At 46.4% G+C, this 144,179-nt stretch overlaps 1 protein-coding gene across 1 annotated transcript; it reads right to left on the bottom strand.

The window, feature by feature from the left end:
- Positions 1 to 23,489: 23,489 nt before the first annotated feature.
- LOC141098839 (progonadoliberin-2) lies at positions 23,490 to 121,907 on the bottom strand. The gene is made up of 5 exons (XM_073586804.1): positions 121,793 to 121,907; positions 79,189 to 79,412; positions 56,724 to 56,896; positions 44,116 to 44,199; positions 23,490 to 23,858 (listed from the first exon to the last, which is right to left on the bottom strand). Exons 3-5 carry the CDS (start codon positions 56,859 to 56,861, stop codon positions 23,823 to 23,825), a joined length of 258 nt encoding a protein of 85 aa, XP_073442905.1. The 5' UTR covers positions 56,862 to 56,896; positions 79,189 to 79,412; positions 121,793 to 121,907; the 3' UTR covers positions 23,490 to 23,822.
- Positions 121,908 to 144,179: the final 22,272 nt, after the last annotated feature.

Raw genomic sequence — 144,179 nt, 5'->3', positions numbered from 1 at the left:
GTTACATTATGCACAAGCCACCAAGTGGACTGCGACCGCCTTTGGGCTTTACCGATATATGTCGAATTCTTTACCGACCTAGATGTGTTAACCATTTGTCAACCATGAACTCTGACATCATGCGTCATTTGACCATTTGGCGTTGTTTTTTGAATGTTGCATGTATTTAAACCCTGCAAGCATATTATCTCTTTATATTGCGTGTGGTATTTCCTGACGAAGGGGGTCATTGGAACCCCGAAACGCGTTAAATAAACCACTGGAATCCTTCAAAAACTCCTGGAATTAATCTATTGCAGTGTGAGGAGGAGGACTCCCAGACAGTGAAAGGACAGGTACCCAGGGGACCGCCATCAGGGTTCCTGAGGGAACGATACTGGGAGGACAGTAAAAGGAAAGGCTTGACTGAAGTTGTCAGGGAAACAGGGGGCAGGGCAAGCTTAAAAGGAGCAGGGGGCGCGCTGAAGTGGAAGTTGACAGAGAGCAGGACAACAGACAGGATGCCGTGTGAGACAGAGAGGACCGAGGGAGCAGATGGTGTGTTGTGGAGAGACCGACAGGGGCCTGTGAAAGGAAAGCTGCGGACTCACCGACTAGTGACACGTGAGAGACTTGCACCGGCGGCCGCTTCCTGCATACGGTCCCATACAGCCACTCCCACTGCTTCCCACCCTGTTTTGACAAGGCGGCTACCTCAGGCAACCGCTGTGACGACAGACCATTCCTCTACAGCGGTCAGGACACTGCCCCCCTGCCTTCTCCCACAGTTGCGGCCCTGTCATCACCGGCCCCAGGGGGCGCCACCTCGCTACAGGCGGTAGAAGAGGCCCCCGTCCAGTTTGCTAAGGGACCCTGAGCAGAGATTGGTGAACGGTTATATTTAGAGACTGCATCATTACTGTGCCCCATCAGCACCGCTTCTTCAGGGCCTGTTGCGCCCCACGGGCATCGTTTCTTCAGGGCCTGTTGCTCCCCATCGGCACCGTTTCCTCAGGGCCTGTTGTGCACCGCCGGCATTGTTTCTTCACGGCCTGTTACGCCCCACCGGTATAGTTTCTTCAGGGCCCGACGAGCCCAAACCTTCCCGGAAGATCGAGGAGTCAAGGTAGCCGCAAAAACGACCTCTAAGCAGCCGCTTCTGCAATCCTGAGCGACGCATGGAAGGATAAGTGGACTCTAGAAAATAATTGTTATAGTTTGGCCATAGTCTGGCTTCCGTCACCCGGACTAGCTGGGTTACTCGCAGTTATACAAAAAGTACCGTTTAGTTCATTGAGTCCCTGCGAGGACAGATTGCTTGTTCCCCCGTTTTGTCTGTTCAGTATAGCCCTAGTGGCTTCAATTTATAAAAGTTCATTATACAAGTCATACCCTGCTCGTGTCTCGTCACTGCATCCTGAGAACCTGCTAGAACCCTACAATTGGCGTAGTTGGCAGGATGCAGTTGCCGAGCACAGACAGTGGTGCCCCAGATCAGGGTAGAGCTGTAAACTCTACAAATGATGAGGGTCCCCATACCAGCATATCATTGGGGGCCATGCTGAACAACCTGCCTAGATTTTCCGGCTCCAATACTATGTTATGGAGCTGGACAGAGCGGATGCGGGAGCTCTTTCGGATGCACCCAATAACCCCTGATCTGGAGGCTGAGGTGGCACTCATGGCACTGGACGGGGAGGCGATGAGGTCAGTGATGTTGAAACCTCCGGGTCACCGCAACACTTTTGAAAAAGTGTTACAGATAGTAGAACCGACCCATGGGGACCCTACTGATGTGGGAGAGTTAAGAACCCGTTTGTTTAGTCAGATGCAAGTAGAGGGGAAACGATCACAGAGTATATGAATGTCCTCCAAGAATTGCATACGGCTATAGAGAGAAAGGACGGGGTAGGGGCAGGACCTGTTGACATTACCCTATGTGACCTACTGGTGACTGGTTTGCGAGATCCATTAGTCAAACAGGCACTGCGGGAACAGATCAGGATGAATCCCCGAATAGATTTTTCAGAGGTGGTAAGTCAGGCATGTGCTCGAGAGCAGGAGCAGGGGATGGCGGTCCCCGTGGGGAAAGTCCGAGGTGTGGAGGCCTCCGCGAATGTAGTCAAGGAGCCTCAGTGGGTGGAAGAGATAAAGCAAGAGCTGAAAAGTATTAAGGGCGAGTTGGCTGAAGTAAAGAGAAGAACCAGGACTGGACGACCTGGCTTTAACCCGGCTTCTGGGGATCACGCTCCCAGCGGGGTGGTCAGCCTACACAGGCCCGGTGTATTGAGTGTGGAAAACCAGGCCACTTTGCTAGAGAGTGTCCGCGGCGTGGGAGTTACCCACCCCGGCCACCATTAAACTAAAGGGCTCCGGGCCTGGGGGGACGCCGCTCAGAGCTAAAACCACAACTAGGGGTGGTGGAAGTCCCGAATATTTGGTAGCCAAATGCCCGGTGGTTTGGGCAGAAGTGGAGGGCTGGGCCATCTGGTGCCTGGTGGACACGGGGTCACAAGTAACCACTATGCCCGCAACGTATTTTCAACAGAACTTCCCGGAAGCAGCAAGGCCTCAGTGGGGGCCCATGATCAGACTAGTAGCTGCCAACCAACTGCCGGTCCCAGTTGCCGGGGTGGTGTGGGTGCAAGAGACGCTGTGCGGTAAATCCCTTGGTCGCAGAGGGGTGGTACTGACTCAAGGAGAAGCTGATAAGCAACACCCCGTCACCCTAGGCATGAATGTTCTACGAGAGTTCAGCAACCTACTGCTCAATGACCCTACACAGAGGATTCTGAAGCAGTGGGGTTCTCGCACAGCCCAGGGAAAGGTATTCCAGCAGCTGGTGCGGGAAGCATGGGTACATCAGGACCGCCAGGAAGGCGAGGCTCTGGGTAAGGTCATCACGCCAGCGACTCCCCTGCTTGTGATACTCCCTGGACAGACTGTGGTGGCCCTGCCCATTCGAGCCTCTATACCCTTGGAGGGCGTGGAGGTGCAGGTGGAGCCATGTCATTCGGAGTGCTTACCTCCTGGCATACTGGTGGCCCGTTCCCTGGCTACCATGCAAAAAGGAGCCGTCCTGGTGCGCTGCGTTAACCTTGAAGACCAGGACACCGTTCTGAAAGCACGGACTGTGCTGGCCAAACTAGTAAGGCCTTTAGAAGAAGTGCTGCCAGCTTCTGCGTTTCAATTACACGTACACCCCGAGGATCCTTGGGAAGTAACAATACGAACCTTACAGGCCCACGAAGTCTCGGCACAAGAGAAGGGCCGAAAGATTTTGGAGCAGATGTGGGCTGAGCTTTCTGGATTAACTGCAGCCCAACTCTCACAGATAAAAACATTGCTGGGACAGTACCATGAAGTATTTGCTAGTCATGAGGACGATTTTGGGTGTACCACCTCCATCACTCATGAAATTCCCACAGCAGGAACGGCCCCTATCCGGGAACGATATCGACAGATTCCGCCACAACTCTATCAAGAGGTGAAAACTTTGCTGGCCCAAATGCTGCGAAAAGGGGTGATACGGGAAAGTCAAAGCCCCTGGGCGGCCCCAATCGTGTTTGTCCGGAAGAAAGATGGTACACTATGATTCTGTGTGGATTATCGTAAACTGAATGCTTGCACTATTAAAGACTCATATCCACTGCCCCGCATAGAGGAATCCCTGTCTGCCTTGGGAAAAGCAACATATTTTTCAACCCTGGACTTGGCCAGTGGGTACTGGCAGGTGCCCATGTCAGAAGAAGATAGAGCCAAGACGGTGTTCATATTGCCCATGGGACTGTTTGAGTTTAATCGGATGCCGTTTGGGCTGGCCATCGCCCCCGGGACCTTTCAGCGATTGATGGAACGGTGTCTGGGAGATCTCAATTTTGAGGCTATGCTGATCTATCTGGACGACATCATCGTCTATGCCTCCACCTTTGAGGACCACCTGAAGAGGTTGGAACAGGTACTTAGCCGGTTGCAAAAGTACGGGTTGAAGGTGAAATGCCACCTATTTCGCTCTCAGATTGAGTATCTGGGTCATGTCGTTTCGGCAGAGGGTGTGAGGCCATCCCGGGAGAAGGTTGCTGCTATCCAGGAATGGACTACCCCCGAGACGGTGAAAGATGTGTGGGCTTTTCTGGGGTTAGCCGGATATTACCGTCGCTTCGTAAAGAATTTTGCATGTCGAGCTCGAGCCCTGCACGACCTGCTGAAGGGGGCTCCCGCTGGGGCCAATGGGCGAAAAATCCAGTGGCAACACCTTCAGGAAGAGGCCTTCCGAGACTTCAAGGCTGCGCTCTCGGATGCCCCAGTGTTGGCTTATGCGGATTTCTCCCAACCGTTAATCCTGCACACTGACGGGAGTTTTCACGGGCTGGGGGCTGTGTTTTCACAGATTCAGGATGGCCAGGAGAGAGTGATCTCATATGGAAGTCGCTCACTCCATGACTCCGAGCGTAACCCTGACAATTACAGTTCTTTTAAGCTCGAGCTCCTCGCAGTGGTGTGGGCTATGACGGAGAGATTCGCAGAGTACCTAGCGGGCTCCGAGGTGGTAGTGCGAACTGACAACAACCCACTGGCTCATTTGGAAAACGCCAAATTGGGGGCTATGGAACAGCGATGGGTGGCCTGGATGGCGAAGTACAATTATAAGATTATCTACAAAAGAGGGGCCGAGAATGTCCATGCAGACGCCCTCTCCAAGATTCGAAATACAACTCCAGGACAGAATCGAGATGAAGAATTTGAAGGAGAGGAAATACCGTTCGCTCTCACTGCTGCCGTGCTCACAACTGACAATAAAAAAATATCTTCCTCTGAGACCCCAAGGGGCATATTAGAACAATCCCGGGATAAGTTGGATACAACAGCAACAAGAAGACGAATTTGACTCAAGACCTGTTGCTTATGCTGCGACAATGGGAGAGGTTGGTTATCCGAAAGGGATTATTGTATCGTAAAATAGCATCACAAACAACCTCAATGACGGTTTGGCAGGTGGTTACGCCAGGAGCCCAACTTCACGCACTGGCTCGGAAGGCTCACGAAAAAGGGGCCCATTTTGGAACAAAAAAAGCTTTGCAATGGTTACAACAGAAAGCTTACCACCCGCGCTTGCCGGCTGTTGTGGACGAAATTTGCCGGACCTGCCGCTTGTGTGAACTAGCCAAACCACCAGCTCAGCGAGCCGCAACACAGACTATTGTGACCTCAGCGCCCCTTGAGCTCCTGACGATGGATTATCTGACCATTGGTACCACAAAATCATTGTAAAAAAGGAATATACCATAATATTAGAGTGAACATGTATTCCCATAAAATTTAATTTTATTCAATTGAAGTAAAAGAACACCTATGCCCGTGAATGAATAGTCAAAAAAGACAAAAAATGTTTTAAAAGCCCTGTTAAAGGCTACAATAAACTATCTGTACCCTTCCTTGCCATGGAGGTTGGCACCCTAATAGATACGGTTATTTGGCGCCGCCCACAAATATAATTATAGTAAAGGTAACCCTAAATTAGGGCTATTACTGCTAGCCCTCACAATACAACAATAAAATTTGCCTACTGATACACAATGAGCCAAAAATATCAATAAATTGCTACCAGTATGATTGATACGGAAAACATGCAGACAAGGACATAGCGTCCCAGCAATCTATTAGCAATATATGGCAATAAATAATCGCCTCTATTAATGCAAATATAGAGACCACTGATGGTGTATAAAAATAATCATGATGTTACATTGTTCCATAATAAACACATAGATGAAAAAATAGAACACCACCCAGTGGTTTACTTATCATCAAAGTCGCCCCGACGCGTTTCCCCGGTGTAACGGTTCATCAGGAGGCCACAGACTTTAATACCACTGATACTCGATATGCTCCATGATGCCCAAAGATAAGATATAAACAAGGCATGGCGGCGGTCACAAAAAATGAATTTAAATAGGACCCGCTCTCATGTATCAGCTAAGCCCATTGGGTGCACGGTCACAGAGGATACACGTCATCCACTTTGCCCAGCCAATCGCTGAGTGTTACTCATTACCTATTCCTATTGCGTTCCACCATCGGACCAGCGTGCGTGTCACGCCGAATGCGCATGACCGGAAGTGATGTACCCGGAACTTATCAACGCCTCTTACCTCGCAACCAGAAAGAAGCAGCAGACAAGCACGGTATTAAATCGTGACCTATTCGCACGCAGGCGCATTACCACCAAGTTGATAAACAATTATGCCGTCCAGCGTCACCATATGTGAATACACAGCCCAGGTTTCACCGCACAAAACGCATGCGCACATGTTAGCCCAATACTTAGCACATATGTCAGATTCAAGCTATATATAATAATAATAGTATGCCCATGATTGAGCAACTAAGTATATAACTAGACATAAACAGTGGGAATATACAATCTCTCGGTATAGTAACACTGGAGAAAGTGAATTTATAATGATATGCTCAAAAGATATTAAGGAATATACCAAATGCTTTATTAATAATAAAACTCATAATAGAGTTAGTGCGAAATTATTACACACTACTTACAAATAGACTAGCTACACATTATCTAAGGAAAAATCAAGTTTTTAGGGGCCAAAGAAAGCCATAAGTGGCTAAATACACTCAAGACTCTTAAAGGAAACATGTGAATGACAGGCATTCATTTAGACCTTTTGGGGACAGGGATTGGAGTCTATATATCCATCTGCTTCTCTTCTTTGTATAATTTTGTCAAGGTCTCCCCCCCCCGAGGTTTGGGTCTGACTAATTCAATCATACAAAAAGTAATATCCTTCAGAGATCCAGCATGCACCTCATTCATATGTCGCGCAATAGATGTATCCCTACTATTTTTAATGTCATTCAAATGCTCACCTACTCTTATCCTGAGCTCCCTAATAGTCTTACCAACATAATCCAGAGGGCAGGTGCATGTTGCTTTGTATACCATACCAGAGGATCTACAATTCCCAAAATCCCTAATATTATATGTCTTTCCATCCACTGAGCTACAAAATGTTTTAGATTGTGACATGACACCACATCTCGAGCAGTTTCCACATTTGAAATTTGAAATTTCTATTGATGAGGATACAATCTTAGCCTCTATCGATGTGGAGGCGCTCTACAGCAGCATTCCACATGAATGTGGAATGAGAGCTGTGAATCATTTCCTCCAATCTAGAGCGGTCAAATGTGGGGATCATAATTTATTGGTAGAGGAGCTTCTTTCATTCACCCTTACACACAACTATTTTCTTTTTGATGGTAAGTACTTCCACCAGCTCAGGGGTACAGCAATGGGGAGCCCTTGTGCTCCCACTTATGCTAATGTGTTCCTGGGCTGGTGGGAGGAAACACTCATCTTTAGTCGTGAGGATATGTGGTGGAATTCCCATATTACATTATGGGCCAGATATATAGATGATATTTTGGTATTTTGGTCTGGCCCTGAAAGTGAGTTTCATCGATTTATGGAAAATATTAATATCAATAACATAGGGCTACGTTTTACGTCCGAGTGTCACAACAATAATATTAATTTTTTGTATTTGACTATTATCAAAAAACGGAATGGCAGTATTGAGACTCTTACATATCGGAAACCGACATCTACAAACAATCTCCTCAATTGGACAAGCCATCATCCAATCCCCCTAAAAAGAGATACCAAAGGGACAGTTCCTCCGTATCAGGAGGAACTGCTCTGATTTGGTTACCTTTAGAAACCAGGCTGATGATTTGCACCATAGGTTTCAAATGAGAGGCTATCCAGAACATATTTTGAGAAAATCATATCAGGAAGCATTATCTACTGATAGATCCACATTGTTGGGGGTTAAAGAAAGGAGGAATGATGAAAAAATGGTTAGGATGATAGGCACATTTGATGGCCAAGCTGAAAGGGTATACAACATCTTTAAAAAGCATTGGGGTATTCTTCTGGCAGACCCAGACTTGAGGGGCATTATTACGCCCAAGCCGTGTATTACCTACAGGAAGGGTAGGTCCCTTGGGGACCGTTTGGTACAGTTTTTATCAGAGACCAAAAAAGGAAGGAACTTGGCTTGCTCGTAAACCACAAGGTTTTTTCAAATGTGGAAACTGCTCGAGATGTGGTGTCATGTCACAATCTGAAACATTTTGTAGCTCAGTGGATGGAAAGACATATAATATTAGGGATTTTGGGAATTGTAGATCCTCAGGTATGGTGAACAAAGCAACATGCACCTGCCCTCTGGATTATGTTGGTAAGACTATTAGGGAGCTCAGGATAAGAGTAGGTGAGCATTTGAATGACATTAAAAATAGTAGGGATCAGCGTCGGACTGGAACACCTTGGGCCCACCAGAGAAAATCATTCTTGGGGCCCACTATGTAGCTGCATAGAGTTAAATACCAGACCACCAATTGTGCGGTAAAACACGCTAATATCCGGGTATAATATAAGGTTGTACATGTCTTAATTATGTAGCAGGAGTTGGGGTAGCCCCCTCATAGAATATAAAGCAGCCCCCTCATAGAATATAATGTAGACCCCTCATAGAATATAATGCAGCCATCTCATAGAATATAATGCAGCCATCTCATAGAATATAAAACTGCCCCCCTCATAGGGTATAATGCACCCCCTCATAGGGTATAATGCACCCCCTCATAGGGTATAATACTGCCCCCCTCATAGGGTATAATACTGCCCACCTCATAGGGAATAATGCACCCCCTCATAGGGTATAATGCACCCCCTCATAGGGTATAATGCACCCCCTCATAGGGTATAATACTGCCCCCCTCATAGGGTATAATACTGCCCCCCTCATAGGGTATAATACTGCCCCCCTCATAGGGAATAATGCACCCCCTCATAGGGAATAATGCACCCCCTCATAGGGTATAATGCTGCCCCCTCATAGGGTATAATACTGCCCCCCTCATAGGGTATAATACTGCCCTCCTCATAGGGTATAATGCTGCCTCCTCATAGGGTATAATGCTGCCTCCTCACAGGGTATAATGCTGCCCTCCTCATAGGGTATAATACTGCCCTCCTCATAGGGTATAATGCTGCCTCCTCATAGGGTATAATGCTGCCTCCTCATAGGGTATAATGCTGCCCCCTCATAGGGTATAATGCTGCCCTCCTCATAGGGTATAATGCTGCCTCCTCATAGGGTATAACGCTGCCTCCTCATAGGGTATAACGCTGCCTCCTCATAGGGTATAACGCTGCCCCCTCATAGGGTATAACGCTGCCCTCTCATAGGGTATAATGCTGCCCTCCTCATAGGGTATAATGCTGCCTCCTCATAGGGTATAATGCTGCCTCCTCATAGGGTGTAATGCTGCCTCCTCATAGGGTATAATGCTGCCCTCCTCATAGGGTATAATGCTGCCTCCTCATAGGGAATAATGCTGCCTCCTCATAGGGTATAATGCTGCCCCCTCATAGGGTATAATGCTGCCTCCTCATAGGGTATAATACTGCCCCCCTCATAGGGTATAATACTGCCCCCCTCATAGGGTATAATGCTGCCCACCTCATAGGGAATAATGCTGCCCTCCTCATAGGGTATAATCTGCCTCCTCATAGGGTATAATGCTGCCTCCTCATAGGGTATAATGCTGCCCCCTCATAGGGTATAATACTGCCCTCCTCATAGGGTATAATGCTGCCCCCTCATAGGGTATAATGCTGCCCTCCTCATAGGGTATAATACTGCCCTCCTCATAGGGTATAATGCTGCCTCCTCATAGGGTATAACGCTGCCCCCTCATAGGGTATAACGCTGCCCTCCTCATAGGGTATAATGCTGCCTCCTCATAGGGTATAATGCTGCCCTCCTCATAGGGTATAATGCTGCCTCCTCATAGGGTATAATGCTGCCCTCCTCATAGGGTATAATGCTGCCTCCTCATAGGGAATAATGCTGCCTCCTCATAGGGTATAATGCTGCCCTTCTCATAGGGTATAATGCTGCCTCCTCATAGGGTATAATGCTGCCTCCTCATAGGGTATAATGCTGCCTCCTCATAGGGTATAATGCTGCCCCCCTCATAGGGTATAACGCTGCCCTCCTCATAGGGTATAACGCTGCCTCCTCATAGGGTATAACGCTGCCCTCCTCATAGGGTATAATGCTGCCCTCCTCATAGGGAATAATGCTGCCTCCTCATAGGGTATAATGCTGCCCCCCTCATAGGGTATAATGCTGCCCCCCTCATAGGGTATAATGCTGCCCTCCTCATAGGGTATAATGCTGCCTCCTCATAGGGTATAATACTGCCCTCCTCATAGGGTATAATGCTGCCTCCTCATAGGGTATAATGCTGCCTCCTCATAGGGTATAATGCTGCCTCCTCATAGGGAATAATGCTGCCTCCTCATAGGGTATAATGCTGCCTCCTCATAGGGTATAATGCTGCCTCCTCATAGGGTATAATGCTGCCTCCTCATAGGGTATAATGCTGCCTCCTCATAGGGAATAATGCTGCCCCCTCATAGGGTATAATGCTGCCTCCTCATAGGGTATAATGCTGCCTCCTCATTGGGAATAATGCTGCCTCCTCATAGGGTATAATGCTGCCCCCCTCATAGGGTATAATGCTGCCTCCTCATAGGGTATAATGCTGCCCTCCTCATAGGGTATAATGCTGCCTCCTCATAGGGTATAATGCTGCCTCCTCATAGGGAATAATACTGCCCTCCTCATAGGGAATAATGCTTCCCCCCTCATAGGGTATAATGCTGCCTCCTCATAGGGTATAATACTGCCCTCCTCATAGGGAATAATGCTGCCCTCCTCATAGGGTATAATGCTGCCCCCTCATAGGGTATAATGCTGCCTCCTCATAGGGTATAATGCTGCCCTCCTCATAGGGTATAATGCTGCCCCCTCATAGGGTATAATGCTGCCTCCTCATAGGGTATAATGCTGCCTCCTCATAGGGTATAATGCTGCCTCCTCATAGGGTATAATGCTGCCCTCCTCATAGGGTATAATGCTGCCCCCTCATAGGGTAAAATGCTGCCCCCTCATAGGGTATAATGCTGCCTCCTCATAGGGTATAATGCTGCCTCCTCATAGGGTATAATGCTGCCTCCTCATAGGGTATAATGCTGCCCTCCTCATAGGGTATAATGCTGCCCTCCTCATAGGGAATAATGCTGCCTCCTCATAGGGTATAATGCTGCCCCCCTCATAGGGTATAATGCTGCCCTCCTCATAGGGTATAATGCTGCCTCCTCATAGGGTATAATACTGCCCTCCTCATAGGGTATAATGCTGCCTCCTCATAGGGTATAATGCTGCCTCCTCATAGGGTATAATGCTGCCTCCTCATAGGGAATAATGCTGCCTCCTCATAGGGTATAATGCTGCCTCCTCATAGGGTATAATGCTGCCTCCTCATAGGGTATAATGCTGCCTCCTCATAGGGTATAATGCTGCCTCCTCATAGGGTATAATGCTGCCTCCTCATAGGGAATAATGCTGCCCCCTCATAGGGTATAATGCTGCCTCCTCATAGGGTATAATGCTGCCTCCTCATTGGGAATAATGCTGCCTCCTCATAGGGTATAATGCTGCCCCCCTCATAGGGTATAATGCTGCCTCCTCATAGGGTATAATGCTGCCCTCCTCATAGGGTATAATGCTGCCTCCTCATAGGGTATAATGCTGCCTCCTCATACGGAATAATACTGCCCTCCTCATAGGGAATAATGCTTCCCCCCTCATAGGGTATAATGCTGCCTCCTCATAGGGTATAATACTGCCCTCCTCATAGGGAATAATGCTGCCCTCCTCATAGGGTATAATGCTGCCCCCTCATAGGGTATAATGCTGCCTCCTCATAGGGTATAATGCTGCCCCCTCATAGGGTATAATGCTGCCTCCTCATAGGGTATAATGCTGCCTCCTCATAGGGTATAACGCTGTCCTCCTCATAGGGTATAATACTGCCCTCCTCATAGGGAATAATGCTGCCTCCTCATAGGGTATAATGCTGCCCCCCTCATAGGGTATAATGCTGCCTCCTCATAGGGTATAATGCTGCCCTCCTCATAGGGTATAATGCTGCCTCCTCATAGGGTATAATGCTGCCTCCTCATAGGGAATAATACTGCCCTCCTCATAGGGAATAATGCTTCCCCCCTCATAGGGTATAATGCTGCCTCCTCATAGGGTATAATACTGCCCTCCTCATAGGGAATAATGCTGCCCTCCTCATAGGGTATAATGCTGCCCCCTCATAGGGTATAATGCTGCCTCCTCATAGGGTATAATGCTGCCCTCCTCATAGGGTATAATGCTGCCCCCTCATAGGGTATAATGCTGCCTCCTCATAGGGTATAATGCTGCCTCCTCATAGGGTATAATGCTGCCTCCTCATAGGGTATAATGCTGCCCTCCTCATAGGGTATAATGCTGCCCCCTCATAGGGTAAAATGCTGCCCCCTCATAGGGTATAATGCTGCCTCCTCATAGGGTATAATGCTGCCTCCTCATAGGGTATAATGCTGCCTCCTCATAGGGTATAATGCTGCCTCCTCATAGGGTATAATGCTGCCCTCCTCATAGGGTATAATGCTGCCCTCCTCATAGGGAATAATGCTGCCTCCTCATAGGGTATAATGCTGCCCCCCTCATAGGGTATAATGCTGCCCTCCTCATAGGGTATAATGCTGCCTCCTCATAGGGTATAATACTGCCCTCCTCATAGGGTATAATGCTGCCTCCTCATAGGGTATAATGCTGCCTCCTCATAGGGTATAATGCTGCCTCCTCATAGGGAATAATGCTGCCTCCTCATAGGGTATAATGCTGCCTCCTCATAGGGTATAATGCTGCCTCCTCATAGGGTATAATGCTGCCTCCTCATAGGGTATAATGCTGCCTCCTCATAGGGTATAATGCTGCCTCCTCATAGGGAATAATGCTGCCCCCTCATAGGGTATAATGCTGCCTCCTCATAGGGTATAATGCTGCCTCCTCATTGGGAATAATGCTGCCTCCTCATAGGGTATAATGCTGCCCCCCTCATAGGGTATAATGCTGCCTCCTCATAGGGTATAATGCTGCCCTCCTCATAGGGTATAATGCTGCCTCCTCATAGGGTATAATGCTGCCTCCTCATACGGAATAATACTGCCCTCCTCATAGGGAATAATGCTTCCCCCCTCATAGGGTATAATGCTGCCTCCTCATAGGGTATAATACTGCCCTCCTCATAGGGAATAATGCTGCCCTCCTCATAGGGTAAAATGCTGCCCCCTCATAGGGTATAATGCTGCCTCCTCATAGGGTATAATGCTGCCTCCTCATAGGGTATAATGCTGCCTCCTCATAGGGTATAATGCTGCCTCCTCATAGGGTATAATGCTGCCCTCCTCATAGGGAATAATGCTGCCTCCTCATAGGGTATAATGCTGCCCCCCTCATAGGGTATAATGCTGCCCTCCTCATAGGGTATAATGCTGCCTCCTCATAGGGTATAATACTGCCCTCCTCATAGGGTATAATACTGCCCTCCTCATAGGGTATAATGCTGCCTCCTCATAGGGTATAATGCTGCCTCCTCATAGGGTATAATGCTGCCTCCTCATAGGGTATAATGCTGCCTCCTCATAGGGAATAATGCTGCCTCCTCATAGGGTATAATGCTGCCTCCTCATAGGGTATAATGCTGCCTCCTCATAGGGTATAATGCTGCCTCCTCATAGGGAATAATGCTGCCCCCTCATAGGGTATAATGCTGCCTCCTCATAGGGTATAATGCTGCCTCCTCATAGGGAATAATGCTGCCTCCTCATAGGGTATAATGCTGCCCCCTCATAGGGTATAATGCTGCCTTCCTCATAGGGTATAATGCTGCCTCCTCATAGGGTATAATGCTGCCTCCTCATAGGGTATAATGCTGCCTCCTCATAGGGTATAATGCTGCCCCCCTCATAGGGTATAATGCTGCCCTCCTCATAGGGTATAATACTGCCTCCTCATAGGGAATAATGCTGCCTCCTCATAGGGTATAATGCTGCCCTCCTCATAGGGTATAATGCTGCCTCCTCATAGGGTATAATGCTGCCCCCTCATAGGGTATAATGCTGCCCTCCTCATAGGGTATAATACTGCCCTCCTCATAGGGTATAATGCTGCCTCCTCATAGGGTATAATGCTGCCCCCTCATAGGGTATAATGCTGCCTCCTCATAGGGTATAATGCTGCCTCCTCATAGGGTATAATACTGACCTCCTCATAGGGTATAATGCTGCCTCCTCATAGGGTATAATGCTGCCTCCTCATAGGGTATAATGCTGCCCCCTCATAGGGTATAATGCTGCCCTCCTCATAGGGTATAATGCTGCCTCCTCATAGGGTATAATGCTGCCTCCTCATAGGGTATAATGCTGCCTCCTCATAGGGTATAATGCTGCCTCCTCATAGGGTATAATGCTGCCCCCCTCATAGGGTATAATGCTGCCCTCCTCATAGGGTATAATGCTGCCTCCTCATAGGGTATAACGCTGCCCTCCTCATAGGGTATAACGCTGTCCTCCTCATAGGGTATAATACTGCCCTCCTCATAGGGAATAATGCTGCCTCCTCATAGGGTATAATGCTGCCCCCCTCATAGGGTATAATGCTGCCCCCCTCATAGGGTATAATGCTGCCCTCCTCATAGGGTATAATGCTGCCTCCTCATAGGGTATAATACTGCCCTCCTCATAGGGTATAATGCTGCCTCCTCATAGGGTATAATGCTGCCTCCTCATAGGGTATAATGCTGCCTCCTCATAGGGTATAATGCTGCCTCCTCATAGGGTATAATGCTGCCTCCTCATAGGGAATAATGCTGCCTCCTCATAGGGTATAATGCTGCCTCCTCATAGGGTATAATGCTGCCTCCTCATAGGGTATAATGCTGCCTCCTCATAGGGAATAATGCTGCCCCCTCATAGGGTATAATGCTGCCTCCTCATAGGGTATAATGCTGCCTCCTCATAGGGAATAATGCTGCCTCCTCATAGGGTATAATGCTTCCCCCCTCATAGGGTATAATGCTGCCTCCTCATAGGGTATAATGCTGCCTCCTCATAGGGTATAATGCTGCCTCCTCATAGGGTATAATGCTGCCTCCTCATAGGGTATAATGCTGCCCCCCTCATAGGGTATAATGCTGCCCTCCTCATAGGGTATAATGCTGCCTCCTCATAGGGTATAACGCTGCCCTCCTCATAGGGTATAACGCTGCCCTCCTCATAGGGTATAATACTGCCCTCCTCATAGGGAATAATGCTGCCTCCTCATAGGGTATAATGCTGCCCCCCTCATAGGGTATAATGCTGCCCCCCTCATAGGGTATAATGCTGCCCTCCTCATAGGGTATAATGCTGCCTCCTCATAGGGTATAATACTGCCCTCCTCATAGGGTATAATGCTGCCTCCTCATAGGGTATAATGCTGCCCTCCTCATAGGGTATAATGCTGCCTCCTCATAGGGTATAATGCTGCCTCCTCATAGGGTATAATGCTGCCTCCTCATAGGGTATAATGCTGCCTCCTCATAGGGTATAATGCTGCCTCCTCATAGGGTATAATGCTGCCTCCTCATAGGGAATAATGCTGCCCCCTCATAGGGTATAATGCTGCCTCCTCATAGGGTATAATGCTGCCTCCTCATAGGGAATAATGCTGCCTCCTCATAGGGTATAATGCTTCCCCCCTCATAGGGTATAATGCTGCCTCCTCATAGGGTATAATACTGCCCTCCTCATAGGGAATAATGCTGCCCCCTCATAGGGTATAATGCTGCCCCCCTCATAGGGTATAATGCTGCCCCCCTCATAGGGTATAATGCTGCCCTCCTCATAGGGTATAATGCTGCCCCCTCATAGGGAATAATGCTGCCTCCTCATAGGGTATAATGCTGCCTCCTCATAGGGTATAATGCTGCCCCCCTCATAGGGTATAATACTGCCTCCTCATAGGGTATAATACTGCCCCCCTCATAGGGAATAATGCTATATAGATATATAGATATAGAGTTAGATAGATATAGATAGAAAGATAGATGTAGAAATAGATATAGAGATAGATAGTAGATAATGGATAGAAAGTAGATAATGGATAGATATAGATAGAAAGATTCATAGAGATAGATAGGGATAGATAGAGATAGATATAAAGATAAATATAGATAGATAGATCGATAGGTAGATAGATATAGAGATAGATAGAAAATAGATAATGGATAGATAGATAGATAGATATAGAGATAGATAGCTATAGATAGAAAGATATAGAGAGATAGATATATAGATAGAGAAAGATAATAGATAGAGATAGATAATAGATAGAGATATACAGATATAATAATAATAATATAGACATATATAGATAGTTATAGAGATAAATATATATAGATAGATGGCTATAAATAAAAATAGATATAGAGATATATTTAGAGATAATAGATATAGAGATAGATAGATAGATAGATAGATATAGAGACAGATAGATATAGAAAGATAGATATAGAGATAGATATAGAGATAATAGCTAGATATAGAGATATGTATAGAGATAGATATAGAGTTAGAAAGATAGATAGATATAGAGAGAGATATAGAGATAGATAGAGATAGCTAGATAGATAGATAGATATAGATAATAGAGATAATAGATAGATATAATAGATAGATATAGAGATAGATATAGAGATAGATGGATAGATCAATAGATAGATAAAGAGAGAGAGATAGATAGATAATGAGATATAGAGATATAGTGTTAGATAGAAAGATAGATATAGAGATAGAGAGATATAGAGATAGATAGAGATAGAGATAGATATGGATATAGAGATAACAGATAGATATAGAGATAGATAGATAGATATAGAGATAGATAGATATAGAGATAGATAGATAGATATAGAGATATATAGATATAGAGATAATATATAGATAGATAGATAGATATAGAGATAATATATAGATAGCTATAGAGAGAGAGATATAGAGATAGATAGATATAGATATAAAGATAGATAGAGATAGAAAGAGCGGTAGATAGAGAGAGAGATAGATACAGAGATCGATAAATAGATAGAGAGATAGAGATAGATATAGATAATAGATAGAGATAGATAAAGATAGATAATAAATATAGAGATAACAGATAGATATAGAGATAGAGTAAGATAGAAAGATATAGAGATAGGTAGAGATAGATAATAGAGATAGCTAGATAGATAAGACATAATAGATAGATATAGATATAGATAGATATAGAGATAGATAGAAAGATAGATATAGAGATAGATGTAGAGATAGAAAGATAGAGATAGAGATAGAGCGATAGATAGATAGAGATAGATATAGATAATAGATAGAGATAAATAGATAGATAGATAGATAGATAGAGAAAGATAGATAGATATAGAGATAGAAAGATAGATAGATATACAGAGAGATATAGAGAGAAATAGATATAGATATAGAGATAATAAATATATATAGAGATAGATAGATATAGATATAGAGATAGATACAGAGAAAAGATATAGAGATAAATAGATAGAGAAAGATAGATAGATATATAGATATAGAGATAGAAAGATAGAGCGATAGATAGATATACAGAGAGATAGATATAGAGATAGATAGAGATATATAGATAGATGTAGAGAGAAATAGATATAGATATAGAGATAGATATAGAGATAGAGTGATAGATAGCGAGAGATATAGAGATAGATAGATAGATAGAGAAAAGATATAGAGATAGATAACGGATAGATAAATAGATAGATAGGTATAGAGATAGATAGATATAGATAGAGATATATGTAGATAAAGATAGATAGATATAGATGGTAGCTAGATAGATAATAAATATAGAGATAATAGATATAGAGATAGATAGAGTAAGATAGATAGATATAGAGATATATATATAGAAAGATATAGAGATAGATAGATATAGAGATAGATGTAGAGATAGAAAGATAGATATAAAGATAGAGCGATAGAGATAGATATAGATAATAGATAGAGATAGAAAGATAGATATAAGAGAGATAGAGAGATATATAGAGATAGATAGATAGATAGATAGAGACAGAGAGAGCGAGAGAGATATAAAAAAAAACCAAAACACAATACTCACCTCTCCTCCTCGCTCCCACGCTGATCCCGGCTTCAGTGTCAGGAGCTGCCCCCTCTGCCAGACACACAGCGGGTGCGCGATGTAGTGACGTCATCGCGCACTGGCTGTGAGTCAGGAGCAGAGAGGACTGAGGGCGGCGCCGGCCCTGATGCAGAGCAGCTTACTGGGCTGGGGGCGGGGCCTCTGGGGGTGGAGACCTGAAATGAGATTCACTGCTTTGCAGTGAATATTCATTTCTCTTTAGCAGCGGGGACAGGGGCTCCTGCCTCCTGACACCCGCTGCTGCTCCGCTGGCAGGGGCCCCCATAGCAGCTGCATGGTGTGCGACACACCACTGGCTGGGGGCCCCTGGAGCAGCTGCATGGTGTGCGACACACCACTGGCTGGGGGCCCCTGGAGCAGCGGGGGCCCTAGGCAACTGCTGGCCCTGTATGCCTGCAGGTGCCAGGGCCCACCAGATGCCAGGGCCCACCGGAGAATCCACCGGTTCTCCGGTGGGCCAGTCCGACGCTGGTAGGGATACATCTATTGCGCGACATATGAATGAGGTGCATGCTGGATCTCTGAAGGATATTACTTTTTGTATGATTGAATTAGTCAGACCCAAACCTCGGGGGGGGAGACCTTGACAAAATTATACAAAGAAGAGAAGCAGATGGATATATAGACTCCAATCCCTGTCCCCAAAAGGTCTAAATGAATGCCTGTCATTCACATGTTTCCTTTAAGAGTCTTGAGTGTATTTGGCCACTTATGGCTTTCTTTGGCCCCTAAAAACTTGATTTTTCCTTAGATAATGTGTAGCTAGTCTATTTGTAAGTAGTGTGTAATAATTTCGCACTAACTCTATTATGAGTTTTATTATTAATAAAGCATTTGGTATATTCCTTAATATCTTTTGAGCATATCATTATAAATTCACTTTCTCCAGTGTTACTATACCGAGAGATTGTACATTCCCACTGTTTATGTCTAGTTATATACTTAGTTGCTCAATCATGGGCATACTATTATTATTATATATAGCTTGAATCTGACATATGTGCTAAGTATTGGGCTAACATGTGCGCATGCGTTTTGTGCGGTGAAACCTGGGCTGTGTATTCACATATGGTGACGCTGGACGGCATAATTGTTTATCAACTTGGTGGTAATGCGCCTGCGTGCGAATAGGTCACGATTTAATACCGTGCTTGTCTGCTGCTTCTTTCTGGTTGCGAGGTAAGAGGCGTTGATAAGTTCCGGGTACATCACTTCCGGTCATGCGCATTCGGCGTGACACGCACGCTGGTCCGATGGTGGAACGCAATAGGAATAGGTAATGAGTAACACTCAGCGATTGGCTGGGCAAAGTGGATGACGTGTATCCTCTGTGACCGTGCACCCAATGGGCTTAGCTGATACATGAGAGCGGGTCCTATTTAAATTCATTTTTTGTGACCGCCGCCATGCCTTGTTTATATCTTATCTTTGGGCATCATGGAGCATATCGAGTATCAGTGGTATTAAAGTCTGTGGCCTCCTGATGAACCGTTACACCGGGGAAACGCGTCGGGGCGACTTTGATGATAAGTAAACCACTGGGTGGTGTTCTATTTTTTCATCTATGTGTTTATTATGGAACAATGTAACATCATGATTATTTTTATACACCATCAGTGGTCTCTATATTTGCATTAATAGAGGCGATTATTTATTGCCATATATTGCTAATAGATTGCTGGGACGCTATGTCCTTGTCTGCATCTTTTCCTTATCAATCATACTGGTAGCAATTTATGGTTATTTTTGGCTCATTGTGTATCAATAGGCAAATTTTATTGTTGTATTGTGAGGGCTAGCAGTAATAGCCCTAATTTAGGGTTACCTTTACTATAATTATATTTGTGGGCCCATTGCCCAGGTTACTCTTGCATTGCATTCTGTGTTCATTAAGGTTTTTTCCCTTCCTTCATATCTTTTCTATCTGGCATTGTTTTCCCACCTGTGAAACTAGGGTGAGGTAGGGGAGACAGGGTCAGACGACGTTGAGTGGGGGCGCCAAATAACCGTATCAATTAGGGTGCCAACCTCCACGGCAAGGAAGGGTACAGATAGTTTATTGTAGCCTTTAACAGGGCTTTTAAAACATTTTTTGTCTTTTTTGACTATTCATTCATGGGCATAGGTGTTCTTTTACTTCAATTGAATAAATTTAAATTTTATGGGAATACATATTATCTGACCATTGGGCCCGCATTTCAGGGATACGAACACTGTCTCGTTATGGTAGATCATTTCACCAAGTTCGCTGTGATCACCCCACTCGGGATTAGACCGCAGAGTCAGCTGCCTCCGCCATTTGTAGAAACTTTATACAAGTATACGGCTGTCCTCAACGAATACATTCTGATCAGGGAGCATGTTTTTTGGGAAAAGTCATGGAAGAACTACATCACCTCTATGGAATTGACAAATCCAGGACCACACCGTATCACCCGCAAGGGAATGGGGCTTGTGAATGATTTAATCGGACATTGATTCAGATGTTGCGCACTCTGAAGAGTGACAAGAAGGCACGTTGGCCCGAATATGTTTCCGAATTAGTTTGGGTCTATAACAATAGGGTACATCGAGTGACTGGGACTGGCTATACCCCCTATTCCCTGTTGTTTGAGCGAGAAGGTAAAGGAATCACGGAGGTGGAATTAGACCCCGAAGAGCTTCAGCCCTGGACTGGAGTGTCATCTTGGGTCCGAAATCATCGCCATCGGCTGCAAACTCTTCACCGAATTGTACACACCAAGCTCCAAGACTGGGAGCACCCAGGGAAGAATGCAACGCCGCCTCCACACCTCCAAAGCGGGGACCGGGTAGATCAACGCCCCCAGAACAAACTGGAGCCGCGTTGGGAAGAAAGTCCTTATCGGGTCTTACGCCGTATCCATCCGGACGGACTGGTGTACGAAATACGACCCGAGGAGGATGAAACACTGCCCACTCATATTGTGCATCGTAATATGTTACGCCCATGTACTTCCTCCGACCCGAAGCAACCAGAGTCTATCCCGTCGACATCTGAACCGTCTTCCGTATGTTGGGACCCGGACGACGACGAAGATTGTCTCCCAGGACTCGGAGCCCCTCCACTCAGTAATAAATAATCTGACACAATTAGCCCGCCCGCACCAACCAGCCCACCGATGTCCACCACCCCAGACGACTCTACCTCAGTCGAACTTAGACGCTCCGAGTGGTCAACAGCCGGCAAACCCCCTGAACGATAAGAGCAAGATCAATTCATATGGCAACGAACATTGAAACCTCTACAGACCGATCTCAATAGACTAAGGCCCTCGCCCGAGGACTGGCGAGCTTATAGGGTGGGAGAGTGTGGGGAGGAGGACTCCCAGACAGTGAAAGGACAGGTACCCAGAGGACCACCATCAGGGTTCCTGAGGGAACGATACTTGGAGGACAGTAAATGGAAAGGCTTGACTGAAGTGGTCAGGGAAACAGGGGGCGGGGCAAGCATAAAAGGAGCAGGGGGCGCGCTGAAGTGGCAGTTGACAGAGAGCAGGACAACAGACAGGAAGCCATGTGAGACAGAGAGGACCGAGGGAGCAGACGGTGTGTTATGGAGAGACCGACAGGGGCCTGTGAAAGGAAAGCTGCGGACTCACCGACTAGTGACACGTGAGAGACTTGCACCGGCGGCCGCTTCCCACATACGTTCCCATACAGCCACTCCCGCTGCTTCCCATCCTGTTGTGACAAGGCGGCTACCTCAGGTGACCGCTGCGACGACAGACCATTCCTCTACAGAGGTCAGGACACTGCCCCCCTGCCTTCTCCCACAGCTGCGGCCCTGTCATCACCGGCCCCAGGGGGCGCCACCTCGCTACAGGCGGTAGTAGAGGCCCCCGTCCAGTTTGCTAAGGGACCCTGAGCAGAGATTGGTGAACGGTTATATTTAGAGACTGCGTCATTACCGCGCCCCATCAGCACCGCTTCTTCAGGGCCTGTTGCGCCCCACCGGCATCGCTTCTTCAGGGCCTGTTGCGCCCCACCGACACCGTTTCTTCAGGGCCTGTTGCGCCCCACCGGCATTGTTTCTTCAGGGCCTGTTGCGCCCCACCGGCATTGTTTCTTCAGGGCCTGTTGTGCCCCACAGATACCATTTCTTCAGGGTCTGTTGCGCCCCACCGGCATTGTTTCTTCAGGGCCTGTTGCGCCCCACCGACACCGTTTCTTCAGGGCCTGTTGCGCTCCACCGGCATCGTTTCTTCAGGGCCTGTTGCGCCCCACCGGCATTGTTTCTTCAGGGCCTGTTGCGCCCCACCGACACCATTTCTTCAGGGTCTGTTGCGCCCCACCGGCATTGTTTCTTCAGGGCCTGTTCCGCCCCACCGGCATCGTTTCTTCAGGGCCTGTTGCGCCCCACCGGCACCGTTTCCTCAGGGCCTGTTGTGCCCCACCAGCATTGTTTCTTCAGGGCCTGTTACGCCCCACCGGTATAGTTTCTTCAGGGCCCGACGAGCCCAAACCTTCCCGGAAGATCGAGGCGTCAAGGTAGCCGCAACAGCGACCTCTAAGCGGCTGCATCTGCAATCCTGAGCGAGCATGGAAGGATAAGTGGACTCTAGAAAATAAGTGTTATAGTTTGGCCATAGTCTGGCCTCCATCACCCATACTAGCCAGGTTACTCGCAGTTATACAAAAAGTACCGTTTAGTTCATTGAGTCCCTGCGAGGACAGATTGCTTGTTCCCCCGTTTTGTCTGTTCAGTATAGCCCTAGTGGCTTCAATTTATAAAAGTTCCTTATACAAGTCATACCCTGTCTCGTGTCTCGTCACTGCATCCTGAGAACCTGTTAGAACCCGACAGCAGCAGCGCAGAGATAATCCACATTTCCTACTAAGCCCAGTACTCAGCTTTCACATACCTCATGTGTCCAGCAGGTGGCAGCATCGCACAGCAGATGGAGGGGGCATTAACACTGCAGTTTATCACTGGGGGGGATGAGGAGACTCAGGCGACAATAATCTTTTTATTTTTATTATTATTTATCCCCTTCGCTCCCCTCCATTTCTTTCCTCTATGAGGACTGTAGACTCCAACTAGACGTCTTTTCAGGACACTTAATTTGTAACCAATCGATTTGGTCCAAATTGAATATTTTTTCCTAACTGGAAGTGTTTTTGGTAATGTGCGGTCCTGGGGACCCCATAGTGTAGCAGGTCGCCCCCCACTGGAGCCTACACCGAGCTCCATAGTAAGACATGTGCAGTGGGCTCCCCCTAGTGGCGGACAGCGCCAGACGCGCACAGACACAGACCTAAACACCATTATTACCAGATGTGGATTTTATTTCCTAGGTCCCATTATTAACCCCCTCAGCGCCATCTACAGTGAAAATACACAGAAATTATTTATGAAAATCTCTGGAAAATGGAGAAGGCGATGAGTGAGGAAACACCGGAGGTCTGTGTCTTCATGTGTAATGAATGCTGGATCCTAGAGGACGGCGGATGAGGAATGTCCCGTAAATCCCAGACAGAAATCAAACATGGCGAGCCATGCCCGGGTTGGTGAACGATGCCCGGCAGGGGTGAGGGGATGGTAGAGAGGCACGGCAGGAGTCTGGGGCGAAACGTGGAGAGTAATTTGATTATAGCGTGTCACTTCTTCTGCAGCTGTCTCGCCAGCACATCCGCCTGCAAGAAAGGAAGATGGAGAGTCAGAATACAGACTCACACCCTGTATGGATCGCATGCAGCTCCTGAGCAAGTACCAATCACCCGCACCCTGTATAGATCACACTCAGCTCCTGAGCCTGCACCAATCACCCTCATCCTGTATGGATCGCAAACAGCTCCTGAGCCCACTCCAATCACTCGCACCCGGTATCCAGCGCATGCAGCTCCTGAACCCACACCTGCCACTGGCACCCTGTATGGAGCGCACACAGCTCCTGAGCCCGCACCCTGTATGGAGCACACACAGCTCCTGAGCCCGCACCCTGTATGGAGCACACGCAGCTCCAGAGCCCGCACCAATCACCCTCATCCTGTATGGATCGCAAACAGCTCCTGAGCCCACTCCAATCACTCGCACCCGGTATCCAGCACATGCAGCTCCTGAACCCACACCTGCCACTGGCACCCTGTATGGAGCGCACACAGCTCCTGAGCCCGCACCCTGTATGGAGCACACGCAGCTCCAGAGCCTGCACCCTGTATGGAGCACACGCAGCTCCAGAGCCCGCACCAATCACCCGCAGCCTGTATGGATTGGATGCAGCTCCTGAGCCTGCACCAATCACCCGCACCCTGTATAGATCGCACGCAGCTCCTGAACCCACACCAATCACCCGCACCCTGTATGGAGCACACATAGCTCCTGAGCCCGCACTCTGTATGGAGCACACGCAGCTCCTGAGCCCACACCAATCACCCGCAGCCTGTATGGATTGCATGCAGCTCCTGAGCCTGCACCAATCATCCGCACCCTGTATGGATCGCATGCAGCTCCTGAGCCTGCACCAATCACCTGCACCCTGTATGGAGCGCACTCAGATCCTGAGCCATCACAAATCACTCGCAGCCTGCTCGCCAAACTTCACATGTCAAGGAGGGGTTAGTAGTGAATTTTCTATGACATCCAATAATCCAGAATATTTAATAATCCAGCTCAACTCAGGTCTGACTAATGCTGGATTAACCCCTTCCTGACATAGCACGTCCGATTTCCAGTCCCCTTATATGGAAGGGGCTCAGGAGCCGGGTTACACAGCCGGCATCTTCATGGAAGAATGTCAGAATGTCACTCTCCCTGATCACTGCAATACAGTAGCATTGAGCCACCTAGTACAAGTGATCAAACAATCGCAGGTACTATTCCCCAGGCCTATGGGGACTAAAAAAATAGAGGAAAAAATGTAAATAAGTCAAATACCGTATTTTTCGCTTTATAAGACGCCCCTGATTATAAGACGCACCCCCAAATGTGGTGAAGGAATAGAGAATTTTTTAATAAATGGGGTCCGTCTTATAATGCCAGTGTCCGTCTAACAAATCATATAGGGTATATGTCCCTCATAGCCCCCCATCCTAAAATTAGCCCCCTTAATCTGGATATGGCCACCTTATATTGAATATAGCCCCCTTGTGCTGGCACACGGGCCCCCTGTGGCTGACACACGGCCCCCTGTGGCTGGCACACTGGCCCCCTGTGGCTGACACACTGGCCCCCTGTGGCTGACACACTGGCCCCCTGTGGCTGACACACTGGCCCCCTGTGGCTGACACACTGGCCCCCTGTGGCTGGCACACTGGCCCCCTGTGGCTGACACACTGGCCCCCTGTGGCTGACACACTGGCCCCCTGTGGCTGACACACTGGCCCCCTGTGGCTGGCACACTGGCCCCCTGTGGCTGACACACTGGCCCCCTGTGGCTGACACACGGCCCCCTGTGGCTGGCACACTGGCCCACTGTGGCTGACACACTGGCACACTGGCCCCCTGTGGCTGACACACTGGCCAGTGTGTCGTAAATGGCTGCACATCCAGTTGGAAGAATGTCTCAAGTGGGGTACCACAGGGCTCTGTCCTGGGCCCTGTATTGTTCAACATCTTTATCAACGATTTAGATGAAGGAATTGAGGGTAAACTGATTAAATTTGCTGATGACACAAAGCTAGGAGGGATAGCTAATACTAGAGAAGAGAGAGAGAGGATTCAAAAAGATTTAAATAAACTGGAGAAGTGGGCAGCAACTAACAGAATGGTTTTTAACAGGGAGAAATGCAAAGTACTACATCTGGGCAATAAAAATGAAAAAAGCATATATAGAATGGGAGGAATAGGGCTAAGTGACAGCACATGTGAAAAAGACTTGGGTATACTAATAGATCACAGACTGAATATGAGTCAACAGTGTGATGCAGCAGCAAAAAAGGCAAATGCAATTCTAGGATGTATTAACAGAAGCATACAGTCTAGATCACGTGAAGTCATTATTTCCCTCTACTCCTCTTTGGTCAGACCTCATCTGGAATATTGTGTCCAGTTTTGGGCACCACATTTTAAAAAAGACATCAACAAACTGGAGCAAGTTCAGAAAAGAGCGACCAGAATGGTGACCGGTCTGCAAACCCTGTCTTATGAGGAAAGGTTGCAGGATTTGGTAATGTTTAGTTTGCAAAAGAGAAGACTGAGAGGAGACTTAATCGCTGTCTACAAATATCTAAAGGGCTGTCACATTGTAGAAGGATCAACTTTATTCTCATTTGCACAAGGAAAGACTAGAAGCAATGGGATGAAACTGAATGGGAAGAGACACAGATTAGATATTAGAAAAAACTTTTTGACAGTTAGAGTGATCAATGAGTGGAACAGGCTGCCACGAGAAGTGGTGAGTTCTCCTTCAATGGAAGTCTTCAAACAGAGGCTGGACAGACATCTGACTGGGATGATTTAGCGAATACTGCTTTGAGCAGGGGGTTGGACCAGATGGCCCAGGAGGTCCCTTCCAACTCTACGATTCTATGATTCTATGATTCTGTGGCTGACACACGGCCCCCTGTGGCTGACACACGGCCCCCTGTGGCTGGCCCACTGTGGCTGACACACTGGCCCCCTGTGGCTGACACACTGGCCCCCTGTGGCTGACACACTGGCCCCCTGTGGCTGGCACACTGGCCCCCTGTGGCTGACACACTGGCCCCCTGTGGCTGACACACTGGCCCCCTGTGGCTGACACACGGCCCCCTGTGGCTGGCCCACTGTGGCTCACACACTGGCCCCCTGTGGCTGACACACTGGCCCCCTGTGGCTGACACACTGGCCCCTGTGGCTGACACACTGGCCCCCTGTAGCTGACACACTGGCCCCCTGTGGCTGACACACGGCCCCCTGTGGCTGACACACGGCCCCCTATGGCTGGCACACTGGCCCACTGTGGCTGACACACTGGCCCCCTGTGGCTGACACACTGGCCCCCTGTGGCTGACACACTGGCCCCCTGTGGCTGACACACGGCCCCCTGTGGCTGGCACACTGGCCCCCTGTGGCTGACACACTGGCCCCCTGTGGCTGACACACTGGCCCACTGTGGCTGACACACTGGCCCCCTGTGGCTGACACACGGCCCCCTGTGGCTGGCACACTGGCCCCCTGTGGCTGACACACTGGCCCCCTGTGGCTGACACACTGGCCCCCTGTGGCTGACACACGGCCCCCTGTGTTAGATATCGCCTCCATGCTGCTGCTTTTAGTAAAATAAACTCTTTCCTTACCTTCTCAGCGCTGTTCCTCCTCGTGTCTCCCTCAGTGTGTTGAGCTCCTCCTCCACTTCCTGGTTCTCAGTGCCGGTCATGTGATCAGCACAGCAGAGTGATATCTCTGCGTGCCTGATGACAGCGGCAGCAGAGACACTGGGAGATCAGCGCTGGAGGAGGTAAGGAAAGAGTTTTTTATTTTACTATGGGCAGCAGCATGGGGGAGATATCTAACACAGGTGATCATGTGCGATCAAAGGAGGGCACAGGCAGCTATAATATGCGCCGCTCCCCCAGCCAGTCACCGTGGTGCGGTTTCAGCACCATGGTGATGGACAGCGGCAGTGCATATTATATGAGCGGGAGCAGGAGATCAAAGGCTCCCTCCGGCAGCTTTTACCAGCTCACAGCACCGCTCCAAAGCTGCCCCCACCTCCCCTGGACCCTGCAGTACATATATATATACACCCCCCCTCCCCCGTATATTCGGATTATAAGACGCACCCCCTACTTTCCCCCAAAATTTGGGGGAACAAAAGTGCGTCTTATAAAGCGAAAAATACGGTATATACCTCTGAAACCATAAGTTTCCATACACTATATAAAAAGATACATCTGCATGTTTTTCTCAATATCTGACATGAAATCAGAATAAACCTTTCCCGTTTTCGGTCAGTTAGGATTACCATAATTATTAATATTTGCCAAATCCCAGAATAATAAGAGACAGAGAATGTTTTAAGGCATTTTTATTTTTTACTGCAAAGTCAAAAGTTTACATACACTAAGATTACTATGCCTTAAACAATTCTGGACTGCCCATATGATGATGTCATGTGTGTGGAAGCTTCTGTTTTTTTGGCAACATCTGAGTTAATTAGAGACACACCTGTGGATGTATTTCAATGCACACCTGAAACACACTGTTTCTTTGTGTAGCATCATGGGAAAGTGTAAGGACATCAGCCAAGATATCAGGAAAAGATTTGTGGATTTGCACAAGTCTGACTAATCCTTGGGTACAATTTCAAGATACATGAATGTGCCTTGTTCATCTGTACAAACAATTATACCCAAGTACAATCAAGATGAGAATGTCCAGCCATCATACCGCTCAGGAAGGAGATGAGTTCTGTGTCCCAGTCATTCTTAATATCCGGGCCCATTAAAATCAGTGCTGGAACCTTCTTGCCAGATTTCACATCACCGAGGCAGCCACATCGGTGATACATATCTCCCATCCATAATCCTGGTATGCATGACCCCTCTCATCCCCATCCTGGTGTGCATGCCCCCCTCATCCCCTATCCTGGCATGCATGGCCTCCTCATCCCTATCCTGGCATGCATGGTCTCCTCATCCCCATCCTGTTATGTATGGGCCCTCTCATCCCTATCCTGGTATGCATGGCCCCTCTCCTCCCTATCCTGGCATGCATGTGTAAGCAGATACGAGGATGCAGCAATGCAGAGAATGCTGAGCAAAAAATAACCAAAATGTGATTTAGTTTATAGCAATAGAACTCCTCGCAGGGAGTCAACAAGAAGATAAGAGGATTAACAGTAAGATTGCATATAACACAACAGTCTTGTTATTAAACTCCACTTACTGTGACTTCGTTGGTCCTTAGTCACAGGCAGTCTGAAGAGTGATGAAATCCCGGCGACAGCTGACACTGTGTCTTCAGACCTATTCCACCCAACACTCAATCTTGCTTCTGGCGGCAACAGGCGGTCACCGGTTCTGCCCATTGAGCCCCTAGTCCTTTAATCTGTAAAGCATTCTGCTGCATGCCCGACAATGGTGGAGAACACAACTTACAATCCGGCACAGGATACTTGCTCCCCAAAGCAACCCAACCACGTTGCTTAGCTGGGCGCCCGATGCTCTGCACGCTCAATTTTTCCTGAGATTCCTCACTAAGCCTCTCCTGGGTCTCAACTCCGCACATTCCCTTTCTCTGAAGAGCGCAGTATGCTCCTGACTGCTCCTTCCTAAGGCGGGAACCTTCTGATTTTTCCCACACTTCAACATCTCTTCATCCTCCGGCTCACCACGCCCCCTCCCACCAGGTCATGGGTCCTGTCCGGTTCCCCATTCTTTCCCCCCTGCAACACTGGATGCAGCCTCGGCAGTTCTGGACCCGGCACTGCACCGGTCATCATTTTCGGTCTTCCTCCTTACACTCCCGCTCTCCTTTAACTCACCATTCCATGGGCGAGAGCTCTTTCATCAGGCATTCACATTCTTCCACTCCTTGACTGATTCATTGCCAGATAAATTGATGTTGTTCGTAACGAGTGGGAGGTACTCCAGTTGTCGTCCACTCTGACCGGCGTAAATCAGGTTGACTGACAGGATACGAGGATATGTTGTGATCTGGGGAATTTGCTATCTTTGTTGCTTCAGGCATGGGCACCTCTATGTTCACTTCTCTGGGGCTGGTAAACAATGAATTATTCAAGTCTGGGGGAGAGGCGAGTGTCTCTTCTTCACCATAGTCACGAACGTTTGGAGTAGGCGCTTCAGAGATGTCTAGCACTCTTTCTTCCTCCTCAGGACTCTGTGACAGACAGGGCCGCGACATGCTGCAATGGACTATCCTGGTAGGCACCCCTTCCTCTCGTTCAGGTTGGACTTCATACACTGGGCCGTCAGAACCGACTCGTCGTTTCACCCGATGCAGGGTCTTCTCCCATCGATGTTCCAGTTTTCCACGGGGCCGCTTGTCCCGGATCAACATCCGATCTCCTGCCCTCAGAGCTGTCCCTCAAATGGGCGTTGTTTTGTGGTGTCTGAGCTCTCTGAACTTCGTTTGCACCAGCCATCGAAGAGTCTGTAATTGATGTCAGTGCTCCCAGACCCAGGAAGACACCCCCAACCGTGGGTAGTCTTCTTCTGGGTCCATCTCCAGCTCGGTGATCTATTGTCCCTTCCACCCGAACAGCAAGGTATACGGGGTATATCCTGTTGTACTGTGCACACGATTGTTGTACACTCAGAACAATTCGGCCACGAACTCAGGCCATCGTATTTTCCGATATTCCTCTAGTGTTTTCAGCATCTGGATCAACGTTCGATTGAAACGCTCACAAGTTCCATTCCTCTGAGGATGATATGGCGTGGTCCTTGACTTCTCAATCCGGTACGAACGATGTAGCTCCTCCATCACCCGTCCTTGGAAGCAAGCACCTTGGTCAGAATGGATCCTTTTCAGGTAGCCGTACACTTCGATGAAGTCTTGGCAAATGGCCTGTGCAGCTGACCGCAAACTTGAAGTGATCGGTCATCACCAGACAATGTTCTTACCCCAAATGGGCCGGACCTATGGCTAGATAGTCAATCAGTAGCTATAGAGGAGCAGAAGTTACAATGGTCTGCGTTGGGGGTCCTTTGTTCTGGAGGTTTAGCTAGCTCGCAGCTTCAGCATTTTTGACAAACCTTCCCCACTGCAGTCCTCAATCGAGGGTGATACACCAGCTTCTGCAACCACTGGAACATCTTCTTCGGACCAAAGTGAGCACCTCTCTCATGGGCCTCCACACCGATCGTCTGCTCTGGAAGCAGCACTTGCCAGGTGACCCCAAGTTCTCGTGCTTACTGTACTCTTCTGTATAGCAATCCACCATCAACTGCAGTCGCTCCCACTGCCTCAAAATCTGCAGAGCCCCTGAGCGTCCTCTCGCCGACTTGGAAGTTGCTTCATAGCTACCCACTGTCTCACATGGGCAAGCTCCTTATCGGTTTGCTGCAGCTGCACCCAGTCAACCCGAGGTCATCCCAGCACCAGCTCCTTGGGTGTCTCTCTGATCTGTCCCTGCGTCGCCACCTTCGACCTAGTAGGGTCCTGGAAACCAGGAAGCTCTTCGGCCTCCAATTCTTCATCTCGGTCACGTTCATGCCGCTCATGAGTCACTCTTGAGAGAGCATCAGCGTGTGTATTCTCGGCCCCAACCCGGTAAGCGATCTTGTATCAATACTTCGCCATGCGGGCCATCCATCGTTGTTCCAAAGCTCCCAATTTTGCATTCTCCAAGTGAGCCAGGGGATTATTATCGGTCCGTACCAAGACATCAGACCCTGACAAATATTCTGCAAACTTTTCAATCATTGCCCACACCAACACCAACAGTTACAGCTTGAAAGAACTATAATTGTCCGGGTTCCGTTCCGAGTCGTGAAGGAACCGGCTCGCATAGGCTATCACTCATTCCTTTTCTTCTTGCATTTGAACGGCCCCCAGATCATGTAGACTTCCATCAGTGTGAAGGATGAAAGGTTATGAGAAATCCGCATAAGCAAGTATTGGAGCTTCTGTCAAGGCCATTTTCAAGGCTCTGAAGGCTCCTTCCTGTCTGCTTCCCCATTGGATAGTTTGATTCTTTGCACCAGCTGGCACTCCCTTCAATAGTTCCAGCAGTGGAATGGTAAGATGTGGGAAATGCTTCATGAACCTTCGGTAGTATCCTGTAAGCCCCAAGAAGGCCCGCACATCCTTCACTGTCGTTGGGGTGGGCCATTCTTGCACAGCCGTTATTTTCTCAAGCGCAGGCTTTACTCCTTCTGCGGATACAATGTGTCCGAGATACTTAAGTTGTTTGTGAAAGAGTTGACATTTTTAGGGCTTCACCTTCAAGCCGTGACTTCGTAGCCAACTCAAAACTTGTTCCAGCCACTGAAGGTGTTCTTCAAAGGTGGCCGCATAGACAATGATATCGTCTAGATAGATGAGTGTTGCTTCAAATTTCAAGACCCCCAAGCACCTTTCCATCAACCGCTGAAACGTTCTGAGAGCGTTGGTCAGGCTAAAGGGCATCCTATTAAACTCAAACAATCCCATTGGCAGTATAAACGCTGTCTTTGGTCAGTCGTGTTCAGCCATGGGCACCTGCCAGTACCCGCTAGCCAGATCCAGGGATGAGAAATACTTTGCCTTTCCCAAGACAGACAATGATTCCTATGTTCTGGGCAATGGATAAGAGTCCCGCGCCATACAAGCATTTAGTTGTCTGTCATCAAGGCAGAAGCGCAGGGTTCTGTCATTCTTTCAGACTAAAACAATGGGAGCCACTGACGGGCTCTGACTCTCCCATATGACTCCGCTCTGCAGCATGTGGACAAGCATCTTCTTCACTTCCTGGTACATCTGAGGCGGTATCTGTCGGTGTCTTTCACGGACTGGTGCTGCACTTCCCCTGGAAATCTCATGGGCGATAGCCTGGGTGCACCCGAATTCATCTTCATGGTGAACAAAGACATCCTGATAGCATTCCAGCACCACCTCTACCTGTTGCACCTGTTGTGGTGATTGTCCCGTCAATTTGGCCCACATCTGCTCCAAGATTCTATGATCCTCCTACATGCTTCCAGCTGGATGCTCCAGTGTCATTGTAACAGCTAGAGTTCATGGATTTCCTTGCATTACTGCCAACTGTATTTCCTCTGGTTGCACCACCTCTTCCGACATCCCCAGTACCTGAGCCACTTCACTCTTAGGTGAAAGGGTGAGATTATCTTCTCCCAGGTTGACGCACCACACCAAAACGTTACCATCATGAACTGTGGCCAATGTTCTAGCAACGAGGAGCCCTGGCGGTACTTGATCCACTGCTGTCAGCTCTATCTGCACCTCCACCCATTCGAGCGGAGTACAGGCTCATGCGGGTAACGGGAGCATGGTCTGGCTAGGCGATAGAGTGAATATAGCAGCTGCAGGAACAATCACCTTTCCCAGAATTTTCCCTTCGCTTGACGTTTCTTGGGCGTGGGCCGCCCACATCAGTTACTGAAATACCTTCCTCTGGGGAGTTCGCAGATTACAACAGTCCAGAAAAGCCTCCTGCGGCTCACTGATCAAGAGAGTTCCAATTTCTTTCAGTGCATTCATCCCTAGAGTCACCACAGGACCATTGCCGACATCTCCGGTGACTAACACGACCCCCTTTCGGCCCACAACTTTTCCGCACACTTTAATCTCCACCCAGACCACTCCTACGGACGGGATGGGCAGCTGATTAGCCACCGTCAGCCTGATCACTGGGCCCCACTCCAGCCACGACACTTCAGGGAAATGGCGTCTAAAATATGCTTCTGGCATGGTGGTCACTTGCAATCCGGTATCAATTAAACAACGGACGACCCGCCCATTCACATCCACCCAGACAGTAGGACTCATTGAGATTAAACTTTCGGAACTGCCCTCTCTCCTCCTTGGTCTTTTAGCCTCCGGGTGGTGTCCCCCAGCCACGAAGCCCACCAGTTTAATGGCTGCTGAGGTAGGGACCGTCCCCATCTCAGAGTCGGATCTCTGGGCGTGTTTGGGCTACAGCAGGAGCTCTTCTAAGGCTGGACCACTCTTCCCGCATTTCCCGTATTTCCTTCCAGATCTCCCGAGCCCATTCTGGTTCAGTTGTGCGCAAAGTGGGTACATCATTGCTCCGGACTATCCCTGCCAAGGCTGCCGTCCCCTGTTCCTGCTCTCTCACATGAGGTTCCGCCCCAATTTCTAAGAAGGTCATACGCGGTTTGGTACGCAGGCTCTCTCATAGAGCTTGCTTAAGCGACGCATCTCTGAGGCCCGCCACAAACTGATCCATCAGTGTCACATCGGGGGGTACCACTCATTTTTCCCCCATATTGTCCCGTTTGGCAATATACACGATCACCTCTTACAGCGCATTAATGTATTGAGTCACTGACTCCCCCTCCCTCTGGACACAGTGATACAGTGAAACAGACGCATACACAATTCCCCAATGTTGGTGGGATCCCCATGCATCTCCTCCAAAATCTGCAACACCTTGTTCAGAGTTTCCTGTTCATGAGGGGAATTAATTACAGAACATCATGCCTCACTGGCCAGGGCCATCACAGCAACTTTTGCCTGCATAGCAGTGGTCATTGGTTGCATCCTCAACATGCCTTTTACCCGCTCAATCCAGTCCCACAGCATTAGGTTACTCCCCGCTTCCTGCAGTTGCCGGTGTTCAGATGTACCCACTACTAAAGGGAATGAATATTCACCGCATTCCACGGCCATGAGAGTGGAGCGCAGTGAATATTCATTTCTCTAGTGGGCACATGTGACCACCTGGCAGCATGCAAACCAGGATGCGAATGGGGGCCAATCATACCAGGATAAGGATGGGACCAGGATGTATTAACCCCTTTCCTACAATGGACGTAATATTCCCTCCATGTGACCTGGGACCTAATTCCCATGAACGGAATATTACGTCTAATGCGATCAGCTGCGCTCATGTGGTTAGCGCAGCTGATCGCGGCCGGGTGTCAGCTGATTATCACAGCTGACACCCGGCATAATGACCGCTCCCGACACGTTAACCCCTGGCACACCGTGATCAAACACGATCGCGGTGTACCGGGGGTTAAAGGGAAGCATCGGCAGGGAGGGGGCTCCCTCCGTGCTTCCCTGAGCACCCCACAGCAGCGCAATGTGCAGCGCTGCTGCGGGGGCTCCTTCCCTGCAGGTCCCCGGATCCAATATGGCGACGGGGACCTTCGGGGGCCTGCAGGGAGCCGGCTTCCTCATACCTGCAAAGCGCCAGCATGAGGAAGCCTGCAGCACTGCCTGTGACAGATTGCTGATCTGTCACAGCGATCTGACAGATCAGCGATTTGTCACAGGACAGTGATGTCCCCCCTGGGACAATGTAATAAAGTTAAAAAAAAAAAAAAAAAGTCGCCAAATAAATTAAAAAAAAATATATATATATATAATTCATTTTTTGGAAATAAAAAAAAAAAAAAACAATAAAAGTACACATATTTGGTATCGCCGCGTCCGTAACGACCCGCCCTATAAAACTGTCTCATTAGTTAACCCCTTAAGCGAACCCCTTAAAAAATAAAAATAAAAAACGAAGCAAAAAATAATGATTGATTATCATACTGCCGAACAAAAAGTGCAATAACGCGCGATCAAAAAGATGCATATAAATATCCATGGTACCGCTGAAAACGTCATCTTTTCCCTCAAAAAACGAGCCACCATACAGCATCATCAGCGAAAAAATAAAAAAAGTTATAGCTCGCAGAATAAAGCGGTGCAAAAATAATTATTTTTTATATAAAATTGTTTTCATTCCATAAAAGCGCCAAAGCATAAAAAAATGACATAACTGAGGTATCGCTGTAACGATACTGACCCGAAGAATAAAACCGCTTTATCAATTTTACGGCAAGCGGAACAGTATAAGCGTACCCCCCAAAAGAAATTCATGAAACGCTGGTTTTTGTTAATTCTGCGTCCCAAAAATTGGAATAAAAAGCTATCAAAAGATGTCACGTGCCCAAAAATGATACCAATAAAAACGTCAACTCGTCCCGCAAAAAATAAGACCTCACATGATTCGGTGGGTCAAAATATGGAAAAATTATAGCTCTCAATATGTGGTGATGCAAAAACTATTTTTACAATAAAAAGCGTCTTTTAGCGTGCGACAGCGGCCAAAAATAAAAACCGCCATAAATAGTAAATCAAACCCCCCGTTATCACCCCCTTAGGCTGTGTGCACACGCTGCGGATTAGGTGCGGATTCATCCACACGGATTTTGTAAAATCCGCAAGTGAAACCGCAGGTCAAAATACCTGCGGTTTTACCTGCGGATTGCTCTGCGGTTTGGCCCTGCGGTTTTTCATCTCCTCAAAGGAGGAGATGGTAAACCGCAGGGGAATCCGCAGAAAGAATTGACATGTCAATTCTTTCTGCGGATTGAAAACTGCAGATAACCCGTGCGGAAAATTCCGCACCGTCTGCACTGCGGTTTTTGATTCCTATAGGGAATCATGGTACTGTACACCGCAGCAAAATCCGCAGCGTGTGCACACAGCCTTAGTTAGGGAAAATAATAAAATTAAAAAAATGTATTTAATTCCATTTTCCCATTAGGGTTAGGGCTAGGGTTAGGACTGAGATTAGGGTTAGGGGTGTGTTGGGGTTAGGGTTGGAGTTAGAATTAGGGGTTTCCACTGTTTGGGCACATCCGGTGCTCTCCAAATGCAACACGGTGTCTGATCTCAATTCCAGCCAATTCTGCGCTGAAAAAGTCAAACTGTGCTCCTTCCCTTCCGAGCTCTGCCATGCGCCCAAACAGTGTTTTACCCCCACATATTGTTAGGAATGGCGGAAGACACTAAATAAAAATATAAATAAAGTGGCTTCACCACTCGGGGTCCACCGTGCGGAGGATGGAAAAACCCGCAGCTAGGTGACGACAGAGCAATCTGGCGGTAATGTGCACAGGGTTCAATGTCACCCAGGTGCACCTAGCAGTCTCTGTTATAGGCACAGAGCTGCTGAAACAACTTAAAGAACACAGTACGCTGAGCCTGTTAGCAGCACAGGTACTCAGCGGCACACACACGGTAGACGGTCACCGGAGTAGTTAAATAAAACCGCACTACACCCGAAGAGACCTACCGTGAAAACCAGTGTGCACAGCGTTGCAACCGCAAACGCGCAAATAAGCTGCTACTGCAGCGCGGCGTGGATAGTGCCGCCCAGTGACACCGCTGATAACGCAGGTGCAGTGACAGACGCTAAGCTGCTGAGGCAATGGAGCAAATGGCGTGCTGGAGCTGATGCTGGCAATAACTCAGTCACTCTCACAAACGTAGTATCAGAGGAATGGGGGTTTCAGATGAGTCATTCACCAGTCCATGCATCCATCCACAAACATACAGCAGCAAGTATGAATATACTAGCGCATGGCGGAACAGCCATGCGCGCTTTTTATAGCGAACGGGACCTTCTGGAAATCTCCAGGTCTCCAAGAGGAGCCAATAGGATCCGACACAGGACCTGAACACCTGACTCCCGAACTCCAATGGGAGTTCGTCTCCTGAGCATGCTGAGATGCAGGAGTAAAGGACTTAGCCTCTGGAGAGAGTTGCCGCAGTCTCCTCTACAGCAGAAGAGCAGGAGACTGCAGAATGTGAGGACCTAGATTTCAGCAAAGGAGAGGCAGAAATCTGACTCCTAACACATATGGTGTATCAGCCTACTCAGGACAAATTGCAAAACAACTTTTGGGGTCCAATTTCTCCTGTTACCCTTAGGAAAATAAAAAATTGGGGGCAAAAATATCATTTTTGTGGAAAAAATATGATTTTTTTATTTTCACGACCGGGCGTTATAAACTTCTGTGAAGCACTTGGGGGTTCAAAGTGCTCACCTCACATCTAGATAAGTTCCTTAGGGGGTCTAGTTTCCAAAATGGGGTCACTTGTGGGGAGTTTGAATAGTTTAGGCACATCAGAGGCTCTCCAAACGCAGACCATTCCATCAAAGTCTGCATTCCAAAACGTCATTACTTCCTGTCATAATCCATGCTGGATCATGACTGATATAAAGCACAGGTAACCTTTTTTTTCCCTAAGCTGTGCTTAAGGTGTTTTTGCCCCCGGTGGCCATTAGGATTATTGCACTGTGTGTCGTTTGTTCTAAGTTTTCCCCCCCGTGGTGGTGAGCGTCATTGCACTCTACATTAGTTTCTTTAGTTTAGTGCATGTGATGTAAAGCAGGTGTGATTGCTGGTTCTTCCTATAAAAGAGATTCAGGTGTTGCTATTAGTGTTGGTGATAGTGTTCAATTCAACCATCCTTGATGGAGGAAGGAGCTAGAGAGCAGCTCTGACAGAGCCTGGTGTGAAAGGAGTCATAGGGGATTTCCTTAGCTCTGACAGAGCTTGGTTGCAGTGATTCAGGAGGAGAGCTGCATGCTGGTGGTGGACTTTGTTGCCAGGAGCAAGTGCAACAGAGTAAAGCTAAGTTGTGTTTCCCTGTTTGTGTTTTCTCCTTAGTGTCTATTAGTGCAGCGCTGGGGCCAGTGCCTACGCCACCCAGCTCCCTAGGAAGGGATAGGTGTAGGGTGTGCTAGGGCGACAGGTTCGTGATCGGCGCCCGGTGCAGAACCGACATAGGGAACGTTAGGAGCGTTAGGGACACTGACTCAGGGGAGTGCAGGAGGTCTCCACGTCCCCTTTCCCTATCGCAGGGCCCACCATTGTAACTGTTTCCCTACCCCTTGTCTTGTTGTTTTAGTCACCGGCCTGCAAGCTGTGTCTCACAGGACAGTATCACGTGCCGCGTCCTGTTGTTTTAGTTACCGGCCGGCTGGTCGCGTTACACAGGACGGGTCCACGTGACATTTATCACCAACCTAACTTTTTTTTCTGCTGAGCCATGGACCCAGTTCAGCCCTTTGCCCAATTGCTGCAGACCCTTATTAATGAGATTAGGGGGCTGCGCGGTGAGTTGGTGCAGCAACTGCAGCTTTTGGTGGGCTTTGGGGGCTTGGTTCAAAGACAGGCTCAGCCAGAACCCAAGATATCCCACCCTGACAGGTTTTCTGGAGGGAGAGATCAATTCTTGGTATTTCAGCAAGCCTGCAAATTATATTTCAGACTGCGCCCTCGTTCATCAGGGAGTGAAGAGCAACAGGTGGGAATCATTATGTCCCTCCTTAAGGGGGATCCCCAATCCTGGGCCTTCTCCCTGCCGGACGATTCATCATCATTAGAGTCAGTGGACGAGTTTTTTGCGGCTTTGGCGCTAGTGTATGGGGATCCTGATGGCGTCGCCCTGGCGGAATCCCGACTCCGTAGGTGTAAACAGGGAGCCCGGGTTGCTGAGGAGTACTGCTCAGAGTTTAGGAGGTGGGCCACTGACACTCAGTGGATTGCTGCACTTAGTCAATTTGTGCAGGGTCTGTCTCCAAAGTTGCAGGATACTCTGGTGCAGTACGCCGCCCCCAGGTCGCTGGAGGCCGCCATGTCCCTTGCCATCCGGGTAGACGCCTTATGGAGAAACATATACAAAAAGTGCCCCCTGATGTCCTCGCTAGGGAGAAGGACCCACCAGTGCGGACGGAGGAACCCAGACAGCCCGGTGTTGTTAATACAAAAAAGGGGGTGCCTGCGGCTCGTCGTGGTGGGGGGGTATGCTTTTCCTGTGGGAAGCCTGGCCATTTTATTTTATGAGAGCCTGCCCAGTTCATGCCAAGTCTCCTGACGAACCTATGCAAGTAGGAGGAGCTAGTTTGTGTACAGAGCTGCCTACGGTTCAGGGAGTGGTGTCGGCATGTTCGTACTGTGGGCAGACTGGTCATGTCCTGAAGGCTTGCCCATTGCGTGCCAAATTATCTGTGCCATCTGAGAAGCCGCATTCCCCTGGTCGCTTGGAGGGAGGCGACCAGGGAGTATACATTTCCTCCATTTTGCCCTCCCAAAGTACCATGTCAGCAGAGGTCTTGGCTGGCGGGGTACCGGAGGTGATACCGGTGTTTGTGGACAGTGGAGCAGGAGGCAGTCTGGTGGATGCTCGCTTTGTCCAGACTCATGGTCTGAGGTGTAGGACGCTAGCTCAGCCTATAAGCGTCTGGGCCATAAACTCTGTTCCACTGAGCCAGGGGAGCTTGACCAAGGACGTAGAGAATATCCAGCTGTGTATAGGACATCATGAGGAGTCCTTGTCATGCTACGTCTTGGAGAGAATGCCAGTACCTATTGTTTTAGGCCTCCCTTGGCTGAAGAGACACAACCCGGTAATAGATTGGTGGGTGAGGGAAGTGGTCAGCTGGGGGCACTCGTGTGAGGGCTGCTGCCTAGGGACTACTGTCTCTGCCATCTCTCTTCAACGGACCCCTTCCTCTCCGGTGAGGGCAGCAGATGTGCTGCAGGAGAGTAGGGGCAAGTCTCAACCCTCGCCATTGGACAACCCTGGGAGGCGCAGACCTCGTGGTGGAAGGGGTGGGAGGGTGGTGTACCCCTTGGTGAGGTGCGGGGGTGTGAGTGTGGTGACACAGGGGGACGCCTCTGTTGTCAATCCCAGAAAGAGTTCTCCAAGTGGTGACAAACGAACGAGTGGCAATAAACGTTCAGGTCCGGACCTGTGTGTGAATGAGCGTGTATGGGTGGCCACCAAAATACATCCAGTGGAAGTGTGTTGTGGAGTGTTACCAGCTCATACCAAATATACACAAACACAACCCGTTCCTCAGGTCAGAGCTTCGGAGATGTCATACGTTGCCAATACCAGTGGGCTCGTTTGTCATAAACCTGAGGTGCAGGTAGTTGCAGGGGTGAACTTTGGATCTGGGCGTCCCCTCTGTAGGTGGTTCCCTGATGGGGAGCGGTCTTGAGGGTCCAGAGGCCCCTCATTAAGGGGAGGGTACTGTCATGATCCATGCTGGATCATGACTGATATAAAGCACAGGTAACTTTTTTTTTTCCCTAAGCTGTGCTTAAGGTGTTTTTGCCCCCGGTAGTCATTAGGATTATTGCACTGTGTGTCGTTTGTGCTAAGTTTTCCCCACGGTGGTGGTGAGTGTCATTGCACTCTAGTTTCTTTAGTTTAGTGCATTTGATGTAAAGAAGGTGTGATTGCTGGCTCTTCCTATAAAAAAGATTCAGGTGTTGCTATCAGTGTTGGTGATAGTGTTCATTTCAACCATCCTTGGTGGAGGAAGGAGCTGGAGAGCAGCTCTTACAGAGCCTGGTGTGAAAGGAGTCATAGGGGATTTCCTTAGCATCTTACAGAGCTTGGTGGCAGTGATTCAGGAGGAGAGCTGCATGCTGGTGGTGGACTGTTGCCAGGAGCAAGTGCAACAGAGTAAAGCTAAGTTGTGTTTCCCCGTTTGTGTTTTCTCCTTAGTGTGTATTAGTACAGCGGTGGGGCCAGTGCCTGCGCCACCCAGCTCCCTAGCAAGGGATAGGTGTAGGGTGTGCTAGGGCAACAGGTTCGTGATCGGCGCCCGGTGCGGAACCGGCATAGGGAATGTTAGGAGCATTAGGGACACTGACTCAGGGGAGTGCAGGAGGTCTTCATGTCCCCTTTCCCTATCGCAGAGCCCACCGCTGTAACTGTTTCCCTACCCCTTGTCTTGTTGTTTTAGTTACCGGCCTACGAGCCGTGTCACACAGGACGGGTCCACGTGACACTTCCCTTCCAAGCCCCGACGTGTGCCCATACAGTAGTTTTCTCCCACATATGAGGTATCAGCATACTCAGGACAAATTGGACAACAACTTTTGGGGTCCAATTTCTCCTGTTACCCTTGGGAAAATACAAAAATTGGGGACTAAATGATCATGTTTGTGGAAAAAATATGATTTTTTTTATTTTCACGCCCGGGCATTATACACTTCTGTGAAGCCCTTGGGGGTTCAAAGTGCTCACCACACATCTAGATAAGTTCCTTAGGGGGTCTAGTTTCCAAAATGGTGTCATTTGTTGGGAGTTTCCACTGTTTTGGTACATCAGGGGCTTTCCAATCGCGACATGGTGTCCGATCTCAATTCCAGTCAAAAAAGTCAAATGGCGCTGCTTCCCTTCCGAGCTCTGCCATGCGCCCAAATAGTCGTTTACACCAACATATGGGGCATCAGCGTACTCAGGACAAATTGCACAATAATTTTTAGGCTGTGCGCCCACGTAGCGTTTTTTAAGCGTTTCCGCAGCGCTTTTAGACAAGCGTTTCTGCTGCGGAAACGCTTAAGAAAAGCATCCAATGAAATTATAATTGATTCCGCACATGTTGTTCCAATGGTGCGTTTTTTACTGCTGCGGAATCGCTTAACGGTAAAAAACACAGCATGTTCATTCATTTTGCATAATCGCACGCGATTCTGCATACCATCAATTGAATTGGCAAAAACGCTTTGGAAAAAGCTTGTGAAAACGCTTACAAAAGCGCGTCAAAAACTGCATGCGTTTTCTGGGGAAGAGGGTGTGCGTTTCTGCTCAGGAAAATTCTGCTTGAGAAACGCTACGTGGGCACATAGTCTTAGGGTCCTGTTACCTTTGGGAAAATAAAAATTGGGGGTGAAAAGATCATTTTTGTGGAAAAAATTTGATTTCTTAATTGTACCGCTGTATGTTATAAACTTCTGTGAAACCCTTGAGGGTTCAAAGTTCTCACCACATATCTAGATAAGTTCCTTGGGGGTCTAGTTTCCAAAATGGGGTCACTTGTGGTGGGTTTCCACTGTTTAGGTACATCAGGGGCTCTCCAAACGCGACATGGCGTCCGATCTGAATTCCAGCCAATTTTGCATTGAAAAAGTCAAACGGTGCTCCTTCCCTTCTGAGCTCTGTCATGCGCCCAAACAGTGGTTCCCCCCCACATATCAGGTATCAGCGTACTCAGGACAAAATGCACAATAACTTTTCCAGTCCAATTTCTCCTGTTACCCTTGGTAAAATAAAAAAATTGAACCTGAAGTTTTTTTTTTGTGAAAAAAAGTTAAATGTTCATTTTTTTTTTAAATATTCAAAAAATTCCTGTGACGCACCTGAAGGGTTAATAAACTTCTTGAATGTGGTTTTGAGCACCTTAAGGGGTGCAGTTTTTAGAATGGTGTCAGTTTTGGGTATTTTCTATCATATAGACCCCTCAAAGTGGCTTAAAATGTGATGTGGTCTGTAAAAATAAAATGGTGTTGCAAAAATGAGAAATCGCTGGTCAACTTTTAACCCTAATAACTTCCTAACAAAAAAAAATTTTGGTTCCAAAATTGTGCTGATGTAAAGTAAACATGCGGGAAATGTTATTTATTACGTTTTTTGAGTGCCGTATCTCTGTGATTTAAGGGCATAAAAATTAAAAGTTGGAAAATTGTAAAATTTTCAAAATTTTCGCCAAATTTCTTTTTTATTTCACAAATAAACACAAGTTAGTTGAATGAAATTTTACCACTAACATGAAGTACAATATGTCACGAGAAAACAATGTTAGAATCACCGGGATCCATGGAAGCGTTTCAGAGTTATTGCCTCATAAAGGGACAGTGGTCAGAATTGTAAAAATTGGCCCGGTCATGAACGTGCAAACCACCCTTGGTAGTGAAGGGGTTAAATATAAGTGAATATTCATTGCTTTCCACTCCCATGGGCGTGGAATGCAGTGAATATTCTTTTCTCTTTAGCAGCAGGCATAGGAGTTAGCCGCAGCCGCTGGCTCCTACCTCCTGTGACCCCCTGCTCCGTCGCTGCCGCTCCCCACCTGGTACATCCAGCCTATAAGACGCAACCCCCATTTTCCTCCACATTTTTGGAGGAAAAAAGTGCGTCTCATAGTCCGAAAAATACGGTATTTTGTGCTTTGCTTTGTTTTTAGCACAGTGGAGAATGTCACTTCTTTCAGCGTTTTTCACCCATTGACTTGAATGGATGGTGAAAAAACACTGACGAAACACACGAAAAACGCAGGTATCATGTTTTGCTGTGTTTTTTTGTGCCGAAACCTGAATCTTTGGAACAGGACTTTTTTTTTTTTTTCAACACTACACTTTATCAGCATGCACAAAAGACAAGTCTCGCAGGCCAAAACAGCATCAAAACCCCAAGAATAACGCAAGAAAAAAAACAAAGACAACATGCTTTTTTCTGCAGCTTCTTTCCTGTCAAGAGGTTAGGTTTTGCTGCCGAAAAAAACACCGGAAAAACGTCTAGTTTGAACTTATCCTATATGGTAAAATGAATGAGGTCATTCAGTCCTGCACACAGCTGTGTATAGTGACAGAATAATTAAAAAAAAAAAAAAAAGATATGGCTCTTAGAAAAATGGGAGGAAAAAAATAATAGGGCAAACACGAAAAAAAAACGCAAGCAGGAAGGAGTTAAAATAATTTGAAAGCGTCTTCTGTTGTATTCCCTACAGTAGATTCTCACCAATATGTTCTTTAGCAGGTTTTTCCTGGAGTTCCTGAGATAAGCGCACTCCTCTCCTTCACACAACTTAATTTCTTCTGAGATCTGAGGACAAAAATGGAGATTGTGACAAAAAGCAAAACCTGAGTACATTTATCCTAATAACTCATAGATCTTATCAGAGAAATCTTTCTCCACTTGTGAGCCGCTTCTTCCCCTCCCTCCCGGCCTGCTGAACTTATCAGTCACCCTGAAAAATTAGATAAAGCCTAAAGAGGACACCAAAGTATGTCTATAAATAAGGCAGCGGACAAAAAACGGAGGTCAAGGACAAAATACCAACATGATTCATATAAAGAAATTGTGCGAATGCTGTAAGCTGATCCCTCAGTGAGCTGGCAGTTCACCTTATCTCTAAGTAGCATTATACACTAGTACTGAGCAGTGTAGCTGTGAATGCAGCGCTAGGGTCAAACAAGTTCAAGCAGCTCCACTGACTGTGTGTCCGTTCTTCTCTAATTCTGCTCCTCCCCTCTCAATACACAGCTGTAAGCTGATCCCTCAGTGAGATGACAGTTCATCTTGTCATAAGGAGATGGCATTTTAGTAATTTTTCAGGGTGATTCATATAAAGAAATTGTGACCAGATCATAAAGTTTAAAATTCCAAAAGTTTATTTAACAATAAATCAAACAAAAATAATATACATGTGCACAAATAGACCAGCTGAGACCAATGCAGGGGCGCACAAGACAAATATGATGCCAGGGGGTTAGGAATAAAAAATACAGCTGTGTATTGAGAGGGGAGGAGCAGAATTAGAGAAGAACTGACACAGTCGGTGGAGCTGCTTGAACTTGTTTGACCCTAGCGCTGCATTCACAGCTACACTGCTCAGTACTAGTGTACTGTATAATGCTACATAGAGATAAGGTGAACTGCCAGCTCACTGAGGGATCAGCTTACAGTGGCCTATTGAAAGAGGAGAGGAATAAGAGAAGAACAGACACACAGACGGTCGGTGGAGCTGCTTGTTTGTTTCACTCCATTCCAGGATTCACAGATACACTGCTTAGTACTGATATATAATATCCCCAAGCTGCTGCTGCCTCTGGGCATGTGCAACATAGAGAAAGGAGTGCAGGAATCCCTCATGTCTGTGTGTGCTGTGTATGGAAGACATCATAGCAGCAAGTCTTCCCCCACCAACTCAGAGACAACTGAGAATTAGGAATTGAACCATCAGAGGGAAAACGAGGCTACAAATGCAGGAGAAAAGTGATTTAATGGCCAGAAGTAGTGTTATTCCTCATGTGTACACAACAGCTTATTCTGAAGAGTACATCTTACATTTTAAAGGATTATTCCAATCTAGACTAGTTATCACCCATTCACTGAATATATGATCATTCTTAGGTCGACGCTCGTTCATTCAGCTTCCAATGGCAGAGGTCTTCCAGCCAAGGAGAGTGGGGAACACAAGTCACCCCATACTAGTCACTGATGGGGGCTCCTAGTAGTGGGACGCACACCAATGTAATAGTTTCATCTAACCATTGTAGAAGGGATTATTTATTTACACCAGGATATCCTTTTAGAGAGGCCTTCCACCTGACTCTCCTTGTACTTGTCACAGGGATGCCATGACAGAGAGGAGCCAAAAGACCGCATTGTCTGGCTTCACGTACTCCTGCACTGATTAGAAGTACAGGTAAACTGTGCAGTTTTCTTCCTTGCTAGCAGTGCAATGGTTAATCTCTTCAGTTGAAGCTCCTGGAGTTTTCCTACTTTCTCAGCTGTTCAGTGTTGGCCACTCCCCTCTGCTATGTATGCTGCCTCTAGCACTTAATGATTTCCAGTGTTAGTTCTTACTGCCTGTGTCTAAGGTGTATATACGTATTTCCTTAGTGGGCACAATTTTTAAAAAAAATTTTACTGGCCAAAATCAATATTGACAAAATTAAGGTGTTTTTTTCAGCCTTTCTGGGCTGGGCTGGGTTTAATCTAATTGATGACAGGTTCGTCCAAGACCAGAGTCTAAAGCCACATAAACTATCCAGACTGAGGGATACATCTGTAGGTAGGCGACTTTAACTTGGAATTTATTCATTGTTAGGTGCTAGGGGGATTGCCTTCTCCTGTGGTTCTTGCACTACCATGGCTGACTGCATAATAATGCAGTCGACTGGCAGACTCAGGAGGTGGGAAGGTAGAGTAAGCAATGTCAAGGACATTGCATGGGCACCCGGTAAGCCAGAGTGGATACCTGGTCTTTGCCGGAGTACCTGTCTGACTTCGAGGATGTGTTTTTGGAACAGGGGGGTCAAAAACTCCCTCCTCATTGTCTATATGATTGCATCATTAATCTTATTGCTGGGGCCAAGCTGCCTTAGAGCAGTGTGGAGACACGGGGGAGACAACGGGCTCCCCAGGTCCGCTAGCCGGAACCGCATGACCAAGGTTCGTCTCACCGAACGCCCGCTCTCCCTTTAACGGCATAACGCTACTCAGACAACACAAAGTGAGGGTAAAACAGTATAGCAATGCTTTATTGAACCACAAAACAGGCAGACAACACATAAAACAGTCCCAGCACAGTACCCTAAGATGGTGCATATTATAGAGTCTTACCCTTCCGCTGCCTCGCAGGGATAATGGCAGATGTTGCTTCAGAGCTCCCAGGGCCAGTTACCCAACTGTGGTACACACACAGAAAGGAGGTAACGACAAGCGTAGGAAGATGATAGTCCATTCAGTCCATACAAGGCCAGTTGACCCAAGGATCACCACCTGGCTTCTCCAAACGTATCCACGGTTCAGCGATGGCCAATGGAGCAGATCTGTTTTCTTCCAGCCGGGGCCAAAAACCCCTAGATTGTTTCCTGTAGAATGATAGATCCCTGTTCCTCATGATGATGCCATGATGAATTGGCTGTTGTCCCATCTCTGGTCCTTTGGATGTTTGGATGTCTTGGCAGAATCTCTGGCTAACTCTCTCTCTCTCAGTCTCTTTATACAGAGGCATGTAAACTATTGTACCCAGTGTCCTTCAGTCCAGCCTCACAGATAAGGGAAAGAATGGTGACAACCAAGTCGCATTGTTTGATTATGAAATCTATTTGCATAGATTTTCCACCTGTTTTTAAAATCAACAAGCTATCTGGGCTAGACAATGTATAATTAGCATATCAGTAGCCCTCACCATTCATCAAGGATAAGAGCACACTATGTTACATCAAATATCAGCTTACAAGTCAATATTCCAGGCTTAGGCCGGGGTCACACTTGCAAGAAACTCGCACGAGTCTCATGTCTGTATACCCGACACTGCCGCTGTATTGGCGGGACCGGAGTATGCGGCTGCATGCATTTCTTGATGAGATAACGATTTATTCACCTGACCTTAAATCACATCAGGTACATGTCAGGCAGGTCTTATAGATAGGCCGAGACAACAGATTACTTATCAAACCAGAGAAATGTATGGTTTCAGTTCAGGAGATTCCTTTTTGGAGTTATTACATATCGTCCACTGTTTTTCACATAGATCCTTCGAAAGTCTGGGTGGTACTGGCTTGGGATCTTCCTGAAAACTTACAGGCTTTACAAAGGTTTTTAGGTTTCGTCAACTCCTACCTTATGTTCATCAAAAACTTTTCAGTAGTGGCCAAACCTCTAGCGGATATGACCAGAAAATGGACGGACTTTTCTGCAACGATTCTTATACAGCCTGATGTCACTCAACCATTCATTGTAGAGGTTGACGCGTCTGAAGTGGGGGTGGGGGCTGTATTGTCGCATTGGCGCATCTCCAAGTAAATGGTGTCCGTGTGCTTACTTTTCAAAGAAACTGTCATCCACTGAGGAAAGCTGACATTGGTAACATGGAACTCTTGGCAATGAAGTGGGCTTTTGAAAAGTGGCAACATTTTCTGGAGTGGACAGTACCTCCGGTCATGGTAATCATCGATCATAAAAATCTTTTATATTTGGAATCTGCTAAGGTGGTCTTTGTTCTTCACCAGATTCAACTTATGGTGACTTATAGGCCGGGGAATAAAAACATTAAGGCTGATGCCTTATTTAATTTTCCTGGAAGTGGAGATAATTGTGAACCAGTTTCCATTTACAGAAAGGGGTGGTTTTTGCAACTATATGTTCTGATCTGGAGAAAGAGGTTGTAGAGGCTCAGGGGGACATCCATAATGCCTGTCCTTTAGGTAAACTGCTTGTTCCTGTGTACCTCCATCTTAAAATTTGAAGCGAACATCATGATTCGGTCTTGGCCCGGCATCCTGCAAGTAAAGCCACCTTAGATCTCCTTACTCTGCGTTTTTGGTGGTCGTGTAAGGGTGTCAGGGATTAGCCCCTTTATACGTTCATGCTGCTATTTACCTGTATATAATTGTAATATATTGCATTGTGTCGTATTTTCGTATCTTTGTACTATATGTAAGATAGGGACAGTGCAGTTAGAAAAAGGGCCACTAGATGGGGGCACTGAGTACACTGCATAGGAAGGTTTAGTTGTAGGACACTTAGAGGTTAATACTAGGAGGGGTAGCTGGGGAATAAGGTAGTGAGACTTCCTGGAAATAGTCAGGGATAGACCCCTGTGTGTAGCTCAGGTGGCCTCTGGCCTGGGCTGCTTAACTACCATGATCTGTTCTGAAGTCGGAGCCCAGCTATCCAATGAAAGAGTGGGAGTATAAAGGAAGAAGAGGAGAGTTTAGAGCACAGTATACGCAGAAACGTAGTGAAGAGTGAAGAATTTACAGAAGTTTGGGTACAGAAGAAGTTAGAGTGGGTCACTGTGAAAGTGCGTGGGCAGGATAACCATTGAAGGTGTGGACGACCCAGTAAATAGTATTTCCGAGTCTGGGACGAAGTCGGTTTCAGGGAGATATATTGCAGTGGCGTTTTCACTGGGCTCCTCGTCCCGTTATATCTTTGTGACCTATTCCTGTGAAGAAGAAGATAGGGAAAGACGAAGAAAATGCATTGCTCGTACCCTGACAAATCTGCTGGAAGTGTTATGGATGTGCTGTGTCCTGAAGAAAATAAACCCGTTTTGTTTAAGGTTGCTTTGGACTCTACCTCCTGTCTTTTGAACGCAAGGAAGAATGGTGGGCACTGTACTGATTAAGGAGAGTGCCCCTGACTGTGGTGCCTTTCCTCCCCTCCCCTTCCATTATGGGTTAAAGTTGAACTCGCCCACCCATGTCATGCTGGGGCGGAGTATTATGTATGGGGGCTAATGGGATTGGGTAGGGATTAGCACAACCCCTTCCTGGGGGTTATATAGCACCAAATCCGTGGCTACCCTCCCTCTTTCCTTTTGACCGGATCCCGGAGGTGCTTGTCCCACCCTCCCTCCCCTTTTTTGCTATGATGATTTCCTAATGTTCATTTTGTTCTGTTTATTATAGTTTTCAAGTCACAGCGGCGGTGAAACAAGGATTGGCACAAAGTTACGGCTCGCTGGCCGACTTGCCTGCGAATACAGAGCAGGGCATTTGGTAGCGAGCGCGTTCTTAAGAGAAGTAAAGTGCCTTTAAAATGATTGTTAAGAAAACATTCAATAAAGCTGTGACCGACCTTCACCCATCATTTGGTTTCTGAGTCTGTTTATTATGGTTAAGTGGGGCAGAGGAAATGCCATTTTGGTTTTATTCCTGGGTCACAACAGTCTGGGGGACACAGCAGGGAAGAAGCAGCTGTTAGCGCAGTGAGTATGGATTGTGCCGACATGACTACAACCCTGTCGCTATTTTACAGTCGCATGTTTATCAGGATGTTTTGGAGTATGTAGCTTCCCCTAGTGTGTGTGCGCTTTTGAAGACCCCTTAATGGGTCGCCCTCCCAGGGCTGTGGGGTACTCGGTCTCTGGCCGGTATCAGCGGGATGTGTCACAGTAGCAGTGACCCGGTCCGTGGCCCTGGGCGCCCAAGTAATAGGGAGATTGAATGGTGGAATGTAGTTAATTCAATGAATAGTTCGTGACGCCACCTGTGGTGTTCGGCAATTGAGGTGTTAAGCTGACACTGCATGCAGATTGCTGGGACTGATGGTATGGTGCAGCAAAGATGTAAAAGCTCCCCACTGGTTGCTGGGGCTGTTTCCAGGGGAGATACTTTGGGTGTCTTCATCCTGTTGCTGGTTGCTTGCCATAGGGCATGGTGGTAACAGCTGGTGCAATTGCCGCCTAGAGTATTGAAGCTATGGTAAAGGGAACCCATGATGCGTATCAATGCCCGTCAGCTGTTCCTCATTGGTGGGTGGTTCCGCTGCCCTGGTGCGGGGCCTAACATCCAGGGAGGCCACGGCCTGTTGGCGCTGGTAGGCGGCTATGCGGGGGCTTTGTAGCCAAGGGATCCCGATGTCAATATCCCAAAGCGGCCTAGACTCTTCCAAGCCCCGAAGATGCCGGATCGTACGCGCCTGTTCCAGCCGTACTCTACTCAGTAGAGACCTCTTCCACCTCCCCATCTCTGACAGCCTAGTGTCCCCGGCTGACTCTTCCAGCTGCCCCATTTCAAGTTCCCGCAGGCCAGCCTCTGACAATGTGAATTCGGGGGGCAACCCATTAGGAGGGCCGGGATATATACCTGGTACCTCCCGGCGGTGCGGTCTCTGCTCCGGTGCAGGCATGATGGCAGTGGACGCCGTTCGGTGGGATACCGGGGACAGCGGTGGAGCAACCGGCGGCTCCGGGTCTGCAGGGGTCCCCAGTGGGACCTGCGCAGCGGCGTCAGGTCCAGGCGGGAGCTCCTCTTCCTCCGCTTCGGCTCCCTGGGCCTTGTACAACTCCTCCCGTGGTGGCGGCAGAGAGGGAACAATAGACGCTGCCGGTGGTATGGCAGCGGTCGCAGGCTCCTCAGGGCCTGCCTGGGAAAGATCCGGTAGAGCAGCAGCGGGTTCCGCAGGTGTAGGCCCCTCCTGGGCGCGCTGCAGATTTAAGGTCCATAGCGCTTCCTGCCTCAGTTGCAGGCGGCGCGTCAGCTGGGCTATTTCGTCCTCCAGCTGCTGGCGATTCATCTCAGGAATGGGGCTAGAGCCTTCAGCCATGGCGCCGGGGAGGTCCAGCATAACCTCCTCGCGCTCCGTAGGCCTCCTCCCTTCTCCTTCCAAGATGGCGTTCTGGCGTTCTTCTTCCTGTCTGGGCTCTTTTCCCACCACTGGCTTCCGCTCCTCCTTCTGGGGGCGGCGTCTTCTTCCAACTCCTCCATACCAAGCCAGTATACGAACCCCTCGGGGGGTGGGCCATGTTACCGTTGCATAGTAATTCAGGCAGTGGAGGCCCAGGACAGTTCGCGGTCTCTTCTTTGGACCTCCCATGTTATCACGCCCTTCTTCACAGCGCCAGCGGCCATTTTTAGCGTTCATTTTACAGTCTATTAAATTGGGTCTTCTGCAAATTTTCAAAAACTTTAAGTCTTAGGCACACAGAACCCGATGGCATCGGGTCTCGTCATCCTGTTCGTGATGCCAAGTTGGGTCGCCCTCCCAGGGCTGTGGGGTACTCGGTACCGGGCCTGAATCAGCGGGATGTGTCACAGTAGCAGTGACCCGGTCCGTGACCCTGGGCACCCAAGTAATAGGGAGATTGAATGGTGGAATGTAGTTAATTGAATAGTTCGTGATGCCACGTTGTGGTGTTCGGCAATTGAGGTGTTAAGCCGACGCTGCATGCAGATCCGCTGGGACTGATGGTGTGGTGCAGCAAAGATGTAAAAGCTCCCCACAGGTGAAGCTGTAGTCCCAAGGCAGTGTAGATGGAGATGATAGTTGGGAGACGTGGATGGTGCAGAAATGTAGCAGTGCTGAGGGTGTTGGCGCCGGAATGAGTGGAGGACACCAGGGCTTGTAGTTCCAAATCTTTACTCACAGTCTGTAGTACACACAGGTGCCTGCCTCCGTGCTGTATCCTCCGGGTCAGGGACTCAGCCAACCTCCAGGCAAGATGGAATGCTCCCTTCCAACACTCCGCCAACATGTGCCTTTCTGAACGTCTCCTCTATAGCGCCTTTAAGTGAAGTACTCCTAGTACTGAGTTACACTGGTGTTCCTCCTAACAGATGTTCCCAAGAACTATCCTTGTACGGCAGACAGCTGTAGCCTGCTTCGGGGACTCCTTGCTCCTAAGTTCCGGCTCACTATCAATGTTGCTGTTGTGCCCTCAGGTCTTATATGGGAGTAGTGCATTTACGGTCCACTACTCCTCCGATGTCTGCTGCAGGATCATTAGTATCCATACAACCTCAGGGACCGGGCCCCGGCCTTGCGCTTAGAACTTCTAGGTAGGGTTCTCCTCTAACCCACGTCCTCTGTTCCTTTTTACTCCTCACGTTCCGTACTAGTCTTTCCTTCTTATGGAAGGTCAGGTTTCTGTTCAATGTCTTTCTCCTTCTTTCCATTCCCTTGCCAGCAGACCCAGGTCACTGTGATCTGCTGCAGCACCTCCTTCCTCCATCCCTCTCTCAGGGATCCTCTCTCCTCCTCACTCTCCGACTGACTGCCTGAAATCCTAAACCTCCCCACTCTTTTATGTATTCTAACTCCACCCGCCTCCCAGCACGTTTCGTGTTCCAAGCAGGGAGCCACCAAAGGTGCTCTGCTACACTCCAAGCAGGGAACCGTAATGTGGCTTTGCTACACTACTTTGTGATGATGGGTGCAGGTGTTGGAGCGTGGTCAGGAGCCTCCAGCCTACCTGGATGGTGGGGTACCACACCTCAGGAGGAGGTGCAGTACCTCTGTGGCAACTGAATCCTCAGGGGCGCCACATTATTATCATCCGTCTGGGGCTCTTCAACTCTTGACGATTCCCAGTAAACCTTGGACTCATTTGTCTGTAGATTTAGTCACTGATCTACCCGTATCTGCAGGTAACACTGTAATATTGGTGGTGGTGGACAGATTCAGAAAGATGTTTCAGTTCTTTGCGCTACCTGCTTTACCCAATGCCAAGAACTTGGCACTCATTTTTGTCAAAGAAATTGTGAAGTTACATGAGATTCTTACTGATATTGTTTCCGACCCGGGGTGCAATTTATTTCCAAATTTTGGAAAGCATTTTGCACTCATTTGGATATCCATCTTTCTTTTACTTCAGCCTTTCTTCCCCAGTCTAATGGCCAAACGGAACATGTTAACCCAAATCTTGACACTTATCTTAGCTGTTTTGTGTCTAAGAATTAGGAAGATTGGGTTATTTACTTACTTTTAGCTGAATTTGCAGTGAATAACCATTGTCATGAGTCTATGGGCAAGTTCCCGTTCTTCGGGTCATAGGGATTTCATCCTCACTTCTGCTCTTTTAATAGGAATCGTTCTTCAGGAGTACCTGAGGAGGAACGGTTTCCTTCATCTATTACATCAGTGTGGGAAGGGGTTCTTGAAAATTTGAAGAAGATGGGTTCCAAATATAAGAGTATGGCTGAGACATTTGGTGTTTTGGTGTTGTTGTTCTCGAGGAACATTAAGCTGAAGGTTCCTTCTTGGAAACTGGGACCCGGATTCATCTGTCCTTATAAGAGTGTGGCCATCGTCAACCATATATTATTCCTCCTTGCATTGTCCCCACTTTTAGGATTCATAATGTGTTTCACCGATCTCTACTCAAAAAATACATTCGTCTGAACCATCATCACCACCTCCATCCCTGGTCGTTATTGATAAGAATTTGGAGATTCAGATAGCGCAGATTATTGATTTTCACTTAGTTCATTGTTCTCTTCGGTATCTGGTACACTGGAAGGGTTACAGTCCTGAAGACATAATGTGGGTACCAGCATCTAACTGCATGCGGTCAGGTTGGTCCGGTCTTTTACGCGCCACACCCAAATAAACCCAGACATTAGGTTCCGGGGGTCCCTCATAGAAGAGGGGGTACTGTCACAGAGATCCCACGATAGAGAGGAGCGAGGAGACTGTGGCGTTTTTCCTTGGTAGCAGTGTAAGGGTTAATCTGTTCAGTTGACGCTCCAGGAGCTTTCCCACCTGGATTGAATCAGCTGTTCAGTGTTGGCCACTCGCCTCTATATATATATGCTTTCCTCTGGCACTTAGGGATTGCCCGTGTTAGTTCTTACTACCTGGTTCTGGAGTTGGAGGTGGAGCTGGTGTTTGGAGATTGTTCAGGAGATTGTTCTTTGGAGTTTTGTGAGCATGCACATCTTCATCCTCTCTTATTTGGTTTCTCCTTCCTTTAACTCCCTCTCTGTTTGGTGAGTGTATTTTGTATGGTTGGTATTGTCGGTTATCTCTATCCCTTGTTTGTCTGGTTAGAGTATTCCTATACACACTTCAGCTTCCCACTACCCTGGGTGGGGGAGGGGACAGATCAGGGCATTTATAGGAGCCTAGCAAAGCGTGAGAACCTGGCATCTCCACCTTCAGGAGTAATCTGGAAAACAGGAATAGAATAGGGTGCCCCTAGTTTTAGAGACCTGATAGCATTGTGACAAGCAACCAGTGTCAAGCGGCTGCCGCCAAGATAAATAGTGTGCAAATATCAAAATGCAGAAATGCCTGTCATAAAAACTAACCTAGATGAATGTTTCATAGACGGGGGCTTAAAGATTGCACCCATTTTAGTTGGATGTGCATCCAAGAACACATTGAGCTGAAGTGTGTTGCAGAGCAGAGACCCACTGGATCTTTATACCAGGATGGGGGTTATTATAGCAGGATGGGAGTCATTATACCATAATGGGGGTCATTATATGAGAATGAAGGTCATCATACCAGGATCGGGTCAGTAACCAGGATTGGGGTCATTATACCAGGATGAAGGTCACTATACCATACCAAGATGGGGGTAATTGTACAAGGAAGGGAGTCATTATACCAGGATGAAGGTTATTATACCAGGATGGGGTATATTATTACAGGAAGGGGACATGACGAGGAACATTATTACTTGGAGGGTGAACACGCATGTCTTTATATAATCGAGAACCTTACAAGGACCGATAAATCTAACCAATAGCAGGTGGGGGACCACGTCCAAATTTTGCATCAGAACCCCGCAAACTCTAGGTTACGTTACTGTATACAGATACTACTAGTCACAGATATTACTGGTCATAGATAATGGATATATGATTATTTTTACTATTATTACTATGAATAATCATTTCAATGACAAACAGTGCGGCATGTAGGACATTGTTCTTGCTGCGGCATGTAGGACGTTGCTCAAGGTGCAGCACGCAGGATGTTGCTCAAGGTGCGGCATGTAGGACGTTGCTCAAGGTGCGGCATGTAGGACGTTGCTCGGGCTGCGGCATGTAGGACGTTGCTCGGGGTGCGGCATGTAGGACGTTGCTCGGGGTGCGGCATGTAGGACGTTGCTCGGGGTGCGGCATGTAGGACGTTGCTCGGGGTGCGGCATGTAAGACGTTGCTCGGGGTGCGGCATGTAAGACGTTGCTCGAGGTGCGGCATGTAGGACGTTGCTCGAGGTGTGGCATGTAGGACATTGCTCGAGGTGCGGCATGTAGGACGTTGCTCGAGGTGTGGCATGTAGGACATTGCTCGAGGTGTGGCATGTAGGAAGTTGCTCGGGGTGCGGTATGTAGCATGTTGCTCGGGGTGCGGCATGTAGGACGTTGCTCGGGGTGCAGCATGTAGGACGTTGCTCGGGGTGCAGCATTTAGGACGTTGCTCGGGGTGCGGCATGTAGGACGTTGCTCGAGGTGCGGCATGTAGGACGTTGCTCGGGGTGCGGTATTTAGGAGGTTGCTCGAGGTGCGGCAAGCAGGATGTTGCTCGGGGTGCGGCATTTAGGACGTTGCTCCAGGAGCGACATGTAGTAGGATGTTGCTCGGGGTGCAGCATGTAGGACGTCGCTCGGGGTGCAGCATGTAGGACGTCGCTCGGGGTGCAGCATGTAGGACGTCGCTCGGGGTGCAGCATGTAGGACGTCGCTCGGGGTGCAGCATGTAGGACGTCGCTCGGGGTGCAGCATGTAGGACGTTGCTCGGGGTGCAGCATGTAGGACGTTGCTCGGGGTGCAGCATGTAGGACGTTGCTTGGGGTGCAGCATGTAGGACGTTGCTCGGGGTGCAGCATGTAGGACGTTGCTCGGGGTGCAGCATGTAGGACGTTGCTCAGGGTGCGGCATGTAGGACGTTGCTCGGTCAGAGTGCAGCATGTAGGACGTTTCTCGGGGTGCGGCATGTAGGACGTTGCTCGGGGTGCAGCATGTAGGACGTTGCTCTGGGTGCAGCATGTAGGACGTTGCTCGGGGTGCAGCATGTAGTAGGACATTGCTCGGGGTGCGGCATGTTTGAGGAGATCATTTGCATATGATTCTATGTAGTAGGACGTTGCTCGGGGTGCGGCATGTAGTAGGACGTTGCTCGGGGTGCGGCATGTAGTAGGACGTTGCTCGGGGTGCGGCAGGTAGGACGATGCTTGGGGTGCGGCAGGTTGGACGATGCTCGGGGTGCGGCATTTAGGACGTTGCTCTGGGTGCGGTATGTAGGACGTTGCTCGGGCTGCGACATGTAGGACGTTGCTCGGCGTGCAGCATGTAGGACATTGCTCGGGGTGTGGCATGGAGGATGTTGCTCGGGGTTCAGCATGTAGGACGTTGCTTGTGTTGAGACATATGGGACATACCTCTGGTGAAGCGGGCATGTCCAGCTCCCTCTTGCCTCCTGGGTACCAACCATGAGACCAGTGCTGGGCGTGTGACAGCTGTGTACTGACTGCTATCAGGACGAGGATGAGGAGGACCAGGTGACTCTGGAAGGCCATGGGTCTGGTTATGGTCGCAGTTCACAGAACTGGGTCTGGGAAGAAATAAAACAATGAAAATGTTCTCATGTTACATAGTAAAAATGGAGGACACAATGCAGGAAGCCAATACGGAAATGTTTCCATTAGTTCTGCTCCTGTTACTACTGTTACTAATACTGCTGCTATTACTAATACTGCTGCTATTACTATTACTAATACTGCTGCTATTACTAATACTGCTGCTCCTATTATTACTGCTACGACTATTACTGCTGCCATTACTCATACTACTGATATTACTAATACTACTACTACTGCTATCACTAGTACTTCTGATTTTACTGATACTGCTGCTATTAATATTGCTCCTATTACTAATACTGCTGCCATTATTAATACTGCTGCTATTACTAATACTACAGATATTACTAACACTACTACTGCTGCTGCTATTACTCATACTACTGATATTATTAATACTACTACTATTATTAATACTGCTGCTGCTATTACTACTTTTAATCCTGCTGCTGCTACAAGTGCTTCTATTAATCCTGGTGTTGTTACTTCTAGTGCTGCCTTCTACTACTGCAACTCTTAGTCCAGAAGCCAGTACTATTAATACTACTGTTATTAGTGCTACTTACGCTGTTACTGCTGCTGCGACCACTATTGCTAGTCCTAATGGTAACTATTAATACTGCTGCTATTATGCTACTTGTAGTACTTCTATTCCTCCTGCTGCTGATGTAGCTAATAAGATCCCTAAATACCCAAAGTGGTTAAAAAAGTTGAAAAATATTCTATGTAAAATAAAGATAAAAATGGCCTTTTATTCCCTTTTGTCCTTTATTAATTTGCGCCTTCACTGATCCACACGACAGAACAAACACATTATTTAGCCAAATTTTAAAAAAATCACATTACAGGAAACCTGTCAGCTAAAAAAATGCCATTTCCCCGCAAATATGGTGGTAATCCGCAGAGAAATAGTGTTTTAACCCTGTGCAGCCTCTTACAGGGAAATAATGAAGCTTTATTCTCTCTGCTGCCGGCTGGAGAGACCAACTCAGCTCTGCTACATCTGTGCATCATGAATGACAAGTAACGGAAGAGGATAGCGGACGCCCTGTGTGATTCTCCAGCCGCTGAAGGAGTACTACTCCCAGCATGTGCTTTGGCCGTCTGGGTATACTGGGAGTTGTAGTACTGCATCAGGTTGGGTGTTAATATCCCCAGCCGGTGACGCTGCTCTGTGCACTGTCCGCGGCGCAACATTACATAATTGGCGCCTCCTGACCTGACACATGACATCGATCATTCGTTCCCTAAAATGTCTGGCGCCTAAACGTCCCCTTATCACTCTGTGGAGTGGGGTGGGCAATAAATCACTGACGTAATACTGCAGAACTGCGACAATTTTATAGAATTATAAAAAAGTAAAAAATATAAAAAGAAAATAAAAAATATCCCAATATTTATTTAAAGAGCCCCAAATGTATCGCCTTAAAGGCAATGTCCATCTTTTAGCATCATTTCACTTTTAAGACTGTGTGTAGCCTCCACTAGGGGGAGCTCAGGAGCTTACAACATACTGACCTATTGTTATACACCTATCCAGCTCCCCCTGGTGGTTGCTACAGGTAGTAAGAATTTTATCATATAACCCTGGAGTTATGCAAAGGATTTGGGGCTCAGTATCAGAAAAATTAGGTTTCAAGCTTGAAAATAAAAGTAGAAATAATACAACAAAATAAGGACAATTATCTGACCATCTGGTGCCAATATTCTCCCTGCATTTTCAATATCACAAACGGACTTAAAAGCTTATTAGTGATGTAGCAGAGCTAAATGTGTTATTCACCTCTTCCTTCCTTGTACAGTAATAAAGCCGTACATAAGGCATTGTGACAAATGACAAACTCGGCTCTGCTACAACTTTGTTACACAATCATGTCACTGCCATTAATTTTTCGGTTCTTTGCAGCTTTTTTTTTATTCTTCATCCTGTTATGAATGTCTATCACGTCGGCTTACATTGAACCCTTGATTGCAGATTCTCACCTCCGTCCCTGATTGTTTTTTTATTGCATTTTCTGGAGCACTTCTCAAGTTCTATTATTTACTAGGAAGTTTTATCCTCAACCATTACCCCGACAGGTATATACTCTGGAATTATACCCCATAAAGGGCCCATGTCACCGATACTCAATGGGGACAACTGAGGGGTGAACAGATGCTCTGGAAAAAGTGGGAAAAAATAGGATTCCTCCATTGTTTTGGAGTATACAAACGTGGTCAAAATTGTTGGTACCCCTCGTTTAATGACAGACAAACCCACAATGGTGACAGAAATAACTTGAGTCTGATAAAAGTAATAATAAATCAAAAATCGATGAAAATGAACAATTGAATGTCAGACATTACTCTTCCACCATGCTTCGACAGAATTTCTTTTAAAAGTAAAACTCATGAAATACGCCTGGACCGAAATGATGGTAGCCTTAACATAATATTTTGTTGCACAACCTTTTGAGGCAATCACTGCAATCAAACGATTCCTGTAACTGTCAATGAGACTTCTGCACCTCTCGACAGGTATTTTGGCCCACTTCTCAAGAGCAAACTGCTCCAGTTGTCTCGTGTTTCAAGGTCGCCTTTTCTAGACGTGACATTTCAGCTCTTTCCACAGATGCTCAATAGGATTTAGGTTTAGGTTCATAGAAGACCACTTCAGAATAGTCCAATGTTTTCCTCTTCGCCATTCTTGGGTGTTTTGGGTCATTATCCTGTTGCCAGACCCATGACCTGTGACTGAGACCAAGCTTTCTGACACTGGGCAACACATTTTTCTCTAGAATCCCTTGATAGTCTTGAGATTCTAGACACTCTGTGCCAGACGCAGCAAAGTAGCCCCAGAACATAACAGCACCTCCTCCATGTTTCACAGTAGGGACAGTGTTCTTTTCTTGATATGCTTCATTTTTCCATCTGTGAACATAGAGCTGATGTGCCTTGCCAAAAAGTTCCATTTTTTTTTCTCATCTGTCCTATGGGACTTGCTCCCAGAAGCTTTGTGGCTTGTCAACATGTAGTTTGGCAAATTCCTGTCTGGCTTTTTTTATGATTTTTTTCAACAATGGTGTCCTCCTTGGTTGTCTCCCATGAACTTCACTTTGGCTCATACACTGATGGATGGTGCGGCCTGACACTTATGTTCCTTGACCTTGAAGTTCACCTTTAGTCTGTTTAGAAGTTTATCTGGGATCTTTTGTTACCATTTGTATTATCCGTCTCTTTGATTTGTCATCAATTTTCCTCTTTGGCCACGTCTAGGGAGGTCAGCTACAGTCCCATGGAGCTTAAATTTCTGAATAATATGTGCATCTGTAGTCACAGGAACCTCAAGCTGCTTGGAGATGGTCTTATAACTTTTACCTTTAACATGTTTGTCTATAATTTTCTTTCTAATCTCCTGAGACAGCTCTTTCCTTCGCTTCCTCTGGTCTATGTTGAGTGTGATACACACCATGTCACCACACAGCACAGAGAGTATCTGTAGCCTCTATACCGGCCTCTCACTCCAAGATTGTAGACACCTGTGATGCTAATTAGTGGCCACACCGTGATTTAACATGTCCCTTTCGTCACATTATTTTCAGGGGTGCCATCATTTCTGCCCAGGCCTATTTCATGAGTTTTATTTTTTTTCTAATTCTGTGGAAGCATGGTTAAAAAGCAATGTCTGACTTTTCATATATTTTTGTTTTATTATTACTTTTGTCAGATTCAAGTTATTTCTGTGACCATTGTGGGGTTTTCTGTCATTGAACGAAGGGTACCAACAATTTTGACCACGTGTGTAGTCTTTACAGCATTTATTGTTTGGTAAAAATAACCTGGTGATGTGATTCTCCCGGTCAGTACGATTTCGGCGATACCAAACATCTAGGATTTTTTTTTTAGTCCTCATAGAGGATTTTCTTTTATTCAAATTAAAAGTTGCTTTTTACAGGACCAGTAAAATCCTGGAGATCTCGGGAGTCTCCGCACACAAATGTCTTTTTATGTTTCCTGACTAAATTTGAGAACGGCAGCGTGTCAGTTCTTCCAGTGTTTTTCCACTCATAGAAAGAAATGAGAACGTAAAAGACTGCAAAAACACAACAAAAACAGGTTTTGCATTTTTGCAGCATTTCTTCCTGCATTTTTGGTGAATAAACTTAAAATGTAGAAAAATCACACAGGTCATCCGCACCAAGAACTGCAGCTACAAACGCTGCACAAGAAAACCTGCATTATGAATGCCAAGAAAGCAAGTTTTACTGTAGAAAAAACGCTGAATGTGAACACAGCCGAAGCAGGATTGAATCTACACCAAAAATTTTTCTACTGACAGCAAAAAAAAGAAAACTGCAATGAATTGAAACAGAACATATAATGAAAACATCACAGGTTTCTTGTAACCAGAAGACTTCAATATGGTGAGTGCAGCTCTGGAGTATAATACAGATTGTAACTCACATTCAATACAGGATCAGTAATGTATGTACACAGTGACTGCACCAGCAGAATAGTGAGTGCAGCTCTGGAGTATAATACAGGAGGTAACTCAGGATCAGTAATGTAATGTATGTACACAGTGACTGCACCAGCAGAATAGTGAGTGCAGCTCTGGGGTATAATACAGGATGTAACTCAGGATCAGTAATGTAATGTGTGTACACAGTGACTGCACCAACAGAATAGTGAGTGCAGCTCAGGGGTATAATACAGGAGGTAACTCAGGATCAGTAATGTAATGTGTGTACACAGTGACTGCACCAGCAGAATAGTGAGTGCAGCTCTGGAGTATAATACAGGAGGTAACTCAGGATCAGTAATGTAATGTATGTACACAGTGACTGCACCAGCAGAATAGTGAGTGCAGCTCTGGGGTATAATACAGGATGTAACTCAGGATCAGTAATGTAATGTGTGTACACAGTGACTGGACCAACAGAATAGTGAGTGCAGCTCAGGGGTATAATACAGGAGGTAACTCAGGATCAGTAATGTAATGTGTGTACACAGTGACTGCACCAGCAGAATAGTGAGTATAGCTCTGGGGTATAATACAGGATGTAACTCAGGATCAGTAATGTAATGTATGTACACAGTGACTGCACCAGCAGAATAGTGAGTGCAGCTCTGGAGTATAATACAGGATATAACTCAGGATCAGTAATGTAATGTGTGTACACAGTGACTGCACCAGCAGAATCGTGAGTGCAGCTCTGGGGTATAATACAGGATATAACTCAGGATCAGTAATGTAATGTGTGTACACAGTGACTGCACCAACAGAATAGTGAGTGCAGCTCAGGGGTATAATACAGGAGGTAACTCAGGATCAGTAATGTAATGTGTGTACACAGTGACTGCACCAGCAGAATAGTGAGTATAGCTCTGGGGTATAATACAGGATGTAACTCAGGATCAGTAATGTAATGTATGTACACAGTGACTGCACCAGCAGAATAGTGAGTGCAGCTCTGGGGTATAATACAGGAGGTAACTCAGGATCAGTAATGTAATGTGTGTACACAGTGACTGCACCAGCAGAATAGTGAGTGCAGCTCTGGGGTATAATACAGGATGTAACTCAGGATCAGTAATGTAATGTGTGTACACAGTGACTGCACCAGCAGAATAGTGAGTGCAGCTCTGGGGTATAATACAGGATGTAACTCATGATCAGTAATGTAATGTATGTACACAGTGACTGTACCAGCAGAATATTGAGTGCAGCTCTGGAGTATAATACAGGATGTAACTCAGGATCAGTAATGTAATGTGTGTACACAGTGACTGCACAAGCAGAATAGTGAGTGCAGCTCTGGAGTATAATACAGGATGTAACTCAGGATCAGTAATGTAATGTATGTACACATTGACGCCACCAGCAGAATAGTGAGTGCAGCTCTGGAGTATAATACAGATTGTAACTCACAATCAGTAATGTAATGCATGTACACAGTGACTGCACCAGCAGAATAGTGAGTGCAGCTCTGGAGTATAATACAGGATATAACTCAGGATCAGTAATGTAATGTGTGTACACAGTGACTGCACCAGCAGAATCGTGAGTGCAGCTCTGGGGTATAATACAGGATATAACTCAGGATCAGTAATGTAATGTGTGTACACAGTGACTGCACCAACAGAATAGTGAGTGCAGCTCAGGGGTATAATACAGGAGGTAACTCAGGATCAGTAATGTAATGTGTGTACACAGTGACTGCACCAGCAGAATAATGAGTATAGCTCTGGGGTATAATACAGGATGTAACTCAGGATCAGTAATGTAATGTATGTACACAGTGACTGCACCAGCAGAATAGTGAGTGCAGCTCTGGGGTATAATACAGGAGGTAACTCAGGATCAGTAATGTAATGTGTGTACACAGTGACTGCACCAGCAGAATAGTGAGTGCAGCTCTGGGGTATAATACAGGATGTAACTCAGGATCAGTAATGTAATGTGTGTACACAGTGACTGCACCAGCAGAATAGTGAGTGCAGCTCTGGGGTATAATACAGGATGTAACTCATGATCAGTAATGTAATGTATGTACACAGTGACTGTACCAGCAGAATATTGAGTGCAGCTCTGGAGTATAATACAGGATGTAACTCAGGATCAGTAATGTAATGTGTGTACACAGTGACTGCACAAGCAGAATAGTGAGTGCAGCTCTGGGGTATAATACAGGATGTAACTCATGATCAGTAATGTAATGTATGTACACAGTGACTGTACCAGCAGAATATTGAGTGCAGCTCTGGAGTATAATACAGGATGTAACTCAGGATCAGTAATGTAATGTATGTACACATTGACGCCACCAGCAGAATAGTGAGTGCAGCTCTGGAGTATAATACAGATTGTAACTCACAATCAGTAATGTAATGCATGTACACAGTGACTGCACCAGCAGAATAGTGAGTGCAGCTCTGGGGTATAATAAAGGAGGTAAGTCAGGATCAGTAATGTAATGTATGTACACAGTGACTGCACCAGCAGAATAGTGAGTGCAGCTCTGGAGTATAATACAGGATGTAACTCAGGATCAGTACAGGATCAGTAATGTAATGTATGTACACAGTGACTGCACCAGCAGAATAGTGAGTGCAGCTCTGGAGTATAATACAGGATGCAACTCAGGATCAGTAATGTAATGTATGTACACAGTGACTGCACCAGCAGAATATGGAGTGCAGCTCTGGGGTATAATACAGGATGTAACTCAGGATCAGTAATGTAATGTATGTACCCAGTGACTGTACCAGCAGAATAGTGAGTGCAGCTCTGGAGTATAATACAGGATGTAACTCAGGATCAGTAATGTAATGTACGTACACAGTGACTGCACCAGCAGAATAGTGAGTGCAGCTCTGGAGTATAATACAGGATGTAACTCAGGACCAGCACAGGATAAGTGTCACGACGCAGCTGTCGAGTGACCTGGGACCAGGGGCTCCTTCCCTGCCCCTAACACAAGGGGGCATGCTAGCTTGCCCTACTACCCGGGATACTTCTGAAGGTGAAGATGCCGTGGCTGCCACCCTTGCCTTATCTCCTGAGTTAGTCCTCCGTCTGTTCTCTTCCCCCACCCAGGGAAGAGGGGGCCAGGGGCGGGCTGGGCTGGGTGGCAGGGAGGCAAATGCCCCCCCGGGCCGCTCCCCCAGGCACACAGGTCAGGCCGGCAGCTTTCTCTGAGCTGTCGCTGTGCATAGCTGTCTTGCCTTGACAGCTGGGCAGCTCAGACTCTCTCCCTCCGCCCTCCCTGTACTTCTGGTCATGTGACATGGCTGTAGCTAGAATGTAGGGGCTCCTTGCAGGTCCTGAGCCCATACATTCTAGCTGTCTCAGACCTCTCAGTAGTGAATGTGCTAGGCTGTATGGGCTGCAGTCAGTTCCTCTCAGCAGCCCATACAGTCTAGCTGATTCACTACAGAAAATGATGGGGCTCCTTCCAGGTACAGTCTGCCATGACAAGAGGAGCTGCAGCTGTGCCTGCTGGGGATCACTGGTGAGGTAAGTAGTAAAAATGTTTTTTTCTTTAACAAATGAATTAAATGGGTGAGGGGGCTGCAAATGATGGAGGGAGCTGCATATAATGGAGGGGGGCTGCCAATGATGGAGGGGGGCTGCAAATAATGGAGGGGTGCTGGAAATGATGGAGCAGGGCTGAAAATAATGGAGGGGGCTGCAAATGATGGAGCAGGGCTGAAAATAATGGAGGGGGTGCTGGAAATGATGGAGGGGGTGCTGGAAATGATGGAGGGGGCTGCAAATGATGGAGGGGGCTGCAAATGATAGAGGGGGCTGCAAATGATGGAGGGGGTGCTGGAAATGATGGAGGGGGTGCTGGAAATGATGGAGGGGGTGCTGGAAATGATGGAGGGGGTGCTGCTGTGAAAATGATGGAGGGGGTACTGCAAATGAAGAAAGCGGGGCTGCCATTGATGAAGGGGGGCTGCAAATGATGGAGGAGTGCTGTAAATGATGGAAGGTGTGCTGGAAATGATGGAGGGGGCTGCAAATGATGGAGGGGGCTGCAAATGATGGAGGGGGCTGCCAATGATGGAGCGGGGCTGCCAATGATGGCGGGGGCTGCCAATGATGGAGGGGGTGCTGCAGTGCAAATGATGGAGGGGGTACTGCAAATGAAGAAAGCGGGGCTGCCAATGATGAAGGGGGGCTACAAATGCTGGAGAGGGTGCTAGAAATGATAAAGGGGGGGATGCAAATGATGGAGGGGGTGCTGGAAATGATAAAGTGGAGCTGCAAAATATTTTATTAAAGCAAAGAAGTGGAATATTCTTGAATGGCCAAGTCAGTTACCTGATCTCAACCCAACTGAGCATGCATTTCACTTGTTAAAGACTAAACTTCAGACAGAAAGGCCCACAAACAACAACTGAAAACCACCGCAGTGAAGGCCTGGCAGAGCATCAAAAAGGAGGAGACACAGCGTCTGGTGATGTCCATGAGTTCAAGACTTCATGCAGTCATTGCCAACAAAGGGTTTTCAACCAAGGACTAGAAATGAACATTTTATTTCATCTGTCCAATTACTTTTGTTCCCTTTAAAAACAGGGGGGCACATGTTAAGGAGCTGAAACTCCTAAACCCTTCATCCAAATTTAATGTGGATAACCTCAAATGAAAGCTGAAAGCCTGAACTTCAACTGCATCTGAATTGTTTTGTTTAAAATTCATTGTGGTAATGTCTAGAACCAAAATTAGAAAAATGCTGTCTCTGTCCAAATATATATGGACCTAACTGTATGTACCAGCCTGTTATTAAAGCCTGTTATCTCTGCGGCTTTAATGCAGCGGCCAGAGATAAGCAGGGCAAAAGCATTGCAACTGGAGGGCCACTGCCTCGTGATTGCCCCCCAGGCTGAAAAGTGCCAGCCAGCCCCTGGAGGGGGCGCTACTGTACACAACCCGACAAACAAGGGTTAACAGAAAACTCCAGGCATACAGAATATTCACTTACATATAACCGAGCAATGCACCGGGGTGTGGAGGTAGGGGAATAAACCAAAATAGAGAAGGATAGGGAATTGCCACACATACAAACCACACAACAGTCACAGATAACTCCTTCAACTCTCCTTCTCATACGAACGCGTTTCCCTCTGTTAGCCAGGCAGCAAATGCTAGCTCTGACGAGGACTAGTAACAAAACCCATATTATAAAGGGAAAAGGATTGGCTAACCGAGCTTAGCTGTGAGCACAGAGATTTCCAACATAGCCGATTAACCCCTGTTCTGCCAGAAGAAATAAACATTTAAAATGAAGGAGAAGTGCTATTTCTCAGTGCCAGAGTAATCAGACGCTGCGGTCTTCTGGCTCCACACTGTCGTGGTAACCCCGTGACAGTACCCCATCTTCTATGAGGGACCTCTGAACCAGGCCTATTGGGGTATGCTACGTGAAAAGCCCGGACCAGTCTGGCTGCATGAACATCAGATGCTGGTACCTACTTTCTCTCCTCAGGACCGTACCCCCCCCTTCAATGTACCAGATACTGAAGCGTCCGACGAACAACATGAGAATCCAAGATCTTTGCAATCTGAAACTCCAAGTTTCCACCAACAATGACAGGAGATAGTGGTAGAGGTGATGGTACTGAAGATGCAATGTATTTTTTGAGGAGAGATCGATGGAATACATTATGGATCGTAAAATCCATACAAGGTCCTACAATCCACAGTGAGCATGATGCAGTCCCTTCACCCCCAAGCACTCCTTCTGGTTTCGGGAGACTTCAATCATGTGTCTCCAGCATCCATACTACCCGGTTGCACACAGTATGTTACCTGCCTCACTAGAGACAACAAAATATTGGACTTGTTCTTTGTCAATGTGAGAGGGGCATATGCCTCGTCAGCCCTACCGCCCCTTGGAAGATTGTATCACAACTTAGTGCACCTCCAACCCGTGTACAAGCCACTTGTACAGAGAGAACCTGCTGTCACTCGCACAGTGAGGATATGGACTGAGGAGAGTGATGATGCTCTGAGAGACTGCTTTGAAACAACCACTTGGGAAGTGCTGCAAGATTCCTATGGTGATGACATGGATGGTCTCACACACTGTATAACGGACTGCATTAATTTTTGTGTAGACAACACGGTACCCACAAAAGTAGTGAGGTGCTTCTCTAACAATAAACCATGGATAAGCCCCGGAATAAAGGCTCTTCTCAAAGAGAAGAAGTTGGCCTTCAGATCAGGTGACAAGGGCAGGCTGAGAGAGGTGCAGAAAGATCTGAAGAATCTAATCAGGCAGGGAAAGGCTAATTATAAGAGAAAGATTGAACTGAAATTGTCACAGAAAAGTATTCATGAAGTCTGGGAGGGTCTAAAGTCTATATCTGGGCATAGACAGACTATCTCCAGGATGGTTGTAGAGAAAGAGGGGCTAAATGAACTTAATCTATTTAACAAATTTAATCACACACTGGCTGCTCCTGCCCCTGCATACCATTCACACCTCTCTGCTACAATAACCTCACCCCCTGCTGCAACTTGTCAACTGAGCCAGGGTCTGTTCCTCACAAGTACCCAGATTGCAAAAGAACTGGATACGATCAAAGTTTTGAAGGCTGCAGGTCCTGACGGCATCAGTGCAAGGCTAATCAGAACCTGCGGGCACCAGCTGAGTAAGATCATTACATATCTGTTCAATATGAGCCTGAGAATAGGTACAGTACCACAACTGTGGAAATTATCGTGTGTGGTACCAGTTCCGAAGAAACCTTATCCGAAAGACCTTAATGACTATAGAGCTTTAGCATTGACATCACATCTGATGAAGGTACTAGAGAGATTGGTTCTCACACGTCACCGTCCTCTAGTGAGCTCGGATATGTACCCTCTCCAGTTTGCCTACAGGCCGGGCATGGTGTGGATGATGCCATTATCCACCTTCTAGATAGGACTCTCTCTCACCTGGAGAAACCTGGGAACACTGTGAGAATAATGTTCTTCGATTTCTCTAGTGCTTTTAATACCATACAGCCAGGTCTACTGAGAGACAAGCTGGGCCTTGTTGGCGTGGACCTCCAACTCTCCACCTGGATCCTTAACTACCTCACGAACCGACCTCAGTTTGTAAAGGTTCAGGACAGTGTGTCAGACACGGTGATCTGCAATACAGGGGCACCTCGAGGTACAGTTCTTGCCCCTTTTCTCTTCACACTGTACACTGCAGATTTTAAGTGCAACTCATCTAGCTGCTACTTGCAGAAGTATTCTGATGACTCTGCAATAGTAGGCCTCATCACAGGAGGAGATGAAAGAGAGTACAGAGATACTAACCAAGCTTTTGTGGAGTGGTGTCAGAGGAACCACCTTAGGATTAATTCCGGGAAGACCAAGGAATTGGTGGTGGACTTTCGCAAGGGAAAAAATCCACCAGTAGTGGTGAACATTCAGGGAAATGACATTGAGATAGTCGACACCTATAAGTACCTTGGTGTGATCCTCAATAATAAGCTTGACTGGGCCCATCACTTGGATGCAGTGTACAGGAAGGGCCACAGTAGGCTTTATCTGCTCAGAAGGCTGAGAGCCTTTGGAGTTAGGGGGGCACTCCTTGCATCCTTCTTCAACTCTGTTGTGGCATCAGTCATCTTCTTTGGTGTGGCGTGCTGGGGTAGTGGCATATCAACCAGGGACAGGAATAGGCTGGACAAACTGATTAGAAGGGCCAGCTCTGTCCTGGGATGCCCCCTTGATCCAGTTCAGGAAGTAGGCGACAGGAGGATACTGGCCAAGGTGAGCTACATGGTGCAGAATGATTCCCATCCCATGCATGAGACCGTGACAAAGATGTGCAGTACTGTCAGTGACCGGCTACTTCATCCTAAATGTGAGAGGGAGCGTTATCGAAAGTCCTTCCTTCCTGCTGCAGTTAGGCTGTATAACCAGCACTGTCCAAAATGGAGAACGACCCAAACAGTGAACTGATAGACCCAAAGTTGTGATAGTCCGGTTATATCTTTTTTTTTCGTATGTACCTACCTACTGTCAATGTAATGCCTTTATGCATCTGTATCTGTACTTGTTCCAGCCTTGCTGCTGTAATGCTCTGAATTTCCCCATGGTGGGACGATTAAAGGATTATCTTTCCAGATCGGAGCATATAGACGCCATAACTACCCCTGTTTGAAGAATAGGAACCGGTTCACAATTATCTCTTTCCCCAGGAAAGTAACGGGATAAGGCATCTGCCTTAATATTTTTGTTCCCCAGGCTATATGTGACTAGAAAGTTAAACCTGACAAAGAACAATGCCCACCTTGCCTGTCAAGGTGTTAGACGTTTCGCCGATTCCAAACATTATAGATTCTTATGATCCGTGATCACCATAACTGGGTGAACCGCTCCCTCCAAAAAATAACACCACGCTTCATAAGCTCATTTGATAGCTTAGAGTTCCCTGTTACCAATGTCATAATTTTTCTCTGCAGGTGACAGCTTTTTAGAAAAATAAGCAGATGGTTGCCATTTACCAGGAGAGGCACCCTGCGACAACACAGCCCCTACTCCCACCCCAGACGCATCGACCTCAACGATAAAAGGCTGAGAGATATCAGGCTGAATAAGGATCGGCACAGAAGAGAAACACCTCTTCAACGTATCAAATGCCTCCTGGGCAGGACTGGACCATTTGGAGAAGTCGTCCCCTTCCTGGTCATATCCGTAAGAGGTTTGGCTACTACCGAAACGTTCTTTATGAATTTATGGTAGTAGCTGGCAAAACCTAAAAACTTTTGTAACTCCTTCAACTCCTCAGGATGGTTCTAATCCAATACCGCCCAGACTTTTGCCGGATCCATGCGAAAACTGGTGGAAGACAACACATATTCTAGGAAAAGGGATCTCCTCAAACTTCTCAGGTTTAACATATAATTTATTGTCTCGGAGTATATGTAAGACCTGCCTGACATGTACATGGTGTGACTCAAGGTCAGGTGAATAAATTAATATGTCATCCAGATAGATAACTACGAATCTGCCTACCAGGTGACTAAAAATGTCATTTATAAAGTGTTGAAAGACGGCGGGTGCGTTTGTCAACCCGAAAGGCATCACTAGGTTCTCTGGCGTATTGAACGCAGCCTTCCACTCATCCCCCTCTTTAATGCAGATGAGATTATACGCCCCTCTGAAGTCCATCTTAGAGAACCATTTTGCCCCTACAATTTGATTAAAGAGGTCCGGAGTGAGAGGGACAGTGATCGACAGTGATCGTATTAAGTTATTAGAAATCCAGACAAGGGCGTAACCCCCATCTTTTTTCTTTACAAAAAAGAATTGATCGGCAATGGGGGATGAGGATTGTCTGATATGACTTTTAGCCAGGCTTTCCATGAAGTAGTCCTTCATGGCCTGCCTTTCTGGACCAGAGATATTATAGAGTCTGCTCTTGGGCAGCTTGGCGCCAGGAACAAGATTAAGGCCATGTGCACACGATGCAGATTTGCAGCGTTTCCGCAGCGGATTTTACCGCGCAGAAACGTTGCATATCCGCATTGTGATGTACAGTACCTTTAAAATGAATGAAAAAAAAAAACGCTGTGCAGACGCTGCGGATTTTTCCGCGCGGTTTTCCTGCGGTACAAAATCCGCAGCATGTTACTTCTTTTGTGCGGTTTTCTATCTCCCCTGTCACCAAATCCGCAGGGGGAAGACCGCAATGGAAAACCGCACAAAAACCGCATGAAAACCGCGTGAAAAATGGAAGAAATCCGCAGGAAAAATGCAGGTCATTTGACCTGCGGTTTTCTTCCATTCTGCACGGAAAAATCTGCAGGGCTCAAAACTCCGTCTGCACTCAGCCTTATGGCGCAATCATAGGGACAATGGAGAGGGAGTTCTTCACTCCCCTGCTCAGAGAACACATCCCCAAAATCCGACAGGTAACTTCACAGACTGGGTATCCACCCTAGCAAACTGGGGTACCCAAGCAGTGTCCTTGACAATACACACTCCCTTTTACTACTTCCTGAGTATGTCGGTCTACCACAGGATTGTGCAGAGCGAACCAAGGAAGTTCCAGTACCACGGGCGAGGGCAGACCCTCTAGCACATAACAGTCCAACACCTCAGTGTGCATGGCCCCCACTTGAAGCTGTAAATCTCAAAACAACTTGAGTAAAATGCCTCTGTCTCAAGGGAGCGGTGCCGATGGGGATTATGGGTATGGGTCTGGGCAGATTATGTGGGATGAGGCCTTGGACCTAGACAAACCTAGCGTCGATCAAATTAAACCCCACCCCACTGTCCAGAAATGCAAACACGTCTACCTTAAATCCACCCAGGTGGACTACAGCTGGTAGGAAAAATTGTGTCCTACCCACAGAGGAGATGAGGACACTTCTCCGATCCGGGCCTCTTAGTTTTCCTGGCAGTTGTTTATCATGTGATCGGGAAGGACACGTGCCCAAGAAATGGCCCTTTTTACCACAATTCAAACACACTCCCCCTTTACGCCGGACAACAGACAATTTACCAGAGTGAGTTACCGCACCCACCCACATGGGTTCTTCAATAGGCCCGGTACTGACCTCCCTTGACCCCGGCCCTCCCGCACAAAGAGGTGACTCCCTATGTCTCTGACAAAGACGGAGATCAACCCGGATCACCAGAGACATGGCCAACTCAAAGTAGTCAGGAGTCTTATACAGAAATGAGGCATCCTTCACCCTTACTGCAAGCCCCTTACAGAACTGACTACGGAGGGTGGGGTCATGCCACTTGGTATCCGTGGCCCACCTCCAGAACTCAGAGCAATATTCCTCCACCGGCCGGTCTCCTTGCTGAAGTTAGCATAGTGTAAACTCAGCTAAGGAGATGCGATCTGAGTCATCATATATAAGGCCCAGTGCCAGAAAAAATCCTCCCACTGTCTGAAGCGACTGAGAGGCGGGAGAGAAGATGCCCATGCTTGGAGGTCCCCCTGAAGGAGCGAGATTACTATGCCCACACATTGCTCCTCTGTACCTGAGGAAACCGGACGTAACCTGAAGTGCAGTTTACAGGCCTCTCGGAAAACAACAAACGTCACACTCCCCAGAGAACCTGTCAGGGCTCCACTATGGTTTGCTGGGGAGATGGGAGTCCCACACCAGATGTATAAGGGTGCTTCAAAACCACCATGTGTAAATCTGCCACATCTAGACTGAGCTGCTGCAATTGCCCTGTCAGGGCAGCGATTAGATATGTAACGCAGTGACACCAACAGAATAGTGAGAGCAGCTCTGGAGTATAATACAGGATGTAACTCAGGATCAGTAATGTAATGTATGTACACAGTGACTGCACCAGCAGAATAGTGAGTGCAGCTCTGGGGTATAATACAGGATGTAACTCAGGATCAGTACAGGATCAGTAATGTAATGTATGTACAAAGTGACTGCACCAGCAGAATAGTGAGTGCAGCTCTGGAGTATAATACAGGATGTAACTCAGGATCAGTACAGGATCAGTAATGTAATGTATGTACACAGTGACTGCACCAGCAGAATAGTGAGTGCAGCTCTGGGGTATAATACAGGAGGTAACTCAGGATCAGTAATGTAATGTATGTACACAGTGACTGCACCAGCAGAATAGTGAGTGCAGCTCTGGAGTATAATACAGGAGGTAACTCAGGATCAGTAACATAGTAACATAGTTATTAAGGTTGAAGGCAGACTTTAAGTCCATCTAGTTCAACCCATATCCTGTCCTAACATGTTGATCCAGAGGAAGGCAAAAAAAACCCATGTGGCAAACAGTAAGCTTCACATTGGGGAAAAAAATTCCTTCCCGACTCCACATACGGAATCAGACTAGCTCCCTGGATCAACACAATATTAAGGAAACTAGTGTATATACTCTGTAATATTATACTTTTCAAGAAAGGCATAAAGACCCTTCTTAAATTTTAGTAGGGAATCAGTCATTACAACATCATATGGCAGAGAGTTCCATAGTCTCACTGCTCTTACAGTAAAGGATCCGCGTCTGTGAGTATGCTTAAACCTTCTTTCCTCCAGACGTAGAGGATGCCCAGAACTGTACATTGTATCCTAAGTGTGGTCGCACTAGTGACTAATTAGAGGTAAAATTATGTTCTCCTCATGAGCGTCTATGCCTCTTTTAATGCATCCCATTATTTTATTTGCCTTTGCAGCAGCTGCCTGACACTGGCCACTAAATGTGAGTTTGTCATCCACCCATACACCCAGGTCTTTTTCAGTGACAGTTTTGCCCAGTGCTTTACAATTAAGCACATAATTATACATTTTATTCGATCTGCTCAAGTGCATGACCTTACATTTATCCCCATTAAAGCTCATTTGCCATTTACCAGCCCAAGCTTCTAGTTTACATAAATCCTCCTGTAATATAAAATTGTCCTCCTCTGTATTGATTACCCTGCAGAGTTTAGTGTCATCTGCAAATATTGAAATTCTACTCTCTATGCCCCCTATAAGGTCATTAATAAATATGTTAAAAAGAAGCGGGCCCAAAACTGACCCCTGTGGTACCCCACTGCTAACCGTGACCCAGTCCGAATGTGCACCATTAATAACCACCCTTTGTTTCCTATCCCTGAGCCAGCTCTTAACCCACCTACACATATTTTCCCCTATCCCCATTGTTCTCATTTTATGTATCAACCTTTTGTGTGGCATCGTATCAAAAGCTTTTGAAAAGTCCATGTACACCACGTCCACTGCATTCCCTTGGTCCAGTCTGGAACTTACCTCTTCATAAAAGCTTATCAGATTAGTCTGACAGGAACGGTCCCTTGTAAACCCATGTTGATATTGGGTCATGAGGTTATTCTTCTCCAGATACTCCAGTATAGTATCTCTTAGAAAACCCTCCAGGATTTTACCCACAGTTGAGGTTAAACTTACTGGCCTATAATTTCCAAGTTCAGTTTTTGTCCCCTTATTGAATATTGGCACCACATTTGCTATACGCCAGTCCTGTGGTACAGACCCTGTTATTATGGAATCCTTAAAGATTAAAAATAGCGGTCTATCTATGACTGTGCTTAATTCCTGCAGTACTCGGGGGTGTATCCCATCCGGGCCCGGGGATTTGTCAATATTAGTGATTTTTAGACGCCGCCGTACTTCCTGCTGGGTTAAGCAGTAATGTATGTACACAGTGACTACACCAGCACAATAGTGAGTGCAGCTCTGGGGTATAATACAGGATGTAACTCAGGATCAGTACAGGATCAGTAATGTAATGTACGTACACAGTAACTGCACCAGCAGAATAGTGAGTGCAGCTCTGGAGTATAATACAGGAGGTAACTCAGGATCAGTACAAGATCAATAATTTAATGTATGTACACAGTGACTGCACCAGCAGAATAGTGAGTGCAATTCTGGAGTATAATACAGTATGTAACTCAGGATCAGTAATGTATGTACACAGTGACTGCACCAGCAGAATAGTGCGTGCAGCTCTGGGGTATAATACAGGATGTAACTCAGGATCGGTACAGGATCGCTCCCGGTTGTAAACTATTTAACCCCCAGATATGGATTACTGTGTGGAACTTTTTGCCGGACAGGTATGTTATATTGTTGTTATTTTATGTTTTATTCTTTACAGAAGATCAAGGGCTTCGTTTGGATTTAGCAGAAGAATAAAGATGGCAAAACTGTGTGTTCTTTTATTTCATTAAAATACTTTATTCTGCCTGTGTGTGTGTTTAACCCTTTACAAACTTAAGGATTAGTAATGGAAAGGTGTTTTATTGACACCTCTCCATTACTAAGCCAGGATTACTGTCACCGTACAATACAAAGGTAACATTAACTCCTTATTACCCCATATGCCACCGCTACAGGGAAGTGGGAAGAGTCTTTTCTGGGGTGGCTGGGGGCAGATATTTTTAGCCAGAAGGGGGGCAATAACCATTGTCTCTCTCTAGGTTATTAATATCTACCCCAGCTTTCCCTCTCTGGCACAGAAATTGCGCGGGAGCCCACGCCAGTTTTTTCCGTGAATCCATTCTTTTAGTAAATACATACAGCTCCCAAATTTTACACACATACTACTAACAGTATTAGACACTGACATATATAAATCTCACTGTTCTGCAATGGTTTAATGTATGTAAACCATGTCTCCCATCCTGTCGGGTTCTGCAGTGATTTTACAGAAGCCGCCAAATGAATTATCGGCTATTCTGCTATATACCTCTGTATGAAATATAAATATATATATATATATATAATATATATATATATATATATATATATATATATATGTGTCTCACTGACATATACTGTATATATATATATATATACATACACACACACACATACACCTATACTATGTGTATATTTCTATTCTATCTATTCTATTGTAAGCTGTCAGTGTGATTTTACTGTACACCGCACATGAATTGCCAACTTTTCAAAGGACACCTGTGCGTATTTCTCGCAAGTCACACTAATGGTCCATGTGGTGTGTGTTTTTCTCGCACCCATAGACTTGCATTGGCGAGTCTCAGCCAAGATACGGTGGAAATAGCAGCATGCTGCAATTTATATCGCACGCATAATACGGCTGAGAAAAAAATGATGATGTGAGCTGCCCCATAGATTAACATTGGTCCGAGGGCTATGCGATTTTTTTCTCGCATAGCAATCATCCATATTCCTCTGTAGTGTGAGGCCGGCCTAACACCGTGATCACAGCTTTCCTTCACTCTGGAGAGCAGTGCTTTTTTTGCGCCGGTACGCGACGGTACGGCGTACCGGAAAATCTGAAGGTGCTGCTGCACACCTTAAAATAATAAAGCATTCATTCTTACCCTCCGTCGCTCTGTCAACGCTGCCGTCCTCCAGTACCTGCTTCTTCCTGCTTGTACCTGGCTATGACTGGCGCAGCAGCAATGACGTCATCGCTGCTGCGCCTGTCACATGACGCCGGCGAAAGCAGGAAGAAGCAAGGACTGGCAGCAGTGGCGGAGGGTAAGAATGAATAGTTCATTATTTTAAGGTGTGCGGCAGCATGAAGGCTGTAACCTGTGATGGGGGCTGTATACCACTGATGGGGGGCTGTATACCACTGATGGGGGGGCTGGTCTGTTTTGGTTTGATTCGTTTAAATCGTCGTTTATATTAGTGTTTTATGAAGGTTTGTACGAGTTCATTGTGTTTTGTTTCGTGAAACTTGTCTTAGATGGATAAAATAACGCAGTAAAGAACGAACTCGAGACGTCGTGGCTGATGAAAATTTGGTTGAAATTTGGCGTTTCTTATAGAATACAGCCTAGGTAAATTGGTTATGGAATACGAGAACCATATTTTGCAAGTGAAAAAAAAACGTTTATACAGTATTAGTCATTTTTTATTTTTCTTTTGCGATCTGAATTCCATAATTTTTGATTGAAATTAGAGTACAGACTACAGTACTGAATAATGAGAAATTAATCAGAAATGCGTACCGGCAAATTTTTTTTTTTACAAAAAAAGCCCTGCTGGAGAGTATAACGTTAGAGGGCAATGCAGAACTACAGCTCCCAGCTAGCAGAGCACTGTGGTACTTGTAGTCCTACAGCGGCAGATAACCCACACTTTCCTGACTATACCACTAGAGACAAATGACATAAAAAAACTGAGGGCACATCCTAGTCTGATATTGTTATTAGCCAGTAGTTCACATGAGGCAGTTAGGCTAGTTTCACACTAGCGTTTATTCCATGCAGCGCGGGGCCGCCCCCTGCCGGCTCCCTGCCCGCCCCATCCGGTCATCGCCACCTACTATCGCACATGGCTGCATGCGATCTGCGCACTCTATCTTTAGCATAGGGTGCGCAGATCGTGCGCTAGCCATGCGCTAGTAGGATTTTAGCGTGCGCTGTGCACTTTTGAAGGTGCGCCGAACGCAGGATGTTGCATTTTGGTGCGCACCTTCAAAAGTCCGCAGCACATGCTAAAATCCTACTAGCGCTCGGCCAGCGCACGATCTGCGCACCCTATGCTAAAGATAGGGTGCGCAGATCGCATGCAGCCATGTGCGATAGTAGGCGGCGATGACCGGATGGGGCGGGCAGGGAGCCGGCAGGGGGCGGGGCTTAGCGGCACCGTGCGCTGCATGGAATAGACGCTAGTGTGAAACTAGCCTAAGAATAGGGACCCGTTCAATGAGATCACCTTGACGTTGGTGAATGGGCTCACATCTTTTGGCCAAATTTTGTGCCAAGTATCTCATATGTTTTTTCTAAATTCCAAAAGCCATTATGCTATTCACATTTCATATATTTCATATTTGATATGCCTTAATGCAATGGAGTGCAACCATTTCCTTCTTTTGATCTATACCACTAGAGACGTTACAGTGTCATTACATTCCTAAATATCTGCAATTCATCTTTCCAATGTCTCCACTGTCGGCAGATCCTGTCACCCCGATCGCCCTCCGTCCTGAGAGGCCGCATCATCCCCTCCCGTCCCTTTAAACAGGTATAACGAAGGTCGAAAGCGTAAAAGATTGAACATTCCCAGCATCGTTCACGTGCGGAAAATGATAAAGTGTAAACTCAGAGAGAAAGGATCAGTGTCGAGATCGTCCCCAGGGAGTGTGGGCGCTCATGAGGCATCATAGTAATAATATATCAGAGGGATAGGACAGCGAATGGTTAATCTCTATAATCTCCGAGCCCGTACACCCACCGTGCAAATGCCGCCACATCAAACACCGTCATCTCCTATAGAAGAGGCAGCAGGGTTTAGTTTGTCGCTTGCTACAATCAAGGTGTGCAATAGTGCATTTGAATTATAAAGATGTAGCAGAGACGAGTTTGTTATTTGGCTCAGTTCCTGCTCATAGCATGATTTCTAATGATGTTGCAGTGCTGGATTTGTCACTTGGCACAACTACTAATCTGCACTATATACGAAATGTATAGTTTAATGGTATCTATATAGGTAGAGATGTAGCAGGGCTGACTTTGTTCTTTGGTGCAACTCATGTTTATATCACACTCTAATCTTTTCAGGAAAACTAACAGGTTTTTAGCATACATTTAATATAATGCTGGGACCCCACTGAGGTGAACAATGAGGGTCCCCAAAATGCTGTTTCTGCAAGTCCAATGCAAGTGTATGGATAGAACCATACCTGCGGAACAGCAGAGCTAAATTTGCCGAGGTAGCAGAGCTGAGTTTGTATAATCGTACTAATTATCACACTTTGATAGTAAAGAACCGAAAAAAATCTATTAAATTCTCTCATTCTATCATTGCTATGTTCTACGTTAATATTCTGGGTCTCTCCATAATAAGGAAACATTTATAAGTTACTCTCATATCTGTATGTGAGGTGACATAGCAGGGCTGAGTTTGCGTTTTGGTCTATCTATAGAAATGCAGGAAAATGACGACAAATGAAACAGTTCGCAAAAATGAAATATTCCAAATATCTATCAAGCAGAGCTGACTTTGTCATGGACACAACCCATTGTCGTATTGCACTAGTGATTTTTACGAATCGATGGAGGAAAAAATTCCAATTGTCACGAAGCGCAACAGAAGAAAATCGTAAGAAAAATATGACCCTGCCGCAAAGATGCAGCAGCGCTGACTGTGTGACGTGGCATCGGCTTCACATATCTCTGTCCTAATGAAAAGGGATTAACTAAGTTTTCATACAGATTACAGATAAGGTGTCACAATTCACAAAAGGAAAAGTTCAGTAACACATTCAGCTCTGCTACATCTGTGCACTGTCACATGCAGTGAGGTGGGCACGTACCTTGCAGGCGTCTGCTCAGATCCTCCAGACTTCTCTGAGTGGTGAGCTCCTGCCCTGGGTATTTATCCGCTGCGCCTGGGTGAGGACGACTGCCCAGGATCTGCCTCCTGCTGACGTCTGGGGTCTGACTAGTGACACCACCAGGTCTCAGTCACATCACCTGCCATCATCTCTCCGGTTGCTGGGGGGGCTCCAGAGCCGCTCCCCCCTCTTCCATCTGGAGTCTGCAACAGTTTACATAGGAGATAAAGCTGCAATGTCTGTACATGTGAACGTGGGGCAAGACCAGAGGCAGACAGCTCCTGAAATACATCACACGCTGATCTCATATATAACTACAGTTAGGTCCATATATATTTGGACAGAGACAACATTTTTCTAATTTTGGTTCTAGACATTACCACAATGACTTTTAAACAAAACAATTCAGATGCAGTTGAAGTTCAGACTTTCAGCTTTCATTTGAGGGTATCCGCATTAACATTGGATACCCTGGAGAAGTGGAGAAGTGGGCAGCAACTAACAGAATGGTTTTTAACAGGGAAAAATGCAAAGTACTACATCTGGGCAATAAAAATGAAAAAAGCATATACAGAATGGGAGGAATAGGGCTAAGCAACAGCACATGTGAAAAAGACTTGGGTATACTAATAGATCACAGACTGAATATGAGTCAACAGTGTGATGCAGCAGCAAAAAAGGCAAATGCAATTCTAGGATGTATTAACAGAAACATACAGTCTAGATCACGTGATGTCATTATTTCCCTCTACTCCTCTTTGGTCAGACCTCATCTGGAATATTGTGTCCAGTTTTGGGCACCACATTTTAAAAAAGACATCAACAAACTGGAGCAAGTTCAGAAAAGAGCGACCAGAATGGTGACCGGTCTGCAAACCCTGTCTTATGAGGAAAGGTTGCAGGATTTGGGAATGTTTAGTTTGCAAAAGAGAAGACTGAGAGGAGACTTAATAGCTGTCTACAAATATCTAAAGGGCTGTCACACTGTAGAAGGATCAACTTTATTCTAATTTGCACAAGGAAAGACTAGAAGCAATGGGATGAAACTGATTGGGAGGAGACACAGATTAGATATTAGAAAAAACTTTTTGACAGTTAGAGTGATCAATGAGTGGAACAAGCTGCCATGAGAAGTGGTGAGTTCTCCTTCAATGGAAGTCTTCAAAGAGAGGCTGGACAGACATCTGACTGGGATGATTTAGCGAATCCTGCTTTGAGCAGGGGGTTGGACCAGATGGCCCAGGAGGTCCCTTCCAACTCTACGATTCTATGATTCTATGGATGAAGGGTTTAGGAGTTTCAGCTCCGTAACATGTGCCTCCCTGTTTTTTAAAGGGACCAAAAGTAATTGGACAGATTAAATATTTGTAAATTAAATGTTCATCTCTAGTACTTGGTTGAAGACCCTTTGTTGGCAATGACTGCCTGAAGTCTTGAACTCATGGACATCACCAGACGCTGTGTTTCCTCCTTTTTGATGCTCTGCCAGGCCTTCACTGCGGTGGTTTTCAGTTGCTGTTTGTTTGTGGGCCTTTCTGTCTGAAGTTTAGTCTTTAACAAGTGAAATGCATGCACAATTGGGTTGAGATCAGGTGACTTCAATGGCAATTTCTCGGATGGGTTTTTTCTGTTTTTGCAGCTTAAGGATGGCTTGTTTCACCTGCATGGAGAGCTTCACAGCAAAACCTTCCAAATGCAAGCACCACACCTCAAATCAACACCAGGCCTTTTATCTGCTTAATTGAGAATGACATAACGAAGGGATTGCCCACACCTGTCCATGAAATAGCTTTGGATTCAATTGTCCAATTACTTTTGGTCCCTTTGAAAACAGGGTGCCACATGTTAAGGAGCTGAAACTCCTAAACCCTTCATCCAATGTGAATGTGGATACCCTCAAATGAAAGCTGAAAGTCTCAACTTCAACTGCATCTGAATTGTTTTGTTTAAAATTCATTGTGGTAATGTCTAGAACCAAAATTAGAAAAGTGTTGTCTCTGTCCAAATATATATGGACCTAACTGTATATAATCTATTATAACAGTATTTCCTATGTACAAGAATCAAACTACTATAATACTGCCCCTATGTACAAGAAATAACTACTATAATACTGCTCCTATGTACAAGAATATAACTACTATAATACTGCTCCTATGTACAAGAATATAACTACTATAATACTGCCCCTATGTACAAGAATATAACTACCATAAGGGTATGTGCACACACTGCAGATTCACCTGCGGGTTTTTTCCCGCGGAACCGCAGGTAAAACCGCAGGTAAAGTGACCTGTGGTTTTGCTGCGGTTTGGCCTGCGGTTTTGCCCTGCGGTTTGACACCTGGACAATGGAATAGGTGGCAAACCGCAGCAGAATCCGCAGAAACAATTGACATGCTGCAGAAAAAAAAACGCAGCTTTTCCGCAGGTAAAAAACCGCAGCGTGAGCACTGCGGTTTTGAAAACCCATAGGCTAACATGGTAAAGTACCATGTCTGCGGAACTGCTGCAGTTCTGCAGGGCCAAAACCGCAGCAAAACCGCAGCGTGTGCACATACCTTAATTCTGCCCCTATGTACAAGAATATAACTACCATAATACTGCCCCTATGTACAAGAATATAACTACTATAATACTGCCCCTATGTACAAGAATATAACTACTATAATACTGCCCCTATGTACAAGAATATAACTGCTATAATACTGCCTCCTATGGACAAGAATATAACTACTATAATACTGCCCCTATGTACAAGAATATAACTGCTATAATACTGCCTCCTATGCACAAGAATATAACTACTATAATACTGCCCCTATGTACAAGAATATAACTGCTATAATACTGCCTAATATGTACAAGAATATAACTACTATAATACTGCCCCCTAAGGACAAGAATATAACTGCTATAATACTGCCTCCTATGCACAAGAATATAACTACTATAATACTGCCCCTATGTACAAGAATATAACTGCTATAATACTGCCTCCTATGTACAAGAATATAACTACTATAATACTGCCCCCTAAGGACAAGAATATAACTGCTATAATACTGCCTCCTATGTGCAAGAATATAACTACTATAATACTGCCCCTATGTACAGGAATATAACTGCTATAATACTGCCTCCTATGCACAATAATATAACTACTGTAATACTGCCCCCTATGTACAAGAATATAACTGCTATAACACTGTAATGTAAAATGTCTGTAAGATCTGTATGTTAAAGTAAAGGATGATGTTTTTAGAACCTTCTAGAAATTCCCCATTGCTACACACTGAGGAGACAAGCCTGTCATGTAGCTGCAACCCCCCTCCTTATCAGCTCTGTTCTTGCTGGTAACCTGAAACCGTCAATTTCCTCTTGCAGCCTTCACCCCCTTGCAAGGGAAAGCATGAAGCTTGAATGCAGGTATAGGAAATATTAAAAGAAGCCTAGCGCGCACTTCGCTTGTGACAGAGATATGAAACTCACATTTCTGCAAAGGGCACAAAGCCAGGGTTCTAAACCCCTAAGTTTCACGATTCTTGGACTTCCAGAAATTGAGGTATGGATTTCTCCCAAATGGAGTGTCCTATCTAGTGCATTCTTGATGTTTTCTTGTTGGGTTCATTACACTGGGAAACATAATACCCTTGGTGAGTTCATACGAGCTTCCCCCATTAAGATATGGTTATCATAACTTTTTTAGTTAAGTTATAAATGAGCGAGAAGGGGGTTGGACCTCACCAGACCGCCCATTTTGTGAGGTCACAGACCCTAGGCTATAGGTATTCCCTACCAAATTCCAATCAGTTGGAGCTGCAGAGTCCGTGCTGACAAGACGTGCAAATGAGTGGAGACGTGTGACTCCGCCTTCTCCCCCACATGGTCTGCCTGATACCGACTGAACACATGTGAGTGTTACTTTCTGTCTTTTAATCCCTTTATGTTATATTTGTATCTGTACATATTTAATGTCTCAATTTTGTAACAATTCTTTATCTATGTAATCACTGCCCTTTTGGGAATAAATGGTAAAAAATCTATTAGTTTGCCTCCATGCTCTAAGAAAGGAACTATGCGCCTTTTTTAGATAATCGCTACTAATTTGGGGTTTGTAACGGACCCTCTTAATTAACTCTTTGATTAAGTAAAGCGTGGCTGGTGGCAGCATGGTGTGCACGGCTGGCTAGGCTAGCTGGCAGTACAGACGGGTCTTACATGCTGAATGAGGGACTGCGGCCACAGCATTGATAATTCCCTTACTGCAGTAGTCTAGCGGCTCGTGCACAACAAGCAGCCTGTCCGGCGAATAATTATCCTAGGTGCAGTTCCCTGACTGACCTGAGGGTAAGGGGGCGCCGGAGAGCTGTGAGTTCCAAAGTGGAACTGAGAAAGTGGGATATACATAAATCCCCGCAGTTCTTGGAAGGTTGTTAGCAGTGGTGGGGCATCCAAAATACCCCCCTGCGGTAAATTGTTAGAGCAAGATTAGCTTGCTGTATTTTTGTCACGTGGTGACGGTGATGGGAAAACTAAGATAAGCCCCCACTGTGCCTATGATAGCCGTGTGTCGGCAGTGCGTCACGACCCTCCGTCCGCTAACAAACCCGTGTCGGTGGTGGGATCGTGACCTATTGGTGGCACAGGGTCCGCTGTCCGTCGCAATTTGGTGGCAGCGGTCTCGCCCGCTCGTCACAAATACTGCCTCCCATGTACAAGAATATAACTACTATAATACTGCTCCTATGTATAATTATATAACTATAATACTGCTCCCTATATACAAGAATATAACTACTACAATACTGATCCTATGTACAAGAATATAACTACTATAATACTGCCCCTATGTACAAGAATATAACTACTATAATAGTGCTCTTATGTACAACAATATAACTACTATAATACTGCCCCGATGTACAAGAATATAACTACTATAATACTGCCCCTATGTACAAGAATATAACTACTATAATACTGCCCCTATGTACAAGAATATAACTACTATAATACTGCTCCTATGTACAACAATATAACTACTATAATACTGCCCCTATGTACAAGAATATAACTGCTATAATACTGCTCTTATGTACAAGAATATAACTACTATAATACTGCTCTTATGTACAAGAATATAACTACTATAATACTGCTCTTATGTACAAGAATATAACTACTATAATACTGCCCATATGTACAAGAATATAACTACTATAATACTGCCTCTATGTACAAGAATATAACTACTATAATACTGCTCCTATGTACAAGAATATAACTACTATAATACTGCCCTTATGTACAAGAATATAACTACTGCAACACCTGACTTCCACTCATCATCTTCAGGTGATGGACTTCTGTCAATCCGACCAGCTCCACTACCCGCAGCCACCACCAGAGGGAGCCCAAACTCAGAAGTTCAGTCAAGAGTGTTCACAACACAAACTGGATGGTCTCTCTCCTCGATAACAAGCTGGATGGTCCTTCTCGATAACAAGCTTTATGGTCCTTTTCCTTGTTAACAAACTGGATAGTCCCTCTTATTGTTAACAAGCTGTATGGTCCTCCTTTATAACAAGTTGGATCGTCCCGCTCATTGATTACAAGCTGGATAGCCCTTCTCCTTTAAGTGCGCAGAACACGGCATCTGTCGTTTCAATATAGAATTTCACATTCTTCTAAAAACAGAACAGGTTTCCATTTTGTCTCCATCCATTATAAATGAGCTTTGGCCCAGAGAAGACGGCAACATTTCTGGATTGTGTTGATATTTGGCTTCTTCTTTGCATGATGGAGTTGTAACTATCATTTTTGGATTGCACGACGACCTGTGATCAGAAAATGATTTCTGGAAATTTTCCAGAGCCCATGCAATACTTTGCATCCTGAATCCTGCCTGTCTTTAATGCTTAAAGGGAACCTGTTAGCAGGTTTATGTACAGGAAAGATATATTTCTTTGTACCGTGTTAGCCAGTAGATAGAAGAATATTTAGAATTGAGAGTCCTCAGTGGTTGATACCTTTTAATGGCTAACTGAAAAGATGGTAACACATTGCAAGCTTTCGAGACTACGCAGGTCTCTTCATCAGGCTAGAAGATTTTGTATTAGATTTGTATTCAGATTTTGTATTAGTTTAGCCTGATGAAGAGACCTGCGTAGTCTCGAAATCTTGCAATGTGCTACCATCTTTTCAGTTAGCCATTAAAAGGTGTCAACCACTGAGAACTCTCAATTCTAAATATTCTTCAGGTTTATGTAGAATATTTTGATGATACTGTGTATTGTAGATGGGGGTAAAGTCTTTGTAATTTTACATTGAGGAACATTTATCCGAAATTGTTCCACAATTTTTAGACATAGTTGTTTACAGATCGGTAACCTCTCACCATCTTTGCTTTTGAAAGACTCTGCCTCTCTAATATGCTCTTTTTATACAGTCATGTGACTTAGTTGAATATAGTGTTGGTCACCATTATTGACGCTCCTTTATTTTTTCATAGACAGTACAATATCTTCAGAAATAAATGGAAATGTAGCAAAGTTATATCCTCAGGATTTTTTAATTAGTGCTCCAAGGTAATACAACAGTAAAATATTGTTTTTCAATTTACATGTTGCAATTTCAAAGAAGAAACAGAATAAACAGCATGTGCATATATAAATGCACCCCTAATTAATACTTATTTGCTCATTCTTTAACATTGATCACAGCCTCCAGATATTTCTTGTAGCCACCTATAAGCTTCTTGCACTTCTCAGCTGGTATTTTCTCCCACTCTTCCTTTGCAGTTTGTTCAAGCTCTTGAATGTTTGCAGGGTTCTTTTTCCCAATGGCAGATTTCAGTTCACCCCAAAGATTTTCAATACGATTGAGGTCAGGACTCATCGATGACCATTTTAAAAAAGTCCATTTTTTATTTTTCAACTATTCTTGTGTACTTTTGGATGTGTGCTTTGGGTTATTGTCTTGCTGGAGGACCCATGATCTTTGATTCAAACCAAGCTTTCTTACACTAAGTAGGACATTTCACTCTAAAATCCCTTTATAATTCTCTAATTTCATGATTCCTGTGACATGGTCAAGGCCTCCAATAACAGACGCAGCAAAGCAACCCACAGCATTAGGGATCCTCCACCATACTTAACTGTTGGTAGGGTGTTCTTTTCCATATAAGCCTCATTGCGCCACCTGGAAACAAACTGCTGCTTTGCATTACCAAAAGCTCTATTTTTCTATCATCTGTCTGTAAGGGAAGGCCAGGACTGTAGTCATGGCCAAAGTCACTGAATCATCTGGGTTCCAACCTTCCCTCACAGAAAACTGTATTTCACCTCTCAGCGTACCTGCGTCTCCAGTTTCAGGTCCCTCCCGGGCACTTCCCAGGCGGCGACGGCCCCTCTTCCAGGTGACCCCCAGTAACAGAGACAAAGTCCAGGATAACTTGAACATTATCTTTACTTAATACTTCACACGTTACATCCATAGTTGGCACATCATGGAATTCATTTATTTCCTCATCTTTCCCTACTTCGCTGACGCTTCTGTGTGGCACACGTCCAGACCGGAAAAACTTAGACTGCTCCCCAGATCCTTCCTGGCCTAATCTCGCCTTGATGACAATTATTTCTGCCTCTTTCGCCCCAGACTCAAAATCATCAGCCACCCGGTTTAGTTGCCTCTGGTAAAACATCCGGTCCGTCTGCACCGTTCCCGTCGAAGCTCCAACTTTCTTCAGTTCCTCACTCCATCCGACTTCCGCCCTAAAGGTGTCCGCCCAGGCTATGAGTCGCCACATCTTCTCCTGGCCAACTGCGATGATGCCCAGTGGCCGTGGATATGGGCTGCAGCTATTTAATTTTGCATGGCTGCTGAGCCGTCCAGGGCCTATAGCCTATGTGGACACTTCGGGCACCCTGGCCCTGTCTCACTTAACTTCCTAAAAACTCCTGTTTAACTACCCAGCAGCCCCTCGTATTTTAACCCCCTACAAACTAGCTATTACCTATTCTAACCGTGCACACTAGCCTGCCCCAACCTAGTGGCGCCCAAAGAAACTACACTTACCCTTAAACTATGAGACCTATAATACCAACGTTCCCCCCTCTAATGTCTGAAGGGTCACTTTACTTTCCATATCTTGCCCAGTATTATATTACAGAAACATAACGCATATACAACATTGTACATAAAATGGTAACACTGAAAAGAGTGATTGACTATGCGGGTTAATACATATTTTACATGTAGCAGTACCACCGAATATTAACAATGACATTACAATAACTAACATATGTAAACAGTTACACATTAAGAACCATTAGGGGAGCAGAGCAAGGCAGTAATCCTATGTCACCCACCCCCTTATATGTTCACAGAATATTCTTTCAGAAGGATTGTGGCTTGTAAAGGGACTATTTGGCAAAGATCGGTCATTCCTTTTTTTCTTTTCAATGGTTTCTTCCTTGGCCTTCGCCCATAAAGCTCTTCTTGGTTTAATGTGCAGCGTATGGTACTTGTTAAAACCATGACCCCAGACTATTCCAGGTTGGCCTTTAGGACTTTGGATGTTTGATGTGATTTCTCCACCATTCGCACCAACATTCGAAGACATCTCTTGTCAATTTTCCTTTTTCCCCCACATTCAGGGAGGTTCTTGATGGTCTCATGCTTGAAAAACGTATTAATAACATCGTGCACTGTTGAAACTGGGATACCAAGGTCTCTGGAGATTGCCTTATACTCTTTGGAAGTCTCGTGTTTGCTAATAATAGCAGTTCTTGATGTCTTCAGACAGCTCCATTGTCTTCACCATTTTGACAAAGGAACAGGGCCGACCATGAGCCTTATTGAAACACTGAAGTCATCATTCATTGGCTAATTCAAGTCACATGGGCACCGACAATTAATCACAAGTGATTCTCATTTGTGATTTACCACAGGTGAGTCACAATGTAAAGGGGCCAATACCAGTGTCACAGCAAGCTTTACATTTTTCTGTTTTTCCCTCCCATTGATTTTTGTTTTAAATTATTGTTTATCATTTGCTCTTTTGTATTTAAAAAACTGCTTCACTTAAGTCATTTTTTTCAGGAGATATTCCATATTATGTACTTAAAGGTACATATGAGGGACTATAACTATAGTATGGTATAGTCCTCATATGGACTCATAACTATAGACCTGTCTCTAATCTTCCCTTCATCTCTAAACTCCTGGAATGCCTGGTCCACTCCCGTCTTATCCGCTATCTCTCTGATAACTCTCTTCTCGACCCTCTTCAATCCGGCTTCCGCTCCTTACACTCCACTGAAACTGCCCTCACTAAAGTCTCTAATGATCTACTAACAGCTAAATCTAATGGTCATTACTCCATGCTAATTCTCTTGGATCTCTCTGCAGCATTCGACACGGTGGATCATCAGCTCCTCCTCACTATGCTCCGTTCCGTTGGCCTCAAGGACACCGTTCTCTCCGGGTTCTCCTCCTATCTCTCTGACCGCTCCTTAACTGTATCTTTTGCCGGTTCCTCCTCCTTTCACCTTCCCCTTATTGTTGGGGTTCCTCAAGGATCGGTTCTAGGCCCCCTCCTCTTCTCCTTGTACACTGCCCCTATTGGTCAAACAATCAGTAGATTCGGTTTCCAGTACCATCACTATTCTGATGACACCCAATTATACGCTTCTTTTCCTGACATCACGCCAGCCTTTCTAGAAAACACCGGCGATTGTCTAAACGCTGTGTCTAACTTCATGTCCTCACTATATCTGAAACTGAACCTGTCAAAGACTGAACTCCTTGTGTTTCCTCCCTCTACTAATGTATCTATACCCAACATTGCCATTTCTGTGTGTGGTTCCACTATTACTCCCCAGCAACAGGCCTGCTGTCTTGGGGTCATACTTGACTCCGAGCTTTACTTTGCCCCCCACATTCAATCACTGGCTCGCTCTTGTCATCTGCATCTCAAAAACATTTCTAGAATTCGACCTTTTCTTACTTTTGCCTCTGCAAAAACTCTGACTGCTTCTCTTATTCATTCTCGTCTCGACTATTGTAACTCTCTTCTAATCGGTCTCCCTCTTACCAAACTCTCCCCTCTCCAATCTGTCTTGAATGCTGCAACCAGGATCATATTCCTCACCAATCGTTACACCGATGCCTCTACCTTGTGCCAGTCATTACACTGGCTACCCATCCACTCCAGAATTCAGTATAAACTTATTACCCTCACCCACAAAGCTCTCCATGGCTCAGCACCACCCTACATCTCCTCCCTTGTTTCAGTATACCACCCTACCCGCGCCCTCCGTTCTGTTGATGACCTGAGGTTAGCATCCTCAATAATCAGAACCTCCCACTCCCATCTCCAAGACTTTACACGTGCTGCGCCAATTCTTTGGAATGCACTTCCCAGGTCAATACGATTAGTCCCCAATCCCCACAATTTTAAGCGTGCCCTGAAAACGCATTTATTCAGACTGGCCTATCGCCTCAACACATTAACCTAATCTATCCCTGTGTGGCACAGCCAAAAGTTTTACCATAACCAGGTTCCCCGCATCATGTTCCCACATGCTTTATGCATCCATTAGCCCTCTGTGTCTGTACTGTTACACACTTAACATTATGGCTGGTCCATACAATCAGGGCAATTGTTGCCACCCACCTTTCGTGTCTACCTCTTCCCTCATAGACTGTAAGCTTGCGAGCAGGGCCCTCATTCCTCTTGGTATTTGTTATAATCTATGTGATTATTGTTATGCTGTAATGTCTATTGTCTGTACAAGTCCCCTCTGAAATGTAAAGTGCTGCGGAATATGTCGGCGCTATAGAAATAAAATGTATTATTATTATTAAAGGGAACCTGTCAGCAGGATTGTGCTCAGTAACCTACAGACACTGTCTGTGCCGTTATACTGATTACAATGATACCTGATGATGAAATCTGTCTTGTGGTTGTTGTTTAATCTGCATTTGTAGTTTTCAGTTAATAAGATTCTCGTGCTCCGTACTACATACGCTACATACTGTATATACTTTACTATTGTGGGGTTACAAAAACAAAAAAATTGAACTTCATCAGAACGGCGTTGCACTGCCGGCACCATTTTGCTGGAGAAAAAAAAAATTGGGCTCCATCAAAATGGCGCTGGCCCCTGCACAGTAACCTCTATTGCTGATTCAATGCTACTATGCAGGTGCCGGCACCATTTTGAAGCAGCCAATTTTTTTTTCTTCTGTAGCACAATGGAGCTGATGGTGGCGTCTGCGCAGTAGAATCTATTGCGCTTCGATGGATGCTACTGCGCAGGTGTTGCCAGCACCATTTTGATGGAGCCCTTTTTTTTTCTCGAGCAAAATGGAGGCGGCACAATAGCATCTATTTAAACACGCATGCGCCGCCACCATTTTGACAAAGATAATTTATTTTTATACCCCACAATAGTACAGGCATAAATGAATATTGGCACCATTTTGATGACGTTGAATTTTTTTTCTAACCCCATAATACTCTATGCAGTATGTTAAATAGGGTGCAGGTCAGTGAAGGATCAGTGACCTGTCATAAGCCCACACAGATAAATATTTAAGCACAGCACCACATAAAGCCCCGTCCACAGGTCACTTACAGCCGCGCCCACATGCCACAACTCCGTCCACAGGCCATCCACAGCCCCGCCCACATGCCGCCCCAGAGCTCAATAATCTCATTAACTGAAAACTACAAATAAAGATTAAACAACAACCACAAGACAGATTTCATCACCAGGTATCATTGTAATCAGTATAACGGCGCCGACCTGACACTTTCTGTAAGTGCCCAATCCTGCTGACAGATTCCCTTTAAACATGGGTACTAATAATGATAAGCAGGACTGTAGACCCTCTGCTATTTTATTAGTGCTGTTACTTTTTCATCCTTAAATTAACCCTGACAGATTTTTGAGATGAACAGTTGATTGTTTCAAATGAAATGGAAAGATTTCCCATGTTCATCTTCTTTCCCGTGTTCATGCTCTGTTCCTTCTTCATCTTCTGTCCCGCGTTCATCTTTGTCCCTTGTCCATCTTCTATCCCTTGTCCATCTTTTGTCCCGCGTCCTTCTTCTGTCCCACGTTCATCCTCTGTCCCACGTTCATCCTCTGTCCTGCATTGATCTTCTGTCCCGTGTTAATCTTCTGTCCCCTGTTTTCTGTCCTGTGTTCATCCTCTGTCGCGCGTTCATCTTCTGTCCCGCATTCATCTTCTGTCCCGAGTCAATCTTCTGTCCCGAGTCAATCTTCTGTCCCGCATTCATCTTCTGTCCCGAGTCAATCTTCTGTCCCGAGTCAATCTTCTGTCCCGCATTAATCTTCTGTCCCGTGTCCTTCTTCTGTCTTGTGTTCATCCTCTGTCCTGCGTTCATCCTCTGTCCTGCATTGATCTTCTGTCCCGCGTTCATCCTCTGTCCCGCATCAATCTTCTGTCCCGCATTCATCTTCTGTCCCGCGTTCTGCTGGGAGTAAAATATGGTGATAAGAGATTTCCAAATCATTGCTTTCTTGTTTCTTTGCTTTTTGCACTACTTAGAATCTCAGCTTTTTTTTTAATTTAAGCTGTATATTAATAATAAAGGTCTCTTTAAAAGGCGCCGGACAGGCTATTCATGCTGCCCAAACCCCAATTCTCACGCAGCATGAATTGTTGCATATTATTCTCTGAAATTCTCCAGCGTATCAGGGAAAATATACTTTGAAGATCTGGTGATTGACAGGTCTCTCCCTCATGTGCACTGGAAGCGATGCTGGAAAGAGCCGGCCAGGGGAAGAGCTAGCCAGGAGCTCTGGTATCTGCTCTACAACTTTAAAAGACTTGTGTTCCTCGGCAGAATAAAGCCTTACAGATCCTCCGCTCTTTTGGTGACTGTGATGGCTCAGCAGGATTTGTCCTGGCACAGAGGGATCTCAGTAACTCAGAGACACCGTGACTTCCCAGATCGCGATGTCAGGTAACAGGTTAATTAGGCTCCACTCTGCAGTCAGCGCTGGGCCTCACATCACAAGAAATTACATTATCTGTCTGTAGGATTTTAAGTCATAACATATTGGTTGTTGTAATCCATAAAGTGACATCAAGGGGGCAGAACGCCATCACCATTTCTGTGGACGTGATTTCTACACTCCTCAACATTGAAATTCTAAGTTGAGGATTGCGGAAAACACAGGATGGAGACGTTACTGCTCTGCAAATGAGGAAAAAGTGGGAATAACATTTTCAAAACATTTGGATTTATTCAGTCTGGAGTATTCGCGGCACGTACAGGAATCCCGACACCTCCAGCCTTGGCTGCCATCACTGAGGTCATTAATGGTTGTCTGAGGAAGGTTCTGTGGCTGACTGCACTCGGGAAAATCATCAAGATCCACTGCTGGTGTAAGCAGGTTACGGGATGAAGTGACAAACAGGAGGCAGAGCAAGGGTTACCAAATTTAATTAGCAATAAAGGTACTCCTCACAGGGAGATAAACAGTGAAACTGGGAAAGAATAAAGGTGAATAGCAAAAATAGCAACAGTTCACTCAGTAAACTTATCGTGTCTATGGTTTCCTCAGCCGCAAATGTTCCAATGAGGGTAGTAGTCCTTGTAGCTGCCGGCGAAATGTCCTCAAGGGGGGATCCAAGGTTAGCAATCAGTCTTCTGGCGGCAGCGGTCGGTCTCCGGTACCTTCCACTGAGCCCCTAGTCCATAAGCTGGTGCAGCCAACGCAACAATAGCTGCAGCAATCCTGGGGTTAAACGAGGGTTGTGGTACGCTGTCCGGCAGTAAGGTACGCAGGGTACTGTCTTGTAACCAGCCCTGGGCTCTCTGCACGTGCACTGACTTTACTCTCACTGGGAGCGCATTGTCTCCTACACTAGCTGTAACGCTGGTGGCATCGGGAGCTGTGTGCTGCAGTCCGTCACAGCGCCAGCACTTAGGGTGCTTGTACACTGACGGCGGGAACCCCACTGCTGCTTCGCGCGCAATTTTCTCATCTTCCGGCCGAGTTCCCTGTGTAAACACGCCCCCACTGCCTGTCTCGTCCCCTATTCCTTCCCCCGGGAAATATGGGACGCAGCCAACAGTTCCGGACCCGGCTCAGTACAGGTACCCGCAGCCCGGTCTTCCTCCTTACACTGACAGTTCCTGTGTAATCACTGACCAATAGCGTCCCAGATGTGCACAATGGGAGACAAGTCCGGAGGCTCTGCCATAATGTACAGTAGCTGGACCCCTCTAGTCTTGATTCCAGGTGCACTAAAAGCTTGGTGTTACCCTGATGGTGGAAGGAACCAATAGTGCGAACATTTCTCCAAAGTTTCCCAGGAGCTGTTTTTACAACACACCAGACTGCATGTTGGTTTGCAACTGTGAGCAGCCTGGGAGGCCGAAATGTGCTGCTATGGCTCCAGCGCCGACATTAATAACCTGAGTGACAGCGGCCGAGGCAGGAGGTGCCAGGATTTGTGCAGGTGGCTCAGACTCCACACTGAAGAAATTCAGAGGTTTTTTTACATTTTGTTTCCATTTTTCATCACTTGCAGATCCGTAATATATCTCCATCCTGTGATTTCCATCATTCTATGACTTTTCCTTCTCATTGTTACAATTTCATTGTAGAGGATTGTATATAAGAAACTGAAAATGTTCTGTAGAGGCTCCGGGTATCTGATAGACACAGATGGAAAACACTGTGACAATTGGGAAGGTTCTTTTGCCACCCACGGTACCTCCATAACAATGACGCACGTAGTTCCTCCATGAGAATGAATCACGTGGTACCTACATAAGAATGACACCCGCGGTATCTACATAACAATGACAAACACAGTGCAATACAATGGCAGCTACAGCGCACCTATAACAGTGACAGCCACAATGCACAGTGCCCCCATAACAATGACAGCCAGAGCTCCTCTAAAACAATTACATAGTGCCTCTGATAGTGGCACCCACAGTGCAGTCATGTTGGTAATGGTTATAGGACCTGGTTGAGAATGGCAGCCACAGCGCCTCCTTAAGGGTGAGTTGAGGCCACGTCTGAGCCTCCATTCATTCAGATACGACCCCAGCTGAGCCAAATACTTCAATTTGGTAAACCGAGTCAAAAACTTTGGATTCCGACCTTAGTTTAGAAGGCATCCGTCACCATTTCAGCCGGATGCAATAGTTTTGTTGCTTTCGCTAGAGTTGTTTTACAAAAAAGTGCACCACAAAGTGTTAATTCAGGAAAACTGTGCATGGCCTGGTAGTTCTGAGCTCTAGTGACTAGTTCTGGCCAAGCACAGTCCCTACAATGAGACTCCGGCTTACCCATAATGGTGGTGACCAGAGCAATGTCTACAGTCAAGGTGAATCTCTACCTCAAATCTGCGCAGGTATCCTAACCACAGGGTCAAAATGGCCCCTTACTTCCTGGATTCCTCTCTTGTTTGAGGCTTATCTAAGGCTGGGGTCACACTTGTGAGCGCAATGTGAGAAACTCACACGAGTCTCTCACCTCATTACCCGGCACTGTTGCCGTCACTTGAGACCGGAGCGTGCGACTGCATGTATTTCTATGCAGCTGAACGCTCCAGTCCAAGTGCCGGCAACAGTTCTGGGTATTGATGCAAGTTTCTCACATCACACTCGCAAGTATGACCCAGGCCTAATAGTTTAGAGTTATTTTGCATGGTCCTCATTGCATACAGATCAGTGGTGGGAGGTTTCAGCAGCATCAATCTTCCCTTCTGTGACAGAGACATCTCAGCTCCTCTCCTTCTCTGCGCAGTGACCTCTGCAGGTGACATGGAGCATGCTTACTACAATCTCCCATTCTGTGACCAAGACATCACAGCTCCTCACCCTCTCTGCGCAGTGACCACTGCAGGTGACATGGAGGATGCCCACTACAATCTCTCCTATGATGGAGACATCTCAGCTCCTCTCCCTCTCTACACAGTGACCTCTGCAGGTGACATGGAGCATGCCCATTACAGTCTCTCCTTCTATGATGGAGACATCTCATCTCCTCACCCTCTCTGCGTGGTGACCTTTGCAGGTGACATGGAGCATGCTCACTACTTTCTCACCTTGAAGGCAGCCGATGGTTTTTCTCATTTCATTGTGTTCCTGTTGTAAATTATATGTCTACAGCTGGTGATAAACTTCATATAGCTGATGGCTGCTCAAGTGTAAAAAAATAAGTGTGGAGGGGAAGGGAATGATTGTTAAAGCAGTGCAGTTCCAAAAAGGATAGATGTGGCATGGTGAAAACCGCTCTTCTACTGTCCTCCCTGATTCCAACCATGGGACGTTGGCAATTATAGTAATCGGTGTGTGGAGATGATGCATCATCGGGGACAAGGAAAATATAAGAACATATCCAAATATTTAGATTCTGAAATGTGCAAGTTCTCTTTATTCTCCAAAAAGGGACAAAAATTATTATGTTATGTGATGACTGGAGGGTATTGTTTGTTTTTTCAAATTTTTCATTTTATTTTTCACCTATATTACTGTTAATTGAATAAAATATCAAATCAGAAACGGTTAAATAATATATTTTGTAGCGGGAAGTAATGAGTTTTGGAAACTTATCTTTATTCCTACACAATAATCTCTGTGTATTATAATCTGGTTATTATATATTGTGACTTTCATATAAATCTGGGTGCCAGGGGAACATATAGAATTGTCTTCTGCTGATCTGATCACGTTTGCTTTTACAATTTAATTACATTTCACACTGTGGTTTTATATGGCGTCTACAAGATAGGAAATTAAAAAAATCCGATAATCCATTAGGTGACGTGCAGCCAATCCCGGGAACTGCAGAGCAGAAAAACACCTTGTTCTACAAATGTAAAGGGATTTTCTGACTTTTTCTGACTGATTTATCAACATCATATCTGCAACATGGCACGGTCACCCACCTGCAGGGTAATGGAGGGGACATAGGAGCTCCCTTACAATACGGATGTCGTGTCATGCAGCAGACATCACTATATGGCACAATATGGCGCCTTACCGCTACCTCCTATAACTATGTTTCCTCCTCGCCGAAGGCGATGCATGGGTACTTAAAGGGGTTGTCCACTACTGGACAAACCCAGCTTAATAAGTACAGGGTCCTAATTAAAATAACAATGTGCACTCACCTCCCGCAGTGTCACTGTTGCAGTGATATCGGCGCCACTGCTCCCCGAGAGTGAGGTGACGTTATTGTGCCACGTCCAGTCTGCAGCCAATGACTGGTATCTCATCAGCCTTGACTACTTCGGCAGAGCAGACATCTGCCACGGAATTTGGGAGTTTCATACATCGCAGAGGACAGGATTGCTCTGGCCCATCTAATGATTCGTTCATCGACAGGCCATAGGATGACATGTCTGGATGGTTGGTCATCTAGAAAAGGTGTTTAGGAAGTAGTGTGCTCCATTAAGAATGTGGAAGAATGCCGTGGCCCTCAGTTCCCCACTTAGGGACTGTAGAGAAGAGAAAAGCCGGGGTTTGTCCTCGCCAAACCACAAGGACTGAGGAAGGCACAAAAGGCAATTCAACAATTTTATTTACAGTAAGATTACAAATTTGATGGCTACAAAGCCTTACATGACTCAATGAGCTTTATGGCTACAAAGGCTTACATGACTGATGAGCTTGATGGCTACAAAGTCTTATATGACTCAATGAGCTTGATGGCTACAAAGTCTTACATGAGTCAATGAGCTTGATGGCTAGAAAGTCTTACATGAGTCAATGAGCTTGATGGTTACAAACTTACTTGAGGCAATGAGATTGCTGGTTACAAAGTCTTACATGAAGCAATGAGCTTGATGGTTACAAAGTCTTACATGAGTCAATGAGCTTGGCTTGATGGTTACAAACCTACATGAGGCAATGAGCTTGATGGTTACAAAGTCTTACATGAGAGCACAAGCTTGGTGGTTTAGAGTCTTACATGAGTCAATGAGCTTGATGGTTACAAAGTCTTACATGAGGCAGTTAGCTTTATGGTTACAAAGTCTTGCATGAGGCAATGAGCTTGATGGCTAGAAAGTCTTACATGAGTCAATGAGCTTGATGGTTACAAACTTACATGAGGCAATGAGATTGCTGGTTACAAAGTCTTACATGAAGCAATGAGCTTGATGGTTACAAAGTCTTACATGAGTCAATGAGCTTGGCTTGATGGTTACAAACCTACATGAGGCAATGAGCTTGATGGTTACAAAGTCTTACATGAGAGCACAAGCTTGGTGGTTTAGAGTCTTACATGAGTCAATGAGCTTGATGGTTACAAAGTCTTACATGAGTCAATGAGCTTGATGGTTACAAACTTACATGAGGCAATGAGATTGCTGGCTACAAAGTCTTACATGAGGCAGTGAGCTTGATGGTTACAAAGTCTTACATGAGAGCACAAGGTTTGTGGTTTAGAGTCTTACATGAGGTAATGAGCTTGATGGTTACAAAGTCTTACATGAGGCAATGAGCTTGATGGCTACAGAGTCCATCATGAGTCAATGAGCTTGATGGCTACAAAGTCTTACATGAGACAATGAGCTGTATGGTTACAAAGTCTTACAAGAGGCAGTTAGCTTTATGGTTACAAAGTCTTGCATGAGGCAATGAGCTTGTTGGTTAGTGTTACATGAGGGAATGAGCTCGATGGTTACAAAGTCTTACATGAGTCAATGAGCTTGATAGCTACAAAGTCTTACATGAGTCAATGAGCTTGATGTTACAAAATCTTACACAAGTCAATGAGCTTGATGGTTACAAAGTTTTACATGAGTCAATGAGCTTGTTGGTTACAAAGTCTTACATGAGGAGGTTAGCTTTATGGTTACAAAGTCTTGCATGAGGCAATGAGCTTGATGGTTACAAAGTCTTACATGAAGGATTGAGCTGGATGGTTACAAAGTCTTACATGAGTCAATGAGCTTGTTGGTTACATAGTCTTACATGAGGCAGTTAGCTTTATGGTTACAAAGTCTTGCATGAGGCAATGAGCTTGATGGTTACAAAGTCTTACATGAGGGATTGAGCTGGATGGTTACAAAGTCTTACATGAGTCAATGAGCTTGATGGCTACAAAGTCTTACATGAGTCAATGAGCTTGATGTTACAAAATCTTACACAAGTCAATGAGCTTGATGGTTACAAAGTTTTACATGAGTCAATGAGCTTGTTGGTTACAAAGTCTTACATGAGGCAGTTAGCTTTATGGTTACAAAGTCTTGCATGAGGCAATGAGCTTGATGGTTACAAAGTCTTACATGAAGGATTGAGCTGGATGGTTACAAAATCTTACACAAGTCAATGAGCTTGATGGTTACAAAGTTTTACATGAGTCATTGAGCTTGTTGGTTACAAAGTCTTACATGAGGCAGTTAGCTTTATGGTTACAAAGTCTTGCATGAGGCAATGAGCTTGATGGCTAGAAAGTCTTACATGAGTCAATGAGCTTGATGGTTACAAACTTACATGAGGCAATGAGATTGCTGGTTACAAAGTCTTACATGAAGCAATGAGCTTGATGGTTACAAAGTCTTACATGAGTCAATGAGCTTGGCTTGATGGTTACAAACCTACATGAGGCAATGAGCTTGATGGTTACAAAGTCTTACATGAGAGCACAAGCTTGGTGGTTTAGAGTCTTACATGAGTCAATGAGCTTGATGGTTACAAAGTCTTACATGAGTCAATGAGCTTGATGGTTACAAACTTACATGAGGCAATGAGATTGCTGGCTACAAAGTCTTACATGAGGCAGTGAGCTTGATGGTTACAAAGTCTTACATGAGAGCACAAGGTTTGTGGTTTAGAGTCTTACATGAGGTAATGAGCTTGATGGTTACAAAGTCTTACATGAGGCAATGAGCTTGATGGCTACAGAGTCCATCATGAGTCAATGAGCTTGATGGCTACAAAGTCTTACATGAGACAATGAGCTGTATGGTTACAAAGTCTTACAAGAGGCAGTTAGCTTTATGGTTACAAAGTCTTGCATGAGGCAAGGAGCTTGTTGGTTAGTGTTACATGAGGGAATGAGCTCGATGGTTACAAAGTCTTACATGAGTCAATGAGCTTGATGGCTACAAAGTCTTACATGAGTCAATGAGCTTGATGTTACAAAATCTTACACAAGTCAATGAGCTTGATGGTTACAAAGTTTTACATGAGTCAATGAGCTTGTTGGTTACAAAGTCTTACATGAGGAGGTTAGCTTTATGGTTACAAAGTCTTGCATGAGGCAATGAGCTTGATGATTACAAAGTCTTACATGAAGGATTGAGCTGGATGGTTACAAAGTCTTACATGAGTCAATGAGCTTGTTGGTTACATAGTCTTACATGAGGCAGTTAGCTTTATGGTTACAAAGTCTTGCATGAGGCAATGAGCTTGATGGTTACAAAGTCTTACATGAGGGATTGAGCTGGATGGTTACAAAGTCTTACATGAGTCAATGAGCTTGATGGCTACAAAGTCTTACATGAGTCAATGAGCTTGATGTTACAAAATCTTACACAAGTCAATGAGCTTGATGGTTACAAAGTTTTACATGAGTCAATGAGCTTGTTGGTTACAAAGTCTTACATGAGGCAGTTAGCTTTATGGTTACAAAGTCTTGCATGAGGCAATGAGCTTGATGGTTACAAAGTCTTACATGAAGGATTGAGCTGGATGGTTACAAAATCTTACACAAGTCAATGAGCTTGATGGTTACAAAGTTTTACATGAGTCATTGAGCTTGTTGGTTACAAAGTCTTACATGAGGCAGTTAGCTTTATGGTTACAAAGTCTTACACGAGTCAATGAGCTTGATGGCTACAAAGTCGTACATGAGTCAATGAGCTTGATGGTTACAAAGTCTTACACGAGTCAATGAGCTTGATGGTTACAAAGTTTTAGATGAGGCACTGAGCTTGATGGTTACAAAGTCTTACACGAGTCAATGAGCTTGATGGTTACAAAGTTTTACATGAGGCACTGAGCTTGATGGTTACAAAGTCTTACATTAATCAATAAGGTTGATGGTTACAAAGTCTTACATAAAAGCACGAGCTTGGAGGTTTAGAGTCTTACATGAGGTAATGAGCTTGATGGCTACAAAGTCTTACATGAGTCAATGAGCTTGATGGCTACAAAGTCTTACATGAGTCAATGAGCTTGATGGCTACAAAGTCTTACATGAGTCAATGAGCTTGATGTTTACAAAGTCTTATATGAATAATACAATATCCCCCATATACTGAAGTGGAAAAAGAAGGCATAGACCAAAGAAAATTAAAATGTCAAGGTATTTTATTGAAGTTTATAATTAAAATATGATATGCCAAAAATCTTTCAAACACAAAGGATATCTTAAAACAAGGCAGCAGCGGGGCAAGGAAAAGCATTACTAGAGCAGCAAATATCCTCTCGTTTTAAGCCAAGCACCCGTGCCATCACGCCGACAGCACCGTTTCGCCTACCAGGCTTCTTCCATATGGATACACTCTGCATCCTTTCTGTACACCAGGTTCCTTTTTGCTGTGTACACTCTGCATCCTCTCTGTATACCAGGCGCCTACTTGCTATGTACACTCTGCATCCTCTCTGTACGCCGGGTGCCCTCTTGCTCTGTACACTCTGCATCCTCTCTGTACACCAGGTGCCTTCTTGCTGTGTACACTCTGCATCCTCTCTGTATACCAGGTGCCTACTTGCTATGTACACTCTGCATCCTCTCTGTACGCCAGGTGCCTTCTTGCTGTGTATACTCTGCATCCTCTCTGTACACCAGGTGCCCTCTTGCTGTGTACACTCTGCATCCTCTCTGTACACCGGGTGCCTTCTTGCTGTGTACACTCTGCATCCTCTCTGTACACCGGGTGCCTTCTTGCTGTGTACACTCTGCATCCTCTCTGTACACCGGGTGCCTTCTTGCTGTGTACACTCTGCATCCTCTCTGTACACCGGGTGCCTTCTTGCTGTGCACATTCTGCATCCTCTCTGTACACCAGGTGCCTTCTTGCTGTGTACACTCTGCATCCTCTCTGTATACCAGGTGCCTACTTGCTATGTACACTCTGCATCCTCTCTGTACACCAGGTGCCCTCTTGCTATGTACACTCTGCATCCTCTCTGTACGCCGGGTGCCCTCTTGCTGTGTACACTCTCCATCCTCTCTATACACCAGGTGCCTTCTTGCTGTGTACACTCTGCATCCTCTCTGTATACCAGGTGCCTACTTGCTATGTACACTCTGCATCCTCTCTGTACACCAGGTGCCCTCTTGCTATGTACACTCTGCATCCTCTCTGTACGCCGGGTGCCCTCTTACTCTGTACACTCTCCATCCTCTCTATACACCAGGTGCCTTATTGCTGTGTACACTCTGCATCCTCTCTGTACACCAGGTGCCCTCTTGCTCTGTACACTCTGCATCCTCTCTGTACACCGGGTGCCTTCTTGCTGTGTACATTCTGCATCCTCTCTGTACACCGGGTGCCTTCTTGCTGTGTACACTCTGCATCCTCTCTGTACACCGGGTGCCTTCTTGCTGTGCACATTCTGCATCCTCTCTGTACACCAAGTGCCCTCTTGCTGTGTACACTCTGCATCCTCTCTGTACACCAGGTGCCCTCTTGCTGTGTACACTCTGCATCCTCTCTGTACACCGGGTGCCTTCTTGCTGTGCACATTCTGCATCCTCTCTGTACAACAGGTGCCCTCTTGCTGTGTACACTCTGCATCCTCTCTGCACACCAAGTGCCCTCTTGCTGTGTACACTCTGCATCCTCTCTGTACACCGGGTGCCTTCTTGCTGTGCACATTCTGCATCCTCTCTGTACACCAGGTGCCTTCTTGCTGTGCACACTCTGCATCCTCTCTGTACACCAAGTGCCCTCTTGCTGTGTACACTCTGCATCCTCTCTGTACACCGGGTGCCTTCTTGCTGTGTACACTCTGCATCCTCTCTGTACACCAGGTGCCCTCTTGCTGTGTACACTCTGCATCCTCTCTGTACACCAGGTGCCCTCTTGCTGTGTACACTCTGCATCCTCTCTGTACACCAGGTGCCCTCTTGCTGTGTACACTCTGCATCCTCTCTGTACACCAGGCGCCTTCTTGCTGTGTACACTCTGCATCCTCTCTGTACGCCGGGTGCCTTCTTGCTGTGTACACTCTGCATCCTCTCTTTACGCCGGGTGCCTTCTTGCTGTGTACACTCTGCATCCTCTCTGTACACCAAGTGCCCTCTTGCTGTGTACACTCTGCATCCTCTCTGTACACCAAGTGCCCTCTTGCTGTGTACACTCTGCATCCTCTCTGTACACCAGGTGCCTTCTTGCTGTGTACACTCTGCATCCTCTCTCTGTACACCAGGTGCCCTCTTGCTGTGTACACTCTGCATCCTCTCTGTACACCAGGTACCCTCTTGCTGTGTACACTCTGCATCCTCTCTGTACACCGGGTGCCTTCTTGCTGTGTACACTCTGCATCCTCTCTGTACACCGGGTGCCCTCTTGCTGTGTACACTCTGCATCCTCTCTGTACACCAGGTGCCTTCTTGCTGTGTACACTCTGCATCCTCTCTCTGTACACCAGGTGCCCTCTTGCTGTGTACACTCTGCATCCTCTCTGTACACCAGGTACCCTCTTGCTGTGTACACTCTGCATCCTCTCTGTACACCAGGTACCCTCTTGCTGTGTACACTCTGCATCCTCTCTGTACACCAGGTGCCTTCTTGCTGTGTACACTCTGCATCCTCTCTGTACACCGGGTGCCCTCTTGCTGTGCACACTCTGCATCCTCTTTGTACACCAGGTGCCTTCTTGCTGTGTACACTCTGCATGCCAGGTGCCTTCTTGCTGTGTACACTCTGCATCCTCTCTGTACGCCAGGTGCCTTCTTGCTGTGTACACTCTGCATCCTCTCTGTACGCCAGGTGCCCTCTTGCTGTGTACACTCTGCATCCTCTCTGTACGCCGGGTGCCCTCTTGCTGTGTACACTCTGCATCCTCTCTGTACGCCAGGTGCCTTCTTGCTGTGTACACTCTGCATCCTCTCTGTACGCTAGGTGCCTTCTTGCTGTGTACACTCTGCATCCTCTCTGTACACCAGGTGCCTTCTTGCTGTGTACACTCTGCATCCTCTCTGTACACCAGGTGCCCTCTTGCTGTGTACACTCTGCATCCTCTCTGTACACCAGGTGCCTTCTTGCTGTGTACACTCTGCATCCTCTCTGTACATCAGGTGCCCTCTTGCTGTGTACACTCTGCATCCTCTCTGTACACCAGGTGCCTTCTTGCTGTGTACACTCTACATCCTCTCTGTACACCAGGTGCCTTCTTGCTGTGCACACTCTGCATCCTCTCTGTACACCAGATGCCTTCTTGCTCTGTACACTCTGCATCCTCTCTGTACACCAGGTGCCCTCTTGCTGTGTACACTCTGCATCCTCTCTGTACGCCAGGTGCCTTCTTGCTGTGTACACTCTGCATCCTCTCTGTACACCAGGTGCCTTCTTGCTGTGCACACTCTGCATCCTCTGTGTACACCAGATGCCTTCTTGCTCTGTACACTCTGCATCCTCTCTGTACGCCAGGCGTCTTCTTGCTGTGCACACTCTGCATCCTCTCTGTACGCCAGGCGCCCTCTTGTTGTGTACACTCTGCATCCTCTCTGTACACCAGGTGCCTTCTTGCTGTGTACACTCTGCATCCTCTCTGTACACCAGGCGCCTTCTTGCTGTGTACACTCTGCATCCTCTCTGTACGCCAGACGCCTACTTGCTGTGTACACTCTGCATCCTCTCTATACGCCAGGTGCCCTCTTGTTGTGTACACTCTGCATCCTCTCTGTACACCGGGTGCCCTCTTGCTGTGTACACTCTGCATCCTCTCTGTACACCAGGCGCCTTCTTGCTGTGTACACTCTGCATCCTCTCTGTACGCCAGACGCCTACTTGCTGTGTACACTCTGCATCCTCTCTGTACGCCAGGCGTCTTCTTGCTGTGTACACTCTGCATCCTCTCTGTACGCCAGGCGTCTTCTTGTTGTGTACACTCTGCATCCTCTCTGTACGCCAGGCGCCTTCTTGCTGTGTACACTCTGCATCCTCTCTGTACGCCAGGCGCCTTCTTGCTCTGTACACTCTGCATCCTCTCTGTAAGCCAGGCGCCTTCTTGCTGTGTACACTCTGCATCCTCTCTGTACGCCAGGCGCCTTCTTGCTGTGTACACTCTGCATCCTCTCTGTACACCGGGTGCCTTCTTGCTGTGCACATTCTGCATCCTCTCTGTACACCAGGTGCCCTCTTGCTGTGTACACTCTGCATCCTCTCTGTACGCCAGGTGCCCTCTTGCTGTGTACACTCTGCATCCTCTCTGTACGCCAGGTGCCTTCTTGCTGTGTACACTCTGCATCCTCTCTGTACGCCAGGTGCCTTCTTGCTGTGTACACTCTGCATCCTCTCTGTGCACCAGGTGCCTTCTTGCTGTGTACACTCTGCATCCTCTCTGTACGCCAGGTGCCTTCTTGCTGTGTACACTCTGCATCCTCTCTGTACGCCAGGTGCCTTCTTGCTGTGTACACTCTGCATCCTCTCTGTGCACCAAGTGCCTTCTTGCTGTGTACACTCTGCATCCTCTCTGTACGCAGGGTGCCTTCTTGTTGTGTACACTCTGCATCCTCTCTGTACGCCGGGTGCCTTCTTGCTGTGCACACTCTGCATCCTCTCTGTACGCCGGGTGCCTTCTTGCTGTGCACACTCTGCATCCTCACTGTACGCCAGGTGCCTTCTTGCTGTGTACACTCTGCATCCTCTCTGTACGCCAGGTGCCTTCTTGTTGTGTATACTCTGCATCCTCTCTGTACGCCAGGTGCCTTCTTGTTGTGTATACTCTGCATCCTCTCTGTACGCCAGGTGCCTTCTTGTTGTGTATACTCTGCATCCTCTCTGTACACCAGGTGCCTTCTTGTTGTGTATACTCTGCATCCTCTCTGTACGCCGGGTGCCTTCTTGCTGTGTACACTCTGCATCCTCTCTGTACACCAGGTGCCTTCTTGCTGTGTACACTCTGTATCCTCTCTGTACACCAGGTGCCTTCTTGTTGTGTATACTCTGCATCCTCTCTGTACGCCGGGTGCCTTCTTGTTGTGTACACTCTGCATCCTCTCTGTACGCCGGGTGCCTTCTTGCTGTGCACACTCTGCATCCTCTCTGTACGCCGGGTGCCTTCTTGCTGTGTACACTCTGCATCATCTCTGTACGCCAGGCGCCTTCTTGCTGTGTACACTCTGCATCCTCACTGTACGCCAGGTGCCTTCTTGCTGTGTACACTCTGCATCCTCTCTGTACGCCAGGTGCCTTCTTGTTGTGTATACTCTGCATCCTCTCTGTACGCCAGGTGCCTTCTTGTTGTGTATACTCTGCATCCTCTCTGTACGCCAGGTGCCTTCTTGTTGTGTATACTCTGCATCCTCTCTGTACGCCGGGTGCCTTCTTGCTGTGTACACTCTGCATCCTCTCTGTACGCCGGGTGCCTTCTTGCTGTGCACACTCTGCATCCTCTCTGTACGCCAGGTGCCTTCTTGCTGTGTACACTCTGCATCCTCTCTGTACGCCAGGTGCCTTCTTGCTGTGTACACTCTGCATCCTCTGTACGCCAGGTGCCTTCTTGCTGTGTACACTCTGCATCCTCTCTTTACGCCAGGTGCCTTCTTGCTGTGTACACTCTGCATCCTCTCTGTACGCCAGGTGCCTTCTTGTTGTGTATACTCTGCATCCTCTCTGTACGCCAGGTGCCTTCTTGTTGTGTATACTCTGCATCCTCTCTGTACGCCAGGTGCCTTCTTGCTGTGTACACTCTGCATCCTCTGTACGCCAGGTGCCTTCTTGTTGTGTATACTCTGCATCCTCTCTGTACGCCAGGTGCCTTCTTGTTGTGTACACTCTGCATCCTCTCTGTACGCCAGGTGCCTTCTTGTTGTGTATACTCTGCATCCTCTCTGTAAGCCGGGTGCCTTCTTGCTGTGTACACTCTGCATCCTCTCTGTACACCAGGTGCCTTCTTGCTGTGTACACTCTGCATCCTCTCTGTACACCAGGTGCCTTCTTGTTGTGTATACTCTGCATCCTCTCTGTACGCCAGGCGTCTTCTTGTTGTGTACACTCTGCATCCTCTCTGTACGCCAGGTGCCTTCTTGCTGTGTATACTCTGCATCCTCTCTGTACACCAGGTGCCTTCTTGTTGTGTATACTCTGCATCCTCTCTGTACGCCAGGTGCCTTCTTGCTGTGTACACTCTGCATCCTCTCTGTACACCAGGTGCCTTCTTGCTGTGTACACTCTGCATCCTCTCTGTACGCCAGGTGCCTTCTTGCTGTGTACACTCTGCATCCTCTCTGTACACCAGGTGCCTTCTTGTTGTGTATACTCTGCATCCTCTCTGTACGCCAGGTGCCTTCTTGCTGTGTACACTCTGCATCCTCTCTGTACACCAGGTGCCTTCTTGCTGTGTACACTCTGCATCCTCTCTGTACACCAGGTGCCTTCTTGTTGTGTATACTCTGCATCCTCTCTGTACGCCAGGTGCCTTCTTGCTGTGTACACTCTGCATCCTCTCTGTACACCAGGTGCCTTCTTGTTGTGTATACTCTGCATCTTCTCTGTACGCCAGGTGCCTTCTTGCTGTGTACGCTTTGCAGCACGTTTGCGCAGCAGATTCACTTTGCTGTGTATATTCTACGACCATTCTATACACCGGATATCTTTTTGATGAGTCCATTCTTTAGTTTCTTTTATACAGGTGTCTATTTTCTGTGTATATAGTGAAGCTTTTTTATCACTCCATGTGCCATCATTCTATGCACTCTTTGCTATTTGTTCAAAATAAGCCACTCATCCTCTGTTATATTTAATTCTGCTATATTCGTTATTGGTTTTTATAAGCATTCACATGGTATGTTCATCCACCCGGTATGTTCATCCACCCAGCTCTCCTGCTGTCTGTCTATGAAGTGCACATAGTCCATCACCCAGCTTTGCACATAGACTTGCCTCTGCACCTAGCATTCACATGGTATGTTCATCCACCCAGCTCTCCTGCTGTCTGTCTATGAAGTGCACATAGTCCATCACCCAGCTTTGCGCATAGACTTGTCTCTGCTCCTATCATTCACATGGTATATTCATCCACCCAGCTCTCCTGCTGTCTGTCTATGAAGTGCACATAGTCCATCACCCAGCTTTGCACATAGACTTGCCTCTGCTCCTAGCATTCACATGGTATGTTCATCCACCCAGCTCTCCTGCTGTCTGTCTATGAAGTGCACATAGTCCATCACCCAGCTTTGCACATAGACTTGCCTCTGCACCTAGCATTCACATGGTATGTCTTTCAGCTAACCCCAGCTTACCCCAGAGTTATTTATGACCTTGTTTACTCTGGCTTGATCATATGCATCTGGTCCACTCTTAATTGTGTGACCAAGATGAGCAGAGACCACTCCTCTCTGCTTCACACCTGACTGCACTTAGTTGTACATATATTGCATAGCTCAAGTCTGCATAGACTTCAGTCTGCAGTGTGATTCCTAAAAGTGTGTTCTAGAAGTGTGAAGATAAATTTTAGAATTAAAACCAGAATTGAACCAGAAGGGAACTGAAGGGAACTGTACACAGTCACTGTAAACAATGTTTGTTTGTTTTCACTTTCACCCCAATAATTCTTCACTTTCTGCTAATTCCCCTAATCCCTACTCCTAGTAAGGAACTGTTCATCTCTTCTTCAATCCTCCCCATCCACCTCGCCTCCTCCTCAAAACTGTTCCTTAACATACAATCCTCTGTCTCCAAACACAGACAGCCCCCTCATGCCCTCTCCTGCTCCCACCTGCTAACACTTTCTCTGCTCCTTCTCACTGCTGGTGATATCTCTCCAAATCCTGGTCCTCCTCACCACATTCCCACAGTCATTTCTACCCCCCATCCACGCTCTATCACAACCTTCCGTAACCACTCCAACCTTATACCCATTCACCCAGCCCCCGCTTCCCCAGTCCCACTAACAGGAGCTCTGTGGAACGCTCGCTCTGTCTGCAACAAGCTTTCCTACATCCATGATCTTTTTGTTACTAACAAACTTTCCTTCCTCGCTATCACCGAAACCTGGCCCACCCCTTCTGACACAGCCTCTCCTGCTGCACTTTCATATGGTGGCTTCCACCTTTCTCACACTCCGCCGCCCCAGCAGCAAACATGGCAGAGGTGTTGGTTTTCTCCTGTCAGATACCTGCTCCTTCACCCCAATCCCACTGCCACCCTCTGTTACCCTCCCTTCCTTTGAGGTGCACTCTGTGCGCATCTACTCCCCCTCCAACCTCCAACTGGCTGTCATCTACCGGCCCCCAGGGCCAGCCACCACCTTCTTTTACCACTTCACCACCTGGCTACTTCATTTCCTTTCCGCGGACATCCCTACTATCATCATGGGCGACTTCAACATCCCCATTGACACTTCCCTCTCAGCTGCCACTAAACTTCTATCTCTCACTTCCTCCTTCGGCCTCACTCAATGGTCTTCTACAGCCACCCACAAAGATGGCCACACACTGGACCTCATCTTCACCCGCCTCTGCTCCCTATCTAACCTCTCTAACTCACCTCTTCCTCTCTCTGACCACAACCTTCTCACATTCTCTTCCCTCTCCACTCCATGTCTACAATCCCCACCCCACAAACTTTCACGCCCTCGCAGAAATCTTAAACACCTTGACCTACACTCATTCTCTGAATCCCTCCTCCCTCTCACAGATATAAGTTCCTCACACAATGCGGATGATGCTGCTGCTCTATATAACACCACAATAGCTGTAGCTTTGGAATCTGCTGCCACACTTACACATACCAAAGCTCGCAAAATCAACAGACAGCCCTGGCACACCAGCCTGACCAAAGAACTGAGGCGAGCTTCCAGGGCTGCTGAGCGCAGATGGAAAAGATCCCACTCCAATGAGCACTTCATCGCATTCACACAGTCTCTCACTACTTTCAAGACCACACTCGCCACAGCTAAACAAACCTACTTCTCATTGCTCATATCCTCCCTGTCTCACAACCCTAAACAGTTATTCAACACCATCAATTCTCTCCTCCGTCCCCCAGCACCTCCTCCCTCCCCACTCATCTCAGCTGAAGACTTTGCCTCATTTTTCAAGCAGAAGATTGATAACATCAGAGACAGTTTTGGTCAACAACCCCCAGAGCCCCTCCTCCCGACTTCCCAGCCCTCCACCTCCAAAACCAACTTCTCCACCATTACAGAAGATCGACTCTCCACTCTACTCTCAAGATCACATCTCACCACTTGTGCACTTGACCCGATCCCTTCCCACTTCATCCAAAACCTCACCACAGTCTTCAACCCAACCCTAACCCATCTCTTCAACCTATCACTAACAACTGGTGTTTTCCCCTCATGCTTTAAACATGCCTCAATCACACCTATCCCCAAAAAGCCCTCTCTTGACCCATCCTCTGTATCTAGCTATCGCCCTATATCACTTCTCCCCTATGCCTCCAAGCTACTGGAACAACACGTCTACCTTGAACTGTCCTCCCATCTCTCTTCTTGCTCCCTCTTCGACCGCTTACAATCTGGCTTCCGGTCACACCACTCCACTGAAACTGCCCTTACTAAGGTCACCAATGACCTCTTAACCGCCAAGAGCAAGCGACACTACTCTGTCCTCCTCCTCCTGGACCTGTCGGCTGCCTTTGACACAGTGGACCATTCCCTACTATTACAGACCCTCTCATCCCTTGGCATCACAGACTTGGCCTTATCCTGGATCTCATCATACCTAGCAGACCGGACATTCAGCATCTCCCACTCACACATCACCTCCTCACCTCGCCCCCTATCAGTCCCGCAGTCCTTGTAGTCCCACAAGGTTCAGTCCTAGGACTCCTGCTCTTCTCCATTTACACCTTTGGCCTGGGACAGCTTATAGAATCTCATGGCTTTCAGTATCATCTCTATGCTGATGACACACAGATCTACATCTCTGGACCAGATATCACCTCCCTGCTAACCAGAATCCCTCAATGTCTGTCCACTGTTTCATCCTTCTTCTCTGCCAGATTTCTGAAACTTAACATGGACAAAACAGAATTCATCATCTTTCCCCCATCTCATGTGACCCCCCAACGAACCTATCCATTACAGTAAATGGCTGCCCACTCTCCCCAGTCCCACAAGCTCGCTGCCTCGGAGTAATCCTTGATGCTGGTCTCTCCTTCAAACCACATATCCAAGACCTTTCCACTTCCTGCCGACTTCAACTCAAAAATATTTCACGAATCCGTTCATTCCTCAACCAAGAATCTGCAAAAACCCTAGTCCATGCCCTCATTATCTCTCGCCTTGACTACTGCAACCTCCTGCTCAGTGGCCTCCCCTCGAACACTTTCGCACCCCTCCAATCTATTCTAAACTCCGCTGCCCGACTAATACACCTGTCCCCCCGCTATTCCCCAGCTTCTCCCCTCTGTCAATCTCTTCACTGGCTCCCCATTGCCCAGAGACTCCATTACAAAACCCTAACCATGACATACAAAGCCATCCACAACCTGCCTCCTCCATACATCTGTGACCTCGTCTCCCGGTACTTTCCTGCACGCAACCTCCGATCCTCACAAGATCTCCTTCTCTACTTCCCTCTTATCTCCTCTTCCCACAATCGCATACAAGATTTCTCTCGCGCATCACCCCTACTCTGGAACTCTCTACCACAACATATCAGACTCTCACCTACCATCGAAACCTTCAAAAAGAGCCTGAAGACCCACCTCTTCCGACAAGCCTATAACTTGCAGTAACCACCGATCGACCAAACCGCTGCACGACCAGCTCTACCCTCGCCTACTGTATTTTCACCCATCCCTTGTAGATTGTGAGCCTTCGCGGGCAGGGTCCTCTCTCCTCCTGTACCAGTTATGACTTGTATTGTTTAACATTATTGTACTTGTTTTTTTTTATGTATACCCCTCCTTACATGTAAAGCGCCATGGAATAAATGGCGCTATAACAATAAATAATAATAATAATAATAATAATAATAAATAATCGATGACCCTGTTCTGCTTAAAATACCACCAGAACGGAGCATTACTCTAGTGCAAGTATTATAGCATTCTGTACAGTATATAAAGGCCATAACAAAGCTGCGTTATGTGGGGCTTTGCTGTGACATATTTTGCGGTGTAACTGCACCATTTTGATGACGCATCATCGTATGTTACAGATATGCCTGATTAGTGCACCGTTATGCAGCAACTTTATCCCACATTGATACCAGGTAAAAACAGGTTGGGTTTGGGCCATTGTTTGGGGTCAGCACAGGCTTCCCCATGTCCCTGTAGCATCTCAGAGATGATACAGACAGAAGGAGGAACAACTAGGGACTGTGATAGCGGAGAGGGGTTGCGACCACCACTGTGAGTGTGAGAGACTCTGCTGAGTCATACAGAGAGTGTTGCAGTGTGAAGGAGGTGCTGCTGAGGGAAGTGCCAGCAGACTGTCCTAAATTTCAGAAATTGCCGCAAGTGTTGAAAATGTCTACCTCTGTGCAAGCTAAATTGTTACAGTATAACCAAGATCACTCATAAATCAACTACTGTGAAAGTCTGTATTTCTCTCGCCGTCTCTTAATGCAGGAAAGATATATATCTTTGTACCGTTTTAGCCAGTAGATAGAAAAATATTCAGAATTGAGAGTCCTCAGTGGTTGATACCTTTTAATGGCTAACTGAAAAGATGGTAACACATTGCAGCTTTTGAGACTACTCAGGTCTCTTCATCAGGCATTGACTAATACAAAATCTGAAGAATCACATATTTATGCACAACACAGCACCGAAAAAATGCAATAGATAAGACAAGTGACGTGAAGCAGATTTATTATTATGGGAGAGGGAGAGACAGAAATATTGGACCAGTTCATAGATAAGGAGTGGAAGTTTTATTGTCCTCAGACTGTGGTCTGGTTCTGTGTTGTGTGATTACCCCACAAGGTCTGAAGAGCAAATTCCTTAATTGATCTAAAAAGACATAAATCCATGTGACACATTCATTCCTGCACTGAGTGTGTCAAAGGTCATCATGAGCTTGTACTCCCAGACTTTTCTGTCTCTCTGAGATGTGAAGTTACCATTCAATACCAGTAATTTCATGTCCATGGTGGTGTGATCAGGCATGCAAAAATGTTTTGCCACAGGTAGATTCATTCTTTTTTCTCTTATTGTGTGACTATGAGAATTCATCTTTGTTCTCATTTTTTGCCCATTCTCCCCCACATACAGACCCCCAGTTGAACATTTAGTACAAATGATTAGGTACACCACATTAGATGTGATGCAGCTGAAAGTACCTGGGATCTTGAAGTCCTGATGTGAATTGGGGATCTTTATCTTGTCCGTGGTCATTATAAATGGACAGGTTTTACATTTTTTCTGGTTGCAAGGAAAGGTTCTTGCAGCTGTTGGAGAGGACAGGGCGCTTCTGACAATGATGCTTCTTAGATTTGGGGGCTGCCTAAAACACAGTAGTGGGGGGTCTGGAAATATGGATTGTAATCAGCATCTTTTTGTAGTAAAGGTTGTAATTTCCGTGCAGCTCCCCTTAGCACTTGCAGATTTGGGTTGTAGGTGACTACTAGAGGCACCCGGTTATTTTCTTCTTTAGCTTTGTAATGTAGCAGGTGATTCCTTGACATTCTGGTGGCTCTTGTAATTTGGCTTTGAATTGTTCTTGGATGGTAGCCCTGATTCAAAAAGGTCTTTCTGAGGTGACCAAGGTGTTTGTCTCTATCCATGGGGTTGGAACATATACGATTGTATCTGATGGCCTGGCTGTAGATAATAGAGCTCTTTATGTGTTTTGGATGGAAACTCTCCCATTTGAGGTATGTTGGACGGTCAATTGGCTTCTGATACAGGGATGTCTCTATTTCATTGTTCTTTAGCTTAATGATGGCATCCAAAAAGTTAATCTCAGTGCTGGAATAGTTGAGTGTTAAGTTGATGGTGGAATGAAATTGATTAAACTGTTCGTGGAACATCTTTAGCTGTGGCTCAGACTCCGTCCAGATGATTAAAATATCATCAATGTAGCGGTAGTAGGCCAGAGGCCTGATGGGACATGAGGACAAAAAGTTGCTTTCAAGCTTGGCCATGAAAAGATTTGCATACTGTGGAGCCATTTTACTTCCCATAGCTGTGCCTGTCTCCTGTAGATATATCTTGTTGTCAAATTCAAAGTACGGTAATTGTGGGTGAGGATGAATTTTATAAGTTTCACCACAGAATCAGCATCAGTCCCTGTGTTTTCCATGAAGAATTTGCAGGCATTTAATCCATCCTGGTGTGGGATATTAGAGTACAAAGATTCCACATCCATGGTGGCCAGGATGGTTCCTTCTGGTACAGGACCTATTGCTGCTAGTTTATTCAATAGGTCAGTTGTGTCCTGAATGTAGCTGGGTGTATCCTTCACCAGTGGTTTAAGAATACCCTCTACCCATCCAGATACCTGCTCAGTAAGGGTGCTCACACATGAAATAATTGGTCTTCCTGGATTTCCAGATTTGTGGATTTCGTCTCTTAATGGGGATTCAGTCTACTACCCGGAGGTAATACACACCACGTATCCCCAATATATACCTCTCCTACTTAATAAAGGTCATAAATGGCTACTTAAATAATAAAAAATGTAATACGTAATAAAAAAAATTGATAGAAGCGTATAAACATTTAGAACACCAAATATTTTGGACTTATGTTGACCTTCAACCTTAAAAACGATAACTACCCATCAATGCCCCATAAGATACACATTTGGGAATGACTTTGCAAAACCATACCCCTTCTGCTGTTCATTTTCCGCAATATTAGGAACAACTGTCCTTTCTCCTGCTGGTCTGGAATTGTTAACCAAGGGATCCATACTGGAAGATGGAGCAAGGTTGGAAAGTAACTGGTTCATAGGGGTCAGAATTTGGCCAAGAGTTGTAATGTGAGAAGTAGCGATGGGACCTGGGACCAGCCCCGCTCCCCGCGCCATATATTTTCTCCGTGCACAATCTCATCCATCTTGTAAATGTGAACAATTTTCAAACTGCTTTTCAGTTTGGGAACAAAAAAAAAGCGGCATCTTCCTGATTTGTGTGACAAGATGAACAGCAGAACACTATGCTACTGCTGCACATCATCGGGTAATGGGCACGGTGACATCTCCCGGATGACAGGATCCTGCATCATCCATCGACTGTACTGGCTTCCTCTAGATACTCTTAGTAGATTGTAAGATTATCCCTAAGCACAGAATGTGAGACACTACTGTTAACTGGGAATTATCTTAAGACGGATATAATAAGATAAAAGTCCATAAACCTAAGAATAACACAGTTTTATGTATAATGAATGAGAAAACTGGGAAAATGAATGGCTACTGAGAGGCCACAGGAGCTTTAATTTATGCCAAAAAACTCTAAAGACAAAGTTCTAAAAACTTTTAAAAGTTTGGTTGACCACCTCCATTGGAATTCTGGTAACTGCAGTGACATCTACAGGCAGCAAAGAGAAATGCAGCAAAAATTTTGAACACAATTGGGGAGAATTACACAAAAAGTACTGGGAGATTTTTACTATCAGACTAAGCAAAAGATAGATTATTAAAAGTGACTTTTTTATTCTATTTTTACAGTTGTCTGCACTGTACAGACTCTGATGTAGCAGGGGAGGCAAGTGAAGATGGCTCTTCACATAAACATAGTGGATGCAGAGATAGCAATTGCACCTCAACCTTAAAGTTGAAGGGGTCCTACTGCCCCTTCTGCCAAATAAAAAGGCCCCAATATTAGAAATGACACAAAGTCACAGGATTTTTTGCTGACAAGAACAAGCTTAATGCCACTAGGGGGAGCCCAGTGTATCCTGTATGCAGCTGGCTCCTAAGCTCCCTCTAGTGGCAGCTGCAGGTACCAAGAATGTTATTATTTAATATCAGATTTATACCGGGGATTTGGAGCAGTGTGTCACAAAAACAAAACCCCAGTTGCTATAAATATGCAGTGCATTAAGGATTTAATTGGTGCAAAATGTATTTTAACCTAGAAATATATATGTCTATATAACATATTACAAGTAGGGTCGGTACTATACCTAGGAGTCTTATGAGATATTAGCCAGTATTATTATCACTTACTTCTTTATAGAGATATACAGATATGGATTTAATATATGACTATGGCTCCGGTTCATCATTTACATTTTTTCCACATTTTTCTTTTTTGGCATTAGTTGCCGTTTTTTAGCACCAAATTCATCAAAATGGAGCACACAATTCAGAAACTTGGTGCAAAGTAAAAAAAGAAAAGTTCCAAAGGTCACAAAAAATTGTGTCAAAATTTTGGCATACTTAGAAATGCGCAGGGTGGAGGGAGACAGCAGTGAAATTTTGCAACTACTGTATTTAAAAAGTTGATTAAATCGATGAATCAGCTGAAAACATTTGGAAGCGATAACTCATCCCACAAAGCAGAAAACAAAAAAATCAGTGGAGCACATGGAAACAAACTTAAAGACAGGTGCAAATAGGATAATTAATTGGGTGCAAACAAAGGAAGGCGCAAAGACAACGATGAATCAGGGCCCATGTGTTATATTAGTGTCATCCGTCAGCTAAAATCTAGAAAGCCAAGGAACGCTAAAGCATGGTTTCATCATGAATTGACGAGAACAAACGCCAGCACTGTAACACACTCCACATGACTCTTATTCAGTTGGGAATACCTGCTATGAACCGGTAATTAAAGTGGGTTATCTGAGGGATCGCAGACATGAAGCCCCGGCAAAGCTTGCAGAATTATTTGGTAGGCGACAGATTTATAAGCTGTGGAGATTCCTTATGGCTCTCTTCTCCCTATGTACAGAGAACGACAAACCGACTCCTGTAAGTCCATATTCCAGTTATGAATATTTAGGTTTTTATGAATAGCATCGATCCTATAGTTATGGCAAAGGTATTTGGGGCATCATAGAGAAGGTAATGTCATTGATTACATCACTGAGCTGGCGCTGCATAAATCCCAAATTAAAATCTTACACATGGATGACAATATAGACGCCCTGTAGTGTGGGTTCTTGGCAAATTGGTGGCAGTGGTGCAATCTGTGTGTTCTCCCTGCTATAGAGGAATCTGTAACTAGAAAAGTTATGAATGGCTGTGGCCAGCAATTACTTGAGCTTCAGTGACTCGCATGTGACTAGGGGGGCAGTTATGGCTAGGAATCTCATAGGAATCTGGGACTGGGACTCTAAGGACATCTGTGGCCTCAAATTTTAAAAGCATCTGCCCCTCTGTCACACGGGGTATAAATGGATGTGCTGCTTGTTACACACTTGACCCCTATTCCATTGTATCACTGTATTTTCCAAGGTGAATGTTTTCTCTATTGGTTGTGTTTGGATAAAATTATTGACTAATTGTATTCCCGAAGTGTTAATTTACCACCACTAGATGGCTCTGTAGCACCTTAAACCATAAATAGAGGGTGTAAGCAGGAAGTGAGTGAGGAGGTGGCTGAAGCCACATGGCTAGAAGGAGTTCTGTACTAAGGAGAGTTAGGAACTATGCTACAGGCATGGAGATGTTACTTATTATTATTATTTATTGTTATAGCGCCATTTATTCCATGGCGCTTTACATGTAGGGAGGGGTATACATAAAAACAAGTACAATAATCTTAAACAATACAAGTCATAACTGGTACAGGAGGAGAGAGGACCCTGCCCGCGAGGGCTCACAATCTACAAGGGATGGGTGATAATACAGTAGGCGAGGGTAGAGCTGGTCGTGCAGCGGTTAAAAGAGGGTCTGGATAAATCCCCAAGGAAGGCTGCTGATGCAGAGCGATGTAAAGTTGGAGAAGTGACTGCTGTGACCTTAAGGCTAAGTGCACACGCTCGGATCCGCAAGTAAAACCGCAGGTAAAGTGATCTGCGGCTTTCCTGCGGTTTTCCCCTGCAGTTTGGCACCTGGACAATGGAAAAGGTGCCAAACCGCTGCGGAATCGGCAGAAAGAATTGACATGCTGCGGTTTGTAAACCGCGGAAAAAAACGCAGCGTGAGCACAGCGGTTTTTAAAACCCATAGGCTAACATGATACTGTACCATGTCAGCAGAACTGCTGCGGTTCCGCAGGGCCAAAAACACTGCGGAACCTCAGCAGGATCCGCAGCGTGTGCACATAGCCTTAATGTGAGACACGTAGATGTGATGGCCGAGATGACCTTGGGCTATAAACACGAGAAAGACTATTGAACTTTATTAACTTGGTAATTGATGGGGGTAGCCAGGCCGCCATGTTAGATTTGCAATAGTATTCTTAGAGCAGTGACGTACAGAGGGAAGCTTGCACAAATCATTGCTTGCGTGAAAGACACCACCGTAAACAAACTGGAGGGACCCCCAAACTTCTATGTCCTGAGCACAATATTATTGAATGGCATTAGGTCCCCTGAGGGGTGACACTGAACTAGGGGGGGGGACAAAGCAGATGACAGTGAGGTTCTCCGGGCTGTGCATAGTCGAGAAGAAGAAGTGACCAGCGTCTGACAGAAGGTCAGGCTGAAAGTAAAGGGCTTCCATCCAGGCCGGTGTGGCATTATCAATTGCAAGTTGCCGTGAGACCATTTGTATGGTACAGGCGGAGTGCTACCACAAGAAGCGGGGACACCAGGGATACAAGAGGAGAAAAGTTACTGACAAGTTATTCTATAACAACTGTGTAGTAAGTGATAGTGGCACAATTAAAGAGGCAATGTCCCATACTAGGAACTGTGGGGTGTGCGGCACCTCTGGGTAACAAAAAAGTGTGTGGCGCCTCTGGGTAACAAAAAAGTGTGCGGCGCCTCTGTGTAACTAAAAAGTGTGCGGCGCCTCTGTGTAACTAAAAAGTGTGCGGCGCCTCTGTGTAACTAAAAAGTGTCTGGCGCCTCTGTGTAACTAAAAAGTGTGTGGCGCCTCTGGGTAACTAAAAAGTGTGTGGCGCCTCTGGGTAACTAAAAAGTGTGTGGCGCCTCTGTGTAACTAAAAAGTGTGCGGCGCCTCTGGGTAACTAAAAAGTGTGTGGCGCTTCTGTGTAACTAAAAAGTGTGCGGCGCCTCTGTGTAACTAAAAAGTGTGCGGGGCCTCTGTGTAACTAAAAAGTGTGCGGCGCCTCTGTGTAACTAAAAAGTGTGCGGGGCCTCTGTGTAACTAAAAAGTGTGTGGCGCTTCTGTGTAACTAAAAAGTGTGCGGCGCCTCTGTGTAACTAAAAAGTGTGCGGGGCCTCTGTGTAACTAAAAAGTGTGCGGCGCCTCTGTGTAACTAAAAAGTGTGTGGCGCCTCTGGGTAACTAAAAAGTGTGTGGCGCCTCTGGGTAACTAAAAAGTGTGTGGCGCTTCTGTGTAACTAAAAAGTGTGCGGCGCCTCTGTGTAACTAAAAAGTGTGCGGGGCCTCTGTGTAACTAAAAAGTGTGCGGCGCCTCTGTGTAACTAAAAAGTGTGCGGGGCCTCTGTGTAACTAAAAAGTGTGTGGCGCTTCTGTGTAACTAAAAAGTGTGCGGCGCCTCTGTGTAACTAAAAAGTGTGCGGGGCCTCTGTGTAACTAAAAAGTGTGCGGCGCCTCTGTGTAACTAAAAAGTGTGTGGCGCCTCTGGGTAACTAAAAAGTGTGTGGCGCCTCTGGGTAACTAAAAAGTGTGTGGCGCTTCTGTGTAACTAAAAAGTGTGTGGCGCCTCTGTGTAACTAAAAAGTGTGTGGCGCTTCTGTGTAACTAAAAAGTGTGCGGCGCCTCTGTGTAACTAAAAAGTGTGCGGCGCCTCTGTGTAACTAAAAAGTGTGCGGGGCCTCTGTGTAACTAAAAAGGGTGTGGCGCTTCTGTGTAACTAAAAAGTGTGCGGCGCCTCTGTGTAACTAAAAAGTGTGCGGGGCCTCTGTGTAACTAAAAAGTGTGCGGCGCTTCTGTGTAACTAAAAAGTGTGTGGCGCTTCTGTGTAACTAAAAAGTGTGTGGCGCTTCTGTGTAACTAAAAAGTGTGCGGCGCCTCTGTGTAACTAAAAAGTGTGCGGGGCCTCTGTGTAACTAAAAAGTGTGCGGCGCCTCTGTGTAACTAAAAAGTGTGTGGCGCTTCTGTGTAACTAAAAAGTGTGCGGCGCCTCTGTGTAACTAAAAAGTGTGCGGCGCCTCTGTGTAACTAAAAAGTGTGCGGCGCTTCTGTGTAACTAAAAAGTGTGTGGCGCTTCTGTGTAACTAAAAAGTGTGCGGCGCCTCTGTGTAACTAAAAAGTGTGCGGGGCCTCTGTGTAACTAAAAAGTGTGCGGCGCCTCTGTGTAACTAAAAAGTGTGCGGCGCCTCTGTGTAACTAAAAAGTGTGCGGCGCCTCTGGGTAACAAAAAAGTGTGCGGCGCCTCTGTGTAACTAAAAAGTGTACCCCCAGGCATGATCGGTTATGTTTGTCAGAAATTTGTTCATTTCAAGTCTTACGATTAGACGACACAACAATCTACACAAGACTATATCCATACTGCCCTATCTAACCCCTCCACATTCAATCTGTTAAATGAATTCTCTAATGCCTTTCGCTCTTTTGACACCTTGGTAACTGCAGACATTAGAAAAATCTGTAAAAGGAATCCCAAATACGCACCACATAATCTGAGCTATAGTGAGAGAAAATCAATTATTGACCTCCAAGAGAATCATGATATCATCATCCGACCTGCGGACAAAGGAGGGGGGATTGTAGTCCTAAATCGTACTACGGACCACAAAGAATCTCTGAGACTATTAGGAGATGCTATTACATATAAAAAAATTGTCTAATGATCCCACTTCAAAATATATAAAAAAAAGCTCAATATTCTAGCCCTGAAAGGTAAATCTATAGGGATTCTGACAAAAAAAGAATTCCTGTATATAACGAATAAAATTCCAAGAGTAGCAGTGTTTTATCATATTACCAAGCTACACAAGACCACCACATGCCCCCCCAGGAAGACCAATTATATCGACTGTGAAGTGTCTAACTGCTAACTTACCCAGATATGTTGGTACACTTTTACAAAAATGTATGACATAATTACCGGCAAATCTGAAAGATACTAGTAATACAATACAAATCTTAGAACCAATCCAGCGGAAACATAACTTCATTTTGGGCACCCTGGATATTAAGTTCCTTTACAAGGTCATTGACCAACAAAAGGGTTGCCAAGCGGCAAAATATTTTCTTCATACTTTGGGGATATACTGTATAATGAAAACCAAATCCAATTTGTTGTGGACAGTATTGATTTTATTTTCAAGCACAACTACTTCATATATGAACGGCAGTACTACCTACAAACATGGGGAACAGCAATGGGTACTCGTTTTGCGCCTAGTTACACAAACCTAGATGTTGGCAAATGGGAAGAAGCCCACATCTTCGAAAGTGGCCTGTTATGTAAAGGACTTCTACTATGGCACCGCTACATAGACAACATCCTATTTATTTGGGATGTAGCGGAAGCAGGCTTAAACTTGTTCATTTCAGACCTTAACAATAATGACTTCGGCCTGGAATTTACACCTACCATCAGTAGCACAAGTGTGAATTTCCTTGACCTCACCATTTGTGTGGAAAAGAACAACTTAATAGCAAAATGTTATCGCAAGGAAGTGGACTCAGATTCATACATATTAATAGTTGCCATTTACCAATATGGCTGACCAATATTCCTAAGGGCCGTTATACCAGAATTAGGAGGAATTGCACCAAAATTGAGGACTACAACATCGAAACAGAATACCTCACGAAACAATTTTTGGAAAAGGCCTATCATTTACCCACACTGGAAAAAGCTAGACAAGAAGTGAGCAGTATCCCTTGGAGGAATCGAACACATAAAATATAACCCAATTCTAACCCGCCTAGCCTTCAACAACAAATTAATAAATGATCTATAATAACACAATTCCATTCCGGCTACGGGAGATTTACTAGTATCATCTGCAAACATTGGCCTATCCTTCAAGGAGATAGGAGCAGAGGGGAGTTGCTACCTACTCCCCCCAGATTTGTATACAAGAAAGCCCAAAATCTAGGCCACCTTATAGCTCCTACAACTAAAGCAGTTATCCCAACAAAAGTACTACCTCAACCAGAGTAACTTCAGGGGTAGTGATTTTCTCAGATGTCCAGGATTGAATCCAGGTGGATTGATGTACTGGACAGTCTAGCCCCGAAAGGTTTAGATCACGAAATTGAGCTATAAATGACGTTTAAATGCTTCTATTCCAGCTCAGAATCCCAAGATTACCTACATAGAGCGATACCATCACATCCGGTGACTAGGCATCATTGTAGAAGTACCCTGTTTCCCCGAAAATAGGGCACCCCCCGAAAGTAAGGCATGCTAGGGGGAGACTGTGCCTGCTAATATAAGGCACCCCCCCCCCCCCCCCCCCGAAAATAAGGCATACCTTGTTCTGTGCATGGGGCATGCAGTTGTGTCTCTCTCCCGCTGTCCGGTGCCCGCCACTGCAGCCGCGCTGTTCGCAGGAGTTAGTCACATCCTCGGAGCTGTGTGCCGATCTCCGCCCATGAGCCCTGCACCAATCACAGCGCAGGAACCATGGGCCAGCTGACGTCATCCATAGCCCCTGATTGTTCCTGGGCTGTGATTGGCCCAGGGCTACTGCTCTCTGATTGGCCCAGGGCTCCTGCGCTCTGATTGGCCCAGGGCTCCTGCGCTCTGATTGGCCCAGGGCTCCTGCACCACCAAAACACTGAACGCAGCACCGCAGAGGAAACCAGAAAGAAAGTGAAAGTGTGTGTGTGTCTGTGTATGGGTGTGTGTGTGTGTCTGTGTAAGGGGGTGGGTGTGTGTGTCTGTGTATGGGTGTGTGTGTCTGTGTATGGGTGTGTGTGTGTGTCTGTGTAAGGGGGTGGGTGTGTGTGTCTGTGTATGGGTGTGTGTGTGTGTCTGTGTAAGGGGGTGGGTGTGTGTGTCTGTGTATGGGTGTGTGTGTCTGTGTATGGGTGTGTGTGTCTGTGTATGGGTGTGTGTGTCTGTGTATGGGTGTGTGTGTCTGTGTAAGGGTGTGTGTGTGTCTGTGTATGGGTGGGAGTGTGTGTGAGTGTGTGTGTATGGGTGTGTGTGTCTGTGTAAGGGTGTGTATGTGTGTCTGTGTAAGGGTGGGTGTGTGTGTGTGTCTGTGTAAGGGGGTGGGTGTGTGTGTCTGTGTATGGGTGTGTGTGTCTGTGTAAGGGTGTGTGTGTGTGTCTGTGTATGGGTGGGAGTGTGTGTGAGTGTGTGTGTATGGGTGTGTGTGTCTGTGTAAGGGTGTGTATGTGTGTCTGTGTAAGGGTGGGAGTGTGTGTGTGTCTGTGTATGGGTGTGTGTGTGTGTCTGTGTAAGGGTGGGAGTGTGTGTGTGTCTGTGTATGGGTGTGTGTGTCTGTGTATAGGTGGGAGTGTGTGTGTATGGGTGTGTGTGTCTGTGTAAGGGTGTGTGTGTGTGTGTCTGTGTAAGGGTGGGAGTGTGTGTGTGTCTGTGTATGGGTGTGTGTGTGTGTGTCTGTGTAAGGGTGGGAGTGTGTGTGTGTCTGTGTATGGGTGTGTGTGTCTGTGTATGGGTGGGAGTGTGTGTGTATGGGTGTGTGTGTGTAAGGGTGTGTGTGTGTCTGTGTATGGGTGGGAGTGTGTGTGAGTGTGTGTGTATGGGTGTGTGTGTCTGTGTAAGGGTGTGTGTGTGTGTGTCTGTGTAAGGGTGGGAGTGTGTGTGTGTCTGTGTATGGGTGTGTGTGTCTGTGTATGGGTGGGAGTGTGTGTGTCTGTGTATGGGTGTGTGTGTCTGTGTAAGGGTGTGTGTGTGTCTGTGTATGGGTGTGTGTGTCTGTGTAAGGGTGGGAGTGTGTGTGTGTCTGTGTATGGGTGTGTGTGTCTGTGTATGGGTGGGAGTGTGTGTGAGTGTGTGTGTATGGGTGTGTGTGTCTGTGTATGGGTGTGTGTGTGTGTCTGTGTAAGGGGGTGGGTGTGTGTGTCTGTGTATGGGTGTGTGTGTCTGTGTATGGGTGTGTGTGTGTGTCTGTGTAAGGGGGTGGGTGTGTGTGTCTGTGTATGGGTGTGTGTGTGTGTCTGTGTAAGGGGGTGGGTGTGTGTGTCTGTGTATGGGTGTGTGTGTCTGTGTATGGGTGTGTGTGTCTGTGTATGGGTGTGTGTGTGTGTCTGTGTAAGGGGGTGGGTGTGTGTGTCTGTGTATGGGTGTGTGTGTCTGTGTATGGGTGTGTGTGTCTGTGTATGGGTGTGTGTGTCTGTGTATGGGTGTGTGTGTCTGTGTAAGGGTGTGTGTGTGTCTGTGTATGGGTGGGAGTGTGTGTGAGTGTGTGTGTATGGGTGTGTGTGTCTGTGTAAGGGTGTGTATGTGTGTCTGTGTAAGGGTGGGTGTGTGTGTGTGTCTGTGTAAGGGGGTGGGTGTGTGTGTCTGTGTATGGGTGTGTGTGTCTGTGTATGGGTGTGTGTGTCTGTGTATGGGTGTGTGTGTCTGTGTAAGGGTGTGTGTGTGTGTCTGTGTATGGGTGGGAGTGTGTGTGAGTGTGTGTGTATGGGTGTGTGTGTCTGTGTAAGGGTGTGTATGTGTGTCTGTGTAAGGGTGGGAGTGTGTGTGTGTCTGTGTATGGGTGTGTGTGTGTGTCTGTGTAAGGGTGGGAGTGTGTGTGTGTCTGTGTATGGGTGTGTGTGTCTGTGTATGGGTGGGAGTGTGTGTGTATGGGTGTGTGTGTCTGTGTAAGGGTGTGTGTGTGTGTGTCTGTGTAAGGGTGGGAGTGTGTGTGTGTCTGTGTATGGGTGTGTGTGTGTGTGTCTGTGTAAGGGTGGGAGTGTGTGTGTGTCTGTGTATGGGTGTGTGTGTCTGTGTATGGGTGGGAGTGTGTGTGTATGGGTGTGTGTGTCTGTGTAAGGGTGTGTGTGTGTCTGTGTATGGGTGGGAGTGTGTGTGAGTGTGTGTGTATGGGTGTGTGTGTCTGTGTAAGGGTGTGTGTGTGTGTCTGTGTAAGGGTGGGAGTGTGTGTGTGTCTGTGTATGGGTGTGTGTGTCTGTGTATGGGTGGGAGTGTGTGTGTCTGTGTATGGGTGTGTGTGTCTGTGTAAGGGTGTGTGTGTGTCTGTGTATGGGTGTGTGTGTCTGTGTAAGGGTGGGAGTGTGTGTGTGTCTGTGTATGGGTGTGTGTGTCTGTGTATGGGTGGGAGTGTGTGTGTCTGTGTATGGGTGTGTGTGTCAGTGTAAGGGTGTGTGTGTGTCTGTGTATGGGTGGGAGTGTGTGTGTATGGGTGTGTGTGTCTGTGTAAGGGTGTGTGTGTGTGTCTGTGTAAGGGTGGGAGTGTGTGTGTGTCTGTGTATGGGTGTGTGTCTGTGTATGGGTGGGAGTGTGTGTGTCTGTGTATGGGTGTGTGTGTCTGTGTAAGGGTGTGTGTGTGTCTGTGTATGGGTGTGTGTGTCTGTGTATGGGTGTGTGTGTCTGTGTATGGGTGGGAGTGTGTGTGTGTCTGTGTATGGGTGTGTGTGTCTGTGTAAGGGTGTGTGTCTGTGTATGGGTGTGTGTGTCTGTGTATGGGTGGGAGTGTGTGTGTGTATGGGTGTGTGTGTCTGTGTAAAGGTGTATGTGTGTCTGTATGGGTGGGAGTGTGTGTGTCTGTAAGGGTGTGTGTGTGTCTGTGTAAGGGTGTGTGTGTGTGTCTGTGTAAGGGTGGGAGTGTGTGTGTGTCTGTGTATGGGTGTGTGTGTCTGTGTATGGGTGTGTGTGTCTGTGTAAGGGTGTGTGTGTGTCTGTGTATGGGTGTGTGTGTCTGTGTATGGGTGGGAGTGTGTGTGTGTCTGTGTATGGGTGTGTGTGTCTGTGTAAGGGTGTGTGTCTGTGTATGGGTGTGTGTGTCTGTGTATGGGTGGGAGTGTGTGTGTGTCTGTGTAAGGGTGTGTGTGTGTCTGTGTATGGGTGGGAGTGTGTGTGTGTCTGTAAGGGGGTGTGTGTGTCTGTGTATGGGTGTGTGTGTCTGTAAGGGTGTGTGTGTCTGTGTATGGGTGTGTGTGCATCTGTGTATGGGTGTGTGTCTGTGTAAGGGTGTGTGTGTGTACGGTACACACATGGGAGGCTGCAGTGGGATACTGTGATAATGGGAGGCTGCAGTGGGATACTGTGATAATGGGAGGCTGCAGTGGGATACTGTGATAATGGGAGGCTGCAGTGGGATACTGTGGGATGATGAGAGTCTGCAATACTGTACTGTAGAATGATGGGGGCTGTAATGGAATGATGGGGTTGCTGTAATGGGGACTGTAAAGGGATGATGAGGGCTGCAATGGGATGATGGGAATATTTGGGGTTGCAAAATGATGATGGGGCTGCTACGGTAAAGGAACTGCTGTGGGTGATTCTTACAGTAGCGGTGCAGTGTCCAGAAAGTGTCTGGGAGCCATTTTAGAGCCCTTATGTTCTGTGGCCTGTGTGGGAGTCAGGCAATTACAGTACCGTACCGTAGTGTGTTACTTTGATTTGTTGTCTGCTTTTCTGCTGAACGGTCTATATGTCTGACTACTGGTTTTACGCTACAGAATGTTCCTCATGTAAGGGTAGAGCGCGCTGGAATGTTTCTCATGAAAATAAACCCCCCCCCCCCCCCCCCCCCCCGAAAATAAGACATGGTGCAACTTTCGGAGCAGAAATTAATATAAGACGGTGTCTTATTTTTGGGGAAACAGGGTAGATAGTCGGGGATTAGGCTGGCATGAATATATAAGGACGGGTTTCGCAATGGGCCGTAACCCTGATGAAGAAGGACCGCGTCCTTCAAAACGCGATGGTTGTTTGACCCTATCGCACACCCGTCGTTTAGTTCTCGTTACGTCACATTTCACCACGCCCCTCACTCACCTCGCCACAGTCTTGGTGGCGCTTCCGTCCGGAGCCCTCCACCAGCCGGCTTCTCTGTGTATTTGGGAGGGTCGCAACAATGGGAGGACACTCCCCCAGCTCTAAACTCCCGGGAAAAGAGCGTGCTGCAACTTTTGACCAATGCTGCGATGCACGATAGAACGACAACTCTGTAAGTGTTATCGGAATCCACTACCTGTGTGTTTTATCACTTACCTTTCACACTACTGGGATGATATCACATTAAGTGACTTTATTGGTACTTCTTTTTCGTAGACCTTTTCTAGTGAAGTATTAAGTCTTGCTTGTCAGAGAGATCAAATACTTATTTCTCACTGCAAAATGCAAATTAATTTATATAATTTATACAATGTGATTTTCTGGATTTTATTTTTGATATTCTATCTCTCAATGTTAAAATTAACCCACCCTTAAAATTATTGACTGTTCATGTCTTTGTCAGTGGGCAGACTTAGAAAATCAGCAAGGGATCAAATACTTATTTCCTCCACTTTACAACAATATAACTGCTATAATACTGCCTCTATGTGCAAGAATATAACTACTATAATACTGCTCCCTGTGTACAAGACTGTAACTACTATAATACTGCCCCTATGTACAAGAATATAACTACTATAATACTGCCCCTATGTACAAGAATATAACTACTATAATACTGCTCCTATGAACAAGAATATAACTACTATAATACTGCTCCTATGTACAAGAATATAACTACTATAATACTGCCCCTATGTACAAGAATATAACTGCTATAATACTGCTCCTATATACAAGAATATAATTACTATAATACTGCCCCCTATGTTCAGAAATATAACTACTATAATACTGCCCCCTATGTACAAGAATATAACTACTATAATACTGCGCCTATATACAAGAATATAACTACTATAATACTAAATAAAAAAGGGGGGAGAAGCCAGCGCTGCCTTTGGTCAGAACGCAATACATAAAGTGTATATACACATATTGATTTCTAACTGTACTTTAAAATGAGACATTTAGCAAACAATTAGAAATCAATATATGCATATGCACTTTATGTATTGCGTTCTGACCAAAGGCAGCGCTGGCTTCTCCCCTTTTTTTTCACTATAATACTGCCCCTATGTACAAGAATATAACTGCGATAATACTGCCTCTATGTGCAAGAATATAATTACTATAATACTGCTCCTATGTACAAGAATATAACTACTATAATACTTCCCCTATGTACAAGAATATAACTACTATAATACTGCTCCCTATGTACAAGAATATAATTACTATAATACTACGCCCTATTTACAAGAATATAACTACTATAATAATGCTCCTGTGTACAAGAATATAACTACTATAATACTGCTCCCTATGTACAGGAATATAACTACTATAATACTGCTCCTATGTACAAGAATATAACTACTATAATACTGCTCCTGTGTACAAGAATATAGCTACTATAATACTGCTCCCTATGTACAAGAATATAACTACTATAATACTGCCCCTATGTACAAGAATATAACTACTATAATACTGCCCCTATGTACAAGAATATAACTACTATAATACTGCTCCTATGTACAAGAATATAACTACTATAATACTGCTCCTATGTACAAGAATATAACTACTATAATACTGCCCCTATATACAAGAATATAACTACTATAATACTGCTCCTATGTACAAGAATATAACTACTATAATACTGCCCCTATGTACAAGAATATAACTACTGTAATACTGCTCCTATGTACAAGAATATAACTACTATAATACTGCCCCTATGTACAAGAATACAACTACTATAATACTGCCTCCTATGTACAAGAATATAACTACTATAATACTGCCCCTATATACAAGAATATAACTACTATAATACTGCCTCCTATGTACAAGAATATAACTACTATAATACTGCCCCTATGTACAAGAATACAACTACTATAATACTGCCTCCTATGTACAAGAATATAACTACTATAATACTGCCCCTATATACAAGAATACAACTACTATAATACTGCCTCCTATGTACAAGAATATAACTACTATAATACTGCCCCTATATACAAGAATATAACTACTATAATACTGCCTCCTATGTACAAGAATATAACTACTATAATACTGCCCCTATGTACAAGAATATAACTACTATAATACTATGTCCAGCACATAATTTGCTCACAGATTACTTTTATAGCAGGCTGAATGTTTTTTGTCTTCCATTTTAGTTTGGCACCTGGGATGTATCTGCACAATTCTTGAATATTTTTTGCTATGAACGAGAGTTATAAAAATGAATAATCTAAAAGGTAAATATCAGAACATGATCTCAGACTTCCGTGTTACAGAGATGTCAGGCAGCGTTGTCCTACTTACCCGGAGTTGTATAAACAGGAGCATCTACGTTGATAAAAATGAAAGAAGCAATTACAAGGGGGACACCGCAGGGGGAGCGAAATTTAATATACCACAAATATCACAACTTCTGAGTCATCTTCATTCATATGGACACGGAGGTCTGTGAAGATGACTGTCACAAGGCTGACGATAGACTTCGGTTATTTCTGGTCAGAAGAATATAAAAAGTTATCGATTTCCTGTTTTTCCATGATTTGGGAAAAAAAATGATAAGCCGAACCTATAATATTAATCTTTATACCATGTGATGAGTGTGTCGCTATACAGTCCAGGCTGGTTTTCGGGTGTGACCTGGGTGCTTAAATAGGGTCCATCACCTAATGATCCAGCATCTGAGGCTTGTGACCAAAGCAAATCTTACCATAAATTGTATGGTAGTAATATTCAGTAGTGTTATTTCGGCACTATGTATCATAACACGTTCGGGACATTATGGACGGGTATTAGATTACTTTATGGTTGGCGGTATTTACTTAGATATGAAGTGACTCTACTCCGTCAAAGAACGGTATATCATTGGTATTTAGGGAAATGTATGGAAGGTCTATATCATTGTGGACGATAACTTTTTATCATAATTATTTTTACATTGTTTGACAATGCACCATATAAATGTGAGTATTGCCAAAAGATGGCACCATGGCTGAAGTAGCTTGTTTACTGGGGGAAGGATTGGTGGTCTGGCGATTGAAGTAGCTTGGTCATTGGGAGAGCATTGGTGGTCTGGAGACTAAGGCCTCTTTCACACATCAGTTTTTTGCCTTCAGGCGCGATCCGGCTTTTTTTGGAAAAAACGGATCCGGCAAAATGCAATGCCGGATCCGTTTTTTCCCCATTGACTTGCATTAGCGCCGGATCGTGCCGGATGGCATTGCGTTTCATCCGTTTTTTGCCGGATCCGGCAACTTGTCTCATTCCGGCGTCTTGAAAAAACGTCTACTGTAACGTTTTTTGTCTCCGGCGAAAAAGCCGGAAGCGCCGGATCCGGCGCTTCCAGCTTTTTGCTACAATGAAAGTCTATGGGCGCCGGAATGCGCCGGATCCAGAAAAAGACGGATCCAGCAACTGGATCCGTTTTTTTTAAGTCTGCGCATGCTCAGATCCAATTGGCCAGCCGCCAGGAACAGAGACGGATCCAGCAAAAAAACGGATCCGTTTCTACAGTTCTCCAAAATTTATGCCGGATCCGTTTTTTCTAAAAAAAGCCGGATCCTGCCTGACGGCAAAAAACTGATGTGTGAAAGTAGCCTAAGTGGATATTTCATCTGGGGAACATTGGTGGTCTGAAGAGTAGAGTGGCATGTTCAATGGGGGAAGGTTCGTGGGCTGAAGTGGCATATTCATTGGGGGAGTGTTGGTGGTCTAGAGACTGGAGTGGCTTGTTCACTGGGGAGCATTGATGAGTTGGAGAATGGAGTGATTGGTTTATTGGGGGAGCATTGTTAGGCTTTAGACTTGAGTAGCTTGTTCAATGGGCTCAAGACTGGAGTAGCTTGTTCATTGGGGGATAGATGGAGACTGGAATGACTTCTTAATTGGGAAAGTATAGGTGGGCTCTAGTGGCTTATTCATCGGAGGAGCATCAGTGGTGTGGAGGCTGGAATGGCTTGTTCATTTGTGGAACATAGGTAGGCTGGAGACACAGGTTTTGCGTGAACGCTGCATACTGTGGAGCAAGGGTGCCATTGTGGAATCAACAAGCATAAAGTGACTGGGGAGAAGGCAGAGATCTGACGGGGAATTGTTGTGGTTTTACATTGTGCTAGGACCATCTATCCTTGGTAAGGGACTGTGTACAGATCCCTCCGTGACCTGTCATGGAAGCTCTTGGAGGAGTAGTTCTTTAGAATCTGCAAGAGACATTAGCTTGGAGGATGGAAGCAATATGATTTGTGAGTTGCCAAAGTCTGGAGAATGTGAAATCAACACTGATAGAATTGTTCAAGTTTTAGAATACAACATTCAAGTATCCCGGAATATCAGAAGTGTAACAGCCCTGCCGGCATCACTGCATGGCCTCCCATCCTCCACCAGCCTTACTCACTACTCCAGGCCATGCTGTGAGTTCTGTCTGCTGCTGGCTCCATGCTGTATGTCTCTTGCCTGCTTTCTGCATACTTCCTGGCTGTGTGCATAGCGGGGCAGCGCCGGCACTCTGGTCCCCAGCCAAGAGGCGCCAAGAGGCCTCTGGTATTTAAGGCAGCTCCACCTGGTGTAAGCTGCCTGAGCAACTATTTCTCTCAGTTTCTTGCTGCTGAGGTGGCAGGTCCTGTTTCTGCCTTCTCTAGGGGCTGCATACCCAGATCTGTTTCTGTGCGCTTTGTGTCTATGCTTCCATCTTCCTGAGTGCTGCATACTCAGGGCCTGTGTCCTTGTCCTGTATTTGTCTCCGTGTCCATCCCTGTGTGTGGTGTGTTCTATTCTTGCATCTTATCTTGTTCCTGTGCCTGACCTTGTCTGTATTCAGTCCTTACCTCTGTCTGTTGGTCTCCTTGTCTATGGCTGCTTTCCCTGCTGTGTCTATCCTTGTGCCCTCTCCATCTGGCCCTGCTCTACCTACCTGTGGTTCCATCCTGCTCCGCCTACCTGCGGTTCCATCCTGCTCCGCACACCTGCGGCTCTGCCTTTTGCTCCACGTTCCTGTGGCTCTGCCTTTTGCTCCGTGCTCCAGCGGCTCTGCCTTTTGCTCCGCGCTCCTTGTGGTTCAGCTCGCTGCACTGCAATCAGCGACTCTGTTCTGCTCCCAACTCCTCCAGTCTGAACTGGTCCCTACCTGTTCCCATAAACCACTCATTCCAGTCCATGTCTCTGTCCTTCCCTATTCAGTCCCAGCTCCTCCCTTTCCTGTATCATACTCATACCTGCTTATGTTCCTTTCCTACCTGTATCGGTTCCAGTCCCGCCAGCTGTGCCCACCTGTCCTGCCAGAGTGCCAGCCGTGCCCATCTGTCCTGCCAGAGTGCCAGCCATGCCCATCTGTCCTGCCAGAGTGCCAGCCATGCCCACCTGCCTGCCAGTGTCTCAGCCGTGCCCGCCTGTCTGCCAAGAGTACCAGCCGCGCCCACCATTGTATCAGTCATGCCTGTCTGTACTTGCCTGCACTACAGTGTTTTGTTCCCCAGTGGGATCAGCAGCCACAGCCAGACACCACCCTGGATTGGTACCTGGCAGCTACCTGCTGCACAAGCCTGACCTCACCATCAGAGTGTCACGTGCCCCATCCTGAGTGACACGGCCAGCAGGCCGGTAACTGATACAACAGGACGTGGCACGTGTAATTGTCCTATGTGACGTGGCCCGCAGGCCGGTAACTAATACAATAAGACAAGGGAATAGGGAAAACCTGGGTAACAATAACAATGGTGGCCCTGCGATAGGGAACGGGGAAGTGGAGACCTCCTGCACTGCCCTGAGTCAGTGTCTCTACACTCCTAACGTTCCCTAGGCCAGTTCCGCACCGGGCGACGATCAGGAACCTAAAAACCCTGACTCGCCCTGCACCTAAACCCTCAGTAGGGAATTGGTCGGTGCGGAAACTAATCCCACCACTGCACTAAACACATAAGGAAAAGTGACAAAACAGGGGAACACCACTTAGCTTTGCTCTGTTGCTTACGCTCCCAGCAGCAGAGCCCACCACCTGCGTGCATCTTTTCCTTCACTGTGTCCAACATCTGGGTGCACTGTCCAGCAACGGAGTCAAGCACCTGAGTGCAGCTGTCCAGTAACGGGGTTCAGCACCTGAGTGCAGCTTTAGCAAAAGAGTCCAGCAACTGAGTGCAGCTCTACACCATAGCTGCCACTCCACCAAGCTTTGCAAGAATTCTTCACTGACACCATAGCTGCCACTCCACCATGCTTTCTGCGAACTCCTCGCTGACACCATAGCTGCCACTCCAGGACTCTGACTGAATTGTCCTGGACTCTTCTCAGCACCATAGTGCAGGCTTAGAGCAAACAGAGTCCACACCTGCGTGCAGCTGTCCAAAAACAGAGTCCAGCAAATGAGTCCAGCTTTTCTGCCAAAGAGTCCAACATTTTGAGACCAGCTTTCAGCAAGCGAGTCCAGCATCCTGAGTGCAGCTCTACACCATAGCTGCCACTCCACCAATCCATGCCAGCCCTCCTTGCAGACACCATAGCTGCTACTCCAGCACTCTGACTGGGCTGCCCATGACTCTCCTTCAGCTCCATTCTTTACCCAGGCTTGCTTGCAAATGAGGAACTATCACCAACAGTGATTAACACACCTGATACTCTTTTATAGAGCAATCACACCTGTTACATAATCACGTGCACAAACTAAGGTAACCAGAGTGCAATGACCCTAATGGCCACCGGGGGGGGGAAACTACCTGAAATCACCACAGTGCAATGACCCTAATGGCCACCGGGGGCAAAACCACCTTTGGCGCACAGCCAAGGGAAAAAAAAAGGTTACTTTGTGCATTTATCTGTCAGATCCAACCTGGATCATGACACAGAGGCTCCGGTGAACACCAAGGTAACTGCTTAGTCACGCCCCTTTCAAACTAGTCTGGTTTGTGGCACAGTGGGGCCACATCCCCACACTCGCGTCAACCAGACAGGGCACGAGCGTTACAGTTTGCTCAGGCCCATGGTCTCCACTGAGTCCCATGTCCTTCTGCTCTCGGAGCAAGATGTACTTCTCTCCGGTGTGAACAACCGAGAAAATTTTTTACCCGATCTGAAATCCAGGACTTCTCTGTTCCAGCTCAACTCATAGTTCCTGCACATGTAATTTTTCAGAGAAAACAAAAGACACAAATATCCTAAACTAAAAAGTAAAAAATAAACTGCAAATAATGCATAAAGGTAATAATAATAAGGGTATTTAGTAAGCATAATTTTGATCAAAATAATGTACAAGCCATCCCGCCACGTCACGGCAACCCTTATGGGACAGTCCTACTCTAGTATTTAAAACCTTTTCACTTGCCAAGTGAGGTGAATGTGAACAAGGATCGAGCGACTGAACCACTAGTTAAAGTTAGGCCAGACAGGATAGTTTTCCCAGCTCAGAAAGAGGGCGGTCACACCCATATATGCACAGAATGCACAATGAAATGAATAAAAAACTGGAGTCTGAACTTAAAAAGTAAATTAATGTGTATGCACAATGTAAGTGCATATTAACACATGACCATTAACCAGAGAAAACAAAAAACACAAATATCCTAAACTAAAAAGTAAAAAAATAAACTGCAAATAATGCATAAAGGTAATAATAATAAGGGTAATTTCTCAACCTGTATCTGTCTCAGCGGATTCGCCAAGGTACGATGGTTATCCAAAGCTGTGCTGTATGTTCTTGGAGCGATGCCTACGATACTTCAAGTAGCATGCTCCCCATTTTACCTCTGATCGAGTAAAGGTAGGATTCCTAATGTCCTACCTAACAGTAGATGCCTTGGAGTGGCTTAACTCTCTCTGGGAAGCAGGGGGATCCCATCACCACGAGTCTTCCAGCCTTCTTGGTGGCCTTCTGCAAAGCATTTGATATGCCTAGTATGGCGTCTCCTGAAAAGTCTTCCCCTCCCAAGCTTCCAGAAACAGACCAGATGAAAGAGACCTGTGGGAGAGCCATCTCATCCGTCCATGACCGGCCATCATTCTCCAGTTCCATAGCCTGCCAAGATGGCCTCCCTTGCAAGATCCAAGAGGTCTAATAAAAATGGGCTGGCAAAACTGCAGCTGGAATCCAGTCCTGAGAAGGAACATCCTGGCAGTCTCTGCCCTGTGAAGCCTATACTCCATAACCCTGGGCCAGTAGGAGAGTACTCCCTCTCCATCAAAATCAATGACTGTTTCTCTGCCTTCTGGGAGCTTTGGTGTCTTCAAGCCGCCAGCAATACGGAGTCAGTGTGTGATCTCCGTTCTTCAGCTCCAGAACACGGTGTGGGTGTTGTTTGGTGATGGTCAAGCCCTACTCAAGAACAGTCTAGTCCTGCAAGGACAACTACAGCTCCAATTCGGAGCATTATACTCAAAGAAGAAGTTCATCTTCCATATGCTGTCTGGTATGCCCATGAGACATTCAGAGCCTAGAACTCCTTTACCCGTTCAGGTCTGGAGACCCAGCAAGGTGCTTCGGTTGAAACAACCAAGTTGCAAGAGGTATCTCGTCCCCATGCATCAGAGTCAGTCAGCAGTCTCGACTTCTTCCTCTGGTCTGCTATTCAGCGAGTCTAAGTGTGATGACATTTCTAATGAAGGGGAAGCAGTTACGTTCTCTCTACACGGCTCCAATGACTATACCAGTGTTCTGCTCCCAGGAGCATCCCTGCCTCTTGATTGTCTTCCTCTGGGTAATGGGCTGAAGATGGATCCTGAGTGTATGCCTAACCTAACCAGGAAGAGGTAACATAGTAACATAGTTTTGAAGGCTGAAGGAAGACCTTATGTCCATCTAGTTCAGCCTATTTTTAGTGTAGCTGTTCTGCATTGTTGATCCTGGGGAAGGCAAAAAAAAAACCACAGAGTAGAAGCCAATTTTCTCCATAGGGAAAAAAATTCCTTCCCCTAAGCTGGGTCAACCATCTACCTATAATATTATGTTATTCGTAACCTTCTATACTGTTACTCACAAGAAAAGCATCCATTCCTTTCTTAAATTCATTCAGTGAGTTGGCCATCACCACTTCCTCAGGAAGAGAATTCCAGAGCCTCACTGCTCTTACCGTGAAGAACCCTCTTCTATGCTGGTGCAGAAATTGTCTTTCCTCCAAACGAAGAGAATGCCCCCTTGTTCTTGTCATAGTCCTTGGTACAAACAGTTCATTGGAGAGATCTCTGTATTGCCCTCTGATATACTTGTACATATATATTAAGTCTCCCCTAAGTCTTCTCTTTTCTAGAGTAAATAGACCTAATTTTGATAACCTTTCTGGGTATTGTAGTGAACCAACTCCATTTATCATTTTAGTAGCCCGCCTTTGAACCCTTTCAAGTTCAGTAATGTCTTTCTTGAGCACCGGCATCCAAAATTGCACACAATCCTCCAAGTGTGGTCTGACGAGTGATTTGTACAGAGGGAGAATTATGTTTTCATCTCGTGTCCCCAGACCTCTTCTAATGCCTCCCATGACCCTATTCGCTTTGGTGGCAGCTGCCTGACACTGGGCACTCCAATTTAGCTTCTTATTGACTAAGATGCCTAAGTCTTTTTCCATGTCTGATTTCCCCAGCAGTTTCCCATTTAGTAAGTAATTGTACATCTGTTTCTCCTTCCCATGTGCATAACCTTACACTTATCTGTGTTAAACCTCATTTGCCATTTTTCAGCCCAATTCTCCAATTTACTCAAATCTGTCTGTAGTTGCAAACTGTCCTCCTTTGTGTTAACTACCTTACATAGTTTTGTATCATCTGCAAATAGTGATATTTTACTGTGTAAGCCATCCACTAGATCATTAATAAATATATTAAATAGTAGGGGGCCCAATACAGAACCCTGTGGTACCCCACTAGTAGCCCTGGCCCAATCTGAGTATGCACCATTAATAACCACTCTGTTTTCTATCTTTGTGGTCCAGTTTTTTCAGGGTAATGGCTGAAGATGCTTCCTGAATGTATGCCTTCAGCTGCCATGTGGCCAGTGGGTGAAGTTACCAAGACAGAGGTTTACTCATCCTCTAACCTGGAAGAGGTGGTCCAGTTTTTTCAGGGTAACGGCTGAAGATGCTTCCTGAATGTATGCCTTCAGCTGCCATGTGGCCAGTGGGTGAAGTTACCAAGACAGAGGTTTACTCATCCTCTAACCTGGAAGAGGTAGTCCAGTTTTTTCAGGGTAACGGGCTGAAGATGCATCCTCAATGTATGCCTTCATCTTCCATATGGCCGGTTGGTGAAGATACAAAGACAGAAATTTGCTGATCTCTGCTTTCCACCAATCTGGAGGAAGAGGCCCAAGTCATTGTGGAGGTTGACCTCGTCGGGCACCAAGAGACTTGGCATTCCTGATGGCATGCCTACTTCACTTTACCCGACAGATGTCGTGATGGCCTGGACTATATGTGGTCCCATACTCCTTCTGCAGGTCATTCTGACAGGCTTGAAGAAGAGGGGCCGTAAAGGAGGATGTACTGTAACAACCCTGCCGGCATCACTGCATGGCCTCCCATCACCCACCAGCCTTACTCACTACTCCGGGCTATGCTGTGAGTTCTGTCTGCTGCCAGCTCCATGCTGTATGCCTTTTGCCTCCTGCCTGCTCTCTGCATAATTCCTAGCTGTGTGCATAGGGGGTCGGCGCCGGCACTCTCTAGTTCTTATAGAATCAGTGTGCACCTGCCTATGGTGTCCCCAGCTAATTTCCAAGAGACAACTATTTCCCTCAGTCAGTGTCTTGCTGCTGAGGTGCCAGGTCCTGTCCTGTTTCTGCCTCCTCTGGTGGCTGCATACCCAGATCTGTCCGTGCGCTTTGTGTCTATGTTTCCGCCTTCCTGAGGGCTGCATACTCAGGCCTGTGTCCTTGTCCTGTATTTGTCTCCGTGTCTGTCCCTGTGTGTAGTGTGTTCTATTCCGGCATCTTATCCTGTTCCTATACCTGACTTTGTACGCAGTCCTTACCTCTGTCTGTTGGTCTCCTTGTCTGTGGCTCCTTTCCCTGCTGTGTCTATCCTTGTGCCCTCTCCGTCTGCACCTGCTCCGCCTACCTGCCATTCTGTTCTGCTCCGTCTACCTGCAGTTCTGCCTTTTGCTCCGCCTACCTGCCATTCAGCCTTTTTGCGCCGCCTACCTGCCGTTCCGCCTTTTGCTCCGCGCTCCTTGCGGTTCAGCTCGTTGCACTGCAATCAGTGACTGTTCTGCTCGCCGCTCCTCCAGTCTGAAGAGGTCCCTAAATGTTCCCACACACTACTCTTACCTGTCCGTGTTTCTGTCCTTCCTGCGTCCGTCCCTGCTTCTCCAGTCTGAAAAGGTTCCTACCTGTTCCCATAAACCACTCATTCCAGTCCATGTGTCTGTCCTTGCCTATTCAGTCCCAGCTCCTCCCCTTCTTGTATCCCACTCATACCTGTTTATGTTCCTGTAATACCCATACCGGTTCCAGTCCTGCTAGCCGTGCTCGCCTGTCCTGCCAGAGTGCCAGCCGTGCGCCAACTGTCCTGCCAGAGTGCCAGCCGTTGCCTGCCTGTCCTGCCAAAGAGTGCCAGCCGTGCCCGCCTGTCTGCCAATAGTGCCAGCCGTGCCCGCCTGTCTGCCAAGAGTACCAGCCGTGTCCGCCCTTGTATCAGTCGTGCCTGTCTGTACTTGCCCGCACTACACATAGTGTTTTGTTCCCCAGTGGGTTCAGCAGCCACAGCCAGACACCACCCTGGAGTGGCAACCTGGCAGCTACCTGCTGCACAAGCCTGACCTCACCATCAGAGGCTCCAGTGAACACCAAGGTAGCTGTATTAGTTATGCCCCTTCCAGGGTAGTCTGGTTTGTGGCACAGAAGGGCCACAACCCCCACACTCACATCAACCAGTCAGGGCACGAGCTTTACAAGAAGGAAGTAGCAACTGAGAAATTAACAGCGCCGCTGAGCAAGCATTAAAATTGCTCATTGCAACCAAGTTTCTGTGCCCCGTATGAGAATTGCAATGCAGGGGTTACATGAAAAAGTAACCACTTCTTAAAATAGGGAACCCTTGATCACAGCCTTATAGGGTAACTGTTGTCAAATATCCCCCCCACCACTAAAACAATAGTACACATGAATCTAAGCAACTTTGTAATAAATGTCATCAGAGAAATCGGCTTCTTTCTCCAGCCAGGACTGATCACTCATTTTCAAAATTCTCAATTCTGAGGTAAAATCTGTTTAGTGAAGACAGATTTTTCCCATCATTGAGAAAGGAGATGACAGTTGGTGCTTGTAAAGTTCTATAGACAAATGGAACTGTCGTTTCAGGAGAATTTTTTGTCTTTGTGTGCCATTGGCTCCTCCTCCATAAAATGTCTGTGTGTGCCTCTGGCTCCTCCCTCCATGGAATGCATGTGTCGGCTTCTAGCTCCTCCCTCCATAGAACGTCTGTGTTTCTAGCTGCTCCCTCCATAGAATGTCTGTATCGGCCTGTAGCTCCTTCCTCTGTAGAATGTCTGTGTGCTTCTAGCTCCTCCCTCCATAGAATGTGTGTCGGCCTCTAGCTCCTCCCTCCATATAATTTCTGTGTGTGCTTCTAGCTGCTCCCTCCATAGAATGTCTGTGTCGACCTCTAGCTCCTTCCTCCATAGAATGTCTGCGTGCTTGTAGCTCCTCCCTCCATAGAATGTCTGTGTATGCCTCTAGCTCCTCCCGCCATAGAATATCTGTGTGTGCCTCTGCATCTTCCCTCCATAGAATGACTGTGTACTGTGTGCATATTTCTCCTTCCTTCATAAAATGTCTGCCTCTACTCTGCGAGTGCAATGCGAGTGCAATGCGAGAAACTCGCGCATCAATACCCGGCACTCGGGAATGGAGTGTGCGGCTCCATGTATTTTTATGCAGCTGAATGCTCCGGTCTGAGTTCCGGCGGCAGTGCTGGGCATTAATGCACGAGTTTCTCGCATTGCACTCGCAAGTGTGACCCAGGCCTTAAAGCACCACTCCAGCATTTTTTTTTATTTATTGCAACACTGGAGATGTACTTTAAATGCTAGTCCCCTGCACCTTCTGGAGTTTTCATCCTTTTTCGCCTCCACTCCTGTTTGTTGTTCAGCAAAAAGTGACTGTGAAGACACCAGAGTATCTCTTAATTACCCAGATGACTATGTTTTAGCAAACCAAGAAGAATTGACTTTTTATCTGTATATTGGTTTGTGTATTTAAGTGTTTATCTCTGGTCATTCAAGACAGACTTGCATACCATTTAACATACTGTGTAAGGGCCCCGTCACACATAGCGACTCACCAGCGATCCCAACAAATATATCAACGTGTCAGGATCGCTGGTGAGTCGCTACATGATCGCTGGTGAGCTGCCAAACAGACAGCTTCACCAGCGATCAGCACCAGTGACGCCGAGCGCGTGGCGTCGCTGTGTACTTTAGTTACCAGCGCGCTGATGCAGGCAGCTGGTAACTAAGTGTGGTGCTAATAAAAATATGGATATCTTATAGCCTACATATTGTAATATATTGTTTATATGATTTGATATAGTGTGGTCACTAGACCAAGGGTGGAATGTATTTCAAATATGAAATATGGTTGTTTGAATCCAAACACTATATATTGCAATACACTACTATCATGATCCAGGTTGGATATGACAGAGAAAATGCACAAGTAACCTTTTTTTTCTGTGAGCTGTTTGCTCAGGGTTGGTTTTGCCCCCGGTGGCCATTAAGGGTTATTACACAGTGGTGTATTTTTCTTAGTTTCCCCCTGGTGGCCATTAGGGTCATTGCACTTTGGTTACTTTAGTTTTGTGCATGTAATTATAAAACAGGTGTGATTGCTCTTCAGGTGTGGTAATCACTGTGGTTGATAGTCCTCAGTTACAAGCAAGCCTGGGTGAAGGATGGAGGTGAAGGAGACTCCTGGGCAGCACAGTGAGAGTCCTGGAGTGACAGCTATGGTGTCTGCGAGGAGGGCTGGCATGGCTTGGTGGAGTTGCAGCTATGGTGTCAGCAAAATGTTCTTGCATGGCTTGGTGGAGTGGCAGCTATGGTGTAGAGCTGCACTCATGATGCTGTACTCAGTTGCTGGAAAGCTGGACTCATATGCTGGACTCTGTTTCTGGACAGCTGCACGCAGGTGGTGGACTCTGTTTGCTCCAAGGCTGCACTTTGGTGTTGGACCCAATCAGGGGAAAAGATGCACGCAGGTGGTGAGCTCTGTTGCTGGGAGCGTAAGCAACAGAGCAAAGCTAAGTGGTGTTTCCCAGTTTTGTCTCTTTCCCTTATGTGTGTTTTAGTGCAGTGGTGTGATTAGTTTCCGCACCATCCACTTCACTAGTGAGAGGTTAGGTGCAGGGCAAGTTAGGGTTTTTAAGTTCCTGATCGTCGCCCAGTGCGGAACCGGCCTAGGGAACGTTAGGAGTGTAGAGACACTGACTCAGGGGAGTGCAGGAGGTCTCCACGTTCCCCGTTCCCTATCGCAGGGCCTCCATTGTTATTGTTACCCAGGGTTTCCCTTTTATTGTTTAAATTCGCCTTACAGGAGGTGGGGTTTCCAGACATACGTGTATTTCCAAAATCCGCCTGTTGGAGGCGGCGTATCCAGCTGCACGTTTTTTTATTTAAATTCGCCTAACTGGAGGCGGTGTATCCAGGGTCATGCGTGTCATCTAAATCCGCCCTGCTGGAGGCGCTGTGTCCAGCCACGCGTGACCATGACAACTACGGTGTAATATCATTGATGTTGAACTTTGATACTGAGCCACAAAGTGTTTGCTCTGTGCTAATACCGTAAGACAAGGTTAATTGTTCTATGGTGTTTGAAGCTGTATTTTTCAAGGATTCATTATCCTGATTTGCACACAAGTGACCACTGTGATAATTGCTTTGACAAACAGTGATACTGAATACTTTCTCTTTTCCATACCATGCTAATTGGGTTAAAGGAATTGGAGGTTGGCTGATGGGAATTCTAAAAGGAGCTTTCCAACTAATTCTGTGTGGTATTCTAATATATGTAGGGGTAAGAGTTGTGTTGTGTATTCTTACACATGTGCTGGGAAAAATTACAAAGACAATAGGAAAAATAACAACTGTACAGATAATGAATATTTGTGCTGCTTGAACAATTAAGTCTTGTGTTCAATAATAGTATGATGCTCGGAGACAAGGGAGATGTGATGGTGTGATATGCTATGTGGATGTCATTTTGTGTATATTTCTATTTCACTTGTTTTCATAGTGTTTTTCTTGATGCCCTGCGGGTCTACAGCCTGACTGTGTCTGTCTCTTGATGACCCCCTGTAGTGCATTAATCCCCAAGGCTCCTTTGTTCTCCTCTGGGAGGCCTGGAAACCGCCCCAACCTGTTTGACTACCCCTGGACACAAGGAAAGGGGTGGGGAGAACAGGAGCTGGCAAGTCTGTTCCTGTTTGGAGTGGATCATGTAAAGACTGCACTTCAGAGAGAAGGACCCATTTTGATCCTCTGGTGCTAGTTTGGGAATCTCGTCTCCCTGGACATTTTATCCTGTTACTGGACTACATTCTTGTTCTGGACTATTGTATCCTCAGTGTGGTGGATTGTTTATGGACCTTCTAATTTTGCCTGTAATAAAGGTCTTGGGATTGTTCACCCTTAACTCGCTCTGTTGATTGTGTGGTATCAGAGAAGGACGCCGTGACAACTGGTGGCAGCAGTGGGATCAACAGAGCGTAATCCAATGGAGAACCACCCACAGAGTGAGTACAGAAATTGGACTGTATCCAGTTTACAGGAGAGAGCCAGAGACCTGGGCCTGAACTACCAGGGACTGACTAAAGAAGCCTTAATCGATCTACTGGTGGGCGCTAGCCCGGCCACCTCCTCACAGATGTCTGAAGGGCGAGCACTGGAGACAGGCATCCCCATCCAGAAAAGCCAGTGGTTGGTGTGGTAAGAAGAAGAGATGGCGGTTCTGGGCCCCGGCGTCTCTCAGGAGTACAAGGAGGAGGCTGCCCGCTGAGCACAGCGGAGACAAGAAGCAATGGAGCTTGAAAGAGGGAGTAACGCAATGTGGAGTGTAAACCCAACTATCCGGGAGCCTGTACGGATCACCCGGACAGAATTTAAGCCATTTCATGAGGCTTCCGGAGATGTGGAGGGGTTCTTCAAAGACTTTGAGCAGCAGTGTGCTGTGATGGAGGTGCCCCACTCTAGCTGGATGCGTTTGTTAGTGGGGCTCCTGAACGGAAACATGGTGGAGCCTTACCGAACCATTGACGCACCTCGGAATCGGGATTATAACATTGTAAAGCGGACTATCCTGGATTACCATGCTATCACCCCAGACTCATATAGGGCCAAGTTCCGAGACCTCCCATGCACCACGGGGGGATCGTTTAGGATGTATGCACATAAGATGTCCCAGGCATGTCGGAGATGGCTGGAAGCAGAAAACGCCTTTACTGTGGAAGATCTTATACAGGCATTCCTTATAGAACAATTTCTTGCCAAGTGCCCCGCAGAGGTACGGGAATAGGTCTGGGAGCGCACGCCGTGTACCGTCGATAGAGCTGCAGCCCTGGCCGATGAAGCCCTTACTATCTGGCCGCAATGGAGGAGACATCTGGACAATGAACCATGGCCTGCTCCCGCGCCCCGTCCCCCTCCAGTTATATCTGCCCTTCCACCTAGTCGCCAGCTGATGACAATTACGCCTCGCAATCCTAGACCCCAACAGTTCCGACCACGACCTGGGGGTATCACAGAGAGAAGGTGTTATGGGTGTGGGAAACCTGGACATTTGCAGTCTGGCTGTCCCTCCAGGATTCGGAGGAAGCCCCATGCAGCTCCACCTCATCCAGTGCATCTTGTGCACTCCACCACGCCTGAGGAAGAGCTACCACCACCCCCACAAGAGTGGACCACCGACCACGGCACCATAGATACTCCTCCTGGAGTGTACGGACTCCGGCCTCTGTCCTTTAGCTACTCAGAGCAACGGCAACGCCACCTGCAGGATGTCTTAGTTGATGGATACAAAGTGTCAGGATTTAGAGACACCGGGGCATTCTTGACTATCGCTGACCCCCGGGTGGTTCGACCCGAGGCAATTTACCAGGGTCCGGGAATTCCCATTGTCCTGGCGGGGGGTGCCCGCAAATATATACAGCGAGCTTCTGTGCGTTTGGATTATGGTTGTGGAGAAAAACTGTGTTGAATTGGAGTTATGGGAGGACTTCCTGCAAATATCCTCCTTGGTAACGACATTGGGGAGTTACAGTGCCAATTTGTGGGAGCAGTCAACCAACTACAGGCCCTTCAAGCACTACATCATCTGGACCTCACTGGGGAGCAACCACCACGAACCGCATCAGAGGTGGTAAGCAATACGTTCGCTGCTATTACATTGGGAGAGTCTAGGGACAGAGAGGAGTTTAGGAGAGAAATAGAGGGTGACACTAGCTTAGCGGCCCTTAGGCGAAAGGCAGAAACTGGGCACATGGGAGATAATGGGGATGGCTTCACTCGAGAAAACGGACTGTATTATCGTGTAACAAAGGGCAGTGACCAGGGCAACCCTGATGCAACGACCAGGCAACTCATTCTCCCTCAGAAGTCCAGGGCACAGCTACTCCAACTGGCCCATGACATCCCCTTGGCTGGGCATCAAGGGAGAAAAAGGACTGAAAAGAGACTCACCCAAAGATTTTACTGGCCGGGCGTCTCGCAGTCCGTATCCCATTATTGCCGCACTTGCGATCTGTGCCAGTGAATGCGGCATCCAGGAGCTCGACATAAGGTACCCCTGCAATCCCTGCCCATAATTGAGGAACCATTTCAATGTGTAGCTGTCAACATCATAGGTCCTCTGGCCCACCCCAGCCGGTCGGGGAAAAAAT

The sequence above is a fragment of the Dendrobates tinctorius genome, unplaced genomic scaffold (genome assembly GCF_039654945.1).
Source record: "Dendrobates tinctorius isolate UK_male_01 unplaced genomic scaffold, ASM3965494v1 ptg000095l, whole genome shotgun sequence".
Classification (NCBI taxonomy): domain Eukaryota; kingdom Metazoa; phylum Chordata; class Amphibia; order Anura; family Dendrobatidae; genus Dendrobates; species Dendrobates tinctorius.
The sequence above is the reverse complement of the archived record's forward strand: the minus strand, read 5'-3'. Positions and strand labels throughout refer to the sequence as shown.

What these genes read in the sequence shown, in the direction of transcription:
- LOC141098839 (XM_073586804.1), bottom strand. Translation starts at nt 56,861, where the DNA reads ATGGCCTTCCAGAGTCACCTGGTCCTCCTCATCCTCGTCCTGATAGCA. An exon ending in ACATGCCCGCTTCACCAGAG is followed by an intron (nt 44,200 to 56,723) that starts GTATGTCCCATA and finishes TTTTGTCCTCAG; the next exon opens with ATCTCAGAAGAAATTAAGTT. An exon ending in ACCTGCTAAAGAACATATTG is followed by an intron (nt 23,859 to 44,115) that starts GTGAGAATCTAC and finishes CCTTTCTTGCAG; the next exon opens with GCGGATGTGCTGGCGAGACA.